The sequence below is a fragment of the Triticum urartu genome, chromosome 2A (assembly GCF_056163025.1).
Source record: "Triticum urartu cultivar PI428250 chromosome 2A, HENAU_Tu73, whole genome shotgun sequence".
In the NCBI taxonomy this organism is placed as follows: domain Eukaryota; kingdom Viridiplantae; phylum Streptophyta; class Magnoliopsida; order Poales; family Poaceae; genus Triticum; species Triticum urartu.
Window position 1 is genome coordinate 668445886 of NC_141874.1, and position 144179 is coordinate 668590064.

Genomic DNA, 144179 nt, shown 5'->3' on the forward strand with positions numbered 1-144179 from the left:
TGGCTCCAACCGGTACTAAAGGCCCCCCCTTTAGTACCGGTTGGTGCTACCACCCGGCACTAAATGGGGTGCGTTGGCGCAGGTGCGGTGCGAAATGTTTAGTCCCACCTCGCTAGCCGAGGGGCGTCCGCACTGGTTTATAAGCCCTAGTGCGGTAGCTCCCTCGAGCTCCTCTCCAAAGCAGGACTACTGGGCCTAAATGTTCTGTGCTGCCCTGTGGGCCTACTGGGCCTTTGCGGGCCTGCATCCTGGCCCAACAACAGGTTGGGTTTCTAGTCGTATGCAGGCCGTTGTTGCGCAGTAGGTGGGCTTTTTTCTTATTATTTTTTTGCTTTATTTATTTTTGTTTGAGTTATTTTTTTGCTGTATTTAGAGTTTCTTTGTGAATATTTTTGCTTTAGGAACAAAAAATTACAGACTTTCTGTTAGTACCAGTAGTTTACAAATTTGAATAGTTTAAATTTTGATATATTTGAAATTTGTGTGAATCACTAGTTTGTGAATAACTTAACTTTGAGAATAGATTTTTCAGTGATTCTTTTTTCTTATGTTTAATATTAGTGTGTTTTATCATTATATTCAATTTTTTAATGCTTAGGTTATTTAAAAAATGAAATGCCTTTTGTAACGGATGAGTTTTCGTCCGAAACCCTGATACTTCGAAAGAGATTGTCCATTTAGTACACGAAGTGCATCCAGTTTTTGCGGTAACCCTCTCTACTTTTTTGCACATGCTATGTGGGTGAAATTATGATACCATGCCAACTTTCAACCTTTTCTGAGTTCATTTGAAATGCTTTTCAATTTCAGGATCATTTAGCTTAAAAATATCAGTAAAGGCATGAAAGAATTTGTTTGCACATAAAATTTCTTCGCGTTTCAAATGCCAAAACACATAACTACCCTAACTATTACAAAGATTCCCTCCTGGGTGTGAAACACAGAAGAAAGTGATGATAGTGAAGCCAATCACATCCCGGATCTTTGGGTGTGAAACTTTTTCTTCGCGTGTGTCCCTTTGCGCCGTAACCATGGAAAATCTTCATCATTTAACGGGATGCTCGGGTCAATATTCACTGTGAAAGGAGCAATTTCATCAAACTTTTCATAATCTTCTGACATGTCTGTCTTTTCATCCACTCCCATGATGTTTCTCTTCCCAGAAAGAACTATGTGCCGCTTTGGCTCATCGTACGATGCATTCGCTTCCTTATCTTTTCTTTTTATTGGCTTGGTACACATGTCCTTTACATAGAAAACCCGTGCCACATCATTGGCTAGGACGAATGGTTCGTCTGCATACGCAAGATTGTTGAGATCCACTATTGTCATTCCGTACTGCGGGTCTTCCATTACCCCGCCTCGTGCCATATTGACCCATTTGCACCGAAACAAAGGGACCTTCAAACCACGTCGATAGTCAAGTTCCCATATGTCCTGTATATAACCATAATATGTTTCCTTTCCTGTCTTGGTTTCTGCATCAAAGTGGACACCACTGTTTTGGTTGGTGCTCTTCTTATCTTGGGCGATCGTGTAAAATGTATTAACATTTATCTCGTACCCTTTGAAAGTCATTATATTCGAAGATGGTAACTGGGACAGCAAGTACAGGTCATCTTCAATAGAGGTGTCATGCATGGTACGTGTCTGCAACCAGCTGGCGAAACTCCTGGTTTGTTCACGTGTAATCCAGTCATTAGACCGCTCCGGGTGTTTGGAGCGTAGCAAATTCTTGTGTTCATCCATATATGGAGCCACCAAGGCAGAATTCTGTAGAACTGTGTAGTGTGCTTCAGTGAGAGAATGTTCGTCCATACATATTATTTGTTCCCCTCCTAGCATACCTTTTCCATCCAGTTTGCCCTTATGCCGCGATTCAGGAACACCAATCGGCTTAAGGTCAGGAATAAAGTCAATACAAAACTCAATGACCTCCTCATTTATTAGGGAACATAGCAGAAATTCAAAATTTTCTACGCATCACCAAGATCAATCTATGGAGTAATCTAGCAACGAGGGGAAGGAGAGTGCATCTACATACCCTTGTAGATCGCTAAGAGGAAGCGTTCAAGTGAACGGGGTTGATGGAGTCATACTCGTCGTGATCCAAATCATCGATGATCCTAGTGCCGAACGGACGGCACCTCCGTGTTCAACACACATACAGCCCGGTGACGTCTCCTACGCCTTGATCCAGCAAGGGGAGAAGGAGAGGTTGGGGAAGACTCCATCCAGCAGCAGCACGATGGCGTGGTGGTGGTGGAGGAGCGCGGGACTCCAGTAGGGCTTCGCCAAGCACTACGAGAGACGAGGAGGAAGAGAGGTAGGGCTGCGCCAAGAGGGAGAGGATCTCGTGTGTCTTGCAGCCTCCAATACCTCAAGTATATATAGGGGAAGGGGAGGGGCTGCGCCCCCACTTAGGGTTCCCTCCCTAGGGGTGGCGGCAGCCCCCAGATCCCATCTGGGTGGCGGCCACAAGGGGGAGAGGGGGAGGCGCACCTGGGGTGGGCCTTAGGGCCCATCTGCCCTAGGGTTTGCCCCCTTCCCCTCTTGAAGGTGCCTTGGGCCTTGGTGGGAGGCGCCCCAGCCCACCTAGGGGCTGGTCCCTTCCCACTATTGGCCCATGTAGGCCTCCGGGGCTGGTGGCCCCACCTGGTGGACCCCCGGACCCCTCCGGTGGTCCCGGTACACTACCGGTGATGCCCGGAACACTTCCGGTGGCCAAAACCATACTTCCTATATATCAATCTTTACCTCCGGACCATTCCGGAACTCCTCCTGACGTCCGGGATCTCATCCGGGACTCCGAACAACATTCGGTATCCGCGTACATACTTTCCCTATAACCCTAGCGTCATCGAACCTTAAGTGTGTAGACCCTACGGGTTCGGGAGACATGCAGACATGACCGAGACGTTCTCCGGTCAATAACCAACAGTGGGATCTGGATACCCATGTTGGCTCCCACATGCTCCACAATGATCTCATTGGATGAACCACGATGTCATGGACTTAATCAATCCCGTATACAATTCCCTTTGTCTAGCGGTACGATACTTGCCCGAGATTCGATCGTCGGTATCCCGATACCTTGTTCAATCTCCTTACCGACAAGTCTCTTTACTCGTTCCGTAACACATCATCCCTTGATCAACTCCTTGATCACATTGTGCACATTATGATGATGTCCTACTGAGTGGACCCAGAGATACCTCTCCGTCACACGGAGTGACAAATCCCAGTCTCGATTCGTGCCAACCCAAAAGACACTTTCGGAGATACCCGTAGTGCACCTTTATAGTCACCCAGTTACGTTGTGACGTTTGGCACACCCAAAGTATTCCTACGGTATCCGGGAGTTGCACAATCTCATGGTCTAAGGAAGTGATACTTGACATTAGAAAAGCTTTAGCATACGAACTACATGATCTTGTGCTAGGCTTAGGATTGGGTCTTGTCCATCACATCATTCTCCTAATGATGTGATCCCGTTATCAACGACATCCAATGTCCATGGTCAGGAAACCGTAACCATCTATTGATCAACGAGCTACTCAAATAGAGGCTTACTAGGGACATGGTGTTGTCTATGTATCCACACATGTATCTGAGTTTCCTATCAATACAATTCTAGCATGGATAATAAACGATTATCATGAACAAGGAAATATAATAATAACCAATTTATTATTGCCTCTAGGGCATATTTCCAACAGTCTCCCACTTGCACTAGAGTCAATAATCCAGTTCACATCGATATGTGATTAACACTCAAGGTCACATCCCCATGTGACTAACACCCAAAGAGTTCTGGGTTTGATTATGTTATGCTTGTGAGAGAGGTTATAGTCAACGGGTCTGAACCTTTCAGATCCGTGTGTGCTTTACAAATCTCTATGTCATCTCCTAGATGCAGCTACCATGTTCTATTTGGAGCTATTCCAAATAACTGTTCTACTATACGAATCCAGTTTACTACTCAGAATATTCTGGATTAGTGTAAAAGTTTGCATCGGCGTAACCCTTTACGACGAACTCTTTTAACACCTCCATAATCGAGAAAATTCCTTAGTCCACTAGTTACTAAGGATAACTTTGACCGCTGTCCTGTGATCCATTCTTGGATCACTCTTGTACCCCTTGACTGACTCATGCCAAGGCACATTTCAGGTGCGTTACACAGCATAGCATACTGTAGAGCCTATGTCTTAAGCATAGGGGACGACCTTCGTCCTTTCTCTCTATTCTGTCGTGGTCGAGCTTTAAGTCTTAACTTCATACCATACAACTCAGGCAAGAACTCCTTCTTTGACTGATCCATCTTGAACACCTTCAAGATCATGTCAAGGTATGTGCTCATTTGAAAGTACCATTAAGCGTTTTGATCTATCCTTATAGATCTTGATGCTCAATGTTCAAGTAGCTTAATCCAGGCTTTCCATTGAAAAACACTTTCCAAATAACCCTATATGCTTTCCAGAAATTCTACGTCATTTCTGATCAACAATATGTCAACAACATATATTCATCAGAAATTCTATAGTGCTCCCACTCACTTCTTTGGAAATACAAGTTTCTCATAAACTTTGTATACACCCAAAATCTTTGATCATCTCATCAAAGCATACATTCCAACTCCGAGATGCTTACTCCAGTCCTTAGAAGGATTGCTGGAGCTTTGCATACTTGTTAGCATCTTTCAGGATTGCAAAACCTTCCGGTTGTATCACATACAACCTTTCCTCAAGAAAATCGTCAAGGAAACAATGGTTTTTGACATCCTATCTGCAAGATTTCATAAATAATGCAGTAATCGCTAATATAATTCCAACAGACTCTTAGCATCACTACGAGTGAGAAAGTGTCATCGTAGTCAACTCCTTGAACTTGTCGGAAAACATCTTAACAAAAAGTCGAGCTTTCTTAATGGTGATACTTACCATCATTGTCCGTCTTCCTTTTAAAATCCATATGTACCTAACAGCCTTACGACCATCAAGTAGTTCTTCCAAAGTCTATACTTTGTTTTCATATATGGATCCTCTCTCGGATTATATGGCCTCGAGTCATTTTGGAATCCAGGCCCACCATCACTTCTCCATAGCTCGTAGGTTCATTGTTGTCTAGCAACATGACTTCTAAGACAGGATTACGTACCACTCTGAAGTAGTACGCATCCTTGTCATCCCACGAGGTTTGGTAGTGACTTGATCTAAAGTTTCATGATCACTATCATAAGCTTCCACTTCAATTGGTGTAGGTGCCACAGGAACAACTCCCTGTGCCCTGCCACACACTAGTTGAAGAGACGGTTCAATAACCTCATCAAGTCTCCACCATCCTCCCACTCAATTCTTTCGAGAGAAACTTTTCCTCGAGAAAGGACCCGATTCTAGAAACAATCCCTTATTGCTTTCGGATCTGATACAAGAGGTATACCCAACTGTTTTGGGTGTCCTATGAAGATGCATTTATCCGCTTTGGGTTCGAGCTTATCAGCCTGAAACTTTTCCACATAAGCGTCGCAGCCCCAAACTTTTAAGAAATGACAGCTTAGGTTTCTCTAAACCATAGTTCATACGGTGTCATCTCATCGGAATTACGTGGTGCCCTATTTAAAGTGAATGTGGTTGTCTCTAATGCCTAACCCATAAACTATCGTGGTAATTCGATAAGAGACATCATGGTATGCATCATATCCAATAGGGTGCAGTTATGATGTTCGGACACACCATCACCCTATGGTGTTCCAGGCTGTATCGGTTGTGAAACAATTTCCACAATGTCTTAATTCTGTGCCAAACTCGTAATTCAGATATTTATCTCTATGATCATATCATAGATATTTTATCCTTTTGTCACGACGATCTTTCAACTTCACACTGAAATTACTTGAACCTTTCAATAATTCAGACTCGTGATTCATCAAGTAAATGTACTCAACATCTACTCAAATCATTTGTGAAGTAAGAACATAACGATATCCACTACACGCCTCAGCACTCATTGGACTGCACACATCAAAATGTATTACTTCCAACAAGTTGCTTTCTAGTTCCATTTTACTGAAAACGAGGCTTTTAGTCATCTTGCCCATGTGGTATGATTTGCATGTCTCAAGTGATTCAAAATCAAGTGAGTCCAAACGATCCATCTGTATAGAGTTTCTTCATGCATATCTACCAACAAACATGGTTCGCATGTCTCAATCCTTTCAAAAATGAGTGAGTCCAAAGATCCATCAACATGGAGCTTCTTCTTGCGTTTTATACCGATATGACTTAAGTGGCAGTGCCACAAGTAGGTGGTACTATCATTACTATCTTATATCTTTTGGCATGAACATGTGTATCACTACGATCGAGATTCAATAAACCATTCATTTTAGGTGCAAGACCATTGAAGGTATTATTCAAATAAACAGAGTAACCATTATTCTCCTTAAATGAATAACCGTATTGCGATAGACGGAATCCAATCATGTCTATGCTCAACGCAAACACCAAATAACAATTATTTAGGTTTTAATACCAATCTCGATGGTAGAGGGAGCGCACGATATTTGATCAACCTTGGAAATACTTCCAACACATATCGTCATCTCACCTTTTAGCTAGTCTCTGTTTATTCCGTAGCCTTTTGTTTCGAGTTACTAACACTTAGCAACCGAACCGGTATCTAATACCCTGGTGCTACTAGGAGTACTAGTAAAGTACACATTATAATGCATATCCAATATACTTCTGTCGACCTTGCCAGCCTTCTCATCTACCAAGTATCTAGGGTGGTTCTGCTTCAGTGACTGTTCTCCTTATTACAGAAGCACTTAGTCTCGGGTTTGGGTTCAACCTTGGGTTTCTTCACTAGAGCAGCAGCTGATTTGCCGTTTCATGAAGTATCCCTTCTTGCCCTTGCCCTTCTTGAAACTAGTGGTTTCACCAACCATCAACAATTGATGCTCCTTCTTGATTTCTACTTTTGTGGTGTCAAACATCGCGAATATCTCAAGGATCATCATATATGTCCCTGATGTATTATAGTTCATCACGAAGCTCTAGCAGCTTGGTGGTAATGACTTCGGAGAAACATCACTATCTCATCTGGAAGATCAACTCCCACTCGATTCAAATGAATGTTGTACTCAGACAATCTGAGCACAAGCTCAACAATTGAGCTTTTCTCCCTTAGTTTGCAGGCTAAGAAAAATCGTCGGAGGTCTTATACCTCTTGACGTGGGCACGAGCCTGAAATCCCAATTTCAGCCCTCGAAACATCTCATATGTTTCACGACGTTTCAAAACGTCTTCGGTGCCTCTACTCTAAACCGTTTAACTGAACTATCACGTAGTTATCAAAACGTGTATGTCAGATGTTCGCAACATCCACAGACGATGTTCGAGGTTCAGCACACTGAGCGGTGCATTAAGGACATAAGCCTTCTATGAAGCAATGAGGACAATCCTCAGTTTACGGACCTAGTCCGCATAATTGCTATCAACTTTCAACTAAATTTACTCTAGGAACATATCTAAACAGTAGAACTGAAGCGCGAGCTACGACATAATTTGCGAAGACCTTTTGACTATGTTCAGGATAGTTAAGTTCATCTTATGAACTCCCACTCAGATAGACATCCCTCTAGTCATCTAAGTGATTACATGATCCGAGTCAACTAGGCCGTGTCCGATCATCACGTGAGACGGACTAGTCAACATCGGTGAACATCTTCATGTTGATCGTATCTTCTAGACGACTCATGCTCGACCTTTCGGTCTCGTGTTCCGAGGCCATGTCTGTACATGCTAGGCTCGTCAAGTCAACCTAAGTGTTTTGCATGTGTTCCGAGGCCATGTCTGTACATGCTAGGCTCGTCAACACCCGTTGTATTCGAACGTAAGAATCTATCACACCCGATCATCATGTGGTGCTTCGAAACGACGAAATTTCACAACGGTGCACAGTTAGGGGGAACACTTTCTTGAAATTTTAATGAGGGATCATCTTATTTACTATTGTCGTTCTAAGCAAATAAGATGTATAAACATGATAAACATCACATGCAATCAAATAGTGACATGATATGGCCAATATCATATTGCTCCTTTTGATCTCCATCTTCGGGGCTCCATGATCATCATCGTCACCGGCATGACACCATGATCTCCATCATCATGTCTTCATGAAGTTGTCTCGCCAACTATTACTTCTACTACTACAGCTAACGGTTAGCAATAAAGTAAAGTAATTACATGACGTTTATGTTGACACGCAGGTCATAAATAAATTAAGACAACTCCTATGGCTCCTGCCGGTTGTCATACTCATCGACATGCAAGTTGTGATTCCTATTACAAGAACATGATCATCTCATACATCACATATATCATTCATCACATCCTTTGGCCATATCACATCACATAGCATACCCTGCAAAAACAAGTTAGACGTCCTCTAATTGTTGTTTGCATGTTTTACGTGGCTGCTATGGGTTTCGAGCAAGAACGTTTCTTACCTACGCAAAACCACAACGTGATATGCCAATTGCTATTTACCCTTCATAAGGACCCTTTTCATCGAATCCGATCCGACTAAAGTGGGAGAGACAGACACCCGCCAGCCACCTTATGCAACTAGTGCATGTCAGTCGGTGGAACCGGTCTCACGTAAGCGTACGTGTAAGGTTGGTCCGGGCCGCTTCATCCCACAATACCGTCGAAACAAGATTGGACTAGTAACGGCAAGCATATTGAACAAAATCAACGCCCACAACTACTTTGTGTTCTACTCGTGCATAGAATCTACGCAATAGACCTAGCTCATGATGCCACTGTTGGGGAACGTAGCAGAAATTCAAAATTTTCCAACGTGTCACCAAGATCCATCTATGGAGTAACCATCAACGAGGGGAAGGAGAGTGCATCTACATACCCTTGTAGATCGCTATGCGGAAGCGTTCAAGTGAACGGGGTTGATGGAGTCGTACTCGTCGTGATTCAAATCACCGATGATCCCAGTGCCGAATGGACGGCACCTCCGTGTTCAACACACGTACAGCCCGGTGACGTCTCCCATGCCTTGATCCAGCAAGGAGAGAGGGAGAGGTTGAGGAAGACTCCATCCAGCAGCAGCACAACGGCATGGTGGTGGTGGAGGAGCGTGGTACTCCAGCAGGGCTTCGCCAAGCACCACAAGAGACGAGGAAGGAGAGGGGTAAGGCTGCGCCAAGAAGGAGAGCAACTCATGTGTATTGGGCAGCCCAAACCTCAACTATATATAGGGGAAGGGGAGGGGCTGCGCCCCCACCTAGGGTTCCCTCCCTAGGGGTGGCGGCAGCCCCCTAGATCCCATCTAGGGGCGGCCAAGGGGAGGGGAGAGGGGGAGGCGCACCAGGGTGGGCCTTAGGGCCCATCTGCCCTAGGGTTTGCCCCCCCTTCCCACTCCCTTGCGCCTTGGGCCTTGGTGGGGGGGCACGCCAGCCCACCTAGGGCTGGTCCCCTCCCACACTTGGCCCATGTAGCCCTCCGGGGCTTGTGGCCCCACTTGATGGACCCCCGGGACCCTCCCGGTGGTCCTGGTACGTTACCGATAAAACCCGAAACTTTTCCGGTGACCAAAACAGGACTTCCTATATATAAATCTTTACCTCCGGACCATTCCGGAACTCCTCGTGACGTCCGGGATCTCATCCGGGACTCCGAACAACATTCGGTAACCACATACAAACTTCCTTTATAACCCTAGCGTCATCGAACCTTAAGTGTGTAGACCCTACGGGTTCGGGAACCATGCAGACATGACCGAGACGTTCTCCGGTCAATAACCAACAGCGGGATCTGGATACCCATGTTGTCTCCCACATGCTCCACGATGATCTCATCGGATGAACCACGATGTCAAGGACTTAATCAATCCCGTATACAATTCCCTTTGTCTAGCGGTACGATACTTGCCCGAGATTCGATCGTCGGTATCCCGATACCTTGTTCAATCTCGTTACCGGCAAGTCTCTTTACTCGTTCTGTAACACATCATCCCGTGATCAACTCCTTGATCACATTGTGCACATTATGATGATGTCCTACTGAGTGGGCCTAGAGATACCTCTCCATCACACGGAGTGACAAATCCCAGTCTCGATTCGTGCCAACCCAACAGACACTTTCGGAGATACCCGTAGTGCACCTTTATAGTCACCCAGTTACGTTGTGACGTTTGGCACACCCAAAGTATTCCTACGGTATCCGGGAGTTGCACAATCTCATGGTCTAAGGAAATTATACTTGACATTAGAAAAGCTTTGGCATACAAAATACATGATCTTGTGCTAGGCTTAGGATTGGGTCTTGTCCATCACATCATTCTCCTAATGATGTGATCCCGTTATCAACGATATCCAATGTCCATGTTCAGGAAACCGTAACCATCTATTGATCAACGAGCTACTCAACTAGAGGCTTACTAGGGACATGGTGTTGTCTATGTATCCACACATGTATCTGAGTTTCCTATCAATACAATTCTAGCATGGATAATAAACGATTATCAAGAACAAGGAAATATAATAATAACCAATTTATTATTGCCTCTAGGGCATATTTCCAACATATGATTTGCAAGTCTCAAGTGATTCAAAATCAAGTGAGTCCAAACGGTCCATTTGCATGGAGTTTCTTCATGCATATACACCAATAGACATGGTTAGCATGTCTCAAAGTTTTCAAAAATGAGTGAGCCCAAAGATCCATCAACATGGAGCTTCTTCATGTGTTTTATACCAATTTGACTTACGTGGCAGTGCCACAAGTAGGTGGTACTATCATTACTATCTTATATCTTTTGGCATGAACATGTGTATCACTACGATCGAGATTCAATAAACCATTCATTTTAGGTGCAAGACCATTGAAGGTATTATTCAAATAAACAGAGTAACCATTATTCTCCTTAAATGAATAACCATATTGCGATAGACATAATCCAATCATGTCTATGCTCAATGCAAACACCAATCTCGATGGTAGAGGGAGCGTGCGATGCTTGATCACATCAAGCTTGGAAAAAACTTGCAACACATATCGCCAGCTCACCTTTAGCTAGTCTTCATTTACTCCGCAGCCTTTTATTTCGAGTTTACTAACATTTAGCAACCGAACCAGTATCTAATACCATGGTGCTACTAGGAGTACTAGTAAAGTACACATTAACACAATGTATATCCAATATACTTCTATCGACCTTCCCAGCCTTCTCATCTACCAAGTATCTAGGGTAATTCTGCTCCAGTGGTTGTTCCCCTTATTATAGAAGCACTTAGTCCTGGGTTTGGGTTCAACCTTGGGTTTCTTCACTAGAGCAGCAGCTGATTTGCCGTTTCATGAAGTATCCCTTTTTGCCCTTGCCCTTCTTGAAACTAGTGGTTTCACCAACCATCAACAATTGATGCTCCTTCTTGATTTCTACTTTTGTGGTGTCAAACATCGCGAATATCTCAAGGATCATCATATATGTCCCTGATATATTATAGTTCATCACGAAGCTCTAGCAGCTTGGTGGTAATGACTTCGGAGAAACATCACTATCTCATCTGGAAGATCAACTCCCACTCGATTCAAATGATTGTTGTACTCAGACAATCTGAGCACAAGCTCAACAATTGAGCTTTTCTCCCTTAGTTTGCGGGCTAAGAAAATCGTCGGAGGTCTTATACCTCTTGACATGGGCACGAGCCTGAAATCCCAATTTCAGCCCTCGAAACATCTCATATGTTTCGCGACGTTTCAAAACGTCTTTGGTGCCTCAACTCTAAACCGTTTAACTGAACTATCACGTAGTTATCAAAATGTGTATGTCAGATGTTCGCAACATCCACAAACGACGTTCGAGGTTCAGCACACTGAGCGGTGCATTAAGGACATAAGCCTTCTATGAAGCAATGAGGACAATCCTCAGTTTACGAACCTAGTCCGCATAATTGCTACTATCAACTTTCAACTAAATTTTCTCTAGGAACATATCTAAACAGTAGAACTGAAGCGCGAGCTACGACATAATTTGCGAAAACCTTTTGACTATGTTCAGGATAAACAAGTTCATCTTATGAACTCCCACTCAGATAGACATCCCTCTAGTCATCTAAGTGATTACATGATCCGAGTCAACTAGGCCGTGTCCGGTCATCACGTGAGACAGACTAGTCATCATCGGTGAACATCTTCATGTTGATCGTATCTACCATACGACTCATGCTCGACCTTTCGGTCTCTTGTGTTTCGAGGCCATGTCTGTACATACTAGGCTCGTCAAGTCAACCTAAGTGTTTCGCGTGTGTAAATCTGGCTTACACCCGTTGTATGTGAACGTAAGAATCTATCACACCCGATCATCACGTGGTGCTTCGAAACGACGAACTTTCGCAACGGTGCACGGTTAGGGGGAACACTTTCTTGAAATTTTAATGAGGGATCATCTTATTTACTACTGTCGTTCTAAGCAAATAAGATGTATAAATATGATAAACATCACATGCAATCAAATAGTGACATGATATGGCCAATATCATATTGCTCCTTTTGATCTCCATCTTCGGGGCTCCATGATCATCATTGTCGTCGGCATGACACCATGATCTCCATCATCATGATCTCCATCATTGTGTCTCCATGAAGTTGTCTTGCCAACTTGTTACTTCTACTACTATGGCTACCGGTTAGCAATAAAGTAAAGTAATTACATGGCGTTGTACAATGACACGCATGTCATACAATAAATAAAGACAACTCCTATGGCTCCTGCCGGTTGTCATACTCATCGACATGCAAGTCGTGATTCCTATTACAAGAACATGATCAATCTCATACATCACATATCATTCATCACATTCTTCTTGGCCATATCACATCACATAGCATACCCTGCAAAAACAAGTTAGACGTCCTCTAATTGTTGTTTGCATGTTTTACGTGGCTGCTATGGGTTTCGAGCAAGAACGTTTCTTACCTACGCAAAAACCATAACGTGATATGCCAATTGCTATTTACCCTTCATAAGGACCCTTTTCATCGAATCCGATCCGACTAAAGTGGGAGAGACAGACACCCGCCAGCCACCTTATGCAACTAGTGCATGTCAGTCGGTGGAACCGGTCTCACGTAAGCGTACGTGTAAGGTTGGTCCGGGCCGCTTCATCCCACGATGCTGCCGAATCAAGATAGGACTAGTAACGGCAAGATAATTGAAAATATCGACGCCCACAACTACTTTGTGTTCTACTCGTGCATAGTAACTACGCATAGACCTAGCTCATGATGCCACTGTTGGGGAACATAGCAGAAATTCAAAATTTTCTACGCATCACCAAGATCAATCTATGGAGTAATATAGCAACGAGGGAAAGGAGAGTGCATCTACATACCCTTGTAGATCGCTAAGCGGAAGCGTTCAAGTGAACGGGGTTGATGGAGTCGTACTCGTCGTGATCCAAATCACCGATGATCCTAGTGCCGAACGGACGGCACCTCCGTGTTCAACACACGTACAGCCCGGTGACGTCTCCTACGCCTTGATCCAGCAAGGGGAGAAGGAGAGGTTGGGGAAGACTCCATCCAGCAGCAGCACGACGGCGTGGTGGTGGTGGAGGAGCGCGGGACTCCAGCAGGGCTTCGCCAAGCACTACGAGAGACGAGGAGGAAGAGAGGTAGGGCTGCGCCAAGAGGGAGAGGATCTCGTGTGTCTTGCAGCCTCCAATACCTCAAGTATATATAGGGGAAGGGGAGGGGCTGTGCCCCCACCTAGGGTTCCCTCCCTAGGGGTGACGGCAGCCCCTAGATCCCATCTGGGTGGCGGCCACAAGGGGGAGAGGGGGAGGCGCACCTGGGGTGGGCCTTAGGGCCCATCTACCCTAGGGTTTGCCCCCTTCCCCTCTTGGAGGTGCCTTGGGCCTTGGTGGGAGGCGCCCCAGCCCACCTAGGGGCTGGTCCCTTCCCACTATTGGCCCATGTAGGCCTCCGGGGCTGGTGGCCCCACCTGGTGGACCCCCGGACCCCTCCGGTGGTCCCGGTACACTACCGGTGATGCCCGGAACACTTCCGGTGGACAAAACCATACTTCCTATATATCAATCTTTACCTCCGGACCATTCCGGAACTCCTCGTGACGTCCGCGATCTCATCCGGGACTCCGAACAACATTGGGTAACCGCGTACATACTTCCCTATAACCCTAGCGTCATCGAACCTTAAGTGTGTAGACCCTACGGGTTCGGGAACCATGCAGACATGACCGAGACGTTCTCCGGTCAATAACCAACAGCGGGATCTGGATACCCATGTTGGCTCCCACATTCTCCACGATGATCTCATCAGATGAACCACGATGTCAAGGACTTAATCAATCCCGTATACAATTCCCTTTGTCTAGCGGTACGATACTTGCCCGAGATTCGATCGTCGGTATCCCGATACCTTATTCAATCTCGTTACCGGCAAGTCTCTTTACTCGTTCCGTAACACATCATCCCGTGATCAACTCCTTGATCACATTGTGCACATTATGATGATGTCCTATCGAGTGGGCCCAGAGATACCTCTCCATTTACACGGAGTGACAAATCCCAGTCTCGATTCGTGCCAACCCAACAGACACTTTCGGAGATACCTGTAGTGTACCTTTATAGCCACCCAGTTACATTGTGACGTTTGGCACACCAAAGCACTCCTACGGTATCCGGGAGTTGCACAATCTCATGGTCTAAGGAAATGATACTTGACATTAGAAAAGCTTTAGCATACGAACTACATGATCTTGTGCTAGGCTTAGGATTGGGTCTTGTCCATCACATCATTCTCCTAATAATGTGATCCCGTTATCAACGACATCCAATGTCCATGGTCAGGAAACTGTAACCATCTATTGATCAACGAGTTACTCAACTAGAGGCTTACTAGGGACATGGTGTTGTCTATGTATCCACACATGTATCTGAGTTTCCTATCAATACAATTCTAGCATGGATAATAAACGATTATCATGAACAAGGAAATATAATAATAACCAATTTATTATTGCCTCTAGGGCATATTTCCAACATCATTTTCATGGCCCTTGGACATGCTTCCTTCTGGCCTAGCACGGTTATGAACATATTTGTTTAAGACTCTGTAAGTGCATCTAGTGCCACCCCTTGTTGGTTTTAGAGTATTGACGACAAACCTAGTTGAGGGACTAATGTGTTTGTGAGAATTGCAGGATAACACAGGTAGAAGTCCCTCACTGATTCGGTTTTCCTACCAGAGATGACCCCTAAAAATGTATGAAGACATTGAAGTCAATGGTGGTATATGAAGATATTCACATTGAAGACTGTGACAAGAGAAGACACCACATGAAGCCTATGGAGCTCGAAGACTTAGATCTTTCGTAGTTCTTTATCATTTGTGTTGAGTCATAGGAACCACCGTACTATTAAGTGGGGTCCAAGAGAACCAGTCAGAATGACTGAAGTGATGCCTAATTAAAAACCTATGTCTTCAAGTGAAGACTATGAGAGCAAATCTTGTCCAGAGTCGGACAAGTCAGCTTTGCTTGTAGCCCAAGTAAAGTTGCCGTGTGGGTTTGAAATCTGACCGTTGGAACACGTGTCAGTTCCTTAGTGACCCAGGGTCATTTCGGACAAATCAGGTCGGGTTGCCTAGTGGCTATAAATAGCCCACCCCCTACAACCATAAACGGTTGGCTGCTCAGATTCAGTGCACGGCTTTTGTCATTTGAGAGCAACCCACCTCTAAGCCTTTGAGAGAGAATACCTTGCGAGGATAAAGCCCTAACCACCCAGAGCCAGAGAGAATTGGGCATCACTTAAGTCTTCTTGTCTGAGTGATCTGAAGACTTATTACACTTGAGGACTGTGCATCCTCCAGCCGGTTAGGCGTCGCGTTCTGAGCATCCAAGAGACATTGTGGATTGCCGGTGAACGAAGTCTGTGAAGGTTTGGGAGTCTACCTTGAAGACTTACCAGAGTGATTGGGCGAGGTCTGTGTGACCTTAGCTCAAGGAGAATACGGTGAGGACTGGGTGTCCTGAGCTGCGTGTTCAGGGCTGGGTGTCCGGGACTGTGTGTCTTAAGGTTTAAATACCTAGCCGCTCCAACCAGACGTATAGTTGTCACAGCAACTGGAACTGGTCCAACAAATCATTGTCTTCAACGAGTCACTGGTTTCATCTTCACTTCCCTTTACTTACTGTTACTCGTTGTGAAGTCATTGCATGTTTGCTCTATCTTTTGTCTTCACTGAGTGACTGTGTGTTCTGTTTGGCTTCACAATATCTTCCTACCTAATCCCTACTACACTGCAGCTATTTGTCATTGTGCTTTCACTCTATTGAATACTTGACCATGGCTTGCCTAGTGTAGTCTACCTTTCGCTGCATAGTAATAGGTATATCTCTACTGTTTGTCTTCATAACTTCCACGTTTTGAAGACTTTCTTAAAAATCGCCTATTCACCCCCCCTCTAGTCGATATAACGCACTTTCAATTGGTATCAGAGCAAGGTGCTCCCTTGTTCTGTGTGATTCGGTTTAACCACCTGGAGTTTTAGCTATGTCGACTGCAGGGATAATTAAAGTCTCCGCTGCGTGCCCCATCTTCGATGGAACTGAATATCCCTACTGGAGAATAAGATGTGCATGCATCTTGAAGCCATTGACGTCGACCTATGGTATGTCGTCGAGAACGGCGTTCCCAAGGCTGGAGAAGGTGTCACTGCTGCTGATGCCAAGAAATTCGTTCAACTGGACTCTACTGCCAAGAATATCATCTGTGGTCATCTGACCAAAGGACAGTATGGCCGTGTGAGTGCTTTGAAGACATCCAAGCTGGTCTGGGACTGGCTCTCCAAGGTCAATGAAGGCATCTCAACCCAGAGAGATCAGAGAATCAGTGTCCTTCGCAACCTCTTCAACCGCTTCAAGCGAAATGACAATGAGAATGTCCAGCACACATTTGATCGACTCACTGACATCACAAATGAGCTTCAAGCCCTCGGCGCTACTGAGATCACCAAACATGAAGTCGTCAAGACGCTGCTGAGATCACTTGATAGTTCGTTTGACATCCTAGCCCTGATGATTCAAGAACGTCCTGATTTCAAGACACTCGATCCGTCTGACATACTTGAGAGGCTCAACACACATGAGTTTCAGCTTTCTGAGAAAAGAGATATCTACGGTCCAAACTATGGGCGAACTCGTGCCTTGAGGGCAAAAGTTGTTTCCTCATCTAAAGAAGAATCTGACAGCAGTTCTGATGATCCTAAAGACATTGGAAGGGAACTTGCAATGCTTGTGAAGAAGTTCCAAAAATTCACCAAGAAGAAAGGCTTCAGAAAGTCTTCACGATCAAGCTCAAGGAATGATGAAGCTTCTGCTCATGACTACAAGAAGAAAACATGCCACAAGTGCAAGAAAACTGGACACTTCATCTCTGAGTGTCCACAGTGGGACAATGAGAACAGAAAGAAGAAGAAGAAGAGCAAGGAATATGACTCTGATGACAAGAAGAAGAAGAAATACTCAAAGTCTTCTTCCAAGTCTTCCTCAAAGTCTTCATCACACAAGAAGAGCTCATCTGGCAAGGCACGTGCGTTTGTTGGCAAGGAAATGGATTCAGAGGAGGAGTCCGCTTCTGAGGAGGCAGAGGTGGAGTCTGAGGAGGAGTCTGATTCTGGCATTGCAAGTCTGGCTACAGCATACGTCGCCAAGTCCATCTTCAACACTGAAGACAATGACTTCATCACCGACACCGATGCAGATGACAAGGACTACTCTGCTCCTACCTACTGCTTCATGGCACGCGGTGCCAAGGTAAACACATGCACTACTCACTATCAAACATCCAGTGACGATGACTCTGATTGTGGTTCAAAACCCAGCTACAAAACACTTGCTAAAATTGCAACTGAACAACAGAAAGCTATGGAACATATTCAAAAACTATTAGACAGAAGCGATGATTTGTTGGGTGCTGAAATGACTCGATCTGAATCCTTAATTGAAGACATAAAAAATCTTCACGTTAAGTATCAGGAACTTGAAAGTCGTCATGATACTCTCTCAACAACTCATGAAAAGCTTTCCTATGATTATCTTCAAAGGAAGCAAGATCTTGAGAAATTGAGAGCGGCTCATGAAGATCTTCAAAAGGAAAACGAGTCACTTCGCGCCAAACAGATCAGTTCCGCTTAGGAAGGATTTGAACCACCATGTCTTAAATGCATTGAGCGTGATAATGCTACTTCTGTTGCTGAATGTTCCACTGCTACTGCTGTTGCAATATCTTCAACTGTTGATGTGGTAACTAACCCCTCTGCTGAGGATACCACCGCTATTGCTGATGAGAATGCTAGGTTGAAGACATTGCTTGAAACAGGGATGTACAAAAGTCTTAAAGGGCATCAGACATTATGTGATGTCCTCAAGAAGCAGATTCTGAACCGAAACCCTAGGAAAGAGGGTGTTGGGTTCGTAAGGAAAATGAATGCAGATGGCTCTTACTGGAAACCTGAGCAGTACCCCAAAACCAAGTGGGTTGCTGCAAAGGAACCTTCAGCAGATCCATCCAATCTATCTGGCTTCACTTGTGCTAACCCCATTATCATTGATGAATCCTTTGATGCAAACTATGTACTGTTTAAGAATCAGAATGGTGAAGTGTTTGCCAGGTACATTGGTACTAACTGCAGGAATGGACTGCCTATGAAGAAGATCTGGGTTCCAAAAAGGTGTCTGGAAAATCTTCCTGTGAATGTCTTCATAACACCTCACATGAAGAAGACAAACCTCAGACCAAAGGCTTCATACGGTCCAAAGGCTTCATACAGACAGAGGACTCACCTGAGTCGCACTAACACAAATGTTTTGCAGGGAAACAATACTCAGGCACGTGAATATGAGAGCGGTTCATCAAACCGCCATGTTCATATGACCAAGAACTATTCTGCCTATTCTTATGAGTACTATTGTCCGCCTGCTAGACTGTTTTCTAGGGCTCCAAAGCCAAAATTCTCAGATGCTGCACTTAGACTTATTGCTTCTAAGCCACCCTTGAAGATGTGGGTGGCTAAGAAAGCTTAACTCTCTTTTGCGGGGAAAGGTCTCCAGCAGAAAACCAAAATCTTCTGACGATATTGCTGGGGACCTTAAACATCTTGTAGGGCACAAGATCAAATGCCCGAATGGCATCACTATGTACTTCGTTCCTGAATCGCATGCTACTATCCCTATTAGTCCTAACATGGATCTAAGCTTTCATAACCCACTGGCTCGTCAAATGTTTTTGCTTCACAATTCTCTTCGTGAAGCCTATCCCCCTAACTGCAATGTAGGGTACGACACCAGCGTCTTCAGAATGGATTATTGACAGTGGGTGTACAAATCACATGACTGGCAAGAGAAGCCTTCTTATGGACTCAACCTTACGTCCATCCGACAAGAGCCACATCACATTTGCTGACACTGGTAAAAGTAAGGTATTGGGTCTAGGTAGAGTTGCAATCTCAAGGGATCAACACATGGATAAAGTCATGCTTGTTGAATCCCTTGGCATCAACTTAATGTCTGTCTCAATGCTTTGCGATTTGAACATGATCGTAATATTTGGAAAATATCGTTGCCTGGTACTAATGGAATCTGACAAGTCTCTAGTGTTTGAAGGGTATCGGAAAGATGATTTGTACGTGGTAGATTTCTCAGCAGGGCCGCAGCTTGCAGTATGTCTTCTAGCAAAAGCTTCAGAATGCTGGCTTTGGCATCAGAGGCTTGGGCATGCTGGCATGAGGAACCTCCACACCCTTGCGAAGAAGAAGCATGTCATAGGCATCGAAGGCATCAAGTTCAAGAAAGATCACTTATGCGGTGCCTGTGAAGCAGGGAAGATGACGAGGGTCAAACATCCCTCGAAGACAATCATGACCACTACTCGACCCTTTGAACTACTTCACATGGATCTTTTTGGTCCCACTCACTACTCAACTTTTACCACTACTGCTTGCCTCTATGGCTTTGTCATTGTTGATGATTACTCTAGATATACTTGGGTGCACATAATCCTTTACAATACTGAAGTGCAGGATGTCTTCAGACGCTTCGCCAATCGAGCTATGAACAATTACGGCGCCAAGATAAAGCACATCAGAAGTGACAATGGCACTGAATTCAAGAACACTGGACTTGATACATATCTTGATACCTTGGGCATCACACATGAATTCTCAGCCCCATACACGCCACAGCAGAATGGCATCGTCGAACGCAAGAACAGAACACTCATTGAGATGGCCAGAACGATGCTAGATGAATACAAGACTCCAAGAAAATTCTGGCCTGAAGCCATTGACACTGCATGCCATACAATCAATCGTGTTTATCTTCACAAGCTTCTGAACAAGACATCTTATGAACTCCTAACTGGCAAGAAGCCAAATGTCAATTACTTCAGGGTATTTGGCGCAAGGTGCTGGATCAAGGACCCTCATCACACCTCAAAGTTTGCACCAAAAGCACATGAGGGTTTTATGCTTGGATATGGAAAGGATTCGCACTCCTACAGAGTCTTCAATCTCTTTCATTGCAAAGTGGTTGAAACACTGGATGTGCGGTTCGATGAGACAATGGTTCACAAAGAGAGCAACTGCCAAATGTGCTAGATGAAGTTCCATCTAGTGAATCAATCAAGCTAATGGGAACTGGAGAGATTATACCTTCTGAAGCTCATCCTGAAGAAGAACTTATCATCTCAGCACCTGATCCACATGAAGACAATGCTCAGCCTGAAGACATTCCTCCCAACAACAACACAGATCAGCAAGAGCAAAGTCTTCGCCCTGTACATCCTCGTGTTGCCAATGAAGTGCAGATTGAGAGAATAATTGACAGCATCAATGCACCTGGTCCACTCACTCGTTCAAGGGCAACTCAGCTAGCAAATTTTTGTGGGCACTTCGCATTCGTCTCAATTACAGAACCCAAGAAAGTTGACGAAGCCTTCATGGAACCTGAATGGATTCAAGCTATGCAAGAAGAGTTTCAACAGTTTGAACTGAATAATGTATGGGAACTGGTTAAGCGCCCTGATCCACGGAAGCACAATATAATAGGCACCAAATGGATATGCCGCAACAAGCAAGATGAGCATGGTCAAGCTGTCAGAAACAAAGCTCGTCTCGTTGCTCAAAGATATACTCAAGTGGAAGGCATTGACTTCGATGAAACATTTGCTCCTGTGGCTAGACTTGAAGCCATACGTATACTGCTAGCCTATGCAAATCATCATAACATACTTCTATATCAAATGGATGTGAAGAGTGCCTTTCTCAATGGCAAGATTGAAGAAGAAGTGTATGTTGCACAACCGCCTGGCTTTGAAGATCCAAAACATCCTGACATGGTATACAAGCTCAAAAAGGCACTGTATGGCCTCAAACAAGCCCCTCGGGCCTGGTATGACACACTCAAATATTTCCTGAAGAGCAAAGGCTTCATACCTGGTTCCCTAGACCCCACTCTCTTCACGAAGACATATGATGGTGAACTGTTTGTGTGCCAAATATATGTGGATGACATTATCTTCGGCTGCACCAATCAGAAGTACAGTGAAGAGTTTGGATACATGATGCAAGAGCAATATCAGATGTCCATGATGGGGGAGCTGAAGTTCTTCCTCGGTCTACAAATACAACAACAACACAGCGGCATCTTCATATCTCAAGAGAAGTATCTCAAAGAGTGCCTGAAGAAGTTTGGTATGCAAGACTGCAAAGGCTTCACAACACCAATGCCAGCCAAACATCATCTGGGTTCCAACGACAATGGTAAAGAGTTCGATCAAAAGGTATACCGCTCCATGATTGGTTCTTTGCTTTATTTATGTGCATCTAGGCCAGATATTATGCTTAGTGTTTGCATGTGTGCTCGATTTCAAGCGGCACCAAAGGAGTCGCATCACTTAGCTGTGAAGCGAATTCTTCGATATTTGGCTCACACCCCAACTCTAGGACTATGGTATCCAAAGGGCTCAGAGTTTGATCTGGTTGGATTCTCGGATGCTGATTATGCTGGTGACAAGGTTGATCGAAAGTCTACATCAGGCACATGTCACTTTCTGGGACGATCACTTGTATGTTGGTCTTCAAAGAAGCAGAACTGTGTATCCCTCTCCACTGCTGAATCTGAATACATTGCTGCTGGATCTTGCTGCGCTCAGCTTCTGTGGATGAAGCAAACTCTCAAGGACTATGGCATTCATCTGAAGCAAGTGCCACTTTACTGCGACAACGAAAGCGCCATCAAGATTGCCAACAACCCAGTTCAGCACTCGAAGACAAAGCACATAGAAATTCGTCATCACTTTCTCAGAGATCATGTTGTGAAGGAAGATATTGATATCATACACGTCAACACTGAAGAGCAATTGGCAGATATCTTCACCAAGCCCTTGGATGAGAAGAGATTTTGCAAGTTACGGTGTGAGCTAAATATCCTGGAATCCTCAAATGTCATGTGATCAGGCACACATCCTAACACTTATGCATATTGATGACTTAGATGTGCAACACACGAAGTAACGTATATCTTCAATCAATGAAGACATACATTCTAAGTGTGAATACATTAATGTGGAATTTGACTTCGGAGCACCACGATAATTGTGCGCCGAGTCTGGGTCTAATACTTCCTATACGGTGGGTAACGCCACCACCAAACGTTCTATTTTGAAGTGTTTCACTCATGGCGTTACCTTGCAATGTCTTCACATTTGGTTTGGCTTCAATCTCAACATGTCTTCATGATTATCTTCACTATGTTAATTATATAGATATATATATACTAGTGTTCTGTCCTCTACAGCATTCACTTATAGCTATGTCTTCTTGTTTGAATCTTTTGAACTAAGTGAATGTGATCGGACCCTAACCTCTCTATGCTTTCTATCTCAAATTCTATCTCTCCAAATCATATGCATTCTATTGAAACTGTCGAATGTCTTCTCTGCGTCCTTGTCAGCAGAAGATATAGAGATAACCATTAAGTCCGTTTTCAATGCTCATTCCTCCACATCAAAACCGGAGAAGTAGGAACGACCACCCGACAATCCAGGCGTGCGTGGGACGTGGAACAAACCCCAAAATTCCGCATGATGGCCATGTGTTCCTCAGATGCAAATCGCCAGGGGCACCTGTGTACTAATGCAGTGCCGCCCCTGTACCTATAAATACACACTCACAGCGGTCATTATCTCTTCTTCCACCCTCGCACGAACCCTAGCGCCACCGCTAGCCCTCGACGACGCCGGCAACGAAGCGCTTCGCTGCCGCAACCTCTCCGACGCCGTCTTCACGCCGATCGCGGACATCGTCCTCTCCGCCGTCGCCGTAGGTGTCCTCCGTCACCAAGTTAGGGCACGGAAGATTGAACTGCTCGGCCTCATCTCCCACTTCGTCTAGCAGTTCTTGGTGTGGTAAATAAAACTCCCTTTTACAGCACTGTTGATCCTATGGATTTATCACTTTCTACCACAAGCAGTTTCTGTTCACACAAGTTAGATCTCCCTCATACTGCATCTCATAACATGCCTAGTATATTCACTTGTGCTTCACAAAGTAGTTAGATTCCTCACTTGTACTGATCTGTGGATTCGTACAAATCTGGAACCAACTTCTTACCTATGAGTGAATGTCTTCGCACGATGAGGTCAATGTCTTCTAAACTGATTTATCTTCAAAATCTTCTGAGAATGCATATGAACTCTTCCCCTTCCCTCGCACCTTAATGCTGTCACAGGTACATGTCCGTGGGAGAATCCTTTGGTTCTCATAGTCTGCATTCATTTGCAGAATTCTTACAGCATCACATAAATTCTCCTGAAGCCAGTTCCTGTTGGTCCAGCAAGAGAAAGCCTTTGAAGCCTTTGAACGTCTTGAAGCCTTTCAAGTTAAACTTTATGGCTTCAGAGAAAGCAGCAAGGAAGGGGGGCAGACAGCGTCGTGGCGGAACATCCAGAGATCTGCCAGATGAACTCGCAGAAATGTACAAGACAGATCCTGAAGAGGATTACAGTCAGCGCAAGACCCGAATCCAATGGATTCGACGATATTGGGCAGAACAATGGTTCAAATACCGCTTCGTAACCCAAGAGTACGCTGAGAAAAGTGCCATCAAAAGACCGTGGGGAGACATCCTATACAAGAACCTTCTACCCAGGTCCAGAGATGAAGCCATTGCCCAAGGCTTCTATCCATGCATGGTCCGTGGGCCACAGCCTGATGATGCACATCCGTCGTCACTACTCTGGTGTCGTGACGACAATCTGTTCAAGTGCAACTTTCAGTTTGCCCAAAACTCAGCAAAGCAGAACAAGAAGAAATTTGGGTTAGACTTCAACCCTGGTCCCTCAGCACCAAGGGCAGATGGCACACGAGAGGCAAAACCCAATGTCATCGGTCCTTACGCCAACCTTGAAGGCCTCATCACCCGCATCTTAGTTCAAGGGACTGCAGTGAATGAGCCTCCAGCTGACTCTGAATCAGAAGAAGCTCCTGCAGTGCTGAAGCCAAAGAAGATGAAGAAGCCTAAAGCTTCAAAGCCTGCCCCTTCACCCAAAATTTCAAGGGCGAAGCCACTGGCAACTGCACCTCCTGAAGACAGTGTGCAGTCTGAAGACTTATCACGCATCTCAAAGCCACAGAAGGCCAACATGCCTCTACCTCACACTGGCCAAGAGCTCACTGTTGCTGCCATTCTGCGCAATGATGACATTGATCTGTCAAGTGACGAAGATCTAGCAGATGACGCTCTTGAGCAACTCATCAAGAGCAAAGAAGAAGCAGAAATCTTCAATGATCTGCCGCTCTTTGACGTCACCATCATCCACAACTTCATTGACGAGTGGTTTGACATGCCAAACATCAGCTTTGATGATCTGCAGCTACCCATTGGCCTCAGTGTCGCCTTCCAAGGAGCCATTGCTTCAGAACTAGCCATCGCCCAGCGCATTGTTGAACTGAGCAGAAGATTGACTATGAAAAAGCACAGTTCAAGAAGCATATGGCCAAGATCAGCGTGCAAGAAGTGAAGAACTTCAAGATCATGATGCACGAGCTCAAGGAAAACTTTCTGAAGAAACGCGCCGAAGCTCAGGGTTCGCGTGAGCGCATGAAGACTCTGGCTGACAGATGTGTGCAAGCCTATAATGAGGCTGAAAAACGCAAGGCACTTGGGCGTCCTGGCATCGACCCCAGGATGGCCGCGAAGAAGAAGAAGAAGCCTGCTATGGCTGAACCCGACGCACCACGGCAAGACGAAGTTCCGATTGCCTTCCCAACTGCAATGACTGGCTCGAAGCCAAAGAGCCGGTCAACAGCTTCAGAGCTCAAGAAGACCAGGACTTCTGAGGCTGAAGCAAGGAGAGAAAATATCCTGAAGCATCTGCAACTGCCCCCTCTAAGAAGAAGAGGAAGACCAAGAAAGATCGGATTGCTCCCACAGAGCCCTTGATGGTTGAACCCATTTCTATGGTCTATCCTGAAGCTGAACGCCAACTGACTGTCAATGAGCCTGCTTCCACAGAGGCTCCTGAAGCTGAAGACACTCCAGCAGCTGATCCCTTCACTGCTGAAGACATTGGTCAACATGACAATGTAGAAGATGATGCAGTCCTTCCTCAGTTTGAACACAGCGAACTCATCAGCATTGGTCGTCCACTGACGCCAATTGCATAGGATGCTTCATGGGCGGATCGCCCACAAGAGGAAGAAGACAATGAGGCCCAGCCCACTCAAACTCCACAGGCGTCGCCCGCGTTGCGCAGGCTTCGCAAAGGTCCAAGGCCTCAAGTCTCTGCTGAAGACATTCCGGCTGCATCAGCCGAAGACGAAGAAGTACCACAAGTCCCCCCGTCTCTCCAAGAAGCAGTTCTTACGGAGAACATGCTTGTGTCCGACCCTCCAGCTCGTCAAGTGGAGGATGAGGCTGCCACAACTAACAATGAAGCTAATGTGGAGCCCTCCCCACCAAAAGCATCAGAAGAAAGCGAAGCCACTGATCCTGACACTTCTGTTCCTGAGTCTGCTGCCGGTCCCCAGTTCGACTATCACGTTGAGCACAGGCCTCAGGTACAGAAGCCAATCCCAAGACTGCCAAGGTTCCCAGGTCCTGCATCTGCACCTGGCTCCTTCAACGTCCATGGCTTCAGGGCAGACAATACATTCTTCAATAGCTCCAAGAACCCCTACTCGAGGGAAAGGATTTCATCAGATCGGTTCTGGAGCTATCCTCGGCGAAGCTATTACTCATGCATATTGTACAACCAAGGTCGCATCTTCCCACACAAGCGCCTTTGACGTTGAAGCTATAGCTGGTCTGCCCTGCCTAGAAGAAGCTTTGGATTGCTTCAAGCAAGTTGGACTGCTGCCATTCATAACTGATCAAGAGCATTGGAATGAGGAGTTGCTGCTCCAATTCTATGCCACACTCCACATCCGTGGGTACAACAGAGATCTGAAGACTTGGGTCCTGGAGTGGATGACCGGCAATGTTCATCACGAAGCCAATGCATTTGACATCATTGAGCTCACTGGCTTGCCCACTCCTGGCGATCTCTTCGAGCAAGGCTGTCAGCTGCATATAGAAGCTATTGAGAGCATCTTTCAGAGGCCTGAACCTGATATGAGTCAGATGCTCAGCATGATGAAGCCATTGCCCCAAGATGCTGCTTATCCCACAGCGTTCTTCGTTGAAGACCTTGAGTATCTGCCAAGAACCATCTATCACATCATCCAGCGGACTCTCTGGCCCATTAAAGGACACTCTCCAAATGCCAAGATTGAGGGTGCAATGAAGACTTTGATATTCTATATCCTTCATGGCAAATGCTTCAATGCACAGGACTTCTTCATACGCCAACTTGCTGCATCAGGCTCTGATCTGTTTGGTTTGAAGTTCTATGCCCCTTGGGTAATGCGGCTGATCAAACTTCACTTTGCTATCTCGTATCAGCCCTCAGCCCGCAACCATTGGATCTTCTTGCCTGATGTGGATGCCTCTGCTGAAGCCATCTATCCTGAGCCTGCCAAGCAACCTCGAATCTTCAGAATGCAGAACACCAGAGCTTCACTCAAAACATTGAAGGAGTTGAACCGGTCTCTCGGGTGTATCCTTTGGCTGGCACTACACGTGCACCACGCCCTGCTTCCACTGAAGCCACTGACAGCACAACTGCTCCAAGACCCAAGAAGCGCTCTCGCGTTCTCAACGACCGAGAACTTCTTGTGGCTCTTCATCAGAAACAGGATCGGCATCATGACTGGCTGAAGCGACGGATGAAAAGCCTCTTGGTGGATGTCAATCGCATTCGAAATCTTGCCACCAAGAATGCTTTCGTTGCCCATGAAACCTGTCGACGCACATGGAAAGGACTCACGATGATGTGTTCTGAAGCTGATCTTCAAGAGGATGGCTTCACAGAGTGATTCAAGTTTGACTCCACACCTCCTCGAAGGGCTGTGCTGCGAGGAACTCCATCCCTTGAAGACTCTGAGTTCTCTTCATCTGCTGCCACAGTGACTGCCAAAATTATCGAGGATGAAGACAATGCTACCTCACCACCACCTTCTTCAGCACCGCCAAACACCACCAACGACCCTGCTGCTCATGGGAACGAGTAGAAACTCTATATCTTCAAACCTTTTTGGTCCTTACTGACAAAAGGGGGAGAAGCATATGGGGTTGATAGTCTTCAAGCAGGTCCATATGGGCGGGTGCTTTATATTTTGCTATATTTTGCTTCGTGCTTACAACTCTCGTTTTTCTACATTTGGTTCTTTGAGTTGTAACACTTAAACTCGATGGTCGTCTGCTACTTGTTTGCCACCTTGTTTTGCGAAGATAAATTCCGCACTTAGATCATTCTGCAGACGTCCATTTTCCATTATGCATGACATTATCTTCATATACTTTTACATGCATAGTGGATTGTCATCATAAGTTGAAGTGGATCTCCACAAGTACAACCTGCCATGTGCATTTGCATTCCAAAAGCAAATTACTTATATGCACATCTTCAGGGGGAGCCCTTGCAACTTATGAAGACAATTCCTTATCCTTTACAATTTCACAGATTATATTCCCCGTTGAAAACTTCAACTAGTTTGTCATCAATCACCAAAAAGGGGGAGATTGTAAGTGCATCTAGTGCCACCCCTTGTTGGTTTTGGAGTATTGACGACAAACCTAGTTGAGGGACTAATGTGTTTGTGAGAATTGCAGGATAACACAGGTAGAAGTCCCTCACTGATTCGGTTTTCCTACCAGAGATGACCCCTAAAAATGTATGAAGACATTGAAGTCAATGGTGGTATATGAAGATATTCACATTGAAGACTGTGACAAGAGAAGACACCACATGAAGCCTATGGAGCTCGAAGACTTAGATCTTTCGTAGTTCTTTATCATTTGTGTTGAGTCATAGGAACCACCGTACTGTTAAGTGGGGTCCAAGAGAACCAGTCAGAATGACTGAAGTGATGCCTAATTAAAAACCTATGTCTTCAAGTGAAGACTATGAGAGCAAATCTTGTCCAGAGTCGGACAAGTCAGCTTTGCTTGTAGCCCAAGTAAAGTTGCCGTGTGGGTTTGAAATCTGACCGTTGGAACACGTGTCAGTTCCTTAGTGACCCAGGGTCATTTCGGACAAATCGGGTCGGGTTGCCTAGTGGCTATAAATAGCCCACCCCCTACAACCATAAACAGTTGGCTGCTCAGATTCAGTGCACGGCTTTTGTCGTTTGAGAGCAACCCACCTCGAAGCCTTTGAGAGAGAATACCTTGCGAGGATAAAGCCCTAACCACCCAGAGCCAGAGAGAATTGGGCATCACTTAAGTCTTCTTGTCTGAGTGATCTGAAGACTTATTACACTTGAGGACTGTGCATCCTCCAGCCGGTTAGGCGTCGCGTTCTGAGCATCCAAGAGACATTGTGGATTGCCGGTGAACGAAGTCTGTGAAGGTTTGGGAGTCTACCTTGAAGACTTACCAGAGTGATTGGGCGAGGTCTGTGTGACCTTAGCTCAAGGAGAATACGGTGAGGACTAGGTGTCCTGAGCTGCGTGTTCAGGACTGGGTGTCAGGGACTGTGTGTCCTAAGGTTTAAATGCCTAGCCGCTCCAACCAGACGTACAGTTGTCACAGCAACTGGAACTGGTCCAACAAATCATTGTCTTCAACGAGTCACTGGTTTCATCTTCACTTCTCTTTACTTACTGTTACTCGTTGTGAAGTCATTGCATATTTGCTCTATCTTTTGTCTTCACTGAGTGACTGTGTGTTCTGTTTGGCTTCACAATATCTTCCTACCTGATCCCTACTACACTACAGCTATTTGTCATTGTGCTTTCACTCTATTGAATACTTGACCATGGCTTGCCTAGTGTAGTCTACCTTCCGCTGCATAGTAATAGGCATATTTCTACTGTTTGTCTTCATAACTTCCACGTTTTGAAGACTTTCTTAAAAATCGCCTATTCACCGCCCCTCTAGTCGATATAACGCACTTTCAGACTCCTATGAACCTCTCAAAGGGGAACATATTGTGTAGAAATACAGGACCCAAAACGTTAATCTCTTCGCATAGGTGAACTAGGACGTGCGTCATGATGTTGAAGAAGGATGGTGGGAACACCAACTCGAAACTGACAAGACATTGTACCAAATCATTTTCTAACCTTGGTATGATTTCTGGATCGATTACCTTCTGAGAGATTGCATTGAGAAATGCACATAGCTTCACAATGGCTAATCGAACGTTTTCCGGTAGAAGCCCCCTCAATGCAACCGGAAGCAGTTGCGTCATAATCACGTGACAGTCATGAGACTTTAGGTTCTGAAACTTTTTCTCTGCCATGTTTATTATTCCCTTTATATTCGACGAGAAGCCAGATGGTACCTTAATACTAAGCAGGCATTCAAAGAAGATTTCCTTCTCTTCTTTGGTAAGAGCGTAGCTTGCATGACCCTGATGTATGCCGTCTTTTCCGTGCATATGTTGCTGGCCCTCCCGTGCCTCAGGTGTATCTTTTGTCTTCCCATACACGCCCAAGAAGCCAAGCAGGGTCACACATCTTCGTCACGTGCATCACGTCGATTGCGGAGCGGACCTCTAGGTCTTTCCAATAGGGCGGGTCCCAAAATATAGATTTCTTGTTCCACATGGGTGCACGTCCGTCAGCGTCATTCGGAACAGGTTGTCCACCAGGACCCTTTCCAAAAACCACCTTCAAATCCTTGACCATATCATGTACATCAGCACCAGTACGGTGGCGAGGCTTCGTCCGGTGATCCGCCTCACCTTTGAAATGCTTGCCTTTCTTTCTTACGGGATGCCTGCTCGGAAGAAATCGACGATGTCCCAGGTACACATTCTTCTTACAATTAGCCAAATATATACTGTCGGTATCGTCCAAACAGTGCGTGCATGCGCGGTATCCCTTGTTTGTCTGTCCTGAAAGGTTACTGAGAGCAGGCCAATCATTGATGGTCACGAACAGCAACGCCTTTAGGTCAAATTATTCCCCCATGTGCTCATCCCACGCACGTACACCTGTTCCATTCCACAGTTTTAAGAGTTCTTCAACTAATGGCCTTAGGTACACATCAATGTCATTGCCGGGTTGCTTAGGGCCTTGGATGAGCACTGACATCATAATGAACTTCTGCTTCATGCACAACCAAGGAGGAAGGTTATACAAACATAGAGTCACAGGGCAGGTGCTATGGTTGCTGCTCTGCTCCCCAAAAGGATTAATGTCATCAGTGCTTAGACCAAACCATACGTTCCTTGCGTCATCTGCAAACTCCTTCCCGTACTTTCTTTCGATTTTTCTCCACTGCGACCCGTCAGTGGGTACTCTCAACTTTCCGTCTTTCTTACGGTCTTCTCTGTGCCATCGCATCGCCTTGGCATGCTCTTTGTTTTGGAACAAACGTTTCAACCGTGGTATTATAGGAGCATACCACATCACCTTGGCAAGAATCTTCTTCCTGGGGCGCTCGCCCTCGACATCACCAGGGTCATCGCGGCTGATCTTATAGCGCAATGCACCACATACCGGGCAAGCATTCAAATCCTCGTACTCACGGCGGTAGAGGATGCAATCATTAGGGCATGCATGTATCTTCGGTACCTCTAACCCTAGAGGGCAGACAGCCTTCTTTGCTTGGTACGTACTCTCGGGCAATTCGTTGTCCTTTGGAAGCATATCCTTTATCATTACCAGCAACTTTACAAATCCCTTGTCAGATACACCATTCTCTGCCTTCCATTGCAGCAATTCCAGTGTGGTGCCCAACTTTTTCTTGTCACCTTCGTAATTCGGGTACAACAATTTTTTGTGATCCTCTAACATGCGCTGCAACTTCTTCTTCTCCAAATCACTTGCGCAGTTTCTCTTTGCATCGGCAATGGCCCGACCTAGATCATCAACGGGCTCATCCGATGCCTCTTCTTCAGCTTCTTCCCACATTGCCGGCTCAGCTTCTTCCCGCATTACCGGCTCAGCTTCTTCCCTCATTGTTGTATCATCGTATTCAGGGAACCCATGGCCAGGATAGTTGTCGTCGTCCTCTTCTTCTTCATTGTCTTCCATCATAACCCCTCTTTCTCCATGCTTGGTCCAAACATTATAGTGGGGCATGAAACCGGACTCAAACAGGTGGACGTGAATGGTTCTTGACGTAGAGTAATTGCGACCATTCTTACAGCCAGCACATGGACAATGCATAAAACCATCCGCTCGCTTGTTTGCCTCAGCCGCAAGCAGAAAAGTACGCACGCCATTAATGAACTCGGGAGAGCATCGGTCATCGTACATCCATTGCCGGCTCATCTTCAATACACAGCACCGAAAACATCAAATTAATACAATACATAAAGTTCATACATAAAGTTCATACATAAAGAGCATACAACACTTCAATGCAACAAACAAATAACTCTCTAGCTAAAGAATTTAAATGCAACAACAAATGCGATCAAGATCGCAACTAAGGTAACAATTGATCTAACAGCATAATGATACCAAGCCTCACTATGAATGGCATATTTTCTAATCTTTCTAATCTTCAAGCGTATTTTCTCCATCTTAATCTTGTGATCATCGACGACATCGGCAACATGCAACTCCAATTCCATCTTCTCCCCCTCAATTCTTTTCAATTTTTCCTTCAAATCCTCGTTTTCTCTTTCAACTAAATTTAACCTCTCGACAATAGGGTCGGTTGGAATTTCAGGTTCAACTACCTCCTACATACAAATATCTATGTCAACTTGATGGGCATAATTTTTCATAAACACGAAATGCAATGGATAGTTTTAAAAAAGAATATACCACATCCGAATCATAACCCGGACGAGGGCCGACGGGGACGGATATCAAAACCATGGCACTATGCATAACAAACAACGTATGGGTAAGATAATTATACGAGTAACTATATATCCAAATCACACAAACATCATTTTTTTTATATAAAACTTCATGAACAAGAGGCTCACCACAAGGTGGTGCCGGCGACGGGACGTTGCGAGCGATCGACGGTGGTTACGACGGAGATTTAGAAGGTACTAAGTAAACCACACCTACATATGCAAAACTAAGTGTTATTTTTGACCTCAAATTGCATATAAATCAAATACTAGCACATATATATAATTCCTCCCAAATTACTAAACTCAAAAATCAATCACTATATAAAGCATTGCACGAGCTAATCTAGCAATGAGAGATGAAAGGAAAGAGTTGCTAACCTTTGTGACCATTTGAATGGATGGGGGCCTTCAAATCTTGGGCAAAATGTGTGATGAGCTTGAGAGGAAGAGGGGAAAGAACAGAGAGGAGAGGGGAAAGGGGAAGAACAGAGCGAGCTCGGGTGGACGAAGGGTCTATGTAGGACGACCTTTAGTACCGGTTCGTGATACGACCCGGTACTAAAGGTGCTGGAGGGGCCCCGGACTGACAACATCCTGCCACCACTCACTTTAGTACCGGTTCGTGGCACGAACCGGTGCTAAAGGTTCGCCACGAACCGGTACTAACGAGAGCAGCCCGACTAGCCGTTGGAACCGACACTAATGTACACATTAGTGCCGGCTCAAATTCAAACCGGCACTAATGTGCTTCACGTTTGACCCTTTTTCTACTAATGACACAAACTCCTTGCCTCTAGTATGATAATCTTGGTGCCACATTTTTGTCTGCTAACCCTGTTTTTCATGCAAGGACAAAACATATTGAAATTGATTTTTATTTTGTTCGAGAAAGAGTTGCCAACAAAGAATTGGAAATTCGCTTTATACACTCAAAGGGTCAGGCTGCTGAGGGTTTCACAAAGGCTTTGCCTACAAGACAGTTTGAGGAGTTCAAGCGTAATCTTAACTTAGCTAAGTTATGATTAAGGGAAGGTGTTAAACATGTAACATGTCACGTCTTGAGGCTGCCTTGTGCACCAAGGAGCTGTAACAGGAGTAGGACTCTGTCTTGTTGGTCTTGGTCTTTCTTATCTCTTGATATCCCTCCCGTAAAATCTCTTCGGTTGTAACCTATGAGAGATGGGTCTCTCCCCGTCAATATATACACCACGCGGCCCTCTGTATGAGGGTAGAGACGCTTACACAAATTGACACCGGTGACCGCCGCAGGGCGCAGATTCGCCTGTGCCGCCTGCACGTCTGCCGCCGAGAACCCACACCCTGACCCGCAGGTGGCTACACTAGAACCTGAACACCCCGATCTCCGAACCCCTACACTGAAGTTGCTAAGTTCTGAATCCCTACACTGTTGTTGACTGTTCATGTGTGCCTGAACTCAGAACTTTCAATCAGATACTGGAATGCGAGGATGTGAAAATGAAGCCTCCACCTCTGCTTGTAAAATCTTGGATGTTAATTTTCCTGCTTGTCAATTCTAATTAACTGTTTGTTTGTACTCGACATTTTCTAGAGCAACATCTTATACTACTGCACTGCTTATTCAAGAATAACTTTTTGAGAACAGCAAATATGGAGCATGTTTCTCTGTTTTGTGTGCAATGTTAAACAGTCAGACACCCAAGACTGATCCTCCTCTGTTTTCTCATGTGTCAGATAGTTATCCTAATGTGGGCCGGTAACAATGTCACGAGGCCGTTCCGAGTTGCTTGCAGCTGCTTTAGCACCGGTGGTGATCGACAGAGGGTTGAAGGGTATTCAGGAGAAACTTTATCTTCCAAGCCAGATATACGCTTTTCTACTTGTGGTTGGATCTGTGGCTGTGGTAAGCTTCACATTCATTGCTAGTTTCCTGGTCGTCTCAAAATGTGGAAAGTGAAAATTCAAGAGTAAACCCCAAGATGGTAAAGTGAATAATGCATCCTTTTGCATATGTTTGCTTTAACCATGAGTTATCTGAATACTGAATCCAAATGGGTCAGTTTAGATGTCTCACAAATCTTATGTTCCTTGTCCTCTTCCAAGGACACTAGTGTCAGGTGGTTAATTCTGCTTACCCTACCAGATAAAAGCAAAAAGTGGAACATCTTATGCGCCTCTGTGCACATCAAATTATGCAATGTGTGGTAAATAAAGGACAATTTAAAATATACATACATCTTGATATTTGACTGTTACATGATTTCTCATTTCACTCTACATAACATATGCATACACTACAGGCTTCAAGCGTTCATGAATTTCTTCAGCAAATTTAGCATTATCACAGAGCAAGTCAAACTTGTGACCAAGCACCCTAAGCACTGCCACAGGGAAACAAATTCTAATAGCAAACAGTGAAACTCCCAAAAACTGTCAGCTTGCTGAAATATATCTCTATTTCCTCTGCTGGTTAATCTTCAGATTTTAACTCACCCTTGCATTCCTCTCGAAGACAGGTCATATCCTCCTTTTATATTCAAGTCTAATAGGAGCAGGTCCTCAGTTTTCGGGGTGCATTTGACACTCTTAGCCTCCTGACTTCGTACACGGTAGAGCTGGAAATCCAAATTATTATCATGAAGATTGTCGTCAGACATATCTTTCACCAACTGTTCACTGCTTTCTTCATACACCTGTGTTCCATTCTCCGACAAGCCCGGAAGAGCCAGGTTAAAGTCCGTGAGCTGTGATCTGGTATTTTCTAGGCCAGCAGATCCATTTGCATCAAAGGAAATGTTTTCCTGAGCTTTCTCTAGTATTTCCTTTAAATACCTCCCTTGAGCCTCTATTCGCATCTGCAGCTTCTTCTGCACCTGATCGCACATATATATAAGCATTTTTAACCTACGCCTGGTACAGAGTCTGGGAGTATAAGCAGTGATGCAGAACTTGTCTAACCTCAAGCTGTTCGCACAGTTCTCTTTGGACCTGAATTTGGTACCTGAGGGTATCCTCGAGCGGCATTTCTCTGATTCACATAAGAAATGTTTTAAAAATGGTTAGTTAAATCATCATATAGTCTCAACTGAAGAAAAAGATCACATAGAAGACACATGGCAGTAAATAATCAGTAGGGTTCCATCTATGTGCCTCTATATAAGGAACTTTGCATATATACTTTTGGAAGGGTTTTTTTCCATCTAAGAAAAGGTGACACTTGTTGTTAACATGTACTCTATACATACTAATCAGATCTCACTTCTCAGTCATACTTGACTATCTAGTACCAATTCCTGGTTTGAGTTTGTTCTATCCATACTTTTACAGTCCCATGCAGGCAAAAACAATAATGCTCCATTTCCAGATTCCTGATGATCTCTGAGAAGTTGGCTCTAGCACACGATGTCTTTTAGTTGACTAAGCAGAATGCAGCGGGGTGGCGCGCATCTTCGAGATAAGCTCGTAAAATACTGTTACTCGCTATTGACTAGTACGTATATTTTTAATCTCTCCCAGTAGACAAAAGAAAAAACAGGTATTTTGCTCTCAGATATGTTCAGAGGGAGAGGAGGAATCTCTAGCCAGTTACCTTGCGGTGTCGCGTCCAGCAGGAACAGCAAGAGGCGCACCGATTTGGAAGCTGATGTCTTGCGAGGTAAACTCTGGTAAAAACAAAGATGGCAAGCTTGGAGTTTAGAAGGGGAAACGTTGGCTTGACTGCATTTTGGCGTTGGCTGTAGCAGTTGCAAGGTACTATATGTGTGTACCTCCATTGTTGGCTAGTTCCAGGTCTGTTGATTTCTTGGTGTGCTTTCCCAGCCTGTATTTCTGACAAGATAAAACAAACATCGCTGTGTTAATTCGTGAGTGGTAGTGTACTACACTGGACTGGACTGCAAAAGGGAAGAGAAGAGAAGAGATATGAGCGAAGAGCAGGAGTGGAGCAGACAGCAGAGTTGTTGAACAACAAACCTGAAGGTGGCTTTTCAGGTGGTACAGAGTGAGGCCCTTCATGGCCATCAGCCTCAGCACTGCCTTGGGCGTCGCCTCTGTTGGCAGGCAACAATAATAATCAGTATAGTTAAGCTGATGCTCAAAGAAGCTAAAGTGATAGTGAGCTGATGAATCAGGCACATGATCGCCGGCGTTGCACTGTGGCGTGACGACTGACGGGCAGGGGGAAGGAGGAGCAAACGAAGAAGACTACTCACTGTCGGGGCCGCCGAGCCTGGCGACGGCGTGCACGAAGCGGTCGTGGAGGTCCGGCGTCCACCGCAGCCGCTGCTTGGGGTCCCGCGACGACAGCGCCGCAGCACCGGCACCAGCACCAGCACCAGCACCACCGCCGCCGCCGTAGCTCATCCCCTCCATCCCTTCAAACATCTCAGACCCGATCGGCTGCTCCCCTGTGCTCGCAAGATCAAGCAAGATGAGCTCCTCCTTACCAGCATATAACGCGATCTTGCTGACTGAGGTGGTGGTGCTGGGAGAAAAGATACGTTGCGCAAGTGTGAAGCCTACGCGAGGACAAGGAGACGAGAGGGGGAGAGATGTTCGATCCGGAGAGCAAGACGACGAGAGGAGGTAGCGGAGATGGTGGCGCGGGGAGGGGGTGCAAGGCATCATGTCATGTGTCTGTGCGCGGAACGGAATCTGCTCGGCCCGGCTGTGGCTGGTGGGTGCAGCGCACGCAGACGCCACAAGAAACAAGACGACAAGCCGGTCGACGACGCCGGGCATCTCGGCGACGGCGACACGCCACGCCCAACCAACTGTGACGGTCGATCCAGCACGACGCCGCCGACGGTAACCAACTGTGGCTGCGTACGTCCTACGTACGTAGTGTGTGACGCTGCACACATGCCTCGTTGTCGTAGGTAGCACATCCCATAGCATCTGTCACCGCTCACCACCCATGGCATCTCCGACGTTGATCCCTGGATAGGACACCGTGTCCGTCCGCGGACGGGTGAAAATCAGTCCGGAAAAAAGTGATGCTCGAGTCGACTATCTAACCATATATGCACACATTTCAAAATAAAATTGAATAAATCAGGCAGATCTTATCAAACATGACAGATTTCAGCATAGTTTGAAGATAATTTACATAAAATGAACGATATTTCAACCGATCAACTGAAAACTAAAAGAGACTAACTTGTAGCGGACGACGACCTTGTACACGTGGCCGCCTTGCCGGCTGCGCCGCCTTCGCCCTCTATGCCATCGTCGTCATCATTCCAACGGCCGTAGGGCGCGAGGCCGCAACCGCCTTGCCCAGCCGCCGCCAGGCACTCATGGAGGAGCCATTCCGCTTTCTCCTGTGCCGTGTGGACGACCGTCGCGACCAATGCCAACCTAGGCCGCGGTGCCCTAGCGGCGGCCTTGGCCCTGACGGCATTGGTGGGCGTGTCGCTTGGCGACCATTCCTCGCCAATGAGCTCCTCGTCGAGACGACGGGGACGAAGGTCGGACCTCTCCACAATGGTGACGGAATGGTCGAGAGCCCAGGTCGCGGTGCCCTGGCGGCGGCATTAGCGAAGGTGTCGCTTGGCTACCATTCCTCGCTAACGAGCTTCCCGTCGAGGCGACGACAACGGAGGTCAGCCCTCTCCACGGTGGTGACGGACTGGTCAAGAACCCAGGCTACTGTCAGGTCGGGGTCGTCACGGACCCACGCTAGCGCCTTGTCCGACTTGACGAACGCGAAGCGGCGGCCGCTCCTGCCTTGCCGCCCTATCCTCGGCCGGCATGAATGCGGCGCAGGGAGCGACGCATCCGTTCGAGAGAAAGCGCGAAAGAGGCGGGAGAGGATTTTAGGTGGGTCCGAGGTGTCGGACACGTGCATGGCAGCGGCGAAGATGTCCGCACCCCCACCCCCCTTCCCGATTTGCGAAAAAATGAACGTCTAGACCAGCCAGTGCACGGATGCGGAACCGTGTTAGATGGCAAAACACTGAATCGCACGATCCAAACAGATAACATGGGTTTGAGGGTGAGCATCGAAGATGCCCCTCGCCACTCGTCGTAGTGTGGCCTATTGACCTGACGGACGCCTACTCGAGATTCGTTGGCAAAGGATGTTACGCTAGGCCAGCGACCTGCCGCGGCCAAAATGGGAAAGCTACGTGAAAAGCGAATCTCGCGGCTTATCCTTTGTTCTCAGATTCGCGCTGATCGATGCCAACCGAACAGGCGGTGCTCCGGGGTGGCTCCGAAATTCATCGAGAGAAGGCGACAGCCACTACGCATGCACGATCGATGCAACGCAACGCAATGCCGACCTGGATCGGCAGGCCAACGGATCGATTTCCTTTCTGCGCGCGCCTTTGCGTTTTGTTCCTGGCTGGAGAAGAGAACCTTCACCGACGGAACATCTGAGACAGTCGCCCTCGTCCTCGTCCGTGGTTAATCGGTGCATCTGGAGAACTGACACTGCAGCGCCGTATCAGCGTACAGTGGGAGTGGTGGCAAAAAGAAGAGGACGATTCTTTTGGTCAGGAATAACATGATTCCTCCGTTCAAAAAAAAAAAACATGATTCCGAGCGGCGCGTCGGGCCGGGCCGTGGCTGCGGGGGCACGCAAGCGCCAGCTTCCTTCCGTCTGCGCATGCGCGTGTCGACGTGTGCGGGGAATATTCCGTGGTCCACGTGGAAGCCCGTGACGGGACCCGACCCCAGCCGCGGAGCGAGCGAGACGGCGGCGACGCTGCCGCTCGTGTCGCTGGAATATTCGCGCCAGCGCGGCTCGTTTGACTCGCAGCCGGCGACCGGCTGCCCGAGGCGACGGCCCAATAAACGTCGAAATCAGTTTTCAGTTTTTAAAAAAGAGAAAAAAAATCGAAATGATAAGAGAAAGTCTGAAATAAACCCTGAATTCGTGCTCCCAGTCTAAATCAAACCCTTGAACTTGAAATCCCTGAAATTAGCACCATATACTTTCTAATCCGGGTCTATCCCGGGTTGATTTCTACTAGATACTTATTTGTCGCGGCGGGAAAAAGACAAACCCCGGAGGGAATCACACACTTGTCACGTTCACTGCGTGGGGCTTACACGCCATCTATTCATCTCCATGACCTCGGCCACGCAGGAGCAACCGGTGTGCAGAGGTTATCAACTTCGTCATCGTGGGCGCCCCCAACCCGCACCATCGGTGGCGAGACTGTTGTGCAGGTGCTGCCAAGTGAAGATGCCACGCAGGAGGTTTCTACCGACCACCTGCCATCTTTTTTTCGCGGATGACCACCAGCCATCTTGACGCGATGGATGAAATCCAAGTGCATGCAAGGTATCAGTAGTTGTGTGTGATGAGTTATGTCACTTGCTTCTATTTGGCGGCCTACGCTGAGACATGGTACGGACTTAAACTAGTACTGCTACCAAAAAATTGCAGGGAATCAAGGGAGTCAGTGACCACGACGCCAGACGAACTAGAGGAGGAGCTCAAGAAGGAGCATGGCGGGGAAAGACAAGAGGAGCACAACGTCAACGACCACGACAAAGGGAGAGGGTTGGATCTGTTACATGAGAGAGAGCAAGTGTGTGTGTGTGTGTGAGAGAGAGAGAGAGAGGGAGGGTGTGTGAAGGAGGAAGACGAGTATGACACGTGGACCTGTATAGTCATTGAGAGCAGTGTGGGACCCTGTCTGAGATCATCCTTTTCGCGGTGCACCAAAGGAGCACTTAGCATAAATCAATTGGGATAGACCGGGATTAGAGAGCACGTGATGTCAATTTCAGGGATTTTGAGATCAAGGTTTGATATAGATTGAGGGTATAAATTGAAGGTTTATTCCATACCTTTCTCAAATGATAACCGAGCACTGTAGAACTATAATGTTAGCAAACGCTAAGGAAATACCCCGAGGGCCTCATTGATTCAAATGACTTTTATCAAATTCTTGAGGGAGTATAACTATTAGAGTAAATCTTTTACATTAGTCGTTTGATTTTAGATTGGACTAGCAAAAGAGCTCGTGCATTGCAATCGTGACCTACATATTCTTGTGGTTCAACCTCAATTGTGTCTAACATATACCTTTAGCATAAGTCACACATGTTTCAGAGCACATGATAGTGAATTTGAACAGTCTTACTCTAACTATCATGATGTGAAATAGGATGACATTAAGAGAGGTAAGAGAAAGGAGCTTGATCTATCGAGAAGCAATGAGGGATGAAAGACGTATATAGGTTCAGACCCCTCGACGCTGAAGGTAACAACCCTAGTCATGTCTCTCTAAAAGGTGTTCTTGCTTATAAGTATGAGATTACAATGGTTTCGAACCCATAGCCGGACGCTAGGGTAGGCTTATATAGAGTGTTTGTCCTCCTCGAGGCCATCTAATAGTTGCTCCCTCCGTCTCGTATACTATATGTGCCATGTTGGGCTATACCGTGACAGGCACGTTTAGCCCACGATGGGCCGTGGCCAGCTTTGGATACGACACACGGACACACCCAACGTCTGTTTCGGGGTGATTCTATTGTATGCCCATTGGTGTTTAGTAGTTAACCTTTTGCACAAGGCATCACCAAGTGGGCCAGCCTAACAACGAGATGCCACTGTAACTAGTAGATCTATTGTAGCAATTATTTTTTTCTAGTTTTTTAGTTGATTTTTCATATTAAAATACAAACTTTTTGAACAATGAGAGAACGAATTTTGCAATTTCCATTCATTTTTTGAAAGTTTTGAACAAAAAACTAAAAATTTCAAACATCTTTTTAGTATACATGAACATTTTTTAATATACAATGAGCATTTTTAAATGCAAACTGAACATTTTTTAATATATGGTGAATCTAAAATTTTTAAATATATTTTGATTTTTTAAATAAATATTGAACATTTTATAATAAAGGATGAACATTTTCTAATACATGAAAAATATTTTTAAAATACATATTGGACATTTTTATAATAATGAATGAACTTGTTTGAAATTCTGATTTTTTGAAAACACTAATCATTTTATAATAAAAAACCGAAAAATAAATAAATGAAAAACTCCAAAAAAAAGAACCAAAACAAAAAAACCTACAGAAAGAAACAAAACAGAAAAAATAAGGAAAGAACCGGAACTATGCCGGCCCACTCGATGTAAACAGCGGCCCGTTTCGTAGACCCGTATAATTGGAAAAAACCCCGTTTCGTGCGTCCTTTATTGCAGCCCTCAAGCCCGGGCGAACGAGCAGAGTCCTTCCCGCGACAGGTAGGGCTAGCCGCCGCCGGCCTGCCTCCACCACTGCCAGCCCGCCGCCGCGGCGCGCCCAGCCGGCCGAAGCCTCCGCTGCCCCGCCGCCGGTACGGGAGCCCAGCAGCGCGTCCCTCCGTCGAGCAGCCGCTCCCACCAGCAGCGCCTCCCTCTCTGGAGCAGCCGCTCCCGCCCAGCAGCGCCTCCCTCTCTGGAGCAGCCGCTCCCGCCCAGCAACGCGCCGCTCTGAGCCACGCCGGCGACCAGTCCATAGGCAGGTAGCGACCACTCCTTCGTCCTTCGTCCTTCGTCCTCCCTCCTTCCTCACCCCCTCCCTCCTTCCTCTTGCATCCTCTGTTTGTTCAATTTTTTTTCCTGATTTTGTATTGGACGAGTACTTTGCTGTAGACTCGATATTGTGAGAACATAATGATGATTATTTCTTGATGAGTACTTGCTGCTTGATTTTTCCAGCGCGTGTTCAGGTTTACATGTGAAAGGATTTTGCTTGATAGGTGTTTGTGATAATGCTTGTAGGGGCAAATGTTTACTATTGTAGTTCGAACTTGTTTCAGATGAGCAAATGGTTTGGTTTAAACGTGCAATGATTGGCGATATATGAAAATGAAAAGATTAAGCTGTTTTATCTGCACTGTCTTGACCTGAAGTCATAGCTTAGCAGTAACATGTAATTTGGGAGAGCAGGAGCTTTGTCTTGGTTACACTGGCCGAAATTGGTTAACACATTAGTACTAATGGTATTGTTGGCATGATAGATGTCCCAAATCTTGTTTATGATTGGGAATATAGTGGTACTATCACGCTGCGTTGTTGATTCTAACAGTCAGACCTTACCATTTGAAGTGATTGTTTCTCCTTTTGCATGTTAGCTGATTGATCTTCAGGTTCCACCTTTCGTGTTATGCCACGATAGATGTACAACTAACTAATGATTTGATTTGATGCTCCATATTCATTTTACACTCAGTAAAAGTCTAATTCTACCCCTTTGGAACTTGGAGTTGGAACAGGGCATCAACATTGTCAATTGGAGGGGCTTGGAGCTGCTTCGGCATCCACAGTAGAGCAAACTAGAAGTTAATCTGCTGTTCCTAGCTTCTATAATTTTCTTTTGTGTCAACTAAAAGATAGTAAAACGTATCCCCTTGTTGGCGCTTTTCAAAATGCCGAATTTATGTATCCGACCCGATACTGATACACGTATCCGCATTGGTGCATTTTAGATGGAGTGGCTTGGAGCTGCTTCGGCATCCTCAGGAGAGCAAACAAAAAGGTATCTGCTGTTTCTGGCTTCTATACATATATTTTTTGCTGAACTAAAAAATAGTAAAACGTATCCCCTTATTGGCGCTTTTCCAAAATGGCTAATTTACGTCCGTATTGGTGCATTTTAGGGTGGGGGAGCCAAAACGAGAGCAAAACTTGGTAAAGGTGGGAATGGACACCTGGAACCAGTCATTCGGTGCATCCTATAAGATCAGGTTGGTCCATATCCTTAAGAATCTCCACACTTCGGAGGTCAAAATCTACTCAGACGCGTCGAGGGAGTTCATCGAGCTATTGGACGGTGATTCTGGTGGTGAGGTGCTACGGGACTATGTCCAGCAGTCCCCGCGGCTCGTGGAGCTGATGGAGGCATGGCGGCTGCACCGGGAGAAGCCAGGGATGGCGTACATACTTTCCCTGTTTGCCACTGTCCTGGGCAACCCCGGTGGCAAGTCGCGGCAGCATGCTTTTTCTAAGAAGTGCTTGGATGCCGTTGCTAGGACGATACTGGAGGATAAGGACAAGGTGGGGGATGTGTACCGTGAACTCAACAGTGGCGAGTTCCGGCGCCAGAATGCTGCATTGGATTTGCTTGCTGCCATTGTCAGGCGTGGTGCGGGGCTGGCGTCGGAGGTTGCCGAGAGCTTTGATTTCAAGATGGCTGTTGTGACGCAACTAGCAGGGATACAGAAGAAGAGAGGGGGCAGGGATGGGAGGAATCAGAAAAAAGGTGCTAATTTTGGCTCTACAAGGCGATCACTTGTTGGGTTTGCCATGTCGTTCCTTGAGGTTGGGAACCCGAAGCTGCTAAGATGGGTCCTTCAACAGAGGGAGCTTTACTCAGGGGTGCTACGCGGGATTGGAGAAGATGATGCTGAGACTGTCGTGTATGTCCTCTCAACACTGCGGGATAATGTTTTGGTAGAGGAGTCACTTGTCCCACCAGGGCTCCGCAGTGTCCTTTTTGGAAGTGCCACATTGGAACAGCTGAGCTTGATATCGGGGAATTTGGATGCAGGTGAAGCAGCTGACCTTGCTCATCAAGTGCTGGTCATGGTCTGCACTGATCCAAAAAATGGATTAATGCCATCCTCACATTTGAGAGGTAACGAGAAACGCTTGCTGGATCTGATGAAGAAGTTGAAGTCTACTGAGAGCGTTCACCACAAGAATCTGTTGCTGGCTATTGTGAGTAAGAGGCTTTCTTTTTGCGCGGCATACATGAACGAGTTCCCTTACAATATTGAACCACGGCCATCCCCCTCTTGGTTAGTTCTTTTAGCATATGTATATAATTAATTTGTTTTGAGTACAGTGCACTTATTTCTGTCTGATTGCCGTTTTGCAGGTTTGCTGCCATCTCCCTAGCAGCGGATATAATATCTTCAGCAAAAACTGATAGCATATTTCATAGTTTCCTGTCACATGATCTGGTATCCGTCGATGATGAACAAGTACAGGTAGTTCTGAAGTGCATCGTGCCCCATGTATGCTCTCGAGCAGTGATAAATAGGGGATTGCAGCATTCTGATGATCTCGTGAAGCATGGTTCTCTGAGGCTTGTTTTTGAGTCAGTGAACCTACTGTGCTGTGTTACTGAAGCAATCAATGGTGTGGTATCAAGTGTGGGATCGACATCAGAATCCAGTAGCTCAACAAAAGGGAAAATCAGAATGAACAGTTTCCCAGGATTAAGTTGTTCCACTGCAACAGATGCATTCTTGGTAGATAAACTTAACCAGGGAGACCAAATGCGTGTCAAGAGGTGGATATCTCTGAGAGAATACATTCAAGATGAAGTGCGCGGAGCTATTCCTGATCCACAGGTCCTTCTGAAGTTACTTTCTTCTGCCAGTCAGAAACACCAAAATTATTCTCAGAGTAGACTTGAGAGACGTGCTCTGGTTTCTGAGCCTCCTCAAAAGAAACAGAGATGTAATGCTATCGATGAGGACGATGATATTATTATTGGTGGAATTGATGTTGAGTGGGCCAAGGATGTATCTGAAGAGCAAGACCAAGACTTGGCAAGCGATCATGCTACCACTCTGTGTGAGATATGGGGCTTAGATAAGCAAGATCTGGAGATGAAAGATGCAGAAGTGGTAGACAGTGTTTTCCACTCGAAGTTGCTTGATGTTCTCCGGCTCTATTTGGTAGGTATAGTTATATTTTATTATGCTTCCTCTATACCTTTTAATGTGTATAAACTTCATTCAACTATCCTAGCCTCTGTCTTCGTTGTCTGTGTCTACTTTTAAGGGATGTGTTTTTTTAATGCAACTTATAGCCTTGACATTCTAATCTAATTCTGTGCATTGATTATCTTCAATTTTTCTTTCAGAGGGTAATGCCCAGCTCATTTGATGGATCATTTGACTTCTTTAGGGTTATACCACCTAATCCGTTGGATCTATCCAAGGATGAGCAGCACTCCTTATTGTCACTTTTAGTTGAGTATTCAGGGCAACACGAGGGACATTGGGACCCAGAGAGAGTTCCAGAATCAATGTACAAGCATTTGCAACCACTGATTGACATCATGTTGCACTCACCAGTTAAGATCATCCGTGAGCAAGCGTACATTTTAGTTAAAGCTGCTCTAGCAAGTTCTGGTGCGTATGATCAGAACTTTGCGGAGATTGATGCATGGTTACTTTTCTTGCCTGGTTATGAAGCCAAATGGTCTGTAAGAGAGAGCCTAGGAGTTGGAGTATCTAATAAATTGTCACAAATTGTGATCCCTTTCCTCTGCGATGCTGTTTCAATGGTTGGGAGCAATTTGTACAAATACCAAGATTACATGCGGAAGTTCATCTCTAAATCAGGCCAGCTTGAAGGTACTATTTTCCTTCATGACATGAATGAGTGCCATTACACTTTTCTGAAATTCATGCCATACTGTTTAACTTTCTTACCTATCATTAGCTGTTTTCCTTGGTCGTTAGGTTCCATTTGATCTGATATAATGCCATATATAAATGTTACCGGTACCTGTAGGCCGCGGTGCAAAACAACATGGAAAATCGACGGCTGCTTTTCAGTAAACCTTTCACGCCCCACCTGAAACACAGCATAACTATCACACTTCTACATTTAAGGGTGCAAAGTCTTCCATGTGTATATGATCAGATCATGTAAAATCATCAGATTTACCAAAATGCTTGGCTGCTTGTCTTGCAGTTGCTTGTTTGTACTATGCACTATGTTGTACTAGCATCCCTTCATCATTTGATCATGTTATCATCAAATTTACTTAAATACTTGTCTGCTGGTCTCATGGTTGTTTTGTTTATACTATGCTGCAATCAGATCTTCTTTTCTTGGACTTCTGTACTTCATTTTGAAATTCGTGATCACTCTTTAGCACTTCCTGATCATAAATGTGTTACTTTATTGCACCTGTCCTTTGACTTTAAGTTACGTAGTCTTCCTTTGATACTTATTATCATGTCTTTTCTTTTAAACAATTCCCTAATGAGATCTAGTTCATTCAGTCATTCATATTCTCACCTTTTTTCTGTGTGTGGTTTGTAGTCTATTCTCCAGCTTTCAGTCCTCTGGTTATTTGTGTTCTTCAGAAATGCCTTAGGCTACTTGACTCTGAGTCTGGAGGTATGAAAGTACATGAGAAGTCGACAATTTCATTATATGTGTGCAACACAATCTACCTTATTCTGCAGTCCCAGGTATATCATTTATGTTGCCTACAGCTCTCTTGCCTATTTACCCTAATAATTGCATGTTCAAGTGACTGATCCGATGATGATCAAACAGGTAGATGCTCAATTATTGCTTGACCTTATTGGTGCTGTTCTGAATCAGAGATTTGATATTTTTTCACCGGAAGAACTACAGTCTAGGATTTATATTGCTGAATGGAGGCCATTCATTAATTTGTTGCATATCTCTAGGAATATCTCAGACCAACAAAATTCTAGTTTGTTCACAGCTGTGGAACATTCTTCTGAACTTCATTCAAACTCTTTGTCCTCTGTGATTAGAAAGGTTCAAGAAATGTTAAGCCAGCAACACACTAATTTGCCAGATGATGTAGCGACTGCATTCTTATTTTCAATCATGTGTGCAGCTCCACAGGACATTATCTGTAGCTTTCCAGAGCTTCTTGATGTTGTGAAAACACACTGTCCTTCTCATATGCAATTCTTGTCGTCAGTTCTTTATCTGCAACATGATTACCTAGCTGAAATTGCTACTTGTTGGCCGGATATTTTCTTCTGTAGTCTCAGACAGATCGAGGGTAATCTTGATGTTGATGAGGGCAAATGTCAAAACCACTCAATTTCTGCAGAATTGACTGCATTGAGTACATTCCTAAATGTGACTCCGTTCTGTGCACTCTTACCTTCAGTATTAAGCCTTGTGTTCTCTGGGCCAGCTAAAACTGGGGAGGCACATGCATTGCTACTTGATGCACTTGTCCGACTTATTCGAGCTAAGCTTTATGAAAGCACAATCAGTGAGTTGACATTTAATCTGAGAGTCATATTATTCTGGAGCCATCGCTTGCTGTTGTCATACACTAGGAAGGGTTCAAATGTTCTTGAAGAACTTTGCCATGTATGCTCCACTCTTGTTGATAGCATATTTGAGCGCATCCGAGTTTTGGCTGCTGATACTGCTGACTTGAATGCTTCAGCGGAATGTTTCCAAGATATTGTTGAATCGGTTCTCCACCATCCTACTATTGACCTGCCATGTTCCTTATCCAATTGCCCGGACTTGACAGATGGGAGTGCGGAACATGTGGAAGAAGCATTTACTAGTTTTTCAAAGGAAAATCTGCACCTTGTAGATGGTTTTGTTGTGAATCTTCTTAGTAAACTATATGACCTTTTACTGTTGGCTGAAAATGATGGTCAGTCCTTAGAGTCGCTGTTTGCTTCCCCAAAGGCCATGCTAGGAAAAATACTGCTGTTGTTCAAGGATAAATTTCAAGTCTGCATGGACAATGGAAACTTTGGACTGCTTTTGCCAAATTTCTACATGGTTCGGGCATTGAAAAAATTCATGTCCCCTGTCAGACTTCTAGAACTTGTAAATTGGATGTTCTCAGAGTTAGAAAGTCGTGGGTCGAGTTGTTCAGCTGCATTTGCCCCTGCTGCTTTTGTATGTCTATCTATTGCTGATATTGCCATGGAATTACTGTATGATTATCTACAACAAACTGATCAGAGATCAGAATCCTGTCAATTATGGGGCTTGGAGATTCGAAGTTCAGATATTGCCACCATTCAGCGAGTATATCATTTCATTCTCCATTTTACTGCTAAACTGAATCTTGAATCTGCTGATGTTTGCTTGCTGAAGATGTTGATTCGTATCCATAATGCAGAAAGATCTGCAGGACAGAACACTGAATATACTGCATTCCACATGATGTTATCTACCATGGCCACCAACACTCCCCTTAGCATTCTTCATCACTGTATGTTTCCCACATCTAAGGTTAAAGCAAAAGTTTTACGGTTGCTTTTGGAAGTAAGCCCTATACACATGAACTTTTTTGGCCAGATGTTGATGAAAGTTCTAGAAGAAGACACTTCTATTCTGCAAGGCATGGATTATAATTCTGATTCTTCATGGGCTCATGCGGATAGCTCTATACTTCTGCTGCCTGCTGCTTTGTCATACATGAGGCATCACAGTGATGGCCATATGCAGTGTGCTGAATTCCTTGAGCCACTTGCAAAATTTTACTGTGAAATGCTGTTAGGTGATAATGGGTTTCCATGTTGGAAAAGTTTTATTACTAGGACCATTTTTGAGGAAAATTTTGGTGACTTTCAACATGAATCAGTTCCAGATATGATGGATTATTTCAGTGACACTCTCTTGGGGAAGTCTGTTACCATGTTGCACTACTGCTTGTCTTTAAAAGAAATGCCCCGGAAGCAACGCTTGGAAATAGTTGCTTCACTTTGTCCACAATCTTCTGGCCTATTAGATTTTGATGTCAATGATATTAATCCTGACTCTCACAAAGGTCATGTGAAGCTTACTAATGAATTGCTTGCAAAGATATCATTGATTAGGTTGTTGCTGTCTCCTCCCAGAAGATTGTCGTCTAATGGGACAGCATCAGATAGGGAGTCCAAGAGAGTGAGCAATGCTAAGCTGAATTTCATAAGCATCTTGGTCAGAACTTTAGATCAAATACTCAGGAATTTCCCCCGCTGTGATGGCTTATCACACTCTGATAAACAACAAAGGGTCATCTGTTCTTTGGAATATACAGTTCTCAAGAATATTATCGAACTGTCTTCAGAGATTCAAACTCATCTGAACCAATTGAAGTCAATACCTTTCCTTAACCAATTCATCAGATCATCTCTCTTGCACAGGTTCAATGATCATGTCACACTAAAAGCAATTCGATGTGTTCTTGTTGTATTATCAGAAGGGAAGTTTCCTGCTGATGAAATTCTTGAGCTCATACTGGGCCACTCTCATTTTCTGTCATCAATAACCTGCAGTGAAGTTTCTGAATATTCATCTGCATTTAATGCTACAGGGAGCCTTCTACAGCCAGCACCAGGCATTTTAAAATCAGTCGATTCTCTTTTCACTAAAGAAAACGAGTTCCATATTTGCATAGCAGAAAAGAGAAAAATAGAAATCATCAGATTACTCAGGATACTGTATGATATTAAGAGTAGACAACAGAGTAATGGCCTATTGAATGAATCAAAAGAGCTAAGTTTCTTGCTTTTATCTGTTTATGGTGCAACTCTTAGCGAAACAGATCTGGAGATATTTAATCTTATGAATGAGATAGAGTCACATGAGTGTAAAACTATTGCTGAAATGGATCATCTATGGGGGAGTGCAGCTGTTAAATATAGAGAAGAACTGAAACTAGATTCTTCAATATCAGAAATCCACAAAACAGAGAACACAGAAAGTAATAGTAGGCGAAGGGCGCTATTTCGGGAGAACATACCAATTGATTCTAAGCTCTGTGTCATGACAGTCTTGCAATTTTGCTACAAAAGGTCTTCAAGGACTTCTGTGTTCTCACTAGAACAGCTTCGTCAGGACAAATTTGATGATATTTTGAAGGTAATTTGTTGAATATTGGTTCCGATAAGGGTTTTAACCTCATTATTGTTTTTTTATGCTTTTGTGGTTGCACTATTTTTGTCCACCCGGCTCACATGTTACCTCATGTTCCTAAACCACTCTTAACATTGATTGACAGACAACATCTCGAAGCATGGATATGGTTCAGATTTATGATCCTATGTTTATCTTGCGTTTCTCGATTCATACTCTTCTCATGGGTTACATTGAGCCTGCTGAATTCTCTCGAGTTGGACTGCTTGCCATTACGCTTGTTTGCATATCATCTCCTGATGAAGAATTGAGAAAGCTGGGTTACGAATCTCTAAATACATTCAAAAAATCACTCGAGGTAATGCTCTGATATTTTTGAGATCCTGATATTTTATCAATTGACTTGTTTATTGATTGTAAGTATCTCATCAATTATACCTTGCCCTGCCTGCAGTTGTCAGTTATGTTTACTTGCTTAGTTGCCAGCTATAGCATTAAAATTTGGGTTGGGTTTCCAGAACATGCATAATATAAATTTCATAATCTATAGCCGTTATACTGCTTCTAACTTTCATAAACAAAATCATATTCTTGCATGAATATATCCATGTTCCAGCACTACTTTACATTTTCTTGGTGCATTCGAACTGCTGTGAAAGATTATCCTTATCGAACATTCTGGGAGCAATTTGATGTCCAATCTGAGTACAGAACAAATTTTGTGCCCGTAATTTAATTTGGGAAGTCCATTTTATATTATGTTGTACACCTGTGACATGTGCAGGCTTCTCAGAAAAGCAAGGAAAAATGGCAGCTCCAGCTTCTTTTGACATATCTACAGAATGGGATATCCAAACCATGGCAGAGGATACCTTCCATTATTGCTATTTTTGCCGCAGAAGCATCATTGACACTGCTGGATAGCTCGCATACCCAGTTCAATACCATAAGCAAATTTTTGATGAATTCGGCCTGTGTCGACATGCAGGTGGGTCGGTTATTTTTCACTTACACATGTGAACTATCCCGAGCTATGACTATCATGTTGAGTTTATCTTTATCACATTTTTTTTGCAGAGCATTCCATTATTTCCAACATTATTGAAGAGTAGTTCTGTGCATTTCAAAGCTGATCGATTGTGGATGCTTCGCTTATTATACGCTGGATCAAATCTAGCTGATGATGCTACGATATGCAAGAACAAAAGTGTTTTAGAGCTTGCTCTTGCCTTTTGTTCTTCAGCTATTTCAGATTCTGAATCGAAGTATTTAATCCTTCAGGTAACACTAATTTTTTATTAGCATACATTTGACTTTAGGATGTGTATGATGATGCACTAAACTTTTAAAAAGTTACTATGTGCGTTACGTTAAGGAGTTAGTGTGCAGCAGTACAAGGACCCTTTTATATGCTTACTATCCTGTCTTACTTTTGTACAACTGCCAAGAGCTGAAGCACGCTCTGAAATACAACTTAAGAAGTGTAACAATGTGTGATAAATAGAGTTGTCTCCAAACATCAGTATACCTTTCTGTGCCGCACTTGACATTAAGCAACATTTCATCATGCATATTTTGTACTGTTATTTGATTTGATCCTGTCCATATTGGCATGTATTGATCTTTTTCATGTGAAATGTGCTATTTTTCTTGTCTCCTGAAATATAATAAATCAGTATTATTTAAAGTATTTATCCCACTTAGATTGCTCCCTTTGCATGTAGGTGCTAAAGAAGTGTGTGAAGCTGCCAGTTCTAGCTCAGCATTTAGTAAAAAATTGTGGCCTTCTGTCGTGGATATCCTCTGTTATTTCAACTCAGGACAAAGGACTGGACAACAACTCTAGTTCCAGAATAGTTGGGTTAGCATTGGAGGTAAGCGACTGTTTTAAACTATCTCAACTATGGTGCACACCTTTCTTAGAAGCAACAATTCAGTATATGCTCTTCCATTTTCCTTGTGAATCTTGACTAACTCGTAATCCATCAATTATATCACGGGGTTTCTGTTTGTGAACATGAGAATCATTGATAACATCAGTTTTTTGTTACACCAATTGTTAGGTGCTGCTTTCTGTGTTAAATACGACTGGCATATTTTTCATTAGACACTGCTAGTTTAATGCCTTCGGCTCCAGCACAAGAACTTCACTACGCGTAGTTGCGTTATGATTTTGGGATCATATGCTGCAAACGATTACTGGATAGAAAAATACTTACCGGAAAATCAGTGAGAGAATAGCCTGACAACCCCCAGGGTCCTCTATGCGTGCATCTCACTCATCCCGATCAACATGGGATTCGTGGTCCATCTTTCCTCCACATCCCGAGTTGGCAGTCAGGAGCATCACAAAACTAGCAGGCAGCAGCCTTGAACTGCCAATTGATATTTCATTTACTGTGAAAGTATCTGCTGCTGGCAATGATGCAAGTGTCGAAACGAGTTGCGGCAACTGCCGCTCAAGATCCTCTGTTATGTGGGCCATAACCTTCCAGTGGAGGGCAGGGCCAGCCGGGCCAAGCCGTCCTGCAAGATTCTTTCGTCTTTCACAGCCCATGAGAAGTGCAGATCGACAGTGGAGCGATACGGTGACAGGAGTACTGAGCAAAATGAGTCTGCTGCCTGCCTTGTATCAAGAGGGAGCCTATTAGTAAGGTTGGCCTAGAGCTTGCACCTGTGGAGGTTGGGGCGTGAGGCGCCAGCACTTCTGGGTTCCTTGCTGCGCTGATGGACCCCATAATCCTAACCCAACACATGGGAGATGACGTCTATGTGAGAGTGAATGGTGATCGATTACGGGATGCCAATCTTTGTTGTGCGAGGATATCTGGGCGGATTATGGCAGATTGTTAGGCTTGAGGTTTGGGGATAAAAGATTGAGTAGAACACAAGGTTGAACGAGCATTGTAGTGTGTGAGTGAAGAGGGAGAGGAAGAGTTAAAGGGCAAAAGTGTCATCTCATACACCTGATGTAGTCCCTCTATATGGATATATAGAACCTAGTACATATTTCTAGATTTACTTTGACCATCAATAAGAGCAATAATATATGAGATGTATCTCACAAAAAATATGCCATTCAATTCATATTTAAAAGGAGTTTTCAATGGTATAATTTCTATAGCATACATTTCATATAATATTCATCTTACCGATGGTCAAAGTCAATCTGGAGATACAAATTTGGCCCTACATATCCGGATGGAGGGAGTAGGTTTTTTGGGTCAAGAATCTGTTGTTGAAAGATATAAATGCACATTACACCCCTGAATTATAGCTGGAGTTTGCCCTGAACTCCAAAACAGGTAAGGAGGCACCCCTCAACTATGAAAACTATCGCGTACTACTAGCACATATATATTATCGTAGCTTCCCCAACATTCTTTGAACTACCAAGGATTACTTTGCTAGCTACGGCACTTCCTTAACAGGCTTAAATTGCTCCGAGTACAATCCTTTGTGAATGACCAGCTTTGGCACATGGTTTCTTATGGTTTTGAGAACTAACATTCTCTATATGATTTTTTCTTGCCATGTTCTATGACATATACGCTTTACAATAGTTTTATGAAAGCTATGCTCTCGTTGTCTCTAATTTTTGTGTGTTTTGTTCAGGTACTCGATGTTTTGATCTTATCAAGATTCATTACGGAATGGCTCCAAGAAACTGCACTTGAGCAACTGTCGGAAATATCTCAATATCTGTATCTCCTAGTTGAAGATGGAAAAATATTGAAAGGGGATATCACCATGTTGAGTTCAGTTCTAAATATTATTGCATCTACAATGAGGTTATCTATGAAAAGGAAGATATACCAACCACATTTTACTTTGTCCCTCCATGGCATATTTAAGTTGTGCCAAGCTATTGATGGCAATTCAAGAAGCATCGAACTTAAGCTATCAATGGAACTTGGTACTGATGTCGTCCTTATGAACGGTCCTCTGCCAATTCTTTCTGAAACGGTACTTTTTTGTGCCCTGAATTCATTTAATGAGCACTTGACATTACTGCTTTATAAGTATTGTTTGTGATCAGAATCTAAATCTAAGTGTTCAAAGTTATTGCTTCTGTATTGTGATCAGAATCTAAATCTTCATAATCATTTTCTGCTTTTGTATTGCAATGACAGGATAAGTCAAGAGCTGTGATGGTTGTTTCATGGGTAACTTCCAATATCTTCTGGTTGTGTAAACAAAAGTCTGCAGTTGAAATGTCATGTGAAGAGCCGCTAAACAATGAATGTCTACTATCGAAGATATTGCGTTGGTTAGTGGCTTCCGTAATCCTTGGCAGAATCTCCCGCATCTCTCCTGAAAAGAGGGGAGGTCTTGCCACGAGCACAAATAGTCCCGGAACTCTTCAGTCTTTCTTGAACCATTCATCTGAAACCGTTGAAATGGTGGATAGTCACGTTGCGGATGAGGCGCTGGCTGCCATTATACTTTACCTACAAGGTCACGTGAAAAAGAAGAGTGATACTTTGCCGTCGGTTGTGACGGCTCTTAGCTTGTTACTTCTTGACAGATGCAGAGAACAAGGTACACTTGGATCTGTTGCATTATGATACTAAGATTTTTTTTTATTATATTTCCAAAGTATAAATGTAGAGTCTGGCTCCAGGTTAATTGCTATACGAGCGTGCTAACTATTTTCAAACCTTTGTGAATCAGTTTTGGTTGATGGCCGCGGACAAATCGAAACGCTCTGCTCGAAGATACATTGTCCCGCCGAATCTAATCCCGCATGGAGATGGTATGTGTACCAGTCTTATTATTTGCATATGCTTTTTGTGACAATGAGCAGGTGATTTAACAATGGTCTTTTTATTCTCTCAGGCATTATTATCAACCTTGGAGAGATCCTGCCTTGCAGCACACTGCGACAGAGCGCATGGAAGTAGAGCAGTCGTGCCGAAGCCTGTTGATTATGTTTTCTAATGCTCTGAGCGCTGCTGGGTTGCCGGCAGGTGTTTCGGTGCTGTCAGTTGGTGACATTGAGAAGTCTGGGCTGTTCCAGTGGGAAAGAGACTCGGTGGTTGAGCAGCCGCATGCTTAGTTCGTCGACTGATTTGCTGTTGACTAGGCTAGTTCTTTTTGCGGGAAGTTGACTACTAGGCTAATTGCTGGAGAAATTAGCGAATTCACGAGGGTAATCAAACAATTCATACAGTGCGCTCATCGTTTGTATGATTTATATTTATTTAAAAAAGTGATGGGTGGTTCAGTTGGCGATTTTGGGTTTTAGATGCACCAAACTGAACTTGTGCATGTACTTGTGCGACCGACCTATCTGTTTGGAAGAAAAATGCTTTGTGTTTGTTCACTATTGAGGAGTGATTTTGTTTTTTTTTTTTTGCTGAGGACTCCTCAAATGTTATTTGGTCATGAAATTTTGCAGGAAGCTAAAACTTTTGATCTAGTTTGATGTCCCAAAATTTCAGATTTTTTCAAGTTTGTTTTATATTTCTTTCAAATGTACTGTTCATGTGGGTGTAGGTGCACCTGGGAGTAGAAAATCCAGTCTCCACGAAGAACCCAGTACTGCATCGACAAAGCGGTGGGGAAGTGCATTTTTCAGCTGGACCCAAAGAGAAAGAACACAATCGAGTCCTTGGCAGCCTCCATCCTAGGAGCTCCCTTTGGTGGAGCTCAGGAATGAACCTAAAACTAATCTAGGATCCAACACCCATCGTGCAGATAATTAATCTTTATGCGAGTGTGACATGTAATGCCTTGTATATTTGTCCACCTTTGGTCCCGAAGAGCAGTAGTTATGGTCATAGTACTCTACGCAGTCCGCCGGAGCGGCACCCAGGCGAATAGCATATATGTTTGGGTTGGATATGAAGGGTGCCGTTCAGCCCGGACGTTTGAGGCCCGTTTGAGACGCCCGTTTGAGTTAGATTTTCGTGTCTGGTCAGTGACCGGACAAGTTGTCCGGGCGTATGAGAAGGGTTTGAGGGGCCCAGTTGTAGATGCTCTTATCATGCTATTTACATACAACTAACCATGGTATTGTTTCAACAACGTTTTTGCTGAACATTTTGACCAAAAACACTAAAAAAAATCATGTACATGGAAATTTCTTCAAAAGCATTTTACCGAACATTTCGAGTGCATGCGATAGATGAACAAAGAAGTAAAATTTAGAAGAAGGTGGTTTGCTGGCAGGTTGCAACATTGCGTTCAAGATGAAAAGTTGTGTTGTGGTTCACCAATTAGTTATCTCGTTTAGGAATGGATACAAGTTCTACACCACGTAAGAAGTTATCACAAGAACCAGCTTAGTCCATGTGGTTCGTGCCCCCTCGTCACAATTCTCAAGTCAAGTTTTGGTGCCACGAGTTTCAAAAGAGTCAAGTTAGTAGAGCTTTTATTTTGATGCCACGAGATTCAAAAGAGTCAAGTTTTTATGCTGGACAGCTAAAAAAGTGGCTAGCGATCCATGCGGTCTGGGAGGGTCGAACCGTCGAACGACTCGGTAAACTCGGGGGGAGATGGATCGTTCGATTGCCCCTAGCGAATCGTTCGGATCTGTTAGTTTTCACCATTACTCAAACTCAAAGTAAGATAACACTAGCGGAGTAGGTAATGGCAGAAGAGAGCAGAGCCAAAATGGCCACCACCTCAAGCGCGGAGCTTCTGCAAGCTGAGTCAGAGCTGGTGCGCCACTCCCTAGGCTACCTCAAGTCCATGGCGCTGCACAGCACGGTGAAGCTTGGGATCCCCGACGCTCTCCACCGCTGCGGCGGCGCGGCCTCGTTGCCGGACCTGTCCTCCGCCCTCGCCCTCCCCTGCAGCAAACGGCCATACCTGTCCCGGCTCATGAAGATGCTAGCCGTGGAAGGAATCTTCACGGCCGTGGATGTTCCCGCCGCCGGCGAGGGCGAGGGCGCCGCCACCGCGCCGAGCGTCCGGTACGGCCTCAACCCGGTGTCCCGCCTTCTCGTCGGCGGCGGCGTGTCCCCGTGCGTGCTCATGGGCACCTCGCCGCTGTTCCTGGAGGCCTCTCTCCGGCTGCCCCAGTGGTTCCAGAGGGACGGCGAGGGCGAGCCGGCGTTCGCGATGGCGCACGGCGAGAGCCCCTACGCCACCACCGGCCATGACATGGAGTTCAACGCGCTGGTGAACGAAGCGATGGGGTCCGACAGCCGCTACATGGCGGAGCTCGTCGTCCGCGAGTGCGGCGAGGTGTTCACGGGCGTGACGTCGCTGGTCGACGTTGGCGGCGGAAACGGCACCATGGCGGCGGCCATCGCCAAGGCCTTCCCGCATGTCAAGTGCTCAGTGCTGGACCTCCCACATGTCATACAAGGCGTCGTCTCAACGCATGAGTCAGTTGAGTTTGCTGCCGGCGACATGATGGAATACGTTCCACCAGCTGATGCAGTTCTGCTTAAGGTACTACGTATAATTTATTTATTTTCAAATTTATTTACAGGAAGAAAGACACACTCTACTTCCCGTTCGCATTTATACCAATTCCTCACAAAACTAATTCCTCAAAGAAAAACTTGGGCAACTATACTAGTACATAATGAAAGGCACGACATGAATTGGCAGATTATGTTATGTGAGCGCTTAACAAGAAAATAAACGAGTGGATCCGACAAAAAGAAAAGAATAAACGGGTGGATTAGTGCTTTTTTAAAAATAGTTTGGATTGCTTACCACATGTGTCACATGGTTAGAGTAGTGCTATTTTACTGATAGTTTTTGACTTGTTGGATTGACAGTGTGTGCTACACAACTGGAGCGACCAGGATTGTGTGAAGATCCTGACAAAATGTAAAGAGGCCGTTGCCCAAGGAGCGAAAGCAGGGAAGGTGATAATCATCGATGCTGTTGTTGGATCTCCCTCACACTCACAGCAAGTAGTTGAAGCTCAAGTCTTGATGGATATGCAGATGATGATGCTGTTTATGAGCAAAGAACGTGAGGAACTCAACTGGCAAAAGATATTCACCGAAGCAGGATTTAGTCATTACAAAATACAGCATGTCCTAGGAATGCGATCCATTATCCAACTCTACCCATAGCCTATCCATGGATAGTCCTCTTTTTTTAAAATAAAATGAAACTTTATTCATTAGAAATAACCAATACATCATTTACGAGGATGAGTACAATTTCATTGATAGGCTCCTCGAACCAAACCGAAGGTGATGAAAATCTAGCCAATCTAGCAAGTTCATGTGCTACTCTATTAGCCTCTCTATTACAATGTTCGAATCTAGTCATGGTGAAATCACATACGTAGTGGAAACAGTCATTGAAAATTGCCGCCGCCGCACCCGTTGACTGTCCTCCTTCCTGCATGGTCTCAATCACCTCTAGATTATCTAAGTTGAAGATTAGGCGATTGCACCCCGCCCTTTGCACTAGTGTTAGCCCAAATTTGAGGGCTAAAGCTTCTGCCATCGGAACATCCGCGCAATGGTCAATCTTTTCATTTCCTCCTGCAATAAACCTACCTTTGTCGTCTCGCAAAACCGCCCCCATCGTACCCTTCAGCATGTCCTGATCAAAAGAGGTGTCAACATTGAGTTTCACGAAACCCCTAGAGGGACAATGCCAACCCTCCTTTTTCATGGACGCCTTTGAAGACGATGCATTTACAAAATTGTATGTGAGGGCTATGATCCCCATTCATATCTGAGTTGCATTCTCAATTGTTTCCTTGTGCACTAATTTTCGTCTCTCCCACCATAGATACCAAGCTGAAATAGCTATAATTTCTCGTACATTTTGGTACCCCATAATACGCAAATCTTGATTTGGGAGAACTAAAAGGTATTCCAGTATGGCCTATCCAGCACGATCAACCTCACAAGCTCTATCAATAATCTCATCTATCCCTAGCCTCTTCCAAACCTCCTTTGCTTTAGTACATAGGAAAAACATGTGCTTCGTGTCTTCTACACCCTGATAGCAAGTACTCCCTCCATTCCAAAATAGATGACTCAACTTTGTACTAATTTTAGTACAAAGTTAGTACAAAGTTGGGTCATCTATTTTGGAACAGAGGGAGTAGGAAAAAAGGGCGAGACCTTCATGTGTCTATTAGCAAGTGTTGCCCGGTATGGGAGAGTGCCATGTAACGTACGCCATATAATTTTTTTGACTTTTGTCGGACAGGATAACTTCCATATCTGGCACCAAATAGGGTTAGGTGTGGTTCACCCCGTCCCGTTGGAGCATTATAGTTTACTCCCATACTGATCATTCCACTCCACAGAATAAGCAGACCGTACCGAGACCATACCATTTTTGTATAACTCCAAGCAATGAAATCTGACATGTTATGTTGCGAAAGTGGGATTGAAAGAACCCGTTCAACGTCAATGGGCCACATAGTTTGTCTAATCAGGTCCTCATCCCAATTATTGGAAACAGGGTCAATCAGATCAACCACTCCTGATAACAATTGTCCCTCCTAGGAGTCACAATCTTCCTAGTGGCACAATTTGGGATCCATGTATCTTCTCAAATATTGATGTTACGGAAATAATTTGCTACCCATGGTGGTAGCTACGCACAACCCCAATTTTTATCTCTAGTTATTTTGGACTATGAAAATTAACTCTATAACAAAAATATCGTGACTTTGGACCAGCCAGGCAAACAAACAGGAAATTATGCCAAAAAGACAAGCAAAAAGACTGAGAAAAGTGAGAAAAGACCCTTTCTACACATTGATAAGGCACTATCAAAAAGGTAACAAAAAGACAAAGAGAAGTGAGAAAAAGTCATTTCTATACAATAAAAATGCACTTGTGCCAATGCCATAAGAAACCTGACACCTCATATATAAAAAAGGCACTTATGCTAAAGGGTCTGTAGTTGCCATCCATGCGTGCATAGGTATCACCATGCATAGGAAATCACCTCTCATTGATGTTATGTCCATTTCCCACTCGCCAAATATAGCCACATTTCAGAGTAGTAACGCCTGCCATAATGCTTTGCCAGGTGAAGGAAGCACCATGCTTTGGCTTGGAATTCAGCAAATCGCCATCATGGTAGTACTTGGCCCTTAGAATAGTAGCACACAAGGAATCAGGATTATCAAGGAGACGCCATGCCTGTTTGGCCAGCAGAGCCAGGTTGAAACAGTGGATATCACGGAATCCCATTCCTCCTTGGGTTTTTAGTACACACATTTTCCACTAGGCCATCTAGTGCATCGTCCTCTGGTTCTCCTCGTCTCCCCACCAGAAATGTGTTATTGCGTCAATGATTCCTTTACAATGTTTTTTTAGGAATTTTAAAGACCGACATTGCATAGGTAGGTATGGCTTGGATCACAGCCTTGAGCAGGATCTCCTTCCCCCCGGCAGATAGTAGTTTTTTCTTCCAACCACTAATTTGAAGGAAATATGCCCTAGAGGCAATAATAAAGTTATTATTTATTTCCTTATATCATGATAAAAGTTTATTATTCATGCTAGAATTGTATTAACCGGAAACATAATACATGTGTGAATACATAGACAAACAGAGTGTCACTAGTATGCCTCTACTTGACTAGCTCGTTAATCAAAGATGGTTATGTTTCCTGACCATGGACAAAGAGTTGTTATTTGATTAACGGGATCACATCATTAGTTGAATGATCTGATTGACATGACCCATTCCATTAGCTTAGCACCCGATCGTTTAGTATGTTGCTATTGCTTTCTTCATGACTTATACATGTTCCTATGACTATGAGATTATGCAACTCCCGTGTGCCGGAGGAACACTTTGTGTTCTACCAAATGTCACAACGTAATTGGGTGATTATAAAGGTGCTCTACAGGTGTCTCCAAAGGTACATGTTGGGTTGGCGTATTTCGAGATTGGGATTTGTCACTCCGATCGTCGGAGAGGTATCTCTGGGCCCTCTCGGTAATGCACATCACTTAAGCCTTGCAAGCATTGCAACTAATGAGTTAGTTGTCGGATGATGTATTACGGAACGAGTAAAGAGACTTGCCGGTAACGAGATTGAACTAGGTATTGGATACCGACGATCGAATCTCGGGCAAGTAACATACCGATGACAAAGGGAACAACGTATGTTGTTATGCGGTCTGACCGATAAAAGATCTTCGTAGAATATGTAGGAACCAATATGGGCATCCAGGTCCCGCTATTGTTTATTGACCGGAGACGTGTCTCGGTCATGTCTACATTGTTCTCGAACCCGTAGGGTTCGCACGCTTAAGGTTTCGATGACAGTTATATTATGAGTTTATGCGTTTTGATGTACCGAAGGTTGTTCGGAGTCCCGGATGTGATCACGGACATGACGAGGAGTCTCGAAATGGTCGAGACATAAAGATTGATATATTGGAAGCCTATGTTTGGATATCGGAAGTGTTTCGGGTGAAATCGGGATTTTACCGAAGTACCGGGAGGTTACCGGAACCCCCCGGGAGGTATATGGGCCTTAGTGGGCCTTAGTGGAAGAGAGGAGAGGTAGCCAGAAGTGGGCCGCGCGCCCCTCCCCCCTTGGTCCGAATAGGACAAGGAGAGGGGGCCGGCCCCCCTTCCTCCTCTCTCTCCTCTTTTCCCCCCTTCGCGAATCCTATTCCAACTAGGAAAGGGGGGAGTCCTACTCCCAGAGGGAGTAGGACTCCTCCTGGCGCGCCTCTCCTGGCCAGCCGCACCCCCTCCCTTTGAGCCTTTATATACGGAGGCAGGGGCACCCCCTAGAGACACAAGTTGATCCACGTGATCATATTCTTAGCCGTGTGCGGTGCCCCCTTCCACCATAGTCCTCGATAATATTGTAGTAGTGCTTAGGCGAACCCTGAGACATTAGTACATCAAGATCGTCACCACGCCGTCGTGCTGACGGAACTCTTCCCCGACACTTTGCTGGATCGGAGTCCGGGGATCGTCATCGAGCTGAACGTGTGCTAGAACTCGGAGGTGCCGTAGTTTCGGTGCTTGATCGGTCGGGCCGTGAAGACGTACGACTACATCAACCTAACGCTTCCGTTGTCGATCTACAAGGGTACGTAGATCACACTCTCCCCTCTCGTTACTATGCATCACCATGATCTTGCATGTGCGTAGGAATTTTTTTGAAATTACTACGTTCCCCAACAGTGGCATCCGAGCCTAGGTTTTATGTGTTGATGTTATATGCACGAGTAGAACACAAGTGAGTTGTGGGCGATATAAGTCATACTGCTTACCAGCATGTCATACTTTGGTTCGGCGGTATTGTTGGATGAAGCGGCCCGGACCGACATTACGCGTACGCTTACGCGAGACCGGTTCTCCCGACGTGCTTTGCACATAGGTGGCTTGCGGGTGACAGTTTCTCCAACTTTAGTTGAACTGAGTGTGGCTACGCCCGGTCCTTGCGAAGGTTAAAAAAGCACCAACTTGACAAACTATCGTTGTGGTTTTGATGCGTAGGTAAGATTGGTTCTTGCTTAAGCCCGTAGCAGCCACGTAAAAATTGCAACAACAAAGTAGAGGACGTCTAACTTGTTTTTGCAGGGCATGTTGTGATGTGATATGGTCAAGACATGATGCTAAATTTTATTGTATGAGATGATCATGTTTTTGTAACCGATTTATCGGCAACTGGCAGGAGCCATATGGTTGTCGCTTTATTGTATGCAATGCAATCGCGCTGTAATGCTTTACTTTATCACTAAGCGGTAGCGATAGTCGTGGAAGCATAAGATTGGCGAGACGACAACGATGCTATGATGGAGATCAAGGTGTCGCGCCGGTGACGATGGTGATCACGACGGTGCTTCGGAGATGGAGATCACAAGCACAAGATGATGATGGCCATATCATATCACTTATATTGATTGCATGTGATGTTTATCTTTTATGCATCTTATCTTGCTTTGATTGACGGTAGCATTATAAGATGATCTCTCACTAAAATTATCAAGAAGTGTTCTCCCTGAGTATGCACCGTTGCGAAAGTTCTTCGTGCTGAGACACCACGTGATGATCGGGTGTGATAGGCTCTACGTTCAAATACAACGGGTGCAAAACAGTTGCACAAGCGGAATACTCAGGTTATACTTGACGAGCCAAGCATATACAGATATGGCCTCAGAACACGGAGACCGAAAGGTCGAGCGTGAATCATATAGTAGATATGATCAACATAGTGATGTTCACCAATGAAACTACTCCATCTCACGTGATGATCGGACATGGTTTAGTTGATTTGGATCACGTAATCACTTAGAGGATTAGAGGGATGTCTATCTAAGTGGGAGTTCTTTAAGTAATATGATTAATTGAACCTAAAAATTATCATGAACTTAGTACCTGATAGTATCTTGCTTGTGTATGTTTGATTGTAGATAGATGGCCCGTGCTATTGTTCCGTTGAATTTTAATGCGTTCCTTGAGAAAGCAAAGTTGAAAGATGATGGTAGCAATTACACGGACTGGGTCCGTAACTTGAGGATTATCCTCATTGCTGCACAGAAGAATTACGTCCTGGAAGCACCGCTGGGTGCCAGGCCTGCTGCTGGAGCAACACCAGATGTTATGAACGTCTGGCAGAGCAAAGCTGATGACTACTTGATAGTTCAGTGTGCCATGCTTTACGGCTTAGAACCGGGACTTCAACGACGTTTTGAACGTCATGGAGCATATGAGATGTTCCAGGAGTTGAAGTTAATATTTCAAGCAAATGCCCGGATTGAGAGATATGAAGTCTCCAATAAGTTCTATAGCTGCAAGATGGAAGAGAACAGTTCTGTCAGTGAGCATATACTCAAAATGTCTGGGTATAATAATCACTTGATTCAAATGGGAGTTAATCTTCCAGATGATTGCGTCATTGACAGAATTCTCCAATCACTGCCACCAAGCTACAAGAGCTTCGTGATGAACTATAATATGCAAGGGATGAATAAGACTATTCCCGAGCTCTTCGCAATGCTGAAAGCTGCGGAGGTAGAAATCAAGAAGGAGCATCAAGTGTTGATGGTCAGCAAGACCACTAGTTTCAAGAAAAAGGGCAAAGGAAAGAAGAAGGGGAACTTCAAGAAGAACAGCAAGCAAGTTGCTGCTCAAGAGAAGAAACCCAAGTCTGGACCTAAGCCTGAAACTGAGTGCTTCTACTTCAAGCAGACTGGTCACTGGAAGCGGAACTGCCCCAAGTATTTGGCGGATAAGAAGGATGGCAAGGTGAACAAAGGTATATGTGATATACATGTTATTGATGTGTACCTTACTAATGCTCGCAGTAGCACCTGGGTATTTGATACTGGTTCTGTTGCTAATATTTGCAACTCGAAACGGGGACTACGGATTAAGCGAAGATTAGCTAAGGACGAGGTGACGATGCGCATGGGAAACAGTTCCAAAGTCGATGTGATCGTGGTCGGCACGCTACCTCTACATCTACCTTCGGGATTAATATTAGACCTAAATAAATGTTATTTGGTGCCAGCGTTAAGCATGAACATTATATCTAGATCTTGTTTGATGCGAGATGGTTATTCATTTAAATCAGAGAATAATGGTTGTTCTATTTATATGAGTAATATCTTTTATGGTCATGCACCCTTGAAGAATGGTCTATTCTTATTGAATCTCGATAGTAGTGACACACATATTCATAATGTTGAAGCCAAAAGATGCAGAGTTGATAATGATGGTGCAACTTATTTGTGGCACTGTCGTTTAGGTCATATCGGTATAAAGCGCATGAAGAAACTCCATGCTGATGGACTTTTGGAACCACTTGATTATGAATCACTTGGTACTTGCGAACCGTGCCTCATGGGCAAATGACTAAAACGCCGTTCTCCGGAACTATGGAGAGAGCAACAGATTTGTTGGAAATCATACATATAGATGTATGTGGTCCGATGAATATTGAGGCTCGTGGCGGATATCGTTATTTTCTCACCTTCACAGATGACTTAAGCAGATATGGGTATATCTACTTAATGAAACACAAGTCTGAAACGTTTGAAAAGTTCAAAGAATTTCAGAGTGAAGTTGAAAATCATCATAACAAGAAAATAAAGTTTCTACGATCTGATCGTGGAGGAGAATATTTGAGTTATGAGTTTGGTGTACATTTAAAACAATGCGGAATAGTTTCGCAACTCACGCCACCCGGAACACCACAGCGTAATGGTGTGTCCGAACATCGTAATCGTACTTTACTAGATATGGTGCAATCTATGATGTCTCTTACTAATTTACCGCTATCGTTTTGGGGTTATGCTTTAGAGACGGCTGCATTCACGTTAAATAGGGCACCATCAAAATCCGTTGAGACGACGCCTTATGAACTATGGTTTGGCAAGAAACCAAAATTGTCGTTTCTGAAAGTTTGGGGCTGCGATGCTTATGTGAAAAAGCTTCAACCTGATAAGATCGAACCCAAATCGGAGAAATGTGCCTTCATAGGATATCCAAAGGAGACTATTGGATACACCTTCTATCACAAATCCGAAGGCAAGACTTTTTTTGCTAAGTTCGGAAACTTTCTGGAGAAGGAGTTTCTCTCGAAAGAAGTGAGTGGGAGGAAAGTAGAACTTGACGAGGTAACTGTACCTGCTCCCTTGTTGGAGAGTAATGCATCACAGAAACCTGTTTCTGTGACACCTACACCAATAAGTGAGGAAGCTAATGATAATGGTCATGGAACTTCAGAACAAGATACTACTGAACCTCGTAGATCAACCAGAGTGAGATCCGCACCAGTGTGGTATGGTAATCCTGTTCTGGAAGTCATGCTACTAGATCATGATGAACCTACGAACTATGAAGAAGCGATGGTGAGCCCAGATTCCGCAAAATGGCTTGAAGCCATGAAATCTGAGATGGGATCATGTATGAGAACAAAGTGTGGACTTTGGTTGACTTGCCCGATGATCGGCAAGCGATTGAGAATAAATGGATCTTCAAGAAGAAGACTGACGCTGACGGTAATATTACTGTCTACAAAGCTCGACTTGTCGCAAAAGGGTTTCGGCAAGTTCAAGGGATTGACTACGATGAGACCTTCTCACCCGTAGCGATGCTTAAGTCTGTCCGAATCATGTTAGCAATTGCCGCATTTTATGATTATGAAATTTGGCAGATGGATGTCAAAACTGCATTCCTGAATGGGTTTCTGGAAGAAGAGTTGTATATGATGCAACCAGAAGGTTTTGTCGATCCAAAGGGAGCTAACAAAGTGTGCAAGCTCCAGCGATCCATCTATGGACTGGTGCAAGCCTCTCGGAGTTGGAATAAACGCTTTGATAGTGTGATCAAAGCATTTGGTTTTGTACAGACTTTCGGAGAAGCCTGTATTTACAAGAAAGTGAGTGGGAGCTCTGTAGCATTTCTGATATTATATGTGGATGACATATTACTGATTGGAAATGATATAGAATTTCTGGATAGCATAAAGGGATACCTGAATAAGAGTTTTTCAATGAAAGACCTCGGTGAAGCTGCTTACATATTAGGCATTAAGATCTATAGAGATAGATCAAGACGCTTAATTGGACTTTCACAAAGCACATACCTTGACAAGATTTTGAAGAAGTTCAAAATGGATCAAGCAAAGAAAGGGTTCTTGCCTGTGTTACAAGGTGTGAAATTGAGTCAGACTCAATGCCCGACCACTGCAGAAGATAGAGAGAAAATGAAAGATGTTCCCTATGCTTCAGCCATAGGCTCTATCATGTATCCAATGCTGTGTACCAGACCTGATGTGTGCCTTGCTATAAGTCTAGCAGGAAGGTACCAAAGTAATCCAGGAGTGGATCACTGGACAACGGTCAAGAACATCCTGAAATACCTGAAAAGGACTAAGGATATGTTTCTCGTATATGGAGGTGACAAAGAGCTCATCGTAAACGGTTATGTTGATGCAAGCTTTGACACTGATCCGGACGATTCTAAATTGCAAACCGGATACGTGTTTACATTAAACGATGGAGCTGTCAATTGGTGCAGTTCTAAACAAAGCGTCATGGCGGGATCTACATGTGAAGCGGAATACATAGCTGCTTCGGAAGCAGCAAACGAAGGAGTCTGGATGAAGGAGTTCATATCCGATTTAGGTGTCATACCTAATGCATCGGGTCCAATGAAAATCTTTTGTGACAATACTGGTGCAATTGCCTTGGCGAAGGAATCCAGATTTCACAAGAGAACCAAGCACATCAAGAGACGCTTCAATTCCATCCGGGATCTAGTCCAGGTGGGAGACATAGAGATTTGCAAGATACATACAGATCTGAATGTAGCAGACCCGTTGACTAAGCCTCTTCCACGAGCAAAACATGACCAGCACCAAGGCTCCATGGGTGTTAGGATCATTGCTGTGTAATCTAGATTATTGACTCTAGTGCAAGTGGGAGACTGAAGGAAATATGCCCTAGAGGCAATAATAAAGTTATTATTTATTTCCTTATATCATGATAAAAGTTTATTATTCATGCTAGAATTGTATTAACCGGAAACATAATACATGTGTGAATACATAGACAAACAGAGTGTCACTAGTATGCCTCTACTTGACTAGCTCGTTCATCAAAGATGGTTATGTTTCCTAACCATGGACAAAGAGTTGTTATTTGATTAACGGGATCACATCATTAGTTGAATGATCTGATTGACATGACCCATTCCATTAGCTTAGCACCCGATCGTTTAGTATGTTGCTATTGCTTTCTTCATGACTTATACATGTTCCTATGACTATGAGATTATGCAACTCCCGTGTGCCGGAGGAACACTTTGTGTGCTACCAAATGTCACAACGTAACTGGGTGATTATAAAGGTGCTCTACAGGTGTCTCCAAAGGTACATGTTGGGTTGGCGTATTTCGAGATTGGGATTTGTCACTCCGATCGTCGGAGAGGTATCTCTGGGCCCTCTCGGTAATGCACATCACTTAAGCCTTGCAAGCATTGCAACTAATGAGTTAGTTGTGGGATGATGTATTACGGAACGAGTAAAGAGACTTGCCGGTAACGAGATTGAACTAGGTATTGGATACCGACGATCGAATCTCGGGCAAGTAACATACCGATGACAAAGGGAACAACGTATGTTGTTATGCGGTCTGACCGATAAAAGATCTTCGTAGAATATGTAGGAACCAATATGGGCATCCAGGTCCCGCTATTGGTTATTGACCGGAGACATGTCTCGGTCATGTCTACATTGTTCTCGAACCCGTAGGGTTCGCACGCTTAAGGTTTCGATGACAGTTATATTATGAGTTTATGCGTTTTGATGTACCAAAGGTTGTTCGGAGTCCCGGATGTGATCACGGACATGACGAGGAGTCTCGAAATGGTCGAGACATAAAGATTGATACATTGGAAGCCTATGTTTGGATATCGGAAGTGTTTCGGGTGAAATCGGGATTTTACCGGAGTACCGGGAGGTTACCGGAACCCCCCGGGAGGTATATGGGCCTTAGTGGGCCTTAGTGGAAGAGAGGAGAGGTAGCCAGAAGTGGGCCGCGCGCCCCTCCCCCCTTGGTCCGAATAGGACAAGGAGAGGGGGCCGGCCCCCCTTCCTCCTCTCTCTCCTCTTTTCCCCCCTCCGTGAATCCTATTCCAACTAGGAAAGGGGGAGTCCTACTCCCTCTGGGAGTAGGACTCCTCCTGGCGCGCCTCTCCTGGCCGGCCGCACCCCCCCTTTGAGCCTTTATATACGGAGGCAAGGGCATCCCCTAGAGACACAAGTTGATCCACGTGATCATATTCTTAGCCGTGTGCGGTGCCCCCTTCCACCATAGTCCTCGATAATATTGTAGTAGTGCTTAGGTGAAGCCCTGCGACATTAGTACATCAAGATCGTCACCACGCCGTCGTGCTGACGGAACTCTTCCCCGACACTTTACTGGATCGGAGTCCGGGGATCGTCATCGAGCTGAACGTGTGCTAGAACTCGGAGGTGCCGTAGTTTCGGTGCTTGATCGGTCGGGCCGTGAAGACGTACGACTACATCAACCTAACGCTTCCGTTGTCGATCTACAAGGGTACGTAGATCACACTCTCCCCTCTCGTTGCTATGCATCACCATGATCTTGCATGTGCGTAGGAAATTTTTTGAAATTACTACGTTCCCCAACATAATTTTCTTAACAATATGTTCAATTAGAAATTTAAAGTAGTCTATTTTATCAACACCCACATTTGCTGGCAAGCCCAAGTATTTGTCATTCAGGGCCTCCATCATTATATTGAGCGTTGTACACAAGTGTTATCTGACCTCTACCTTTGTATTGGGGCTAAAGAAAATACCATACTTTTCCACGCTTACCAGTTGTCCCGACGCCGCACAATATAAATCTAGTGCTGATTTTAGGGCCGCCGCATTATGTTGGTTGGCTTTCATCAAGATCAACGAGTCATCCACAAAGAGGAGATTAGTTACTCGTGGGGCATCTCTACAGACTTTAACTCCTGATATGTTCCCGTTCTCCTCAGGATGCGAGAGCAAGGCATTCAACCCTTTCGTGCACAACAGGAATAGGTATGGTGATAGCGGGTCCCCCTGTCTCAACTCTCTAGTAGGCTTAAAACTCTCACTTTCCTCTGCATTTATCCATACTTTGTATTCTACTATTGTGACACATTGCATAATCAAATTAACCCACTCTTGAAGGAAACCCATTTTCAGCATAATCTCCTTTTGAAAAGCCCACTCGACTCTATCGTAAGCTTTGTGCATGTCAAGTTTTATAGCACACAAGCCCTCTCTACCCTCTCTTTTATTCTTGATTGTGTGAAAACATTCGTAGGCAACTAAAATATTATCCGTTATCAATCTACTTGGTACAAAAGCATTTTGTGTTGGACTAATAATTTCTGGTAGAAGGTTCTTCAATCGAGAGGCCACCATTTTTGCAATTATTTTGTATACCACATTACATAAGCTAATTGGCCTAAATTGGGATACCTTTTCTGGTGTGTTAATCTTAGGAATCATCACGATTGCAATATCATTCCAACCATTTGGGATAGTACATGTGTTGATTGCTTTCAGCACCTCCTCAATTAGGTCTTCCCCTAGCATCGGCCAGAACCTTTTATAGAAGATAACGTGGAGTCCATCTGGTCCTGGAGCTTTCAAGTCTCCAATATCAAATAAAGCCTTGCGAACATCTTTCGCGGTATAAGGAGCAAGTAGAGCATTATTTATTTCGTTTGACACTCTCTTACACACAAGTGATAAAACTTCTTGATTCGGATGCTGAACTTCCGATGTGAACAACTTTGTGAAATATTTAGTGATGTGATTCATCAAATCCTTTTTTGTTAACCATTTTCTAGACTCATCTAATAGTTTCTTCATATTATATCTTTTTTCCTAGCCATGATAGCATTATGGAAAAAAGGCGTATTACGATCCCTGTGCATCAACCAGTTCGCTCGTCCTCTTTGTAATCAGAAAATTTCCTCTTGATCCATGATATTTTCAATTAGCACAATAATTTCCTTCCGATGACCTTGAGACTCCGTATTTAATGGGCCCTGCCTTAGTCTCTCCAATTCTTTTTTTAAATTTCCTAATTCTCACCTTTGGTCCCTTTAGAGTTTCCCGGTCCCAGGTATGTAGATCGACATGTATTGCTCTCGTACGATCAACAAGTGATGGTCCAATACCAGCAAGTCTTGCTTTCTCCCAAGATGCCTTAACAATTTCAGTGACCGTCTCTTCCTTCAACCACCTCGCCTCAAACTGTTTAACCCGCCCCTCTGGTTGTTTAAAGTTTTTTCTCCATCCAAGTAATCTGTATCCAGTACGATTGGGCGGTGGTCAGAATGAACATGTTCTTCGTTGATTACTACTGCTCGTGGAAATTTGTTTGCCCATGCTATATTACAGACCCTCCGATCAAGACGTTCACGTATTTCGCCTCTCCAAGTGAACAGGTCACCCGTATAGCCAAGGTCATCCAGCCCGCAATCCATTAGGCATTCACGAAATTCTCTCATCATACCAAGTGGTCTAGCCATACCACCCTCTTTTTCTAACGGGTATAAAATTTCATTAAAGTCCCCCGAAACAACCCAGGGGTGATTGCCCTTACTATATAGATTTCGAATATCGTCCTAAGAAAGATGGCGCTCATTCCATTTCGGACGACCATAGAAACCCATGAACCGCCAGTGAACCACTTCCTCATTCATAAAAACAATATCAATAAAGTGGGGCAAGACATAGTTCAACTCGATTTTATCCGACTTATGGTAAAACAAAACTAGGCCACCAGTCTTACCATCGCTTTCCACTACAAACATAGAATCAAAACCTAAATTACGACGAAGCTCATCGGCTTTACAATTATTCAAATGGGATTCAGAAAGGAAAATTAAATATGCCCTTGTACGCTCCTGTAGGTCCAGAAGCTCACGAACTACCGTGTTGGAGAGCATACCATGGAAGTTCCATCCTAGGATTTTCATTTGTCCTAGCGATCCTCCTCCTCAGAGGCCGCCAACGTGCCAATCTTGTCTTTCTCTTCGCCAACCGATTCCACTCCCTGTAGAACGTACTCTTCTTCCTTCTCGTCGGTCTCCTTTGCGACGTGTGTAACCCCGCCCTCCTCGTCCTGGACAGCTACAACTCTACCCGTACACACCCGTTTGGATGAGACGGTTACATCACCAGATAACATGCGCTCATAGCTATCCATCTCCTTTTCAAAGGAAAACTCTAAGTCACTACCTGTCGGCTGAATCCCAAAAGAATGCCCCCCTTTTTTCCCCTAGTGCTTGCTTGTGGGCATCCTCAGCTCTCTTTGCCCCCCTTTTTTGTCTTTCTTTTTTGAGTTGCCCTGCATAGAGTTCTTAGTTGCACTGAATGTAAAGCGTACGACATTATTTTTCGTACCACCACCTGTCGTATCAATCCTTGCGGCCACCGCGTTGGACAGCGCCTCTAGCACTGATGACCCACAAGTATAGGGGATCTATCATAGTCCTTTCAATAAGTAAGAGTGTCGAACCCAACGAGGAGCAGAAGGAAATGATAAGCAGTTTTCAGTAAGGTATTCTCTGCAAGCACTGAAATTATCGGGAACATATAGTTTTGTGATAAGGTAATTTGTGACGGGTAACAAGTAAGAAAAGTAAATAAGGTGCAGCAAGATGGCCCAATCCTTTTTGTAGCAAAGGACAAGCCTGGACAAACTCTTATATAAAGGAAAATGCTCCCCAGAACACATGGGAATTATCGTCAAGCTAGTTTTCATCACACTCATATGATTCGCGTTCGCTACTTTGATAATTTGATATGTGGGTGGACCGGTGCTTAGGTACTGCCCTTCCTTGGACAAGCATACCACTTATGATTAACCCCTCTTGCAAGCATCCGCAACTACAAAAGAAGTATTAAGGTAAACCTAACAATAGCATGAAACATATGGATCCAAATCAGCCCCTTACGAAGCAACACATAAACTAGGGTTTAAGCTTCTGTCACTCTAGCAACCCATCATCTACTTATTCTTCCCAATGCCTTCCTCTAGGTCCAAACAATGGTGAAGTGTCATGTACTCTACGTTCACATGACACCACTAGAGGAAAGACAACATACATCTCATCAAAATATCGAACGAATACAAAATTCACATGACTACTTATAGCAAGACTTCTCTCATGTCATCAGGAACAAACGTAACTACTCACAAATCATATTCATGTTCATAATCAGAGGGGTATTAATATGCATAAAGGATCTGAACATATGATCTTCCACCAAGTAAACCAACTAGCATCAACTACAAGGAGTAATCAATACTACTAGCAACCCACAGGTACCAATCTGAGGTTTTGGGACAAAGATTGGATACAAGAGATGAACTAGGGTTTGAGATGAGATGGTGCTGGTGAAGATGTTGATGGAGATTGACCCCCTCCCGCTGAGAGGATCGATGGTGATGATGATGGTGATGATTTCCCCCTCACGGAGGGATGTTTCCCCGGCAGAAAAGCTCCGCCGGAGCCCTAGATTGGTTCCGCCTCGTGGTGGCGGAGTTTCGTCCCGAAAGCTTGCTTATGATTTTTTTTCTCGGACGAAAGACTTCATATAGCCAAAGATGGGCACCGGAGGCCTGTCAGGGGGCCCACGAGACAGGGGGGCGCGCCCAGGGGGTAGGTGATACGTCTCCGTCGTATCTACTTTTTCAAACACTTTTGCCCTTGTTTTGGACTCTAACTTGCATGATTTGAATGGAACTAACCCGGACTGAAGCTGTTTTCAGGAGAATTGCTATGGTGTTATTTATGTGCAGAAAAAAACGTTCTTGGAATGACCTGAAACTTCACGGAACAACTTTTCAGAAATAATAAAAAATCCTCGCAAAAGATGAAGGCCAGGGGGCCCACCACCTGTCCACGAGGGTGGGGCGCGCCCCCCTACCTCGTGGGCCCCCCTGGAGCTCCTCTGGCCTCAACTCCAACTCTATATATTTGGTTTCGGGAAGAAAAAAATCAGATAGAAGGATTCATCGCGTTTTATGATACGGAGCCGCCGCCAAGCCCTAAAACCTCTCGGGAGGGCTGATCTAGAGTCCATTCGGGGCTTCGAAGCGGGGAATCTGTCGCCATCATCATCATCAACCATCCTCCATCACCAATTTCATGATGCTCACCGCCGTGCATGAGTAATTCCATCGTAGGCTTGCTGGACGGTGATGGGTTGGATGCGATTTATCATGTAATCGAGTTAGTTTTGTTAGGGTTTGATCCCTAGTATCCACTATGTTCTGAGATTGATGTTGCTATGACTTTGTTATGCTTAATGCTTGTCACTAGGGCCCGAGTGCCATGATTTCAGATCTGAACCTATTATGTTTTCATCAATATATGAGAGTTCTTGATCCTATCTTGCAAGTCTATAGTCACCTATTATGTGTTATGATCCGTTAACCCCGAAGTGACAATAATCGGGATACTTACCGGTGATGACCATAGTTTGAGGACTTCATGTATTCACTATGTGCTAATGCTTTGTTCCAGTACTCTATTAAAAGGAGGCCTTAATATCCCTTAGTTTCCATTAGGACCCCGCTGCCACGGGAGGGTAGGACAAAATATGTCATGCAAGTTCTTTTCCATAAGCACGTATGACTATATTCGAAATACATGCCTACATTACATTGATGAATTGGAGCTAGTTCTGTGTCACCCTAGGTTATGACTGTTACATGATGAACCGCATCCGGCATAATTCTCCATTACTGATCCATTGCCTACGAGCTTTCCATATATTGTTCTTCGCTTATTTAATTTTCCGTTGCTATTACTATCATCACTACAAAATACCAAAAACACTACTTTTACTACTGTTACCTTTTGCTATCGTTACCACTACTATCATATTACCTTGATACTAAACACTTTGCTGCAGATATTAAGTCTCCAGGTGTGGTTGAATTGACAACTCAACTGCTAATACTTGAGAATATTCTTTGGCCCCCCTTGTGTCGAATCAATAAATTTGGGTTGAATACTCTACCCTCGAAAACTGTTGTGATCCCCTATACTTGTGGGTTATCAGTAGGGCGCGCCCCCACCCTCGTGGCCAGGGTGTGGGCCCCCTCTGGTCAATTCTTTCACCAATATTTTTTTAATTCCAAAACATGCTCCCGTGAAGTTTCAAGACTTTTGGAGTTGTGCAGAACAGGTCTCTAATATTTGCTCTTTTTCTAGCCCAGAATTCCAGCTGCCGGCATTCTCCCTCTTCATGTAAACCTTGTAAAATAAGAGAGAATAGGCATAAGTATTGGGACATAATATGTAGTAACAGCCCATAATGCAATAAATATCAATATAAAAGCATGATGCAAAATGGACGTATCAAGCACCCCCGGCCGGAAGAGGAGGCTGCCATTATCACCCCCAGGCGCTGGGACCTGGCTGGGCGTCCCCTGTGATTGAGTGCAAGTGACCGTCTGACCCGCCAGGAGGGCTTGGACCGAGTCGACAGTAGCCTGCAGCTACTGGTCTTGCATCCCCTCCTGGCGCAAGTCCTCCGGGGCTACTTGGCCCTGGACCTCATGGTCCCGCCCGGCAAGAGCAGCCATTGCGCCCTCCTGGTCCTCCTAACCAAGTGACGCGCCTTCCAATGCGGGCGGTAAGACCCCCCAAGCTCGGCCCTCCTGGCCGGTGGTCATCTTGACGGAAGAGCCGACCTCCTTATCGGAGACCGTGAGACCACCCACGGCAGTGGCCACCTTGACGACGTCGGCGGGTTTGGCGATGTTGTTGTCGACGATGCCTGTAGACGTATGCTTGCCACCACGAGAGTAGTTCCTGAAGAGGAGACCCCTCCTACTAGTACCTTGGTGATACGTCTCCAACGTATCTATAGTTTTTGATTGTTCCACTACAGGAATCCAGTACTTTGCCGTCTGCCACGGCGGACGGCAAAGGCATGGACGGCTGACGACAAACAGCGACGGCAAAGACAGGGTCGGCAAACAGGTCCTTTGCCGTCTGCTTCTTATGGCGGACGACAAAGAGCCCTTTGCCTACAGCGGCGGACGGCAAAGAGGAGGGACGGCAAAATACTGCACGTTAGTCCGTTAGGCACGTTAGTCCTTTGCCGTCTGCTTCTTATGGTGGACGGCAAAGATCCCTTTGCCAATCAGCTTAGCTTTGCCGTCCGCCATGGTAGGCAAATTTGCCAAATGGCCCATCCCTCAGGAAGCACAGGTGGGCGCCACGTGCCCCCTTTGCCGTCTGCCACCGACGGCAAAGGGGTCTTTGCCGTCTGCCGCGGACGGCAAAGGGGTCTTTGCCATCTGCACTACCTCTTTTTTATTCTGTTTTTCTTATATCCAACAATTATCACAGCAAATATATCACAGCACATATATATCCATCACACAAATATCCAGCACATATATATCCAACATAATAAATATCCATCCATACATACATAGTAGGTTGCACATAGTTCCATCGATCCATACATATTACAATATGCAAAGTTTCATCATAGCAATCTAGTTTCATCATAGCAAGCGAGCAGAATACAAGAAGTGCATCAAAGGAAAAAACAAGCAATCCATCATAGGAAGCTGGCTTCCGTGAAGTGAATGAAACCTGCAAATGACAAATAAGAAAGTTAGAAAAAGAAGACTAGAAGAAAAAGAATAGAAGAAGAAGAATAGAAGAAGAAGAAGACTAGAAGAAGAAGTATATGCCATTTATTAGCTAACTTGGGTGAAATGTATCATTTATGAGCTAACCTAGGTGAAATGGGTAGTTTATGAGCTATCCTAGGTGAAATGGATCATTTTGGAGCTAAGTTAGGTGAAATGGGTCGTTTATGAGCTAACCTAGGTGAAATTGATCATTTTGGAGCTAACCTGGGTGAAATTGATCATTTTGGAGCTAACTTAGTTGAAATGGGTCGTTTATGAGCTAACTAAGGTGAAATGCCACGTTTTTGAGCTAACTAAGGTAAAATGGATCGTTATTGAGCTAACGTAGGTGAAATGGGTCATTTTAAAGCTAACGTAGGTAAAATGGATCATTTAGGAGCTAATCTACGTAAAATGGGTCATTTTAGAGCTAACTTGGATAAATTGGATCACTTGTAAGCTAACTAAGGTAAAATGAGTCATTTTAGAGCTAACTTAGGTAAAATGGATCGTTTATGAGCTAACTAAGCTAATTATGCAATTTTGACATAAGTAAGCTAAGTACATATCGTTTTAGAGCTAACTTAGGTAAAATGGATGGTTTATGAGGTCAGTAAGCTTATTAAGTCATTTTGGAGGAAAAGAAGCTAACTCTAGGTCATTATGGTAAGCATATTGGAGGAAATAAAGCTAAGTCTAGGTCTTTATGCATTTGTTAAGAAAAACACTAGAGAAACTTACCGTGATCACGAAGGTGTAGGAGCGGGCTGGCTCGCGCCGGTAGCTGGAGAAGGATCGTGCGATGCGTTTCTGGAGTTAAGCTGCACCAAAGATCATTTCCAATGTCTCGTTAGCATTATGACACTCAAATGTTAAGACTAGCAAGTAATGTCCATTCAAATTAAACTCACCGTGCTCCCAGGAGAAATCACTGGCATCGGCGGAGCGGTCTGACCGGACTTCTAGTTAGTAATGAGACTCAAATGTTAAGACTAGCAAGTAATCTGCAGAAGAAACTTACCACAAGGAGCTCGTACATGGCCCTTGCCTGCATGTCATTCCGTGCCCTCTCCTCCTCCAACATCTTTGTCGTCCTCTCCTCCAATTTCCGCTGCCTCTCCGTCGCCTCCGCCAGAAGTTTCTCCGTTCTATCTCTCTCACTCTGTATAGCAACCTACAACACCACTCACATGACCATTTGTAATCATTGATGGAAGCACACACAATGTAATGGAGAAAGATAGCAGAGTACGTATAACTAACCTTGAAGGCAAGTTGGACTGGCCGTTCATGAGGCCTTATCTCAGGAGCGGAGCTCGACTGGCGCGCCTTGATCTTTAGGAGAGTGCTAGGACAACGGATAAGTCCATCTCCCATGGCTATGGAGCCATGGGACCTCCTGCCACCAGATATCATCAGCAGCTCTGTATCAATGGGACCCTGGCTCGGGTTAAAGTCCTCCCCTTTCCTCGCCTTCCCCTGATCTCTATATTGCACGAGCTTGTCGTGGGCGGAGATGTTGGTGAAGTTCTTTGGATCATCGAGGTCAGACGTAGAGAATGCCTTGACTTTCTTGTAAGGGCCAGTGTGGGCCATGTCATACAAGTCGTACACCTCTAGCACCTTATCCGCCTTATTGTAGCATGCCTGAAAGAGAGAAACAAAGTAAATTAGTAATTAAAGGGCTAAAGCTAGCATGATGAATGAATTGCATGAATCATGAAGCAAACCACATACCCCGTTCCGCCCGTACTGAAATAAGTTGGAGCTGCCTTGGTGGTGTGGCACACCTTCCATTTGGGCACGTTTGTCCTTGGCCTCTTTGTGGGTGGCCAGCCATTCTTTTGAGCACCATGCATTGACCAACACCTCCCAACAATCCATCCGATCCGCACACCATCTCGGAGGGGCCTAAGTTAGCAAATAGACACTTGAGCGCTACGGCTATGAATTACTAAATGAAGGAAGTAAGTACAAGGCCTTAAGAATTACCTTCATGTACTGCTCCTTACTCAAGAACTTATCGCGGCACTCCTGCTTGGGCTTCTTGATACCACGCCCGGCGTAGTAGTCTCGAACAGCCTGCACCCGAACCTCATACCGTAAGTTCTGAAGTAGGTGCTTGCACTCCTTGTGGATAACATCTGCCGCCTCCTCCTCGTATCCCTCCTCACACCTGTAGAATGTCTGCAATCAAATGAGACAATATTGATTAGTACAATTAATAACTAGCTAGTTGAAGATTTTTAATTGTGTAAAGGAGCAATTGCCCAGAACTTTCTGATTACCACGTCTGCCCTCGTCTCGCACAAGACACCGTCGATAATCTCACCCGGCGGGGCCGGGGCAGCCAAGTAGTGCTCCCAAGTCAATCCAACCTCTGGAAGCCGACCCTCACCAGGCAACGTGACAAACCCCGGGAAGTTTTGTCGAATCAGAACTCCAAGGACGGAGTTAGGCCGGCGGACACTTTCATGGTGGTCCCAACCCCTGCAGCATGACAAGGCCAACACATCAGTTATTTGAAGAAACGTGAATGCAGAAGGTACAAAAAGATTAAATGCACTTACCTCTCCCCATCAGGGAAAATCAACCACCTCTGCTCGTGGGTTGCCGGCACAGACGGGAGCCGTGTACCACCACGCTGGTAGACGTTGCCCCCCTCCTCCTCAAAATTAGTCGGCTCCCCGCCATCGTCAGCATGGCCACTCGGCTCCCCACCATCATCAGCATGGCCACTCGGCTCCTCAGGCTGACCCAACCAGTTACCCCATCCAGACGTGTGCTCCTCCGGGGTCTCGTGGGCCGAAGGCCCGTCGACCCGAGGCTCGTGGGACGAAGACCCGTGGACCGGAGTTCGTGCAGCCTCCTCCTCAGACGAGTCCACCCTAGCAGTCACGTGCTCGGGTGAAACAGCTAGGGGCGGCGGCGAGGAAGGCGCCGTAAGAGTCACCCTACCTCCTCTCCCGCGACCACGTGCTCCACCTCCTCTCTTCTTCTTACCTCGTCCCCTGCTGGGCACCGCGGCCGACAAAGAAGGGCCCGGCGGTGTCGCCATACTGTCCAACAACGCTCGGCGGAGAGGTGCGTGTGGAATGGAAGACCTCGCACCACGCGCTGACGAAGAAGGGGCCTCGGCGCGCTCCCGACCAGCGTCCACCATCTTTCAACACCTGCCATGACAAAGAATAAACGAAATTAGTACAACATAAAAAAAAGTACCGACATGAATAATAATATGTATATCACTTAAGTGTATCATCATCAAGTACAACATAAAAAAATTGAATACCTGACACTACTAATAATCTCGATTAGTATCATCAATAAATGCATAATCATCATCATCACTATAATCAATGATGGGCTCATAGGGTTCATTGGCATCAACATGTGCAAGGCCACCTTGATGTAATCAGTCAAGCATTGACAGGTCATCCGCAGCAGTAACCTCTTCTTGTTCCGGCTCTTCTTGTTCCTCCTCTGGGGTGATGTCGGATTCATTGTCGCTGTCTACTTCAATGCTTTGGGGTGAAGTATATCGGTTCTTGAAACGCTTTTTGGAAAGACGTGTCTCTTGGAAGAATTCTCCTTCATATGTGTCTGGGTTAATGTGAGGTTCATAATCCTCTTCCTTTGGGGGAGAAAGTCTAGCACGTGGCGGCACTTCATAAACGACATCCCAACCTTTCAGATTTGGATTAGTTTGGCAGGCCCACGGTAGATAGAATACTTGGGTCGCCTGTTGAGCCGTAATATAGACATTAGGAACATCTAAATGGGTGCTTTGGTTGATTTCAACTAGCCCTATATGTTCATGAGTCCTTCTAGTCTCCTTCGGCTCAAACTTTTTCCACGCAACACCATCCGATGTGTGTACCATCATCAGATTCCCATCTGCATCTAGTTCGGTTCTTTTGCTTGTTTTGTGCCATGTCATCTGTCTGGCCGTCTCTTCAACCATGAAAAGACGTTGAAGTCTTGGTACGATTGGCATATACCGAAGAACACTAACGGGGATTTTGGTCTGTGTCTTCTCACCCATACCGTTGTTTACCACGATATACCTGGAAGACTTGCAAATGGGACAATAGTTCAAGTCCGCATAGTCAAACCTAAATAAGGCACATCCTTTCTCATAGACATGTATCTTCTCATAGGGCATCTTCAGTGCACGGATCATTTTGTCCGACTGATACAGGTTTGCAGGCATTACATGGCCTTTGGGTAGAAAGCGTCCAAATACTGTCATAATTGCGTCATAGCATTCTCTGCCCAAGTTGAACTGAGCCTTCAGAGCCATTACTTGTGAGATGGCATCCAACTGACAAAGCTCAGTGTGCTCGTGGAGCGGACGTTTTGAAGACTCCAACATTTCATTGAAGGCCTTTGCAGATTCCTCCATCTCCTCGTCCGAATCCCGAGTATCATCATAGTCTTGCACCATGTTTTCCATCCCGGTACCATGCTCGTCGGTGCAACGACGATCCACCTCAGCTCGGTCACGTTGGGCAGACTCACCATGAAATGGCCACACCGTATAATCGGGCGTAAAACCACTCTTCTGCAGGTGTTTGCCCATTTCAGCCTCTGTCCTCTTTTCCCAATTGCCGCACCGGAAACAGGGGCACCAGGTTTTCTTCTGGCCATTTGCAAATGCGGCTTGCACAAACCCCTTGGTTTTTGTGAACCATTCAGCACTCCATTTGTTCTGACCAGTGTGACCGGTATACATCCACGCACGATCACTCATCTTGACTTTCAGAGCTACTAGACACACAACAATTATATATGTAATTCACCATGTATATATTCATCAGTTGATCTACTTTGTCAATTTTATTACGTCCATGCAACCTACACTCTAATAGGTAATGATAGGTCCTAATCCCACCCGTGTATGTGTAGATTGGGTTCATTTTCCCATGCTATGCTTCGGATCCGACGCAAAATTTCGGCAGCACCTCCCCGTTGTTCTCCTGATACACGTCTCTGCAATAAACAGAGAGGATGTGTACCCGGAGAACAACAGGGGAGGCACTGACGAAATTTATGCGTCGGATCCAGAGCAAAGCATATGGGAAAACAAACCCAATCTACACATACTCGGGCTGTCCATGGATAGCGTTGGACAATTCGAAAGAATCAAGGTTATAAATATGCAAATGCATGCATATTTATAACTATGACGCTTTCGAACGAGAGACACATATTGGTTATGCATACTGATGATTCAAGACACATATATAGCTAGCTATCAAGTTTCATCGGAATAGATCAAATAATTAATGGGGGAGGAGGACATGTCATTTGTGCTCACCCACGAACGAAGGGGCAGAGCTCGTCAAACGCACGGCGAGGTCGTCGAACACCAAACCTCGCAGCGATGAAACAACTGCACATTTAAAACTACCCGATCAACACAATTATATATGATGTTTTTCATAACAAAATCGAAAAATATATGACCTAACTAATAATTCACAAATATATGACCCCGTCGGCCTCTGGAAGGCCAAAGAACACCTTTTCGGGAGGTGTTGGGGGTCGGGGTGTCGTGTCAGTGTCGGGGTCGGGGGGTCGGGGTGTCGTGTCGGTGTCGGGGTGCCGTGTCGGGGTCGGGGTGCTGTTTCGGGGTCGGGGTGACGTGTCGGGGTCGGGTTGTCGGGGTCAGGGGGTCGGTTGTCGGGGTCGGGGTGTCGGGTCAGGCTCGGTGTCGGGATGTCGGGTCAGGCTCGGGGTCGGGGTGTCGGGGTCGGGGTCGATCGGGGTCTCGCGGTCGGGGTGCCGGGTCGGGGTCGGGGTGCCGTGTCGGTGTTGGGGTCGGGGTGTCGGGTCAGGCTCGGGGGCGGGGTGTCGGGGTCGGGGTCGGGGTCGGGGTCGATCGGGGTGTCGGGGTCGGGGTCTCAGGGTCGGGGTGTCATGTCGGGGTGTCGGGTCGGGTCGGGTTTTTTTCCTCTTTTTTCCTTTTCTTCTTCTTCCTTTTCTTTCCTTTTCCTTCTTCTTCTCCTTCTTCTTCCTCCTTTCCTTTTTCCTCTTCTTCTTCTCCTCCTCTCCTCTTTTTTCTTCTTCTTCCTTTCCTTTTTCCTCTTCTTCTTCTTCCTTTCCTTTTTCCTCTTCTTCTTCTCCTCCTCTCCTCTTTTTTTTCTTCTTCTTCTTTCCTAAAACTAAACTAAACCTAAACCTAAACCTAAAACTAAATCTAAATCTAAACTAAACATAAACCTAAAACTAAAAAAACAAAAAAAAGGAAAAAACTAAATCTAAACCTAATACTAAACTAAAACTAAACCTAAACCTAAAACTAAAACTAAATCTAAACTAAACATAAACCTTAAACTAAAAAAAACAGAAAAAAAAAGAAAAAAAGAGGAGGAGAGCTCACCTGGGGTAGGGCCGGTGGAGGAGGTGGCCGATGGAGGAGGGGGCGGGCGGCCTGGGGCGGCGGCGCCGGGCGGCAGTGGCGACGGGGCCGGGCCCGGCCGGGGCGGTGGGGTGCGGGGGGGGGGCGCCGGGGTGTGGCGGCGCCGAGACGGCAGGGCGGCGGGGGCGACGGGGCGGGGGACCGATGGGGCGACGACGCCGGGTGGCAGTGGCGACGGGGCGGGGGGCCGGTGGGGCGGCGGGGTGGTGGGGCGACGGGGCGGCGGCGAGTGGTGGGGGCGGCGGCGCGCGTGTGAGGGAGAGAAACACACAGAGAGAAAGAGGGCGGGGTGGGGCGCGGCCGTTAACGTTATGTTAAATCTTTGCCGTCCGCCCCCCTTTGCCGTCCGCTTATTTGCTCTTTGCCGTCTGCTAGCAGACGGCAAAGAGGGGGGCCCATTAAGTTTTTTTAAGCAGCTCATCAGTGGGGCCCCCTCCCTCTTTGCCGTCTGCTAGCCGACGGCAAAGAAGGTCTTTGCCATCAGCCAGTTCTTTGCCGTCTGCTTTTGGGTAGCTGATGGCAAAGAGCTTCTTTGCCGTCTGCTAGCAGACAGCAAAGAGCTGGCAGATGGCAAAGTAGCTGATTTCAGTAGTGTTCCATGCTATTATATTATCAACCTTGGATGTTTTATATGCATTTATATGCTAATTTTTGTATGATTTTTTGGACTAACCTATTAACCGAAAGCCTAGTGCCAGTTTCTGTTTTTTCCTTATTTTTGAGTATCGCAGAAAAGAAAAATCAAACGGAGTCCAATTGACCTGAAATTTCACGGAGATCATTTTTGGACCAGAAGAAGCCCACGGAGTATCGGCGATGGGCCAGAAGAGTCCCGAGGCCACCACGAGGGTGGGGGCGCGCCCAACCCCACTGGGCGCACCCCCTACCTCGTGGCCAACTTGGGGACCCCCCCTGATTTGTTCCTGACTCCAACACCTCTTATATAACCCCAAACTTCCAGAAAGAAACCTAGATCGGGAGTTCCGCCGCCGCAAGCCTCTGTAGCCACCGAAAACCAATCTAGACACGTTTCGGCACCCTGCCGGAGGGGGGAATCCCTCTCTGGTGGCCATCTTCATCATCCCGGCGCTCTCCATGACGAGGAGTGAGTAGTTCACCCTCGGGGCTGAGGGTATGTACCAGTAGCTATGTGTTTGATCTCTCTCTCTCTCTCTCTCTTGTGTTCTTGATTCGACACGATCTTGATGCATCACGAGCTTTGTTATTATAGTTGAATCTTATGATGTTTCTCCTCCTCTACTCTCTTGTGATGAATTGAGTTTTCCCTTTGAAGTTATCTTATCGGATTGGGTCTTTAAAGATTTGAGAACACTTGATGTATGTCTTGCATGTGCTTATCTGTGGTGACAATTGGATATCACGTGATCCACTTGATGTATGTTTTGGTGATCAACTTGCGAGTTCGATGACCTCGTGAACTTATGCATAGGGGTTGGCACACGTTTTCGTCTTGACTCTCCGGTACAAGCTTTGGGGCACTCTTTGAAGTTCTTTGTGTTGGTTGAATAGATGAATCTGAGATTGTGTTATTCATATCGTATAATCATATCCACGGATACTTGAGGTGACATTGGAGTATCTAGGTGATATTAGGGTTTTCATTGATTTGTGTCTTAAGATGTTATTCCAGTATGAACTCTAGGATAGATTGAACGGAAAGAATAGCTTCGTGTTATTTTACTACGGACTCTTGAAATAAATCGATCAGAAAGGATAACTTTGAGGTGGTTTCGTATCCTACAATAATCTCTTCGTTTGTTCTATGCTATTAGTGACTTTGGAGTGACTCTTTGTTGCATGTTGAGGGATTGTTATATGACACAATTATGTTGAGAGAACTTGCACTAGTGAAAGTATGAACCCTAGGCCTTGTTTCAACGCATTGCAATATCATTTTCGCTCACTTTTATCACTAGTAAATGCGCATGGGCAACACAGGTTAATATTTAGGCAATATATTAATTCCACGTGGATATTAGGTATGCTAGTTGTGTGTTAATCTTGTGATTAGTGTAATATTTGGTAATGATATTAATTGCATGTTAAACACGTTTAACGCTCACCATTGGAGCAGTCAAGGTCGTTGGATTAACTTCGTTCGATGGTCGAGATACGTCGGATCTGCCCCTTTGGGTCTTTTTACATTGGTATAGATTAGTTACCTTACTATTTTTATATTTTCATATTACAAAAACCTATATCTAACATCCATATTGTACTTGTATCACCATCTCTTCGCCGAACTAGTGCACCTATACAATTTACCATTGTATTGAGTGTGTTGGGGACACAAGAGACTCTTTGCTATTTGGTTGCAGGGTTGTTTGAGAGAGACCATCTTGAGACCATCTTCATCCTACACCTCTCATGAATTGATAAACCTTAGGTCATCCACTTAAGGGAAATTTACTACTGTCCTACAAACCTCTGCACTTGGAGGCCCAACAACGTCTACAAGAAGAAGGTTGTGTAGCAGACATCACTTGGCTCTTCCAGTAAGGCTCAACACTAAGGTTTTTTGGGAAGCAAACTACTCTCTCCTCACTTGGGATTTTACAAAATCTCTCAGAAGTATGACCTACTATCCCACAACACTCACAGTACAAAGGTTGCTTCTTATACTTTACATCAAATTTAAGAATCTTCGAGCTGCCTAAAGGGGTAATCACTACAGAGCTCTTCAGAGGTTCATGCAATAAAATCTTCACCCGCACACGCAAATGTTTTTCAACAATAATATGGTTACGATGCGATACCTCCAGCACCTCTCCCAGTTGATCCTTAGGAGACCACCTTACATTCTCCGTCTTGAGCTCGAACGGGAGGTCGCGTACCTGGAACCATATGGTCATGACGCCAAGGTCAACCTCCGTCGAGTCGCCCTTGCTGTTGAACTCGGCGAAGATGAGGCCGTCCCGCTTGAAGTGTCATGGCTGTGCCTTAAGCACAAACCGGCAGTCACTCTCAGCGGCTAAGTTGAGAATGAACCTCCCGTTGTCGCTGGCCACCTCTTGGATGATGATGACCCCTTGGTTCTTCCAAATCGTGTTCCAAAGGCCGTCGACAATGACCCTTGGATTAACCTTGAAGGGGGAGAGGAGGCGCCTGACCACCAGAAAACCGCTGACGGCCTTGCGAGCCGCCTCCATGTCGATGACGAGAGGCGTGTTGTTGCCATGGGAGCGCCTCGACACCATCTTCCCCAGCCGATCGGGAGAAGGCTGGATCAGGGAGACCCTAGCCCCGATCATTGCCGGCTGAGATCACAACTCCTCTGCCGCGGCAAGCACCCATCCCGCGCTCACCATACCCTCCATCACCGCCTCCACTGACCTCTCTTTCATCTCACCCCCATCAGTCATGGTGTTCACCACTGAACTCGGGTTCGAGTGCGAGGAAACTGTATGCAGAGAAGACTGATTCGAGAAACTACGTACGCGAGGAACAGGGGTGTCCCCTATTGCCAAAGATATAGCACCTCTTGTCCCCCACCCTCAAATCCTCCAATCCATAATTGATACAATTAACAGAAATTAAATGCCCTTGATTAGTCTGTTTCCTAACAATTCCAATGGAACTCCCTCTTTTTTTGCCATTACAATTAAAATCAACATCTCCCCCGATCAAATCCGAAGCTACAATCGCTCCCCCTGATTCCTCTCCCTATTTCCTAAGAAAATTGGATATCCTGCCAAAGGCACCGGCTCCATATGGCAGTCCGCAGAGTCTGAATCAACGGCTTCCAAAGAAGCGCCCAACACCAGATCCTTTGGTATCTTTGTCTTACTTGACCGGATCGAAACTCCCGCATCAATAGTAGGAAGGAACTCACCTGCCAGGGATCCCTCACGCACTGTCTCCGTGGCCGCCAGATCGCCATAGCGATCGCGGGAGCCCCCGGGTTTTTTTTGCCAAAGTTCCAGCTTGCGGCTTTTCCACCTATCCATGGATAGTCCTTTTTCCTCATATTGCGCTATCCATTTTATACTTTCCGCTACCACGGGGATACGTAATAGTCATTAAATTTATGCATTTCATTCAAAGGATCCAAATTCGCCAGGGATATGTAATAATTATTAAATTTAGTACTTCATTCAAAAGTCTGAATTCGAGAGGGATGTGTAATAATTAATAAACTTGTGTACCTCATTCAAAAGAACGGACAATATATTTCAACAAACAATATCAATGCTACATTGGTGCTCGAGGAACTTGATTGTCCTAGCTATTGACCCTTTGGATCTCGGCTACAATTTTCAGGATCCTGAAAGCATGCACCTGCTGCCAAAAGATCGAGCCCCTAGAGTTCCTTCCTATGAAGTCCGCAGTTACGGCCGACCACGCATCACGCGACAACTCATCGTCGATCACCGAGTACCTCGTCATCGTGCTTTACTCTAGAAAACAACAAGAAGTTCGACAAAAAAGCTCAATGAAATTTGACCGAACACCTGTCGGGCGTGGTATCCGCCATGGACATCGTCGGCAGAGGGGCGGAGGGATCCTGGGTGGACGGTGGCGTAGTCCAAGGAGGGCATGCGCATTGGTGGGGTTGTGGACGTCCTATGATACCTGGACGGTGGCCGGAGATGTACGGCCGCGGCGACATCGGACGAGGAAGGTGCATATGCAAAGCAAGGGGAAAGCAAAGGTGGATTGGAAGAAAAGTGGATCGAGAGGGGATTTGAGTTGGCCTGAGGTGTTGGAGTCCTACGTGGCGGCGGTCCGGACTGCGGCAAAGCCCCTCTCTCCTCACAAATTGTCTCCGGTTTGCGGAGTATCGTGTTTGATGGCAAAATGGGTCTGGACGGTCTGAGGTCAGCGTTGGAGATGCTCTTATGAGTGGATACCCTGTTTTATTTTGATTTGAAGACATTAAACATGGCATGGTACCAGACCCTCTCCTCGTAACACGTGCACCGTTGCTGGTATCGGACCTATAAATCATCCCTAGCTGAGATTTGATTCTCAGACCACACCAGTATTACTCAAACTCTTAGTAAAGATCATAATTGGAGAAGAAAGCAGGGCCAAAATGGCCACCACCTCAAGCGCGGAGCTTCTGCAAGCTGAGGCAGAGCTCGTGCGCCACTCCTTAGGCTACCTCAAGTCCATGGCGTTGCACAGCGCGGTAAAGCTCGGAATCCCCGACGCTCTCCACCGCTGCGGCGGCGCGGCCTCCTTGCCCGACCTGTCCTCCACCCTCGCCCTCCCTTGCAGCAAACGACCGTACCTGTCCCGGCTCATGAAGATGCTAGCCGTGGAAGGAATCTTCACGGCCGTGGCTGTGGATGTGGACGTTCCTACCGCCAGCGGCGGCGAGGGCAGCGTCCGGTACGGCCTCAACCCGGTGTCTCGCCTTCTTGTCAGCGGCAGCGGCGCGTGCCTGTCGCCGTGCGTGCTCATGGGCACCTCGCCGCTGTTCCTGGAGGCTTCCCTCCGGCTGCCCCAGTGGTTCCAGAGGGACGGCCAGGGTGATCAGCCGGCGTTCGCCATGGCGCACGGCGAGAGCCCCTACGGCGCGGCCGGCCATGACACGGAGTTCAACGCGCTGGTGAACGAGGCGATGGGGTCCGACAGCCGACACATGGCGGAGCTCGTCGTCCGCGAGTGCGGCGAGGTGTTCACGGGCGTGACGTCGCTGGTCGACGTCGGCGGCGGGAACGGCACCATGGCGATGGCCATCGCCAAGGCCTTCCCGCATGTCAAGTGTTCGGTGCTGGACCTCCCGCATGTTGTACAAGGCGTCGTCTCGACACATGAGTCGGTTGAGTTTGCTGCCGGCGACATGATGGAATACGTTCCACCAGCTGATGCAGTTCTGCTTAAGGTATAATTTATTTTTAAAAATTTATTTACAGTAGTAAGAAAGGCACATTCTAGCAACTTCCCGTTCACATTTATACCAATTCCTCATGTTGGTTGTAATAATAGTATCATAGCTAGTATCATGCATACCAACTAGACAATTTTGACAAGATGTCATATAATTAAATGAAGAAATAGAGGGTTGAGTATCATATCATGATAACGTATCATAATAAATGCTATATTACTATGTGTCATGCATGGCAATGAAATATAATACCACATGATACTAATATATGATACTATGCATTCGGGAGATAGTATCGTACACTAATATCATATGCATGATACTAATATATGATAGTACTTCCTATTACAACCAGCCCCACAAAACAAGTGAGCGCCTAACGAGAATAAACGGATGCATCCGACAAAAAGAAAAAAAATAAATATTGACGTATAAATGTATTGCCTAATTTATTACTGATATTTTTGACTTGCTCGATTGGCAGTGTGTGCTACACAACTGGAGCGATGAGGATTGTGTGAAGATCCTGACAAAATGCAGAGAGGCCATTGCCCAAGGAGCGAAAGCAGGGAAGGTGATAATCATCGATGCTGTTGTTGGATCTCCTTCACACTCACAGCAAGTACTTGAAGCTCAAGTCTTGATGGATATGCAAATGATGATGCTATTCATGAGCAAAGAACGTGAGGAACTCAGCTGGCAAAAGATATTCATGGAAGCAGGGTTTAGTCATTACAAAATACAGCCCGTCCTAGGGATGCGATCCATCATCCAACTCTACCCATAGCTCATATTGCACTATCCATTTTATATATACTTTCCGCTTCCAAGGTGATACGTAATAATTATTAAATTTGTGTATTTCATTCAAAAGATTCAAATGCGACAGCGATATGTAATAATTATTAAATTTATTATGTACTTCATTCAAAAGTCCGAATTCGACAGCGATATGTAATAGTTATGTACTTCATTCAAAAGAACGGACAATATATTTCAACAACAATATCATGTTTAGGACCCTGAAAGGTAGGACCATATATAAGACTAGAGATGTTTTTGAAGTTAAAAATGCATATAATAGTTCGTTTTAGTCACCATTACACTTTCTTCATCATCATATCCATTTTTTTCATGCACACTCTTATTATGTTCCTCTTCGTCCTCATGGTCTTCATCTTCTTGGTCACTTGAGCCTCTGAGTCTCTCTCATGGACCTTTGTTTCTGGCCATGTATGGTCACTCCAGGTGGATACATAGCCCACAACTCTGTTTTTATCTCTCTGTTGGATTGTTCAATGTGCATCACGAGCAACTCCTGGTATGAATGTGTACTCCAGGCCGGTTTTCAGTTGATTGATGCAGCCACATTAAGTTCTGGATGCCTCCAGTGTTCGAAACTTTGAGAAGGTTGTGATCTTTTTAATATCGCTTTCTAGTTATTTTTCTTTGTTGTCAAATTTTGGGACACAAAATTAGTGGGTGCTTATTTGGTGTTGGTACTCTTTCGTATAAATTTGGTCCAACCATTAGACACAAAACTGCCTTTCATTGCTCATTAGCAATTTCTCAGAGAAAGAAAGAGGCACATCATGTGTGAGCCATGAACATGAGGTACCACATGACAGGATCTCAGGTAATCCAGTGCAACATCAGAACACTGTTGTTATATCCAGTGCAACATCATATAAAGAGTACAACATAATGTTACCGAATGAATCTTACATTCACGTTATGCAGATCATATATGCAATTGTGTATAACACCCTCATTGCTCAGGACAGGACCTGGCAAGTATCATTTCGTTTCGCAATAAAGAAGACTTAAAGGAACAATCCTGGGAGACCCCTTTGATGGAGCCCAGGAAAGAACCTAAAACTAATCCAGGATCCAGCACCGACCATGCAGATAATTAATCTTTATGCGAGTGTGACATGTAATGCCTTGTATATTTGTCCACCTTTGGTCCTGAAGAGCCATAGTTCTGGTCATAGTACTCTACTAATGCACAACTACCTAAGGCAGCGATCGTTAGAGCTTGCGCGTGCAACCTGCAAGGTCAAACAGAGTTTTAGATGATATGATTGCAACTTCTTGAATTATGGCATTGTGCAAATCAGATTCATAGATACAGTCCTCTGGAATCTAGCCAAACCCATGTAGAGTTTTAAACACAACCAGCGTCTATATAGTTGCAAGGTAAAAATACTGTCTAGGGTTTCAAACTCTAGTCAAACCTAATTGCAACTGGCAGACAAACATCCTCGACTAAGCATGAGTCCTAGGGAAAGTCACTGCAATACTCAAGATATTAGGCTGATCCAGAAGCAAAGGCTCAATTGGTGGCTGACAGCAACCTGTATTTCGATATGTTCTATAATGTTGCCTACTCTGCAGTAGTGACAGTATAGGACATATCGAAACAGAGCTCGCTGTCAGCCACCAATTGAGTCTTCCCTTATGGTCACCCTAACATGAGGGTTTATGAAAAAATGTTTACAATGTTAGGCTGGTCCAGAAGCAAAGGCTCAATTAGTAGCTGACACGATCCGTATCTTGATATGTTCTATAATGTTGCCTACTCTGCAATTGTGACAGTATAGGACACGTTGAAACAGAGCTGGATGTCAGCCACCAATTGAGCCTTTGCTTATGGTCATCCTAACATGAGAGGTTTACAAGAAAATGTTTACAATGTTAGGCTGATCCAGAAGCGAAGGCTCGATTGGTGGCTGACAGCGACCTGTATTTCAATATGTTCTATATAATGTTGCCTACTCTGCAATAGTGGCAGTGTAGGACATGTCGAAGCAGAGCTCGCTGTGAGCCAAAAAAAACTCGTATATAACGCGAAGCCCATACATATGTGATCACGTATCAACTACCAATACACTGCCAAGGGAGATTAGGCTGCAACCAAAGGCATGCGGCAAGATGGGGCTACAACTAGAACACAAAATACTTGGCAGCAACAGGGGGAATCACATGGGGAAAGAATGGTCGAATTTTGAAACAAACACCATTTCTTCAGATGAAATTGGTTGTGATACTACCACCCACATACTGATGCACAAATGACAGAGATATATTTGAAACCTAAAAACTTGCAAAAACAAGCAACAACATGATCCTCTTTTAGCCTTAGCAAAATTAGAAATAAGAGGCCACCTAACTTAAGTATACAGTTTGCGTCGTACAAGCACAACCATGCACCAAATTAGTAACAAAGGCAAATTGGTCAAGATGAAAATCAAGATAGCCGGTAATTCTCCCACAAATGAAACTGAAACTACCAATCTCAAATCAAAAGAAGCATAAAAAGAATGGGGTGAAACGTAAATAAATGACAGATGGGCAAACCTTGCGTGGATGAGCTTGACGCTGGTCTTCATGTTGGGCCGCGACCAGTTGTACGCGATGGAGCTGGAGATCCCGCTAAGCCACAGGCAACCTGCCCTCGCCGGAAAAGGACGCCATAGATTAGAAAATACATAGGCCTGAATTTGGGGGGAAATCAAGGAGTCCCCCGCCAGAGCCACCGAATGAATATATTGAAGCATAATCGCGAGATCAAATCAGATGCTGTGAAACTCGGAATAATCGCCGCCGGGATTCGGCCGACGATCGAAACATCGGCATACAAGGAAACAAACTCGAAATATGTAGATCCGGACCAAGAAAACCAGATCCCCACGGAGAAATTTGGAGGGGATTACCTACGGCTCGGAGCTTGTGATCGACCACCCACTTCCGCATGGATTCGATCTTGCTCGGGGCCTCCGCCATTTGCTTCGCCGCCTCTGTTTCCGCTGTTCGCGTTCGAAGTTTATTAGGCGCTCGCTTTCTCTCTCCCTCTCTGTTTTCTCGATTTAATTTGGGAGGTTCGTCGGCCTCTGCTTTATATAGGAGGGCCTGTTTGCTGGTTTGGCCCCTGGAGAAATCTGGAATTCGTTTAGTACCCGCACATGGTTTGGATCCGTTTCACATGTGACATGTGACATGTCGGGCTCGTTTTCTTGCAACGGAAGAAAGGGTGGTGTACGTTTTCTCTTTCAAAATGCGTCTGCTTCTCCGCGTCTAAATTGGTTCCGGTGTAATTAGAGCACGATGGGCAAATCCAGCCCCTCAAATTTCAAACGGACGCGTACGGGTGTATCTGCAGATACTGATCAGGCACCTTTCAAATAATGCAATCACATCCGGACACCTTAATTATCATATCAGAAATCCATATAAACTCATGCAACTATGTCGATGCACACACATCGTTCGGCTACCCCATCACTACCAACTACATGACATCAGACTATCAAATTTGGCACGTTTGGCTATGGTGGAGTTCATCCACGGCTGCCTTTGCCCTTCCCGGTGACCTTGCCGTCCTTCTTGCGGAAGTAACGGTCGAAGACGCAGTATGGATCGAGCCGGATCTGCTCGTCATTGTCACTGTCCGCCTTCTCCTTCGGTGGCAGTCCGGCCATGTCACGGACCGCCCGATTATGCTCTCGGGTGCGGGCGTGCGTGTTCCTTCGCTGCCGTTTCTTCACAATATGGGCGCGGATGGCTTCCTCCTCTGCGGACACCCGCACCGCCGCATTAGCCGCCTCTGCCGCCGCCATTTTTCGCTGTGATACGGGCCTCAACGGCCCCCTCTCCTTCTCACGGTGGGCCGCCCGTTCCCGGTGGGACTCATAGTCTGCGCGGCCGGTGATGGGGAAGGAGAGTGGTTCTGGCAGCCGGGACTGCGAAAGGACATGAGCGCCCGTTGAGCCGACACTATGGAGTCGCGGCGGACCGATTCGTCCGTCAGCAGGACGTTGTCCTCCCGGGAGCGGCGAAGTGCAATCCGGACTGCCATTGCCTCCTCCAAGCCGCACGGGATGACGCCTCAGTCGACCAATCCGGGCTGGTCGGAGTCAGATCCGCTGCCTGCCGTACCGAAGAAGGCCGAAGGTGAGCTCGGATGGCGAAGGGGAGTGGAGTGAAGTGGTTAGGGGTTTGGTCTGGTGAGTGGATGGGGCCGAATATATGTGGGTCGGCCCAGCATTGGCCGGGTTCGACGTGGCGGGCGTGCCGGGACGTCCCTATATCTGCCCAGTATTTGAAGGGATATGAGGGGTGTCGGTCAGCCTGGTTGTCTGAGGCCTGTTTGAGGCATCCATCTGGGTCAAAAAATCGTGACCGGCCAGTGACCGAGCGGGCCACCCGGACGTTTTAGAAGGGTTTGGGCCCCCCGGCTGTAGATATGCTCTTATGTTTTCATAGATTGATGATTAATAATTCGATAATACTTCAAAAGTTATATATTTGCTACATATAAAATGTTTTGGCTGACAATGCCACTTTCCATTTTATTTAAAACTGACCAATTTGTATATTTTCATTACATACTCAATATTTATTTAACTTTGTTATAAAAAAATTCCCTCCATTCCAGATTAATCTTCTATATCTAAATGGTGTAGATGCGGATGTATCTAACACTAAAGCTTGTTTTTTTTATCTGATTTCTTTGCTCTGTTTACTGTTGGACTAAGCATGTTTCTTTTATCTCCTTCTCCGGTCAATGTCCTTTTGCCCTATGTCTCGGAGTCACGCGGCATGTCGCGGTTGGCTTAGCATGCGTCCTTCTGCCTCATGGGGCTATCAACCCTCATTTTGTATTTACTTCACGCACCAAACAATTTATCAAAAAGTAAAAAAATAATGAATAAGGGTGAATAAGATATTTCAACACTCATGCTTGTATCTAGTCTGCTCTGGTTCTTAGGAGTGGGTTCGATATAGGTTGCTTCAGTTTTATTTAATAGTGTTTCTTTTTTACTGGATCTTAAACTCGAGACATTTGGTTCTGATGATATATTAAATTCACACACCATACACCAAATGATTCACCAAAACTCATAACTAATAGAGAAGGCTGAGCAATATAATTCAACACCGTGCTCATTGTTTCTTACATGTCCTCTAGGCACTAATGCGAGATTAGGATCACAGAAGTAGGATGGAGATTTGGAGCGGGTCCTCAGGTAGTGGTATTGTTGCGCATTGTGGCCATTCTTAGTTAGAGGCATTGTTGCACATTGCGGCCATCATATTTCTAGTCATCAAGGGCTCCAATCGCTCGGAGCGTCTTGGATTTTCTAGAAGCATGGCATATTTTTCTGGATTATTTTCGATGCAACATACTATAGTCCTATGGGATCCAACGGGTGCCACCTCCCCACCGCCGGTCGAGTGTATCCAACGGTTAATGTTCCAATTATTCTCAAGCCATATAATCATATGGAAATGAGCCAAAATAGTCACTTTGGTTTTGAGTTTTTTTTTTGACGGGACACTTTGGTTTCGAGTTAGGGCCGCTGAGCTGGTCGCCAGAGAGGAATGGGACGGAGAAAGTGAAAACGAACACCAAATCGTATTTTAGTTTTTAGCACTTGGCGGCCTTGGAAGGGAAATGGCGTAGAGATCGGCAACCTCGGGATGTAAACCGCAAGAATCCTCGGCAAAAACGGCACGTTTGGACGGCGGCCGCGAGGTCAAACGCAAGCCACGGTCAGGACCCAATGAACACGAGGTCCATCTGGCCGAACCAACCTTTCCGTGGAGGAGGCACAACCGCACGAACTCACTCCTGGCTTGGTTCCTGCCGTTCTTTGTACCTAGCGAATTTGAGTTGCGCTTTTCTAGCTGGCTTGACCAACGCGCCCATGATCCGGTGGGCGAGACGACGATGGTGTCGGAGGGGTTCAAACCCATGGAGCAAAGCTTCATTTCGCACAAAGCTTTATTATTATTTTTTAGTCTAAAAACGCTCCACTTTATTATTAATCGTTAGACAAGTTCATAGGGATACAACTTAGGTTTGAAGTATTAAGGAGTCATACATGACGTCGTAAAGAAAGGCCTAGAGCACCTGCAAAAAAAGGAAAACAAAAGAAAGAAAAAAGAAAGGTCTAGAGCGCGTTTAGCGAGGTTATGTGTCTTAATATTTGTTTACCTTCCTTCGAATATGAAGGGACACCGAGCTATCTGTCTAGAGTTGAGGTTGATTTCCTTGATGATACAGGCATATAGTTCGCTTGTATTCCTGTGGATGTCATTGATCACTCGCTGGCAGTCAAAAGCAATCTATACATATGTGAGAGATAAATCAAAAGCATGTGCAAAGCGCTTCATGGCACGCCAATGCCTTCAAGGATGCAGGATCGGTAACACCTGAGCATTTAATTGCTAAAGAACCCACGTACTTGCCACTAGAATCCCTGCAAACAACACTGAAGGACCCCTCAACCAAGTTACGAGATGCAATGCCATCAACGTGATTTTTGCTACTCCATCATCCGGAGGAAATCCATCTCTGGCGCTGTAAAGGGGTTGCATGAGATGCCACCAAATGCTTCTTCGGCTTGCAAATTTCAAGCTCCCTAATATAACTCTTGACAAACTGGTTAGTAGCTAATAGCGCCCGGAAGATCAGCTCATGAAGAGCATTTCTACGCGCATGCCAAATAGCCCAAAGTGTCACTAGAATCTGAATGAAATCTGCATGTGGTAATACCTTAGTTAGAAAAATAAAACGCTTTGCATCAGGTTCTCTATTCTGCATCATGACTTCCACCAGATCATCATCCTCAAGTGCCCAAACAACGTGCCATGTTGCATTCAATCAAAGAGTCTCTCCAAGAATCTTCTGACCTGCATAAGCCACATACCGATTGGGTCACCATATTCCGGTGTCGTAGCAAGCCTGAAGTTGGCAAGGATTGTTGAGTTAGCCTCCAAAGATTTTCTCTAGATGGGACATCAATCTTCCACATTCTGGTCCATGACCTCATCTCTGCCTTTGAGTTTGAATTATCGGCCCGCCCTTCTAGCCATGCTTCTCGTCGGAGTTTTGTGGAGACCAACATGCGGTATGCCGAGCGTACCAAGAAGACGTCGTTCCTCTCGTACAACTAAGACCAGAAATCATCAAGCTGTCTCATGATAGCGGGATGGATAGAATCGCTTGAGCATATGATGGGAGGAGCACTTGAGAGATCCTTTCCTGTTCCCATTTCCTCATTGGTAGAATTAGCTCATGACCAACTGTGGTGGGTCAAGAGCCAGAGAGGTTATTTGTCGCATATTGTAGTCCCTGGGCAGTCATTTGTGTCACCAAATCTCTGTAGTCGTGCCATCACCAATGTGGCAGATCAGTCCCTGGGTCATAACGTCACGCCCTTTGAGGATAGACCTCAAAATCCAGGATAGCGAGTTTCCAACTACGACATGAAGGAAATCAGAGGCAGGAAAGTACTTGGCCTTTATGATCCTTGCACTCAAGGAGTTGGGTTCCGTAAGAATCCCCCAAGCTTGTTGTGCCAGGAGGGCTAAGTTGAAGAGCTTGATATCGCGGAACCCTAGACCACCAGCATACTTAGGCCTTATCATAACCCTCGAGGAAAATTAGCTAGTCTTTCTTTCACCTTCTTTACTTCCCCACTAAAATTTTCAGATCAGAGAGTTGATGTGCTCGCACAAGCCACTTGGAAGCTTGGACAAAGCTGCTTTTTTTGGGAGCTTGGACAAAGCTTCATGGGAATCAAAATCTGACCTGACCAGGCCCAGGAGTTAAGCGCACTAAAAAGAAAGGTAGTAAGAGACAAAAAGAGATTGGCGGCCCACGCTGTCTGTTCGTGGCAACTCAGCCCACATCGTTTACCAGCCGCATGGGCCACAAAGGCGACGGCGTTTTCGGCATGTGGCGAGTTGTGTCTCAAAAGGACGCAAAAAAAAAGTTGTGTCTCAAAAAACAAAACAAAAAAAGAGTCGTCCCATCGATTTTTCCCCTTCTCTCCGCCGGCGACGGTCCTCCCGGCCGGATCCAGCGCAGCCACCCTCCCCCCTCGGATCCAGCGACGCCGCCTGGCCTCCCCCCGGTCCCGCCACCGCAAGACTTCTCTCGGTCCAGCGACCTTGAGCACAGCGATGCGGGGAGTCGGAGGCCCACTGCTCACTGTCAGCGATCTCTTGAGCGACCTCGCCGTCGAAGGAGGCGACGACCACCTCGACGGCGGAGGCGACGCCTCTGTGCCCTCCTCCCCCTTGGCAGCGCGTCAGGTGGAGGAAGCTGACCCCTCCGAGCTCCAGCGGCTCTTCGCGGTGAGGGCTTCCTTCGTCCCCTGTTCCTGATTTTTTTCAGCATCAAATTGATTCTCCCGTCATATCGTTTCTTGCTCCTTCGAATTTGTTGTCCGAGCCATGCGTCCATCAGCTGTTCTGTTAACCTGAATTGCCATGAACTACTCAATTGTGTTCTACGTGAAGGATCTTGCTGCCCATAGATTCATGATAGTGTACAATGTTGGATATTGGGGTTAATTAAGACGGTCTCATCTAACTTAAGTTCATAATTCATACTCCCTCCGTTAAAAAATATAAGATGTTTTGGATATCTTAATATGGGCTACGTATGGACTGAAATGAGTGAACACACACGCTAAAATGTGTCTTTATACATCCGATTCACAAATAAGTTAGAACATCTTGTGGTAGGTTAGTTCACGCATCCTGCCCGGTTTAACAGATTGCTCAGTTGCTGATGTTCTGGCTCATGTTTGTTGTTTGCTTCATCTTCGAATTCAGTGTTTAATAATAATGACAGAGTCCACCAAGATGCCAGAAAAGGCTGGTTGTTCATCAATTTAAAGTGGCGTGCTAGTTATGAGCTTCCGGGATGAATTAAAAAAATATAATTCATTTGTGCATTCATCATCAATCAGGAAGACTATGACAATTTGATGAAGTCGCTACAGGAGAATGACCCTTCGTGGCCTTCCCTGATGCTGAAGGTGTGATTCTTCCCTTCCTTTTTGTTTACTGTGGACATAACCTGTGGTTATTTACTACAGTACAATTCATTCCTGGATGCAAACTAACATTTTGCTCCCCAATCTCTGTACCTCAAACTCTAGTTGTGCAGGGCGTTGAAGACTTCAGATAAGCTGCTGAGCTGCGCAAATGTGAAAGCAGAGCAGCTGCTGGAGAAGGTGGAGAAACTGGAGCATGTCTTAGAGAGGGGAGATCGTGCAGTGGGATCAATTATAGAGGTTCTTCAGAGCATGCAGCTCACCGAGAATCATCAGACCTCCAAATCGAACCCACCTAGCAAGTAGTGAGCTGTGGTTGCGTAGGTGTTGTGTTTGATTATCCAAATCAGGAGTCATCCTTTTCCTGCTAGTATTCCGGCACAAGTCCATTTACTAGTTCCTTGTAATATGCTTCCTGAATTGAACGAACTGAAATGCTATATGCTTCCAGGGTCCATTTCTGTAGAAGCCTGAGAAGTGTTGTGGCAATTCGTTGGATAATGAGGAGTACTAAACACGTGCATGTTTTCTAAAGATAGACAGGAAAATATTGGTAAGTGCCTCAATGATTTAAAAGAATTTCATGGAAATTTTGAAAGATTCTATTTCGTAGGAATTTTTCCGCTAGAGCTTGTTGGTCTGTAGGTTTGAGAACTATATATGATTTTTTATGGTCTAGTTTGCACGTAATTTAGAAAAAAATACACTAATCTCACGGAAATTTCTCCCTATTTTTATGACAACTACGCAATACACCTAGTCCTTCAGAAATGTATATATTTTTCTATGACGCAACCAAGCAACTTACATCGTCATTCTACCAATTTCCTATTTTTGTTTTTTTAGAATATACTCAGGGCGGGAGATGGCTCCACTCTCCCCTCTCCCCCCTCTCCTCTCCGGCGACCCAACACCGCCCACCGCCTCCACCCCTCCTTTGCCCGACGGCCACCTTCCATAATCCACTCCGATGGAATGATTCTCCCACGGCCAAAGCCCTGCGGACCGCGCTCGGTGTCGGCGATGCCATGGGGGAAGACTTCCAGGCGCAAGTATGGCGCTGCCTTTCGAAGCGCATCAACCCGCGCCGCCATGAATCGCCATGCTTCCTCTCCGTGCATGTCCATCATTCTTCGCTCGTCCTTGACGAAGAACTGGTGGCCGTCCTCATGCAAGCCTGCCTGGGCGGCAACGCTCCCGCCTTCCAGGTGACTCGCCTCCACAATCAGCTCTTTCGCATCTCTGTCTCCGATATGCGCATCATTCGCGCTCTCATCGCAGAGCCCATCCTCGTCGCCACAACCCACTCCATCCAGTTTCTCCCTTTTCCACCGCCACCAACCTACACCCAACTTCAACCCATCCACCACAAGAAACCCTTGGATATCGGCGACCGCTTCGGCCATGCTGGCGCATTCCTGCGCTCGCAGCTCGGCTTCTCTCCCTCGCCCGGCGTCGACTTCGCGCGCAACATTCTAGACTTCTGCTCATCTAAAGTTTTCGCATCGCCAATTGCTTCGGCCTCTCCCACCTCAATCATCTTCTTCGTCCATAAAGCCGATTTTATGGTCGATGAACCTCTCGTGGCCTCGCTCCTCTCTTTTCGCTTTGGTGGACCTGCGCGTTCAATCGATGTCCAACGCCTCTCCAACGCTGCGTTCAATGTGCCGGTCGCCTCCCACCACGTCGCCACACTCGTGGCGGCCTGCTCCCCGATCGTGGCGCCTCGCTTGTTCGCCACCATCACCGTCGCGCCTCATGCCTCGCCGGCCATGCTGGCGGCGCGGCCATCATCGCCGTTACATGATGTGCCGGCGTTTCCTCGCGTCATCGTCAACGACTCTCCACGCTCCTCTCCGTGCATGGCCTCCATGCAGGTGGGCCATCCCCACACCAACGGCCGGCTGCCTACTGGATCTGATGCAACTCCCGCAACCCTCTCCACTCAGCGCTCGCATGCAAAGGTACGACCGTTCTGGCCTGGTATCTCGTTCAATAAGCTGATTTTTTCTAAGTACCACTGCCTTGTCACCACTCCTACCACCTGCCTAAAACACCAACCGAACACTCCGATCTGGATCGTGTTCTCTTCTAAGTCAGTTTGCGCTAATGAAACTCTGATTAATAATGCTTTAGACCACCAGTTCTCCTTCCAACGAGTTTTTCATGCGGTCACGCTCGCGCCGAATTTGTTTTTAGTGCATGTATACTCGGTCAAAGTCAGATCTGAGGTCCTCCGTTGCGCGCCCATCCTATTTTCAAATTTTGAACTGCAATTATTTGACTCCTTTGACCAAGCATCTCAAGTAGTGTGATCAGTACCATTGCCTGTTGTGTTTGAACCGGACTCTATCGACCCATTCGCTCCCGTCCTCCCCTCCCACCGCTCGTCCTTGCTTGGACCGCACCCGTCAACTAAAAAACTATCGCAAGATCTCTCTCACCTGCACACCAAGATACACCACACTGTTCCATGCGTGGATTCCACTGCTCATGCCTCGGTTGACCGGAACGCAATCGATGGCCTAGGACACGTGTGCCGCTCTTCTGGTTCGGCCTCCACCGCCAAGTCGCCCCGCATTCCTTCTCCAGAAAGAAAACAAGACGGTGTAGACGACTGCACCGTACCCCCCCTCGTCCAGCCTAGTTCGCTAAATAATCCAACCCTACATGACCTGTCCTCACGCCACCCAGTACAAACCACTGACGCAGCTGGCCCACCGGCGTCGCCCCAGCCACCCCTCGGTCGGCCGCTCGGCCCGCTCGATCCCCCAGGCCCCAACGTGCACCTCATAACTTACCCAACAGCCTCTGATTCACGGGTCCCACAAACGCCCTCCCACTCGCCCTCACCGCGTGACAAAACCAACGCATGCATGCACACGCATGCGACCATCATCACGTCTACTCCACCACCTGCATCCCCTACCTCCATCAGCCTACTCTCCACCCAGTCCCTTCAGCTCCATCCCGAGATCGCCATTAACGAGTGCCACGCCCCTACCACCGCTGCCACCCCGCTACGCTCTTCGATCTCCACGCCGCTGCAAGTCCCGCGCAGCTACCGGGAGGTTTTGCTCTGCTCCCCGCCTCGGGGCGCCGCACCCCCTCTCCCCCATCCACCCCCTCTCCGGCCTATAAATCGCACCCCTCCCAGATGGACAGCCTCAAGCACTTCCACCTCCAATACAGTCGCAAGAAGAAGCCTAGGTGTTTTCGGTGCCTTGCTTCTGATCACACAATCACGGACTGCCGCGACCCCGTCCGGTGCTCTCGTTGCTGGTGCTCCGGCCACCGGAGCTACAGGTGCAAGGCTGTCCGCTTCATCCCGTTTTTTCCTCCTATGCCCCCCTCACCGCGTACTAACCCGGCCTTTGTGCGACCACCTTGCAGCTCAATGGCTCACACGACGGGCACCCACACCGCCTCCGGCTCGTCGGCCGGCTCCACGCACTCCGATGGCGCACCAATCTGGTTCGGCTCCCACTGCGTCCTTACCAACGAACTCCAGCCATTCCGCCTTCCACTCATCTTCGGCCCGCGTGCTTCCTCATCCTCCCCCCGCCGCCGTCCTTCGCTCCACCCCCACCACCCTCCCCAGCCTCCATCCCCACCGCAGCATCAAGCTTTCCTCCACCAGCGCCGCACATCCCTCTCCTTGCCCCCCCGAGCTGCCTAGTCCGCCAGGTTGACAACCTTGCATACGTGCACTTGGCCACTCCCATGCCTAACCCATTTAGGTTCATCCGCCAGGCTCTTGCTCACCACCGCAACAATCCCACGTTCGGCCTCACCTCCTCCGCATGTGGCGCCGGGCGTCTCTCCTTTGCCAACGCAGAGGAGCGCCTTGCGGCCACTGGCCATGGGCCGATCCATCACCAGGGCAATACCCTGTTCTTCGAAAGGCCTAAACACGCTGACAATAGATCCACGGCCATCTTCATTCACATGGCTGAGATCGAGGCCTTTGATTACCCTGATGAGCTCTGGCACCCTGAGGGGGCAGACTATTTCTTCTCTCACCTTGGTGACTTTGTCTCTGCCGACCAGCACTGCTTCCAGGGTGACTTCACAAGCGTTCGCGCGCTCGTCATGGTTGCCCGCGACTTTGTCCTCCCTCCATGCCTCATGGTGCGCCTCCCTGACAACGACGTCGTTGTTGTCAAGCTGGAGAGCCGTGCGCTCTTCCGCCACGGCTCTGGGGCATTGCCCTTCAGCTCTGATGATGGGGACGACGGCTCCCTGTCCTCTCTCTCATCAAACCCTCGCCTCTCTCCCTCCACCGCCACTCAAATCAGGAACATTGCCACGGCCATGTCACCTTTTGCATGCACACCGGAGTCGCCCCTTGGACCTCCTCCATCTCCTACTGCTCATAGGCCGCTCGACGGCATCCCAATCCTCGCAGTCATGGCTGACGGCATGCCCGTTGCCATGCTGGTTCATGCCCCTTGGACACCTCCAGATCGCTCTCCCTCCCCCCAGGCGTTATCCGCTCGCCCGCGCCATGCACGCACCCTGCTTGCACTGCCAGCCCCACCATCTCCACCTCCACGGCTACCTACAACGCCTCCTCCACCATCCCCACCTGCCCTTCAGCCACCACCCCCTCCTGTGGATCTCGCAGTCCAGCCATTGGACATGCCACCGAAGCCTACGCACGAGTGCCTTGCCAGGCGTATCAGCAGGCGCGCCAAGATGGTGGCCGACTCTGGCATCAAGGCCAGACGCAGCGCTAGGCTGGCTGAAATCGAGCCGCCTAGCTACTCCTCCATGACATCCAAGGCCATGCGCTCCAAGGCAAAAAAACTCGACCTATCTGCTGCTTCCAAAGATCTCTCCGACGCCCTGATCCACGCTCGGCTCTGCGACGACTCTGGCATCGTTCACGGCTCTGCTCTCGGCACGGCCTCACCGGAGGCCCTCGCCGCTGTTGCTGCTGCCTGCGGCGCCACGCCGGACATGCTGGAGGACCTCGCTTCTGGTTCTGGTGGTCTGGGATCGCCATGATGTGCTCTCTTCTCCGTGGCCACGAGTGTGGCGGCCATGTTTGGCCATGTATCCGGGGCCTTGCTCCGACCCGTAGTTGCTGTATCAGGTTTAATCTAGTTGTAATGGTGCTCACGCCTGCTTCTGTCAGTTTGCTGTACTGTAAATGGTCCCGAAATGGTTGCTTCTCGGGTCAACACCCCTATGTAAGGTGCCAACTTAAGTTTCCATTATGAAAAACGCTACCTACTCTATTGTATCCTGGAACGTTCGCGGACTAGGAGATTATGATAAGTGCTCCAATGTGTTCTCTGAACTCAATCTCTTACGCCCATCCATTGCCCTTCTTCAAGAAACCAAACTTCAAAAATCAGACACAATCAAACTACGATCGATCTTGCCACGCTTCCTAGACTCTAATAACCACCTAGACGCAATCGGAACGGCGGGAGGCATTCTCTCGGCTTCTAACTCACGTTGTTTCTCGCTTCTCAACTGCCATCACAGGCGCTTCACATCCAGATTAACGCTATCATGTCTTGCATCTCCACACAACATCTTTATCACCAATGTATACGCCCCCTCGCAACGCGAACTTAAGCTAGTTTTCCTTGATGAACTGAAACAGATTGAACCACCACCTGAATCTCCCTGGCTCCTAATTGGGGATTTCAACCTTACTCGATTCCCCAATGAACGCAACAACGACAATTTTAGACGATCGGAGGCTGATGCCTTTAACGACACCATCGACCAACTTGCACTCTTAGAGCTACCGCTCCTTGATAGAGAATTTACCTGGTCAAATAAAAGACAATCCCCCACTCTGATTCGTCTTGATAGGGTACTGATCAATTTATCTTGGGATGCCCTTTTCCCCAACTCACATCTCACCTCCCTCACGCGATTTGTCTCTGATCATGTTCCTCTCCTCGTCACTGTATCCACATCCGTCCCATCTTCCCGCCTTTTTCGATTTGAACGATTTTGGACCTCCTTCCCAGCCTGCTCTAACATAGTGCGCACCTGCTGGCAGCCCGGCCCACAGCGCAACAATAGGCCTCCCATCGATCCCGCTGCTTCTCTCGCAAAAAATATAAAAACTACAAGATCGGCCCTAAAATCATGGGCCAAGTCCTTGCGGCCCATCTATCAACGGGAAACGGATTGCAAGCTCGCTCTCCAGGCCCTGGACCTAAACAAGGAATTCGCCCCTCTCTTCCCGCTAGAACAAAAACCGAGGCTCATTCTCTCCAACCTGTTACAGCGTACCATCAAACAAAAAATCGCCTTCTGGAAACAGAGGGGTAAGATCAGGGTCGCCATCGATGGTGACGAAAACACTAGATTCTTCCATGCCTCGGCTACGCAGCGCTCTCGATCAAACAGGATTCCCATGCTCTTACATGACACTTCTGAAGTTTTTTTGCACGAACAAAAAGCTGACATCTTAAAAGACTTCTTCCAACAACTCATCGGGACCTCAAAAAATGCAACATGGAACTTCAGCTTGCAACAGCTGTACCCCTCACCACTCCCCCAGCTTAGTGATCTCGCACAACCTTTCTCTCAGGACGAAATATACCAAGCCTTCCTCTCTATGAACACCAATGCTAGCCCCGGACCAGATGGCTTTGGACCAATCTTCTTCAGAAAATACTGGAATGATATCAAACAACCCATCCTAACATTCTTCTCTGCCATCCATGATCAAACCGCTTCTTTAGAACGATTCAACTGGGCCTACATGGTTCTCCTTCCAAAATCTCAGGCCCCAACAACCCATATACGCTGCACGCCAAAAGCAGTTGCCAAAGTCCTCACCAATAGAGTAAAACCCATCATCCCACTGCTCATCCACTACGACCAGACTGGTTTCCTTCATGGACGTAACATTGCTGAAAATTTTATATACGCTGCTGATATCCTCAGTGCATGTCACACCCGCAAAGCCCCGACCATGACCTTCAAGCTTGATTTCAGGAAAGCTTTTGACTCCATATGCTGGTCCTCCCTCATACAAATCTTACAAGCCCGCGGCTTTCCCTCGGACTTCTGTTCTTGGATACAAAATATCCTTCTCACTGGGAAAACAACTATTCTTTTAAATGGCGTTCCAGGATCCTGGATTCAATGCAAATGTGGCCTCCGCCAAGGTGACCCCTTCTCGCCCTACTTATTCATCATCGTTGCTGATGTCCTTCAACGTCTAATCGCAAAAGCGTTTCAAGCCAACATTCTTTGTCACCCATTAAGGCCTAACGAACCACCCGTAACACTTCAATACGCTGACGATACCCTGATAATTGCTGCGGCCAGCGACGCCGCCACCATCATCCTCAAAAACACCCTTCATGACTTCGCTCTTGCTACGGGGCTACTCATCAACTTCCAAAAAACGGCTCTTCTCACCATAGCCACCGACTCCTCCATGCAAAACAGCATTGCCGCAGCGATTGGTTGTTCCTTATCCTCCTTCCCGCTAGTGTATCTAGGTCTACCACTCTCCCCCACCAAACTGCCCCTCACAGCTTTCGACCCGATCATAGACAGCTTTCGAAAATTTCTCTTCGGCTGGGTGGCACGCCTGCTCTCTCGGGGGGCACGTCTCACCCTGCTAACTGCGGTTCTTGACTCCTTAACAGTTTATTTTATGTCCGTCTTTCGCTTACCAAAATCGATCATAGCCAAACTGGACGCCATCCGGAGGGCATTCTTCTGGTCTAACGAGACAACCTGCACTGGCGCGAGCTGCTTGGTCGCGTGGAAAAACGTTTGCAAACCTAAAGATACTGGTGGTCTAGGCATTAAAAATCTGGAAGTTCAAAACCGTTGCTTGCTTATGAAATTCTCCTCCAAAATTCTTCAACACCCAAACATCCCCTGGACCCAATGGTACCACCACCAATACCCTCTCGGCATTGCAGCAAAAACCTCAAAACCCTCCTTTCTCTGGAAGATCATCAACAACAACTTGCCACTGCTAATTGAGCACTCCTTTGTGCTCACATACAATGGTCTATCCACCTTCTTTTGGCTTGATAAATGGTTACTACAAGCTCCACTCCAAAAAGTTTTCCCAAACCTCTTCTCTCACTCCATTGATGATAAGGTTTTAGTGGCTACTGTTTGGCAAAACAGCTTGTTGGCGAACCTACGGAACCGTCTATCTAATGATGCTGCTCGCGAGTTGGATTGTGTGCTGTTGTTGTTGCAGGATTTCCAGCAGGCGGACCAACCTGACGAAAGGTTTCTCACCCACGGCCTACCGTTCTCTGCCAAGAACGCCTACTCCTCCATTCTTGCTGAAGAGGACACAGACCCTTACCATGACTTTGTCTGGGCTTCCAAAATCCCGATCAAAGTCAAGATCTTCGCCTGGCTCCTCTTCCGCGACCGCCTCAACACGAAGGCTAACATGTTTCACAAACACATTGCACAATCTGCTGCATGCCCGCGCTGTCAAGACCCTCATGAAGACGCAATCCACCTCATCTCCAACTGTTCTTACGCTGCTCAGGTCTGGTCCTCCTTGGGCCTGCCAGCCCCGACCTCCCTTGCTGCGCTGCTACAACACCCAGTGCTTCATGGCCTCGATCCCAATATCTGGCCAACGATGGCTCTGACTATCTCTTGGAAGCTTTGGGACTCCAGAAACGCGCTGGTCTTCAGAAACGAGGATCATTCCCACAGAACCACGATTCGGAACATTGTTGCTGATTTCTCTCTATGGGTTTTTCGGTTCAAAAAGAAAGAAGACAATATCTCCGCTAGACAATGGCTTTACTTTCTCTCCTCAGCTGTACCCTGATGAACATGTTGTAATTGAACTACTATGGTATTTCTCGTTCCCTCCTTTTGAGTGGTAATATATTCAGGTGGGGAAGCTCTCCCCCCCGGTGACCGTTCAAAAAAAAAGAATAGTACTCAGAAACAAGGAGACCCTCAATATGAATTCAGTGGTGTCAGTTTTCTTTCGCATAACGTACGAAATCAAGTGTTAATTTTGCATAAAAATGAAAAGGTGTTGCAGTCTTGTCCAGGTTTGTAGAAGGGTGAGAAAATCAAAGGCAGCATACCGTATACGCTAGAATCAGTTCCCCCTTCAACCCCCCCCCCCCCCCCCCCGCGCTAGAATCAGTTTATTCTCACAGTGAATGCAGTGACAATAGTGTTCGAAACATGATAGTTTACTAGTAAATTTGCATAAAATGGGGCACCACGCTCTTGTGATTCAGACACGATAATGGCAACCTTCACGTCACAGCACACATGCCCAGATGGTCCTACTCGCTCCAAGACGCAGGAGCTTTAAGTAGTGCGGCACTTGGGCCTCCTCGGCTAGATATGTGGCTAGTTAAGTCCATCTACACCTGGCCATCTTGGCAAGGTTACTTCGCTCAGGAAGGAGCTACGTGCAGAAGCAAATCCCAATGGTTCCCAGTCCTAGGATGTTGGATTTTGAAGACGGTGAAAAAAGCAATTATAACTAAGTGAAAAACTTGTGTACGTTGAATATGCGGCATGCTGAAATGAACCTAGCAACAACTAGGCTGTACTCCTTGGTCGATGCACGATGGTTTCTTAGGGTTATTGCTCCATCTCTCTTCTCACACTAAAATAAGAACATTGTGTGGTGCAACATCCATGTGATGGATGCTTTCATGCAATTCAATGCTTCCATATGAGCACATGGGCATTTTTGTATTGTTGTGAGTATCATTGCCGAAGTAGCTCCCATGTTATTAGTTTTAATCGTATCAATTCACGTTCATAGTGTAGTTCTTGGTGACCACATTTGAGAAAATCCTTCCGTTTGGTGGGAGCAATTGTAGAGTGGCTCCAGAGCACACACACCTCACCAAGGGCGAGGATTACCAAACCTACAAATTGAAACCACCTATAGACATTGTGTTTGATTATGCAAATCAGGAGTCCTACCTTTCCTTCTAGTATTCTACTAGTACATTTCCATCTACTTGTTCCTGATAGGACGCTTCCAGGGATCATATTGAAATTCTGAAAAAACTGCATTGCTATATGCCTGCTTATACACAGTAGATTTTTCCAGTAGGCAGAGAGGTGTTGCCCTGTCGCAGTCCATTGGACAATATAAGATGTACATGTTTCTAAAGATAAACATTGATCGTAGTTTCTTTAATCGTTCATAGATGCATCATCACAAACTCTATACACTGCACAAACACACGGGTCATCTTGATTGTTGATTATAAAATTACTTAGGAGTGACCAATCAGGAAAAGCAGCCGTGTTCAACATTTACCTGTTCACTAGAGAACACACAACTATTTGACACGAACAACACCATTATATGATCTTAAATTGATGGAACAACATGCAAGGCGATTTTGCCATCCTTACATTTTGGGTATAACATGCATTATTTTTTACCAAGAGCTTAATGCGATAATCACACTTTCAAATCATACTATAACAATAAGACCGAGTAGCACAATGCCTTTCCAAGTGCCCCTCCACTTATTTAGCCATATAAGTGTCGAAGCTTATGTAGAGCGATTGACACCTGCCAGATGCTTATGGGTAGTACATCCGATCATCAAGAGCAGTTGTTTGGCATGGTGAGACCGCACTTACCGGGTAGCGCCATGGCGCGGTTTGCATCGATGTGGTACATTCTCAGCCATATGCCGGCGATGCCCTTGTAGCGGCAGATGCATGATAGGTTGGCCTTCCCAAGGGCAGCACAACACTCAGCTGATGGACTGTCCGTCGGGTTATTCACTGCCGCCGCGGGCTGGCAAAGCTTGAATTCATCATTTGACATGCCGCAGACGCCATGAACACCCTCTAGTGCAGCGAGGGACACTGCCATGACAAGTAACAATGCCGCAACCATTGTGTGTGACTTAGCCATGGCTGCTGGTACTATTATTTTGTATCTAGTGGATGGCTAGCTGAGATTTTGGTCTTACCTAGATTTTACTTTGGGAATGTGTGAGATGAATGTTTGGTGCGTGGCTCTATTTATAGTGGCAGGCCGCTATGTTCATGAAGTGTGTGTTATGCATCAAGCAAGAACTTAGGCGCGCGAAGTGCTGCCCACATGTAGAAGCACAATCGTCTTATCATGAGAAAAAAGGAAAATGCACTTAAACCCACTATGAACGATAACGACTACCATAGTTGGCAACAGAGATATGTAATGAAGCATTACTGATTTCTTTTGTAAGATTGGTGCAAAAATCTCCATAATGCAACATGAGGAGTAAGCCGCAAAGGTCAGTCGTTCGCAATGGTATAAATTGATTTTTTGAATTTCCTTTTTTATGCCTCTAAACAAATAAGTTTTTAGTAAAAGAAAGATGGCTCATGATAACATTTGAAGATCGAATGTTTTAACTGACCAGTTGATTGAGATAGGCACTGAAACTTTTATGGCATATGTTCTGCTGCCGAATTATAGGAATGACTCCATTACTTCTCGCATGCCGATTTTGCTAGTATGTGTTTTAGCTTGTACGTACCATGTGTTCACAGTTATTTTGTGTTTGAAAAGAGGGTGATGTATTCATAGTTAATCAAACGGGATGATCTATAACGAAGAAACATCACCCTCTTGGCCTATGGTCATATATTAATGTTATGGATTGTTAATTTGGAAGTCCTTAAAAGGCATGTGTACATTTCGTGTCCTCCCCTTCGAAATGTAAACAAAAAGCACCTGCTCCTAGTCAATTAATTAGACAAGGACGTTGGCTAGCTTGAAGCATTACACACTGCAGCTGGATGCATGCATGCACCAACTGTAGCTTGAGGTATTTTCTTCTTACCATAGAAAAACCGACTTGATCGGGGCTGCGCTAGCTTTTGCCGACTTAATTCAGTAATGCTGTTGGAAGTTAGGCGAACAAGCAAATCACGTCGCATAGCATGATAACATTCCAAGGCGTGGATATTTGCCCGGGACGTCGACCGGCGCTCCAGCCTAAATGAAAAGCGTCCATTGTTTATGCCAATAAGATATTTTGCTGCCGGCCATCTCCACCGCTACCCAGTACACATGCTAACAATTTTTATCCCAACCTCTTTGTACCCCGAACTCTAGTTGTAGTCTAGTGGATGTTGTGTTTGATTATATATATGCAACTAACGTTTTTGCTCCCCACTCTCTATACCTCAAACTCTAGTTGTACATGGCGTTGAAGACTTTGGATAAGTAGCTGAGCTGCGCGAATGTGAAAGTTGAGCAGCTGCTAGAGAAGGTAAAGAAACTGGAGCACATCTTAGAAAGGGGAGATCATGTGGTGGGAGCAATTGTAGAGGGTCTCCAGAGCATGCACCTCGCCGAGGATCATTAGACCTCCAAAGCAAAACCACCTAGCAATTAGTGAGCTATGGCGGCATAGATGTTGTGTTTGATTATGCAAATCATGACTCATGCCTTTCTCTCTCTCGAAATAGGCTTCCGCCCTGCTTTATAAATAAAACAACCAACCAGTCCACGCACTAAGTAGCAACATACTGATATAAATAGTCTGTTGGAGCCACAACACAAGCAAGCCCAAACAAACATAGGAGAAAAGCATAAAAAAAACCATCAAGTGGTCATCACATCAAGGGGGTGCTGGAGAAGGTAGTCGACGCGCTGAGGTCTGTAGTGCCTCCAGCATCTGCCCCAGGCGCACCTGGTTCCGTTGCCTAGCACTACCAGAATTTAGGCAGTTGCCGACGGCCATATCTATGCCGACGGCCCCCGTCGGCATATATGGGCATACCCCGACGGCCCAACTAAAGCCGTCGGCGTAGAAAGGCCGTCGGCGTATAACCATCTATGCCGACGGGGGCCGTCGGCGTAGCTAAGCCGTCGGCGTTTCTCAGAATATACCGACGGGGCCGTCGGCATAGATCAGGCCGTCGGCATATCACGTGGGCCCGTCTACCCGGGCGGCGACGGCAGTTTGACGGCGTCAGGCTACGGCGATGGGCTAACGGTGGCCGTCGGCATAGCTACGCCGACGTCATCGATCCGCTGCGCCGCCACGTCATCGATCCGCGTCGTTCGCCGGTCCCGTGGGGTGGCATTTCTATGCCGACGGCTAGGCCGTCGGCATAGGCCTGGCCCATGATTTTTGCCACGTCATTGATCCCCGCCCTACGCCACGTCATCGATCCAGGGCTCTACCGTTCCGTGGCCGTAGATATACCGACGGCTAGGCCGTAGGCATAGGTTTCTATTAATATTTTTATATTTTTGTATTTTCTCTTATTATTTTTTATTTTTTTCCAATACTAATTTCATTAACTTAAATGTACAGAAAACATATATCGATTGCCCCCCACACGGGCCTTCTTCCGTCGTGTCACGGAGAGGTTAGATGGGACGGGCCGGGTACCTGTGGGGGGTAGCAATGCCGCCAGGTGTTGCGGTGGGCCCTCCTACGGTTGTGGAAACGTGGTGGCAGGCGCAGGCACGCGGCTCCGGGGTGTGCCCCCTCCACCCTCACGGGCGTCGATGCCGCCATGCCCCGGGGGGTGAAACGGCCATGTCGGGCCGACGCAGAGGGAATCTTGGGGTGGGTTGTGCCGGGACTGTGTTGGGGGGTGTACCTATGGCTGGGCTATGACAACAAGGTGAAAAGGTCCACCGGTCAAACTACGTCCAGCGAAAGTCAAAGGGATAGACCCGGCGGTCGTCTGTGTCAGGGTTAGACGGGACGGGGTACCTGGGGGGTAGCAATGCCGCCAGGTGTTGCGGTGGCCCTCCTACGGTTATATAAGCCCGTCTGGCGAAAGTCAAAGGGCTAGATCTATTGGTCAACTGGGATTCGGGATGGCCTTCGGGGTGTAGCTATGCCACCAAAACATCGCATGGGTCGCGATGCATGTGTGAAAGTGTTCTGGCATTCGTAGACACCCGTCCTGGGGCTCCGTGGTGTGGCCCCCCTCCACGGAAGGCAGAGCAGCCGTCAATTAGATGGGGGGGATGGTGCGGGTGCGGTGGAACCGGAGGGAATCTAGTGTTGGGTTGGGTCCAGACCGTGTTCGGGGATGTTGCTATGGGCTGACCTATCGCAACCAGGTGGAAGAGTCCACCAGTCAAAGCCCGTCCGACGAAAGTCAAAGGGCTAGATCTACTGGTCAACTGGGATTCGGGGTGGCCTTCGGGGTCTAGCTATGCCACCGAAACATCGCACGGGTCCCGATGCATGTGTGAAAGTGTTCTGGCATGTGTAGACGCCCGTCTTGGGGCTCCGTGGTGTGGCCCCCCTCCACGGAAGGCAGAGCAGCCGTCAATTAGAGGGGGGGGATGGTGCGGGTGCGGTGGAACCGGAGGGAATCTAGTGTTGGGTTGGGTCCAGACCGTGTTCGGGGATGTTCCTATGGGCTGACTTATCGCAACCAGGTGGAAGAGTCCACCGGTCAAAGCCCGTCCGGCGAAAGTCAAAGGGCTAGATCTACTGGTCAACTCGGATTCGGGGTGGCCTTCGGGGTGTAGCTATGCCACCAAAACATCGCACGGGTCCCGATGCATGTGTGAAAGTGTTCTGGCATGCGTAGACGCCCGTCTTGGGGCTCCGTGGTGTGGCCCCCCTCCACGGAAGGCAGAGCAGCCGTCACTTAGAGGGGGGGATGGTGCGGGTGCGGTGGAACCGGAGGGAATCTAGTGTTGGGTTGGGTCCAGACCGTGTTCGGGGATGTTGCTATGGGCTGACCTATCGCAACCAGGTGGAAGAGTCCACCGGTCAAAGCCCGTCCAGCAAAAGTCAAAGGTCTAGATCTACTGGTCAACGGGGATTCGGGGTGGCCTTCGGGGTGTTGCTATGCCACCGAAACATCGCACGGGTCCCGATGCATGTGTGAAAGTGTTCTGGCATGCGTAGACGCCCGTCTTGGGGCTCCATGGTGTGGCCCCCCTCCACGGAAGGTAGAGCAGCCGTCACTTAGAGGGGGGATGCGCGAAAGAGTAGAGAGGGTCACGGCAAAAACTGGACGCACTTCGTATACAAACTGGACAAACTCTTTCCGAGTATCAGGGTTTCAGAGTCCGGAGTGGGTACTAATGTGCATCCCACCAATCAGGAAGAATCACACGGATCGTGTGTTTCTTTCTAGCTCTTGCGAGTCGTTGGATCAAGGGTGTGTTTCTTCCTAGCTCATGTGAGTAGTTGGATCGAAACTACCACAATCACTTTGTGAGCCAGACGACCCTATATATAGCCCACCTCTCGCCTTCCCTGCATAAGTCTTTCACTTCATCAACTACATACATCTACCAGTTCATCGACTGCATACATCTACCAGTTCATCGACTGAATACAAATCATTCGGATTCGCCATCATACGTCCAACCGTGCATTTGATATGCATATATATGCATCACGAGCCACGGTTGGGCTGTATGATGGCGATACCGATTGGTTTGTTCTAGATCCGACATAAAAGGTTTGATACAACTTCTTTTTTGTGACATAAGAGCTATCTCTCCTCCTACCTATTTTGGTTACACAACTACCTATTTGTGCCATGTCCGAAGCGTCGCACCGGGCCCTCATACATGCGGGGTGGTGTGGTGGCATGTCCGAAGAGGCGGGACGCGTCTCCGGGGCGTGGCCCCCCTCACTGACGGCGATGACACGGTAGTAGACGTTCTGCGGTAACGATGCGGCGTCAATATTACTAAATACTCGGAGCGCGATAAAATCATGATTTTTTTTGCACGACGTGGGCACATGTGCTATAGGAACAATGGTATTTTTTCATAATTTTTGGTGATGGAGAAGTATCTGAAAAATTCCCTCTACGCGGATTGCCCTTCGCGCATCTACGGCTGTGGCCGGCGGCCTCCGGGGGCTAGCATGCCGCCAAATCTTGCGCCGGTGGCCTCTCACAAGTCTGGAAGTGTTGTCGTGGTTGCAAACGCCCGGCACGCGTGTCCGGGGTGTGCCCCCCTCACGGACGGCGCTGCCGCCGGCACCTGGGGGGGGGAACGGACGCGTGGGGTCTACACGGAGGGGATCTTGCTGTGGGTCTGCCCCGGATGTTGCTCCAAAGTGTTCCTATGGGCTGACCTAACACAACCGGATGGGGAGGTCCACTGGTCAAAGCCCGTCCGTGCAAAGTCAAAGGGGTAGATCCCGTGGTCAAACACTACAGGGTTAGGCGGGACGGGGGCACTGGGGGGTAGCAATGGCACCGGAGCGTCGCACCGGGCCCTCATACATGCGGGGTGGTGTGGTGGCATGTCTGAAGAGGCGGGACGCGTCTCCGGGGCGTGGCCCCCCTCACGGACGGCGATGACACGGTAGTAGACGTTCTGCGGTAACGATGCGGCGTCAATATTACTAAATACTTGGAGCGCGATAAAATAATGATTTTTTTTGCACGACGTGGGCACATGTGCTATAGGAACGATGGTATTTTTTCATAATTTTTGGTGATGGAGAAGTATCCGAAAAATTCCCTCTACGCGGATTGCCCTTCGCGCGTCTACGGCTGTGGCCGGCGGCCTCCGGGGGCTAGCATGCCGCCAAATCTTGCGCCGGCGGCCTCTCACAAGTCTGGAAGTGTTGTCGCGGTTGCAAACGCCCGGCACGCGTGTCCGGGGTGTGCCCCCCTCACGGACGGCGCTGCCGCCGGCACCTGGGGGGGGGGGGGGGAACGGACGCGTGGGGTCTACACGGAGGGGATCTTGCTGTGGGTCTGCCCCGGATGTTGCTCCAAAGTGTTCCTATGGGCTGACCTAACACAACCGGGTGGGGAGGTCCACTGGTCAAAGCCCGTCCGTGCAAAGTCAAAGGGGTAGATCCCGTGGTCAAACGCTACAGGGTTAGGCGGGACGGGGGCACTGGGGGTAGCAATGCCACCGGAGCGTCGCACCGGGCCCTCATACATGCGGGGTGGTGTGGTGGCATGTCTGAAGATGCGGGACGCGTCTCCGGGGCGTGGCCCCCCTCACGGACAGCGATGACACGGTAGTAGACGTTCTGCGGTAACGATGCGGCGTCAATATTACTAAATACTCGGAGCGCGATAAAATAATGATTTTTTTTGCACGACGTGGGCACATGTGCTATAGGAACGATGGTATTTTTTCATAATTTTTGGTGATGGAGAAGTATCCGAAAAATTCCCTCTACGCGGATTGCCCTTCGCGCGTCTACGGCTGTGGCCGGCGGCCTCCGGGGGCTAGCATGCCGCCAAATCTTGCGCCGGCGGCCTCTCACAAGTCTGGAAGTGTTGTCGCGGTTGCAAACGCCCGGCACGCGTGTCCGGGGTGTGCCCCCCTCACGGACGGCGCTGCCGCCGGCACCTGGGGGGGAGGGAACGGACGCGTGGGGTCTACACGGAGGGGATCTTGCTGTGGGTCTGCCCCGGATGTTGCTCCAAAGTGTTCCTATGGGCTGACCTAACACAACCGGGTGGGGAGGTCCACTGGTCAAAGCCCGTCCGTGCAAAGTCAAAGGGGTAGATCCCGTGGTCAAACGCTACAGGGTTAGGCGGGACGGGGGCACTGGGGGGTAGCAATGCCACCGGAGCGTTGCACCGGGCCCTCATACATGCGGGGTGGTGTGGTGGCATGTCCGAAGAGGCGGGACGCGTCTCCGCGGCGTGGCCCCCCTCACGACGGCGATGACACGGTAGTAGACGTTCTGCGGTAACGATGCGGCGTCAATATTACTAAATACTCGGAGCGCGATAAAATCATGATTTTTTTTGCACGACGTGGGCACATGTGCTATAGACCGGGCCATGTCTCGGAGGGGGGAAACGGCTACCACAGCTTACACCCAGGCACCGGGCCTGTAACTGAACGTTTCACCGTAATTGTCCATTTTCTTAGCACAAGTCTAATGAATACCGGAGCTCACAAATATGCCTTAATAAAAAAATAAAAAATATGCCGTAATAAAAAATATGCAAAGTACCTATGCCGACGGCCTAGCCGTCGGCATAGATTGACACGTGGCATGTCCATCTATGCCGACGGCTAAGCCGTCGGCATAGGCTGACCTTATCCACAGCCGCACCCACCCCCTCCACTCATTTTTCCTCCCCCGCACAAAATAAAAATGCAAAGTATGTATGCCGACGGCTTAGCCGTCGGCATAGCAGTGCACATGTCCACGGATCGATGACGTGGCAAAGGGGCGGGCCTATGCCGACGGCCAGGCCGTCGGCATAGGGGCCGACCTTATCCCCTTGCGGTTCGCCCCCACCACCCATATCCCCCTTCCTCCCCGACCCACACCCGCGCCGCCACCCACCACCTCCGCCGCCCGCCCTGAGCACGCCACCGCCGGCCCCGAGCCCGCCGCCCCGCGCCGCACCAACCCCGGGCCGCCCCGCCCCGAACCCGCCATCGCCCGCGCCTCCCCCATCTCCCCCACCCACCCGCGCCGCCGGCCCTCCCTCCCCCGACCTCCGTCCCCGCCCCGACCTCCGTCGACCCCGCCCCGGCGGCCACTTCGTCCGTGCCTGCCCCTCCGCCGCCTGCTCTGGTCCGTCGTCCGTGCCTGCCCCTCCCCCCGAGCCGGACCTCCCCACGGTGAGCTCCCTCCCTCCCTCTCTGTAGATTTTTTTTGATAATTTTGTTGTTGTTCATAGTTATGTAACTAGATGGATGGATGCATAGTTAGTTGATAGATGATTTGATGATAGTTACAAATGTGAGAAATGCAAGAAAAGCAATTTTTTTAACAAGGGGCATGACGTTAGATGATGGATTTTTTGATGATAGTTGCAAATGTATGATGATTGTTACATGATAGATGATGATGTTAATGATGATAGATGATGATGTTGATGATGTGGATGCTGTTAGAATCATAGATGGTGGATGGATGGAATGTCGGTGAATTTTTTTAGAAACTTTGTTTGTCATATATTTAATGTTAGGTCATGTTGACGAATGTATGTTGGTAAAGTTAATGATAGATGAATGGATGGATGGATGTTGGACAAAATTTGACACTTGACTGAGATGTGATGATCTTGTTATTTTTTTGATACTCATAATGATCTTGATAAAATAATTGAAGACAAAATTTTGAGACTTACTAAGATGTGATGATCTTGCTAAAAAAATGATACTCATGATGATCTTGCTAAAAAAATAGAAGACAAAAGTTTGACACTTTACTGAGATGTGATGATCTAAGTTGTTCTTTCGGTGGAATTTGCAGGCGTTGTGGTGTCGCATTTCATCAGAGTGACCGTTGTCTGACGCGTTGGTCCCCCTGAGCATCCCTCTGCTGTTCGACTACTTCCTCTACAGCCGAGGGTGAGCTACAAGTCCATCTCCTCCATTTTTTCATATCACTAGATTTCATTCTCAAGTCAACTGACGTAACCTAGGCGTCTCCCGTCTGAAAGGGTTGCATGGATAAATATGCATTCAATTGCATATTTATCACCGCAGCTCTTTCGGATTGTCCAGCGTTTTCCATGGACAGCCCGAGGATGTGTAGATTGGGTATGTTCTCCATGTTCAACCCTGTTCCGAGACAGGATTTCGGCGGCGCCTCCCCATTGTTCTCCGGAGCACATTCTCTCGGCTATTTGCCGAGACGTGTATCTGGAGAACAGCGGGGAGGTGCTGCCGAAATTTTGTCTCAGAACAGGGTAGAATGGAGAACGTACTCAATCCACACATCCTCGGGTGGGATTAGGACCCATCTTTACCTATTAGAGATGTAGGTGGATTAAACGCGGTAGAAACTAAAAATTTGATGTGATTAATTTAAGTGAATCCTTAATTATGTTGTGTGGGTTGCAAAAAAGCAGAGGATGACAGATAATCAGTGGATGTACAATGGTTTTATCCGTCGGAATCGAGTAACATCAGAGTGGATCGCGAAAACCGATGTGTATTTGAAGGAGATATTCCGTCGTCCAATGAGAATTATCCCACCATGCCCCTGTGCGAGATGTGCCAGACGTCACCGTAGAAATCAGACGGACATGAGTGAGCACCTTCGCACACACGGATATATGCCAAACTTTGACATGCCGCCGATAAACATAGCCGAGCAGGACCGTGGTAGAGAGGAGGTGATGCGACAACGCATCGATGGATATGAGGACGACGGGGTCAGGGACATGCTAGATGATGTCATTGTTGCAGAAACGGCAAATGCGACACCTTCAGAGAATGAACCGGAGGAGCCGGAGGCAACCGCAAAGGCCTTCTTGGAGGTCTTGGCCTCGTCGAAGAAACCTCTTTATGCGGGTGCGAAAATATCTCAGCTGGATGCCATCTCTCAACTGATTGCAGTCAAGGCTGAGTACAGCTGTAGCCAGAAATGCTTCGAAGCATTCCTGGGAGTATGGGCTAACAGCCTCCCTGAGGGTCATGAACTGCCGAAAAGCATGTACGATACAAAGAAAATCATGAAGGCACTCTCTATGGATTATGAGAAAATAGATGTTTGCCCGAAGAATTGTCTTTTGTTTAGGCACGAGTATGCGGATGACAAAAGTACTGTAGGAAGTGCGGTTCGTCTCGGTACATTGAGGTGGTCGGTGAGGATGGTGAGAAAAAGCAGCTAACCATCCCCGTTAAGGTTCTTCGCTATATTGATTTTATAAAAAGACTGCAGCGCCTTTTCATCACGAAGGAGTCTGCCAAAATGATGAAGTGGCACAAGGAAGGTATAAGGTACAATCCAAAAAAAACCATACATCCATCGGGAGGGGAAGCAGGGAAGTCATTCGATGAAGAATACCCCGAGGAAGCAGCCGAGGCTGGGAATGTCAGAATAGCCATATCAGGTGATGGGTTGAATCCATATGGTATGTCGTCCAATCCATACAGCTGCTGGCCTGTGTTTGTAATTCCGCTCAATCTTCCTCCCGGTGCCCTAATGCAACGGAAGACCATGTTCTTGTCGCTCATCATTCCGGGGCCTGACTACCCGGGGAAGCAATTGGGTGTGTTTATGCAGCCGCTTGTGGATGCTTTGCACCATTCTTGGTACTTTCCGAGGTTGACATACGACCGGGATCTGCAGAGAAATTTCTTGATGAAAGTTTGGTTGCACTATTGCATGCATGACTTTCCCGGCTATGCTCTATTCTGCGGATGGTGTACAAGTGGTAAGATGCCATGCCCAGTGTGCATGCAGGCTCTGCGAATGATTTGGCTGAGTAAGGGTGGCAAGTATGTAGCCTTTGACCTGCATCGACAGTTCCTCCCTCCAGACCATCCAGACAGGGAAGACAAGAAGAACTTCACGAAAGGCCGGGTTGTTCATGAAGTAACCGAGATTCCAACATTTTCGGGGGCAGATGTTCTTGCTCAGCTAAAAGCTCTCAAGCCTAAAGTCAAAGGCAAAGGCAAAGGCAAAGGCAAAGCCAAAGGCTTCGAGGGATATGGTGAGACGCACAACTGGACGCACATTACCCCCTTCTCGCAGCCTCCCTATTTCAAGGACCTCAAACTTCCTTACAATATTGATGTGATGCACACCGAAAAGAATGTGGCAGAGTCCCTTTTCCACACGATCCTCAACATTCCTGATAAGACGAAGGATAACGTAAAAGCTAGAGCCGATCAACAGAGAATTTGTGATAGACCACGCTTGAACATGAAGCCTCCCACAGGCGGTCGAAAAAACTGGTTCAAGCCAGATGCTGACTTTGTCCTTAAACCGCCAGAAAAAAAAGAAGTACTTATCTGGCTGAAACAAAATTTGAAGTTCACCGATGGTTATGCATCGAATAGAAGTAAGGGAGTCAATCTTTCAACGGGCAAAGTGACCGGCCTGAAGAGTCATGACTACCATGTATGGATTGAGCGGATAATGACGGTGATGGTTCGAGGCTATGTCCCCGAGCATGTCTAGCGAGTGCTTGCCGAGCTTAGCCATTTCTTTCGCACGCTCTGTGCTAAAGAAGTAAAGAGGTGATTGAAAAATTGCATAACAAGGCACCGGAGTTGATAGTCAAGCTAGAGAAGATCTTTCCGCCAGGCTTCTTTACTCCGATGACACATCTCATTCTGCACCTTGCGAACGAGGTATTGTTGGGGGGCCCTGTGCAAAATCGCTGGCAGTACGGCCCTGAGAGGCAAAACAAGCATCTCCGACGGAAATGTGGAAACAAAGCTAAGATTGAAGCTTCCATAGCTGAGGCAGTTATCCTAGAGGAGGTGTCAGACCTCAGGACATCATACTATCCAGACCACGTTCCCCATCTGCATAACAAGGTGCCTCGATACAATATAGAAGAGCCCAAGTATCAACCCAGACTCGATCTATCCAACGCGCAAGGTGGGAGGGCTGGGGCCTCGAAATCTTATAACATGCCACGACAAGAGTGGGAGGACCTCATGTTCTATATCTTGCACAACATCAAGGAAGTTGAGGAAGTGTGGATGAGGTAATACCACTACACCATTCCTTTATGTCTTCCACATCATCATGTTTCATGTTCACTTAGTCCCGGTCTAACACCGCTTATCTTTTTTTAGTGATTTCGTTCAAGAGGAATGGACGGGAGTGAATCCTCCTACTGAGGCGGAGGCACTTACTCTTCTCCGTCATGGAAACCCTGGACGTAAAAATTTTGTTGCTTGGTTTATGGACAAAGTAATTTTCCACACTCCCCTATTAAATACCTACTTCAACATTTATTAGTTAACCGAACTAATGCATGCAACAATTTCCATTATACTTGTAGGGAAAAGATCCGAACATATCTATGGATGATGAATTGAGATGGGTTTCCATGGGTTTTGACCCTGCCGTCATGACATGTAAAAAGTATGATGTGAATGGGTATCGCTTCCATACAGAGGAGCACCAAAACAGCCGCCCCGATCCCAAAACTATAAATACTGGAGTGTACACCCCCGGTCAAAATTCAGTAGACTACTACGGAAGGGTACAAAATATATACGAGGTTAAATTCCGCCAGGGGCGTGAGACCCTAAGTCTGCCTGTGTTCAAATGCCGATGGTTCGATCCGCGGGAGGGGGTAAAACATACGCCTTCCATTGGTTTGGTCGAAGTTAAACCATCAACCGTCTATGCCGGAGCCGATCTCTTCATTGCGGCTACCCAAGCTACACAAGTATATTATCTGCCTTACCCATGCCAGAAAGTGTATCTAAAGGGTTGGGAAGTTGTGTTCAAGGTGTCGCCACATGGTAAGCTACCAGACCCGAATGAAGACGATTACTGCAACATTAACCCCATGACATACGAGGGAGTGTTCTATCAAGAGCAACCTGATGATGATGATGATGATGTGGTTAGAAACGATGACGCTAGACCATTGGGTGATGATGATGTGGACCCAAACGTCGACGATGCACGGAATGATGGTGAGACCATTGTCAATGAAAATGACATACTTATGCTAGAAAAGTTAAACGAAGACGCTGACGATGAGGAAGAGCCTCCACCTCCGTCGGACAACGAAGATGATATGATTGATAGTGATGATGAGACGGACCGAGAAAGAGGTTACAACAGTGATGATTCATATGGGTTCTAGCAGATGTACGTTTCAAGTATTTTTTTTCTATAGTTTACGAATATGCCTTTTTATGCATTTTTATTAATGTGTTTATTATCATGCCTTTTCCTTCATTTCATTAATTTACTAATTGCTTTTTCTCTTTTCAATGCAGGTTCGTGGAACATGGGCAAGGGGAAGGCCGACGGCGTGGGTTTCCTACGCAAGGTCGTCGGCCTGCCTAGTCGGAGTGGTCGAGCACGTAATCCTCCCCCTCGGCTACTTGACGATGACTCCTCATAGGAAGGTCGAGGGAGAGGTGCCCCTAGAGGAGGAGGGGGCGGGGGGAGAGCCTCTAGAGGACGAGGTGCTGGGGGGAGAGCCACTACAGGGGGTCGCGGCCAGAAACAGCGCACCCTCACCGACTTAGGGGTGTTGTCTTCGAGGCCCTCCTCTAGTGAGGTACCCTCCTCTAGTGAGGTACACTCTAGGGAGGAGGAGGAGGAGGAGGTGGAGGAGGAGGCAGGCGAGGAGGAGGAGGAGGAGGTTGGGGAGGGGGAGGCAGGCGAGGAGGAGGGTGGTGGCGGGGATGATGGTGGTGACGGGAAGGGGGTTGACACGAAGGGGTGGCTGCGTGGCAACGCAAAGCTACCAAAGCAGGTTCCTGCTACTGAGGAGCAGAAGTGGCTCATTGAGCCCACGGGAAAAGAGTAAGTGGTTCATTATGTTGCTTGTCACATGCTTATTTCGGTTGTTATTTATTTTTCTTGTCACATGCTAATAGTTCATTCTTTTGCAGCAACTGGATATATTTTAAAGGGGTCCGTATTCCCAACGGCCTCATCACCGTCTTGCTGAAGTTATATTGGCCGGGGTTGTACTGTCCTGATCCAGTCAGGCAGACGGACCGTTGGGTTTTGGCCACGAGCTGGGACCACTGGGAAGCGGCCCGCCACGCGGACCATGAGACCCATGCCAAGGCCGTGATCACTACTTTCTGGGTGAGTTCTCTTCAGAAGCACAAGTCCATTCTAGTTTCATGAATGATTTAACTCATGGCTTCTCCCATTCTTGTTTCATGCATGATTGTAGAAATTCTATCGAGTTCTTCCGGAGCACAGGGTTAGAGCGGACCAGATCGTGCTGCGCCAATGCAAGAAGAAGGCCCGCCAGATGCAGTACGAGGTGCGCTATGTGGCCATCTCCACATACTACCACGACTATCTTGGTGTGAAGATGACCAAGGAAGAAGCGCGGAGGATGGGCATTACCTTGGAGAGGCCCGAGTTCTTGGCGGTAAGTATAAAAGATTTTTCATTATGCTTTCATTACCTTGTGGTACATTATGCTTTATGCTTTATGCTTCCATAACACCAATTTGGACACACCTACATGCCATTATGCTTTTATTATGTAGGTGTGTCCAAATTGGTGTTATGGAAAAGACGAGTCCTGGGCGGCATTGGTGGATCTTTGGTGTGATGAGGCTGGAGCCTGGGCGGCTATGAGAACCCAAAATAAGGCTAACCGAGGGACGGAGGGAGTACATGCTCAGGGAAACCGAAACCACTATCTCCACAAGGCAGTTAATGTATGACTAACCCCATTAAACATTCTTCTTCTTCTATTTACCATCACTTTCTTATGTATGACTAACCTCTGTTTGGTGGTGCAGGAGGAGAAACTGAAGCGGCCGCTCTCACACATGCAGGCGTGGGAGATCGCCCATACGCGGAAGGACCCCAAGCCTGGCGAGCCCAAGTACTACGGCAAGAAGACCGAAGGGAGGAAGAAGGCCTACTCCGAAGCGTATCTGGAGTTACATCCTGACACACCTGACCCCATTGCGGCGCCTCTGGACGACATGGCGGTGGTGAGGATGGGGCCCAAGGAGCATGGTCGGGATGCGGTTCTCGATGCTGTGATCACTCCTAGTATCTCCTACACACAGCTTCGTCGGATCGACCCGAGCCTGAGCCAGCCAGTGACTAGTACACAGTCCCTCTTTCAGGAGCAACAATCTGTAAGTATTTTCCCTCTTATCTTCATTTCTCACTTCATTTTCCGCATTTAGTAGTTTTATGAGTTCCATCATGTCATACCGTAGGCCTACATGGAGTACACACGCCAGGAGACCATGGCGTGGCATCAGAGGCTTTATGAACACCAAGTGCAGAGGGATAGCCAGATGCAGCAGGCTTTTCAGGATATGGCGGCCGGCAGGTGTCCTCAGTTCCCTCCAGCACAATGCCCTCCAGCACAACCAATGCTAATGAGCTTTGAGGAGTTTTTGGCACAGAATGCTGGCCCCTCGCCGGTTAGTTCATCCCCAATTTATTCACCCAAAGCATGTCATGCCTTTCAACACAGTCATAGATCCCGTGCATATGTCTTTTCAACATGTAGGGAACAGGTGGATCTACCGTTGGCGGTGGTCTTCGTAGCACTCTGGAGACACGGAGCCCGACCACTCCGATCCACGGAGGCGGAGGCGGTAGCGCTGCCGCTAGCACTGATGACCTGGACTTTGGCCGTCTTGGCGGTGACGACCTCCGCGGTGCTCGATGATGCTTGAGATGTGATGATGATGCTTGAGATGACTTGTGTGTGCTGATGATCATTTAGCTGACTTGTGTGATGATGCTTATGCTTACATTCGTTGATATGCTTATGCTTGTGTGATGATGATCTATTGTTGTCATGATGCTTATGCTTACGTTCGTTGATATGTGCTGCTGATATGTGCTGATGATATGTGCTGTTATATATGTGATGTTATCTGAATTGAACTGATTTGAAAACAAACAGAAAAAAGAAAAAAAAATTAAAAGCAAACTATGCCGACGGCTAGGCCGTCGGCATAGGGCCAGCGTGAGCTCCCAGTTGCTGACACGTGGGCACCTATGCCGACGGACCAGCCGTCGGCATAGTTTGAAATTAAGCCGATGGTCCGGCCGTCGGCATAGGTGCCCACGTGTCAGCAACTGGGATCTCTGTTTGAAGGACTATGCCGACGGCCTGGCCGTCGGCTTAATTTCAAACTATGCCGACGGCCGGGCCGTCGGCATAGCCCTGGCCCACGAGCAGTGGCCGGTCGGCACGTGGCACATCTATGCCGACGGTCTAGCCGTCGGCACAGTTTTCGACTAAGCCGACGGCTAGGCCGTCGGCATAGGGGTGCCACGTGGAGACAAGTCGTTGGGCAGACTTGACGGCGGCCGCCGTTAGGCGATAACGTTGCCGACGGCCGTGGCCGTCGGCATAGATGTACGGACACCGTCGGGATAGGTCTTATGCCGACGGCCTTTCTATGCCGACGGCCTTCCTGGCTACGCCGACGGATATTTTGCCGACGGCCCTATGCCGACGGGGGCCGTCGGCATAGGCCTGTCCCGACGGCCATTCAGGGCTATGCCGACGGCCCTGTAGCCAGTAGGTGCCAGTGATGACTCGAGCCTTTCCTGCCAGCATTTGAGCCTGGTAGGATGCTTCTTCAATTGAAAAAACTGAAATGCTACTTTAAAAGCCTGAGAAGTGTTGTGTCAGTACATTGGATAATGCTAAAGACATGTGTGTTTTCAAAAGATAGAGGTTGATTGTAAATTACTCTTATAATACTCCTTATTTATACATAGATACAAAATCACAAACTATAAAGAAAAATATTTCTAAGGGCCTCAATGGTTTAGAAGAATTTCATCGAATTTTGTATGATTTTTTCTGCTAGAGATTGTTGGTTTGGAGGATCTACATATGATTTTTTATGGTATCTGCATGTATTTGAAAGATAAAAAATACTAGTCTCACTGAAATTCCACTCTATTTTTATAACAACTATGCCGTAAGCCTAGTCCTTTAGGAATTAATGTATATTTTTCTACAATGTAACCAAGCAATTTATATCACAATTCTACCGGTTTCCTATATCTGCTTTTTTAGAATCATAAGAAACATGGAAACCCTCAATATAAATTCAGCAGTGTCTGGTTTTTTCACACAATGTATGAAATCAAGTGTTAATCTTGCACCCCCCCAAAAGAAAAGGAGTTGCAGTCTTGTCCGGTTGACGTTCGTAATTCTGAGAGAAAGTTAAGGGTAGAATGCTAAATACACTAGAATATATTTAATTCTGATGACGAATGCAGTGACAGTAGTGTTCGAAACGATATAGTAGCTCACCATAATTTTGCATAAAATATGATGCCACATTCTTGTGCTTCAAACATGATAATTGCAATCTGCACATCACAGCACACCAATTCTGACACACACCAAGACGCACAGCAGGATCGTTAAGCAGTGTGGCACTTCACCCTCCTTCGCTTCAAGACAGCAATTCAATTCTAGATACGTGCCTAGTTAACAAAATGCACTAGAATGGCAAATTCCTAAAGGAGTCCATCTCCACCTGGCCATCTTGGCAAGGTTACTTTGCACATCAAGCCAATCACGTGTAGTCATAAACCCTGGTGGTTCCCAGTCCTAGCTAGGGTGTAGGTGGATTTCAATGACGCTAAAAAAGCAATTCTAACTAAGCGCAAAACTTGAGCACATTCAATGTGCGGCATGCTAAAATGAACCTAGCAACAACTAAGCTCTACTCCTTAGCCGACACACGACGGTTTGTTTATGAATCGTTACTCCATCTCTGTTCTCACACTTAAATAGGAATATTGTGTGGTGCAACATCCATGTGATGGATGCTTTCATGCAATTCAATACTGCCATATGAGCACATGGGCATTTTTATTGTTTGTTGGTGTCCCTCTTTCAGCAGTAGCTCCCCCGTTATAAATTTTGCCTGTATCAACTAACATTCATAGTGTGGTTCCTCTCAGTGACCACATAGAGGGTCTCCAGAGCATGCACCTGCCAAGGATCATCAGACCTCCAAATCAAAACTACCTAGCAAGTAGTGAGCTTTAGTGGCATAGTTTTATTATGCAAATATAGAGCCCTGCCTTTCTTGCTAGTATTCTAGCGCATGTCCATTTACTTGTTCCTCGCAGGATGATTCCTGGGATCACCTTGAAATTCTGAACGGACTGCGGTGCTATATGCATGCTTTCTTATACATAGTTACATTTTGGAGATTTCTCTAGAAGGCAGAGAAGTGTTGTGGCACTCCGTTGGATATTATGAGGTGTGCATGTTTTCTAAAGATTAACATTGACTACAGTTTCTTTAATTGTAGATAGATGTGAAATCACAACTCCAAAAGAAAACTAGCCGCACAAATACACGGGTGTCTTGATAGTTGATTACAGAATTACCTAGGAGTGATAGTCACAAAGGTTATTTGCCGTGATGGTTCTCATTAGTATTGATCTGGTTATATACAGCTCGTCCAGGTTTAGTTACACATCAAGAGATGGTGGATAATGAAGAGTGAAGTCTGTAGACCTTGTACATTCTAGTACTAAGCCATAATGCTAGACATTACAACACATGTTAGATAGCACTAACTGGATACAACTAACAATGACCAATTAGAAAAATATGCCGCGATCCACATTTACTTTTTCACTAAAAACATACAACTTCTGGACACAAAGAACACCACTATAATTAAGATATTAAATTCATGGGACAACATGCCAAGTACTTGCCATCCTTACACTTCCATTATAACATGCGTACTATTTTATCAAGATCTTATGAGATAATCACACTCCCAATCACACAACATTAAGACCGAGAGCACAATGTCTTTTCAAGTGCTCCTCCACTTATTTAGCCATGCATATAAGTGCTCATGCAGATGTAGAGCAACCGACGCCTAGGTACTTATAGGTAGTACATCTGATCATCACGAGCAGTTGTTGGGCAAGATGAGACCGCACTTGCCGGGCAGCACCATGGCGTGGTTTGCGTCGATGTGGTACATTCTCAGCCATATACCGGCGATGCCTTTGTAGCGGCAAATGTATGATAGGTTGGCCTTCGCAAGCGCGGCACACCACTCAGCCGATGGGCTGTCCGTCGGGTTATTCACTGCCGCTGCGGGTTGGCAAAGTTTGAATTCATCATTCGACATGCCACAGACGCCATGAACACCCTCTAGTGCGGCTAGGGGCAACACCATGACAAGCAACAATGTTGCAGCCAATGCATGTTACTAAGGGGCTGTTTGGATTGTGACTATCTTTGCCATATATTGCCACATGATTTTTGCCACACTTGCCTTAGTTGAGTTGCTCAAATTGTTAGCCACACTTTGACTTGCCTAAGGGAATCTTGCCACACTTTCGGTGTCTATGACATGTGGGGTTCACTGCTCATAAAAAAAATCCTTGCCTTAGGTGTGGCTAGAACCAAACACCTACCTAACTTGGTCAAACTTGTTGGGGAACGTAGTAATTTCAAAAACTTTCCTATGCACATGCAAGATCATGGTGATGCATAGCAACGAGAAGGGAGAGTGTTGTCTACGTACCCTCGTAGACCGAAAGCGGAAGCGTTAGCACAACGCGGTTGATGTAGTCGTACGTCTTCACGATCCGACTGATCAAGTACCGAACATACGACACCTCCGAGTTCAGCACACGTTCAGTCCGATGACGTACCTCGAACTCCGATCCAACCAAGTGTTGAGGGAGAGTTTCGTCAGCACGGAGGCGTGGTGACGATGTTGATGTTCTACCGACGCAGGGCTTCGCCTAAGCACCGCTACAGTATTATCGAGGTGGACTATAGTGGAGGGGGGCACCGCACACGGCTAAGAGATCAAGAGATCAACTGTTGTGTCTATGGGGTGCCCCCCTACCCCCGTATATAAAGGAGCAAGGGGGGTGCGACCGGCCAGGGAGAGGGCGCGCCAGGAGGAGTCCTACTCCCACCGAGAGTAGGACTCCCCCCTTTCCTAGTTGGAATAGGATTCGGGAGAAGGAAAGAAAGAGGGGAAGAAGGAAAGAGGGGGCCGGCCCCCTTTGCCCTAAACCAATTCGGTTTGGGCCTTGGGGGGCGTGCCCCACACTCCCCTTGCTGCCCTCTATTTCCACTAAGGCCCATGTAGGCCCATTAAACCCCCGGGGGGTTCCGGTAACCTCCCGGCACTCCGGAAAAATCCCGATTTCACCCGTAACACTTCCGACATCCAAATATAGGTTTCCATTATATCAATATTTATGCCTCGACCATTTCAAGACTCCTCGTCATGTCCTTGATCACATCCGGGACTCCGAACAACCTTCGGTACATCAAAACATATAAACTCATAATATAACTATCATCATAATGTTAAGCATGCGGACCCTACGGGTTCGAGAACTATGTAGACATGACCGAGACACGTCTTCGGTCAATAACCAATAGCGGAACCTGGATGCTCATATTGGCTCCTACATATTCTACGAAGATCTTTATCGGTTAAACCGGATAACAACATACGTTGTTCCCTTTGTCATCGGTATGTTACTTTCCCGAGATTCGATCGTCGGTATCTCAATACCTAGTTCAATATCGTTACCGGCAAGTCTCTTTACTCGTTCCGTAATACATCATCCCTCAACTAACTCATTAGTTGCAAGGCTTGCAAGGCTTAAGTGATGTGCATTACCGAGAGGGCCTAGAGATACCTCTCCGACAACCGGAGTGACAAATCCTGATCTCGAAATACGCCAACCCAACAAGTACCTTCGGAGACACCTGTAGAGCACCTTTATAATCACCCAGTTACGTTGTGACGTTTGGTAGCACACAAAGTGTTCCTCCGGTAAACAGGAGTTGCATAATCTCATAGTCATAGGAACATGTATAAGTCATGAAGAAAGCAATAGCAACAAACTAAACAATCAAGTGCTATGCTAACGGAATGGGTCAAGTCAATCACATCATTCTCTAATGATGTGACCCCGTTAATCAAATGACAACTCATGTCTATGGCTAGGAAACTTAACCATCTTTGATTCAACGAGCTAGTCAAGTAGAGGCATACTAGTGACACTCTGTTTGTCTATGTATTCTATTCACACATGTATTATGTTTCTGGTTAATACAATTCTAGCATGAATAATAAACATTTATCATGATATAAGGAAATAAATAATAACTTTATTATTGCCTCTAGGGCATATTTCCTTCAGTCTCCCACTTGCACTAGAGTCAATAATCTAGTTCACATCGCCATGTGATTTAATACCAATAGTTCACATCACCATGTGATTAACACCCATAGTTCACATCGACATGTGACCAACACCCAAAGGGTTTACTAGAGTCAATAATCTAGTTCACATCCTATGTGATTAACACCCAAAGAGTACTAAGGTGTGATCATGTTTTGCTTGTGAGAGAAGTTTAGTCAACGGGTCTGCCACATTCAGATCCATAAGTATTTTGCAAATTTCTATGTCAACAATGCTTTGCACGGAGCTACTCTAGCTAATTGCTCCCACTTTCAATATGTATCCAGATTGAGATTTAGAGTCATCTGGATCAGTGTCAAAATTTGCAATGACGTAACCCTTTACGACAAATCTTTTTGTCACCTTCATAATCGAGAAACATATCCTTATTCCACTAAGGATAATTTTGACCGCTGTCCAGTGATCTACTCCTAGATCACTATTGTACTCCCTTGCCAAAAACAGTGTAGGGTATACAATAGATCTGGTACACAGCATGGCATATTTTATAGAACCTATGGCCTGAAGGAAATATGCCCTAGAGGCAATAATAAAGTTATTATTTATTTCCTTATATCATGATAAAAGTTTATTATTCATGCTAGAATTGTATTAACCGGAAACATAATACATGTGTGAATACATAGACAAACAGAGTGTCACTAGTATGCCTCTACTTGACTAGCTCGTTAATCAAAGATGGTTATGTTTCCTAACCATGGACAAAGAGTTGTTATTTGATTAACGGGATCACATCATTAGTTGAATGATCTGATTGACATGACCCATTCCATTAGCTTAGCACCCGATCGTTTAGTATGTTGCTATTGCTTTCTTCATGACTTATACATGTTCCTATGACTATGAGATTATGCAACTCCCGTGTGCCGGAGTAACACTTTGTGTGCTACCAAATGTCACAACATAACTGGGTGATTATAAAGGTGCTCTACAGGTGTCTCCAAAGGTACATGTTGGGTTGGCGTATTTCGAGATTGGGATTTGTCACTCCGATCGTCGGAGAGGTATCTCTGGGCCCTCTCGGTAATGCACATCACTTAAGCCTTGCAAGCATTGCAACTAATGAGTTAGTTGTGGGATGATGTATTACGGAACGAGTAAAGAGACTTGCCGGTAACGAGATTGAACTAGGTATTGGATACCGACGATCGAATCTCGGGCAAGTAACATACCGATGCCAAAGGGAACAATGTATGTTGTTATGCGGTCTGACCGATAAAGATCTTCGTAGAATATGTAGGAGCCAATATGGGCATCCAGGTCCCGCTATTGGTTATTGACCGGAGACATGTCTCGGTCATGTCTACATTGTTCTCGAACCCGTAGGGTCCGCACGCTTAAGGTTTCGATGACAGTTATATTATGAGTTTATACGTTTCGATGTACTGAAGGTTGTTCGGAGTCCTGGATGTGATCACGGACATTACGAGGAGTCTCGAAATGGTCGAGACATAAAGATTGATATATTGGGCGGCTATATTCGGACACCGGAAGTGTTCCGGGTGATTTCGGAGAAAACCGGAAAGCCGGAGGGTTACCGGAACCCCCACGGGAGAAGTAATGGGCCATATGGGCCTTAGTGGAGAGAGAGAGGGGCAGCCAAAGGTGGGCCGTGCGCCTCCTCCCCCTGGTCCAAATTGGACTAGGAGAGGGGGGGCGGCGCCCCCTTTCCTTCTCCCTCCCCACTTCTTTCCCCCTCCTAGTAGGAGTCCTACTCCTACTAGGAGGAGGACTCCTCCTTGGCGCGCCATAGGGGCCGGCCGGCCTCCTCCTCCCTTGAACCTTTATATACGGAGGCAGGGGCACCCTAGAAACACACAAGTTGATCCACGTGATCATATTCTTAGCCGTGTGCGGCGCCCCCTGCCACCATAGTCCTCGATAATATTGTAGCGGTGCTTAGGCGAAGCCCTGCGATAGTAGTACATCAAGATCGTCACCACGCCGTCGTGCTGACGGAACTCTTTCCCGACACTTTGCTGGATCGGAGTCCGGGGATCGTCATCGAGCTGAACATGTGCTAAAACTCAGAGGTGCCGTAGTTTCGGTGCTTGATCAGTCGGGCCATGAAGACGTACGACTACATCAACCGCGTTGTCATAACGCTTCCGCTGTCGATCTACAAGGGTACGTAGATCACACTCTTCCCTCTCGTTGCTATGCATCACCATGATCTTGTGTGTGCGTAGGAATTTTTTTGAAATTACTATGTTCCCCAACAGTGGCATCTGAGCCTAGGTTTTATGTGTTGATGTTATATGCACGAGTAGAACACAAGTGAGTTGTGGGCGATATAAGTCATACTGCTTACCAGCATGTCATACTTTGGTTCGGCGGTATTGTTGGACGAAGCGGCCCGGACCGACATTACGCGTACGCTTACGCGAGACCGGTTCTCCCGACGTGCTTTGCACATAGGTGGCTTGCGGGTGACAGCTTCTCCAACTTTAGTTGAACCGAGTGTGGCTACGCCCGGTCCTTGCGAAGGTTAAAACAGCACCAACTTGACAAACTATCGTTGTGGTTTTGATGCGTAGGTAAGATTGGTTCTTGCTTAAGCCCGTAGCAGCCACGTAAAACTTGCAACAACAAAGTAGAGGACGTCTAACTTGTTTTTGCAGGGCATGTTGTGATGTGATATGGTCAAGACATGATGCTGATTTTATTGTATGAGATGATCATGTTTTGTAACCGAGTTATCGGCAACTGGCAGGAGCCATATGGTTGTCGCTTTATTGTATGCAATGCAATCGCGCAGTAATGCTTTACTTTATCACTAAACGGTAGCGATAGTCGTGGAAGCATAAGATTGGTGAGACGACAACGATGCTACGATGGAGATCAAGGTGTCGTGCCGGTGACGATGGTGATCATGACGGTGCTTCGGAGATGGAGATCACAGGCACAAGATGATGATGGCCATATCATATCACTTATATTGATTGCATGTGATGTTTATCTTTTATGCATCTTATCTTGCTTTGATTGACGGTAGCATTATAAGATGATCTCTCACTAAAATTATCAAGAAGTGTTCTCCCTGAGTATGCACCGTTGCGAAAGTTCTTCGTGCTGAGACACCACGTGATGATCGGGTGTGATAGGCTCTACGTTCAAATACAACGGGTGCAAAATAGTTGCACACGCGGAATACTCAGGTTATACTTGACGAGCCAAGCATATACAGATATGGCCTCGGAACACGGAGACCGAAAGGTCGAGCGTGAATCATATAGTAGATATGATCAACATAGTGATGTTCACCAATGAAACTACTCCATCTCACGTGATGATCGGACATGGTTTAGTTGATTTGGATCACGTGATCACTTAGAGGATTAGAGGGATGTCTGTCTAAGTGGGAGTTCTTAAGTAATTTGATTAATTGAACTTAAATTTATCATGAACTTAGTACCTGATAGTATCTTGCTTATGTATGTTTGATTCTAGATAGATGGCCCGTGCTGTTGTTCCGTTGAATTTTAATGCGTTCCTTGAGAAAGCAAAGTTGAAAGATGATGGTAGCAATTACACGGACTGGGTCCGTAACTTGAGGATTATCCTCATTGCTGCACAGAAGAATTACGTCCTGGAAGCACCGCTGGGTGCCAGGCCTGCTGCTGGAGCAACACCAGATGTTATGAACGTCTGGCAGAGCAAAGCTGATGACTACTCGATAGTTCAGTGTGCCATGCTTTACGGCTTAGAATCGGGACTTCAACGACGTTTTGAACGTCATGGAGCATATGAGATGTTCCAGGAGTTGAAGTTAATATTTCAAGCAAATGCCCGAATTGAGAGATATGAAGTCTCCAATAAATTCTATAGCTGCAAGATGGAGGAGAACAGTTCTGTCAGTGAGCATATACTCAAAATGTATGGGTATAATAATCACTTGATTCAGATGGGAGTTAATCTTCCAGATGATTGCGTCATTGACAGAATTCTCCAATCACTGCCACCAAGCTACAAGAGCTTCGTGATGAACTATAATATGCAAGGGATGAACAAGTCTATTCCCGAGCTCTTCGCAATGCTGAAAGCTGCGGAGGTAGAAATCAAAAAGGAGCATCAAGTGTTGATGGTCAACAAGACCACTAGTTTCAAGAAAAAGGGCAAACGGAAGAAGAAGAGGAACTTCAAGAAGAACGGCAAGCAAGTTGCTGCTCAAGAGAAGAAACCCAAGTCTGGACCTAAGCCTGAAACTGAGTGCTTCTACTGCAAGCAGACTGGTCGCTGGAAGCGGAACTGCCCCAAGTATTTGGCGGATAAGAAGGATGGCAAGGTGAACAAAGGTATATGTGATATACATGTTATTGATGTGTACCTTACTAATGCTCGCAGTAGCACCTGGGTATTTGATACTAGTTCTGTTGCTAATATTTGCAACTCGAAACAGGGACTACGGATTAAGCGAAGATTGGCTAAGGACGAGGTGACGATGCGCGTGGGAAACGGTTCCAAAGTCGATGTGATCGCGGTCGGCACGCTACCTCTACATCTACCTTCAGGATTAGTATTAGACCTAAATAATTGTTATTTGGTGCCAGCGTTGAGCATGAACATTATATCTGGATCTTGTTTAATGCGAGACGGTTATTCATTTAAATCAGAGAATAATGGTTGTTCTATTTATATGAGTAATATCTTTTATGGTCATGCACCCTTGAAGAGTGGTCTATTCTTATTGAATCTCGATAGTAGTGATACACATATTCATAATGTTGAAGCCAAAAGATGCAGAGTTGATAATGATGGTGCAACTTATTTGTGGCACTGCCGTTTAGGTCATATCGGTGTAAAGCACATGAAGAAACTCCATACTGATGGACTTTTGGAGCCACTTGATTATGAATCACTTGGTACTTGCGAACCGTGCCTCATGGGCAAGATGACTAAAACACCGTTCTCCGGTACAATGGAGAGAGCAACAGATTTGTTGGAAATCAAACATACAGATGTATGTGGTCCAATGAATATTGAGGCTCGTGGCGGATATCGTTATTTTCTCACCTTCACAGATGACTTAAGCAGATATGGGTATATCTACTTAATGAAACATAAGTCTGAAACATTTGAAAAGTTCAAAGAATTTCAGAGTGAAGTTGAAAATCATCGTAACAACAAAATAAAGTTTCTACGATCTGATCGTGGAGGAGAATATTTGAGTTACGAGTTTGGTGTACATTTGAAGCAATGCAGAATAGTTTCGCAACTCACGCCACCCGGAACACCACAGCGTAATGGTGTGTCCGAACGCCGTAATCGTACTTTACTAGATATGGTGCGATCTATGATGTCTCTTACTGATTTACCGCTATCGTTTTGGGGTTATGCTTTAGAGACGGCCTCATTCACATTAAATAGGGCACCATCGAAATCCGTTGAGACGACACCTTATGAACTATGGTTTGGCAAGAAACCAAAGTTGTCGTTTCTGAAAGTTTGGGGCTGCGATGCTTATGTGAAAAAGCTTCAACCTGATAAGCTTGAACCCAAATCGGAGAAATGTGTCTTCATAGGATATCCAAAGGAAACTATTGGATACACCTTCTATCACAGATCCAAAGGCAAGACTTTTGTTGCTAAATTCGGAAACTTTCTGGAGAAGGAGTTTCTCTCGAAAGATGTGAGTGGGAGGAAAGTAGAACTTGATGAGGTAACTGTACCTGCTCCCTTATTGGAAAGTAGTACATCACAGAAAACTGTTTCTGCGACACCTACACCAATTAGTGAGGAAGCTAATGATAATGATCATGAAACTTCAGGACAAGATACTACTGAACCTCGTAGATCAACCAGAGTGAGATCCGCACCAGAGTGGTACGGTAATCCTGTTCTAGAAATCATGCTGCTAGATCATGATGAACCTACGAACTATGAAGAAGCGATGGTGAGCCCAGATTCCGCAAAATGGCTTGAAGCCATGAAATCTGAGATGGGATCCATGTATGAGAACAAAGTATGGACTTTGGTTGACTTGCCCGATGATCGGCAAGCAATTGAGAATAAATGGATTTTCAAGAAGAAGACTGACGCTGACGGTAATATTACTGTCTACAAAGCTCGACTTGTCGCAAAGGGTTTTCGACAAGTTCAAGGGGTTGACTACGATGAGACCTTCTCACCCGTAGCGATGCTTAAGTCTGTCCGAATCATGTTAGCAATTGCCGCATGATTATGAAATTTGGCAAATGGATGTCAAAACTGCATTCCTGAATGGATTTCTGGAAGAAGAGTTGTATATGATGCAACCGGAAGGTTTTGTCGATCCAAAGGGAGCTAAGCAAAGTGTGCAAGCTCCAGCGATCCATTTATGGACTGGTGCAAGCCTCTCGGAGTTGGAATAAACGCTTTGATAGTGTGATCAAAGCATTTGGTTTTATACAGACTTTTAGAGAAGCCTGTATTTACAAGAAAGTGAGTGGGAGCTCTGTAGCATTTCTGATATTATATGTAGATGACATATTACTGATTGGAAATGATATAGAATTTTTGGATAGCATAAAGGGATACTTGAATAAGAGTTTTTCAATGAAAGACCTCGGTGAAGCTGCTTACATATTAGGCATAAAGATCTATAGAGATAGATCAAGACACTTAATTGGACTTTCACAAAGCACATACCTTGACAAGATTTTGAAGAAGTTCAAAATGGATCAAGCAAAGAAAGGGTTCTTGCCTGTGTTACAAGGTGTGAAGTTGAGTCAGACTCAATGCCCGACCACTGCAGAAGATAGAGAGAAAATTAAAGATGTTCCCTATGCTTCAGCCATAGGCTCTATCATGTATGCAATGCTGTGTACCAGACCTGATGTGTGCCTTGCTATAAGTTTAGCAGGGAGGTACCAAAGTAATCCAGGAGTGGATCACTGGACAACGGTCAAGAACATCCTAAAATACCTGAAAAGGACTAAGGATATGTTTCTCGTATATGGAGGTGACAAAGAGCTCATTGTAAACGGTTACGTTGATGCAAGCTTTGACACTGATCCGGACGATTCTAAATCGCAAACCGGATACGTGTTTACATTAAACGGTGGAGTTGTCAGTTGGTGTAGTTCAAAACAAAGCGTCATGGCAGGATCTACATGTGAAGCAGAGTACATAGCTGCTTCAGAAGCAGAAAACGAAGGAGTCTGGATGAAGGAGTTCATATCCGATCTAGGTGTCATACCTAGTGCATCGGGTCCAATGAAAATCTTTTGTGACAATACTGGTGCAATTTCCTTGGCAAAGGAATCCAGATTTCACAAGAGAACCAAGCACATCAACAGACGCTTCAATTCCATCCGGGATCTAGTCCAGGTGGGAGACATAGAGATTTGCAAGATACATACGGAGCTGAATGTAGCAGACCCGTTGACTAAGCCTCTTCCACGAGCAAAATATGATCAGCACCAAAGCTCCATGGGTGTTAGAATCATTACTGTGTAATCTAGATTATTGACTCTAGTGCAAGTGGGAGACTAAAGGAAATATGCCCTAGAGGCAATAATAAAGTTATTATTTATTTCCTTATATCATGATAAAAGTTTATTATTCATGCTAGAATTGTATTAACCGGAAACATAATACATGTGTGAATACATAGACAAACAGAGTGTCACTAGTATGCCTCTACTAGACTAGCTCGTTAATCAAAGATGGTTATGTTTCCTAACCATTGACAAAGAGTTGTCATTTGATTAACGGGATCACATCATTAGTTGAATGATCTGATTGACATGACCCATTCCATTAGCTTAGCATCCGATCATTTAGTATGTTGCTATTGCTTTCTTCATGACTTATACATGTTCCTATGACTATGAGATTATGTAACTCCCGTGTGCCGGAGGAACACTTTGTGTGCTACCAAATGTCACAACATAACTGGGTGATCATAAAGGTACTCTACAGGTGTCTCCAAAGGTACATGTTGGGTTGACGTATTTCGAGATTAGGATTTGTCACTCCGATCGTCGGAGAGGTATCTCTGGGCCCTCTCGGTAATGCACATCACTTAAGCCTTGCAAGCAATGCAACTAATGAGTTAGTTGCGAGATGATGTATTATAGAACGAGTAAAGAGACTTGCCGGTAACGAGATTGAACTAGGTATTGGATACCGACGATCGAATCTCAGGCAAGTAACATACCGATGACAAAGGGAACAACGTATGTTGTTATGCGGCCTGACCGATAAAGATCTTCGTAGAATATGTAGGAGCCAATATGGGCATCCAGGTCCCGCTATTGGTTATTGACCGGAGACATGTCTCGGTCATGTCTACATTGTTCTCGAACCCGTAGGGTCCGCACGCTTAAGGTTTCGATGACAGTTATATTATGAGTTTATACGTTTTGATGTACCGAAGGTTGTTCGGAGTCCCGGATGTGATCACGGACATGACGAGGAGTCTCGAAATGGTCGAGACATAAAGATTGATATATTGGACGGCTATATTCGGACACCGGAAGTATTCCGGGTGATTTCGGAGAAAACCGGAAAGCCGGAGGGTTACCGGAACCCCCCCGGGAGAAGTAATGGGCCATATGGGCCTTAGTGGAGAGAGAGAGGGGAAGCCAAAGGTGGGCCGCGCGCCTCCTCCCCCTGGTCCGAATTGGACTAGGAGAGGGGGGGGGCGCCCCCTTTCCTTCTCCCTCCCCACTTCTTTCCCCCTCCTAGTAGGAGTCCTACTCCTACTAGGAGGAGGACTCCTCCTTGGCGCGCCATAGGGGCCGGCCGGCCTCCTCCACCCTTGAACCTTTATATACGGAGGCAGGGGCACCCCAGAAACACACAAGTTGATCCACGTGATCATATTCTTAGCCGTGTGCGGCGCCCCCTGCCACCATAGTCCTCGATAATATTGTAGCGGTGCTTAGGCAAAGCCCTGCGACAGTAGTACCTCAAGATCGTCACCACACCGTCGTGCTGACGGAACTCTTCCCCGACACTTTGCTGGATCGGAGTCCGGGGATCGTCATCGAGCTGAACGTGTGCTAAAACTCGGAGGTGTCGTAGTCTCGGTGCTTGATCGGTCGGGCTGTGAAGACGTACGACTACATCAACCGCGTTGTCATAACGCTTCCGCTATCGATCTACAAGGGTACGTAGATCACACTCTTCCCTCTCGTTGCTATGCATCACCATGATCTTGTGTGTGCGTAGGAAATTTTTTGAAATTACTACGTTCCCCGACATGGCCAAGGCATAGGGAATGACTTTTATTATCTTTCTATCTTCTGCCATGGTCGGGCTTTGAGTCTTACTCAGTTTCACACCTTGTAACACAGGCAAGAACTCTTTCTTTGACTGTTCCATTTTGAACTACTTCAAAATCTTGTCAAGGTATGTGCTCATTGAAAAAACTTATCAAGCATCTTGATCTATCTCTATAGATCTTGATGCTCAATATGTAAGCAGCTTCACCGAGGTCTTTCTTTGAAAAACTCCTTTCAAACACTCCTTTATGCTTTGTAGAATGATTCTACATTATCTCCGATCAACAATATGTCATTCACATATACTTATCAGAAATGTTGTAGTGCTCCCACTCACTTTCTTGTAAATACAGGCTTCATCGCAAGTCTGTATAATACTATATGCTTTGATCAACTTATCAAAGCGTATATTCCAACTCCAAGATGCTTGCACCAGTCCATAGATGGATCGCTAGAGCTTGCATATTTTGTTAGCACCTTTAGGATTGACAAAACTTTCTTGTTGCATCATATACAACTCTTCTTTAATAAATCCATTAAGGAATGTAGTTTTGTTTATCCATTTGCCAGATTTCATAAAATGTGGCAATTGCTACCATGATTCAGACATACTTAAGCATAGATACGAGCGAGAAACTCTCATCGTAGTCAACACCTTGAACTTGTCGAAAACCTTTTGTGACAATTCTAGCTTTGTAGATAGTAACACTACTATCAGCGTCCGTCTTCCTCTTGAAGATCCATTTAGTCTCAATGGCTCGCCGATCTTTGGGCAAGTCAATCAAAGTCCATACTTTGTTCTTATACATGGATCTCATCTCAGATTTCATGGCCTCAAGCCATTTCGCGGAATCTGGGCTCATCATCGCTTCCTCATAGTTCGTAGGTTTGTCATGATCAAGTAACATGACCTCCAGAACAGGATTACCGTACCACTCTGGTGCGGATCTCACTCTGGTTTACCTACGAGGTTTGGTAGTAACTTGATCTGAAGTTACATGATCATCATCATTAGCTTCCTCACTAATTGGTGTAGTAGTCACAGGAACAAATTTCTGTGATGAACTACTTTCCAATAAGGGAGCAGGTACAGTTACCTCATCAAGTTCTACTTTCCTCCCACTCACTTCTTTCGAGAGAAACTCCTTCTCTAGAAAGGATCTATTCTCAACAACAAATTTCCCTTCGGATCTGTGATAGAAGGTGTACCCAACAATTTCGTTTGGGTATCCTATGAAGATGCACTTCTCCGATTTGGGTTCAAGCTTTATCAGTTTGAAACTTTTTCACATAAGCATCGCCGCCCCAAACTTTAAGAAATGACAACTTTGGTTTCTTGCCAAACCACAGTTCATAAGGCGTTGTCTCAACAGATTTTGATGGTGCCCTTTTTAACATGAATGCAGCTGTCTCTAATGCATAACCCCAAAACGATAGTGGTAGATCGGTAAGAGACATCATAGATCGTACCATATCTAGTAAAGTATGATTACGATGTTCAGACACACCATTACGCTGTGGTGTTCCGGGTGGCATGAGTTGCGAAACTATTCCGCATTGTTTCAAATGAAGACCAAACTCATAACTCAAATATTCTCCTCCTCGATCAGATCATAGAAACTTTATTTTCTTGTTACGATGATTTTCAACTTCACTCTGAAATTCTTTGAACTTTTCAAACGTTTCAGAGTTATGTTTCATTAAGTAGATATACCCATATCTGCTTAAATCATCTGTGAAGGTGAGAAAATAATGATATCCGCCACGAGCCTCAACATTCATCGGACCACATACATCTGTATGTATGATTTCCAACAAATCTGTTGCTCTCTCCATAGTTCCGGAGAACGGCGTTTTAGTCATCTTGCCCATGAGGCACGGTTCGCAAGTACCAAGTGATTCATAATCAAGTGATTCCAAAAGCCCATCAGCATGGAGTTTCTTCATGCATTTTACACCAATATGACCTAAACGGCAGTGCCACAAATAAGTTGCACTATCATTATTAACTTTGCATCTTTTGGCTTCAATATTATGAATATGTGTATCACTACGATCGAGATCCAACGAACCATTTTCATTGGGTGTGTAACCATATAAGGTTTTATTCATGTAAACAGAACAACAATTATTCTCTAACTTAAATGAATAACCGTATTGCAATAAACATGATCAAATCATATTCATGCTCAATGCAAACACCAAATAACACTTATTTAGGTTCAACACTAATCCCGAAAGTATAGGGAGTGTGCGATGATGATCATATCAATCTTGGAACCACTTCCAATACACATCGTCACTTCATCCTTAACTAGTTTCTATTCATTATGCAACTCCCGTTTCGAGTTACTACTCTTTAGCAACTGAACCAGTACCAAGTACCGAGGGTTTTCTATAAACACTAGTAAAGTACACATCAATAACATGTATATCAAATATACTTTTGTTCACTTTGCCATCCTTCTTATCCGCCAATTATTTGGAGTAGTTCCGCTTCCAGTGACCAGTCCTTTTTGAAGTAGAAGCACTCAGTATCAGGCTTAGGTCCACACTTGGGCTTCTTCATTTGAGCAGCAACTTGCTTGCCATTCTTCTTGAAGTTCCCCTTCTTTTCCCTTTGCCCTTTTCTTGAAACTAGTGATCTTTTTAACCATCAACACTTGATGCTCTTTTCTTGATTTCTACCTTCGCCGATCTCAGCATCGCGAAGAGCTCGGGAATTACTTTCGTCATCCCTTGCATATTATAGTTCATCATGAAGTTCTATTAACTTGGTGATAGTGACTAGAGAACTTTGTCAATTACTATCTTATCTGGAAGATTAACTCCCACTTGATTCAAGTAATTGTAGTACTCAGACAATCTGAGCACATGCTCACTGGTTGAGCTATTCTCCTCCATCTTATTGGCAAAGTACTGTCAGGGGTCTCATACCTCTCGACATGGGCACGAGTATGAAATACCAATTTCAACTCTTGGAACATCTTATATGCTCCGTGGCGTTCAAAACATTTTTGAAGTTCCGGTTCAAAGCCGTAAAGCATGGTGCACTAAACTATCAAGTAGTCATCGTACCGAGCTTTTGTCAAAACGTTCATAACGTTTGCATGTGCTCCTGCAATAGTTCTGTCACCTAGCGGTGCATGAAGGACATATTACTTCCGTGCAGCAATGAGGTTAATCCTCAGATCACGAACCAAGTCCGCATCATTGCTACTAACATCTTTCAACTTAGTTTTCTCTAGGAACATATATAAAACATAGGGAAGCAACAACGTGAGCTATTGATCTACAACATAGATATGCTAACACTACCAGGACTAAGTTCATGATAAATTTAAGTTCAATTAATCATATTACTTAAGAACTACCACTTAGATAGACATCCCTCTAATCCTCTAAGTGATCACGCGATCCATATCAACTAAACCATGTCCGATCATCACGTGAGATGGAATAGTTTCAATGGTGAACATCACTATGTTGATCATATCTACTATATGATTCACGCTCGACCTTTCGGTCTCAGTGTTCCGAGGCCATATCTGTTATATGCTAGGCCCGTCAAGTTTAACCTGAGTATTCCGCGTGTGCAACTATTTTGCACTCGTTGTATTTGAACGTAGAGCCTATCACACCCGATCATCACGTGGTGTCTTGATACGTCTCCAACGTATCTATAATTTTTGATTGCTCCATGCTATATTATCTACTGTTTTAGGCAATATTGGGCTTTATTATCCACTTTTATATTACTTTTGGGACTAACCTATTAACCAGAGGCCCAACCCAGATTTGCTGTTTTATGCCTATTTCAGTGTTTTGCAGAAAAGGAATATCAGACGGAGTCGAAACGGAACGAAATCAACTAGAGAAGTTATTTTTGGAACGAAAGCCACCCGATGGACTTGGACCCCACGTCAAGGAAGGAACGAGGTGCTCACGAGGGTGGGGGGCGCGCGCCCCTAGGGCGCTCCCCCTGCCTCATGGGGCCCTCGTGGCTCCCCTGACATACTTCTTTCGCCTATATAACTCCACGTACCCTAAAACTTCCAGAACGAATAATAGATCAGGAGTTCCGCCGCCAGAAGCCTCCGTAGCCACCAAAAACCAATCTAGACCCGTTCCGGCACCCTGCCGGAGGGGTCAATCCTTCTCCGGTGGCCATCTTCATCATCCCGGTGCTCTCCATGACGAGGAGGGAGTAGTTCTCCCTCGGGGCTAAGGGTATGTACCAGTAGCTATGTGTTTGATCTCTCTCTCTCTCTCTCTCTCTCTCTCGTGTTCTTGAGGTGATACGATCTTGATGTATCGCGAGCTTTGCTATTATACTTGGATCCTATGATGTTTCTTCACCCCTCTACTCTCTTGTAATGAATTGCGTTTCCCCTTTGGAGTTATCTTATCGGATTGAGTCTTTGAAGATTTGAGAACACTTGATGTATGTCTTGCCGTGGATATCTGTGGTGACAATGGGATACCACTGTTGGAAATATGCCCTAGAGGCAATAATAAAAGCATTATTATTGTATTTCCTTGTTCATGATAATTGTCTTTATTCATGCTATAATTGTGTTATCCGGAAATCGTAATACATGTGTGAATAACAGACACCAACATGTCCCTAGTAAGCCTCTAGTTGACTAGCTCGTTGATCAACAGATAGTCATGGTTTCCTGAGTATGGACATTGGATGTCATTGATAACGAGATCACATCATTAGGAGAATGATGTGATGGACAAGACCCAATCCTAAACATAGCATAAGATCGTATAGTTCGTTTGCTAGAGTTTTTCCAATGTCAAGTATCCTTTCCTTAGACCATGAGATCGTGTAACTCCCGGATACCGTAGGAGTGCTTTGGGTATACCAAACGTCACAACGTAACTGGGTGACTATAAAGGTATACTACGGGTATCTTCGAAAGTGTCTGTTGGGTTGACACGGATCAAGACTGGGATTTGTCACTCCGTATGACGGAGAGGTATCACTGGGCCCACTCGGTAATGCATCATCATTATGAGCTCAAAGTGACCAAGTGTCTGGTCATGGGATCATGCATTACGGTACGAGTAAAGTGACTTGCTGGTAACGAGATTGAACGAGGTATTGGGATACCGACGATCG

General features: G+C 46.1%; 8 protein-coding genes and 2 pseudogenes across 8 annotated transcripts; 6 read left to right on the top strand and 4 right to left on the bottom strand.

The window, feature by feature from the left end:
- Positions 1–34657: 34657 nt before the first annotated feature.
- Positions 34658–37110, bottom strand: LOC125539593 (myb family transcription factor PHL11). The gene is made up of 6 exons (XM_048703086.2): positions 36664–37110; positions 36425–36501; positions 36220–36280; positions 36042–36114; positions 35411–35480; positions 34658–35325 (listed from the first exon to the last, which is right to left on the bottom strand). Exons 1-6 carry the CDS (start codon positions 37076–37078, stop codon positions 34942–34944), a joined length of 1080 nt encoding a protein of 359 aa, XP_048559043.1. The 5' UTR covers positions 37079–37110; the 3' UTR covers positions 34658–34941.
- Positions 37111–41630: 4520 nt separating this feature from the next.
- On the top strand, positions 41631–55342 carry EMB2788 (ribosome 60S biogenesis amino-terminal protein). The gene is made up of 16 exons (XM_087544824.1): positions 41631–41930; positions 42684–42748; positions 42895–42946; positions 43068–44207; positions 44288–45095; positions 45284–45779; positions 46477–46628; positions 46717–50022; positions 50162–50374; positions 50801–51004; positions 51094–51297; positions 51741–51890; positions 53632–53982; positions 54150–54558; positions 54691–54772; positions 54856–55342. The coding sequence occupies exons 3-16, from the start codon at positions 42897–42899 to the stop codon at positions 55073–55075; spliced, it is 7785 nt and encodes a 2594-aa protein (XP_087400950.1). The 5' UTR covers positions 41631–41930; positions 42684–42748; positions 42895–42896; the 3' UTR covers positions 55076–55342.
- Positions 55343–56610: 1268 nt separating this feature from the next.
- LOC125533977 (flavonoid O-methyltransferase-like protein Os11g0303600) lies at positions 56611–58190 on the top strand. Its single transcript, XM_087540088.1, has 2 exons — positions 56611–57420; positions 57756–58190. Exons 1-2 carry the CDS (start codon positions 56611–56613, stop codon positions 58056–58058), a joined length of 1113 nt encoding a protein of 370 aa, XP_087396214.1. The 3' UTR covers positions 58059–58190.
- Positions 58191–87578: 29388 nt separating this feature from the next.
- LOC125533976 (flavonoid O-methyltransferase-like protein Os11g0303600) lies at positions 87579–89913 on the top strand. The gene is made up of 2 exons (XM_048697292.2): positions 87579–88402; positions 88893–89913. The coding sequence occupies exons 1-2, from the start codon at positions 87608–87610 to the stop codon at positions 89193–89195; spliced, it is 1098 nt and encodes a 365-aa protein (XP_048553249.1). The 5' UTR covers positions 87579–87607; the 3' UTR covers positions 89196–89913.
- A 135-nt stretch (positions 89914–90048) lies between these two features.
- LOC125533975 (uncharacterized) lies at positions 90049–92284 on the bottom strand. Its single transcript, XM_048697291.2, has 3 exons — positions 92125–92284; positions 91769–91859; positions 90049–90459 (listed from the first exon to the last, which is right to left on the bottom strand). Exons 1-3 carry the CDS (start codon positions 92192–92194, stop codon positions 90321–90323), a joined length of 300 nt encoding a protein of 99 aa, XP_048553248.1. The 5' UTR covers positions 92195–92284; the 3' UTR covers positions 90049–90320.
- Positions 92285–97180: 4896 nt separating this feature from the next.
- LOC125539591 (histone-lysine N-methyltransferase) lies at positions 97181–98719 on the top strand. The gene is made up of 3 exons (XM_048703083.2): positions 97181–97555; positions 98176–98244; positions 98368–98719. The coding sequence occupies exons 1-3, from the start codon at positions 97382–97384 to the stop codon at positions 98566–98568; spliced, it is 444 nt and encodes a 147-aa protein (XP_048559040.2). The 5' UTR covers positions 97181–97381; the 3' UTR covers positions 98569–98719.
- Positions 98720–98858: 139 nt separating this feature from the next.
- Positions 98859–101941, top strand: LOC147986568 (uncharacterized; annotated as a pseudogene).
- A 6619-nt stretch (positions 101942–108560) lies between these two features.
- LOC125533973 (putative lipid-transfer protein DIR1 pseudogene) lies at positions 108561–109237 on the bottom strand (annotated as a pseudogene).
- A 13594-nt stretch (positions 109238–122831) lies between these two features.
- Positions 122832–124260, top strand: LOC147986569 (uncharacterized). Its single transcript, XM_087542063.1, has 5 exons — positions 122832–122988; positions 123110–123283; positions 123368–123715; positions 123800–124009; positions 124099–124260. The coding sequence occupies exons 1-5, from the start codon at positions 122866–122868 to the stop codon at positions 124258–124260; spliced, it is 1017 nt and encodes a 338-aa protein (XP_087398189.1). The 5' UTR covers positions 122832–122865.
- Positions 124261–127501: 3241 nt separating this feature from the next.
- LOC125537765 (putative lipid-transfer protein DIR1) lies at positions 127502–127804 on the bottom strand (the record flags this gene model as incomplete). The annotated part of the gene is made up of 1 exon (XM_048701082.2): positions 127502–127804. A coding segment is annotated over one exon (303 nt), but the record flags the coding sequence as incomplete, so codon positions are not given.
- Positions 127805–144179: the final 16375 nt, after the last annotated feature.

Bases quoted from the DNA above. Each gene is read 5' to 3' on its own strand.
- LOC125539591 (XM_048703083.2), top strand. From the start codon at position 97,382: ATGCGGGGAGTCGGAGGCCCACTGCTCACTGTCAGCGATCTCTTGAGC. The intron at 97,556-98,175 runs GTGAGGGCTTCC...ATCATCAATCAG, and splicing joins AGCTCCAGCGGCTCTTCGCG to GAAGACTATGACAATTTGAT. The intron at 98,245-98,367 runs GTGTGATTCTTC...CTCAAACTCTAG, and splicing joins GGCCTTCCCTGATGCTGAAG to TTGTGCAGGGCGTTGAAGAC.
- LOC147986569 (XM_087542063.1), top strand. From the start codon at position 122,866: ATGCAGTACGAGGTGCGCTATGTGGCCATCTCCACATACTACCACGAC. The intron at 122,989-123,109 runs GTAAGTATAAAA...TTTATTATGTAG, and splicing joins AGAGGCCCGAGTTCTTGGCG to GTGTGTCCAAATTGGTGTTA. The intron at 123,284-123,367 runs GTATGACTAACC...TTGGTGGTGCAG, and splicing joins ATCTCCACAAGGCAGTTAAT to GAGGAGAAACTGAAGCGGCC.
- LOC125533975 (XM_048697291.2), bottom strand. From the start codon at position 92,194: ATGGCGGAGGCCCCGAGCAAGATCGAATCCATGCGGAAGTGGGTGGTC. The intron at 91,860-92,124 runs GTAATCCCCTCC...CGGCGAGGGCAG, and splicing joins TCACAAGCTCCGAGCCGTAG to GTTGCCTGTGGCTTAGCGGG. The intron at 90,460-91,768 runs GTTTGCCCATCT...TTGACCTTGCAG, and splicing joins GTCAAGCTCATCCACGCAAG to GTTGCACGCGCAAGCTCTAA.
- EMB2788 (XM_087544824.1), top strand. From the start codon at position 42,897: ATGGAGTGGCTTGGAGCTGCTTCGGCATCCTCAGGAGAGCAAACAAAA. The intron at 44,208-44,287 runs GTTAGTTCTTTT...GCCGTTTTGCAG, and splicing joins CCACGGCCATCCCCCTCTTG to GTTTGCTGCCATCTCCCTAG. The intron at 51,891-53,631 runs GTAAGCGACTGT...TGTTTTGTTCAG, and splicing joins TAGTTGGGTTAGCATTGGAG to GTACTCGATGTTTTGATCTT.
- LOC125533977 (XM_087540088.1), top strand. From the start codon at position 56,611: ATGGCAGAAGAGAGCAGAGCCAAAATGGCCACCACCTCAAGCGCGGAG. The intron at 57,421-57,755 runs GTACTACGTATA...TTGGATTGACAG, and splicing joins CTGATGCAGTTCTGCTTAAG to TGTGTGCTACACAACTGGAG.
- LOC125539593 (XM_048703086.2), bottom strand. From the start codon at position 37,078: ATGATGCCTTGCACCCCCTCCCCGCGCCACCATCTCCGCTACCTCCTC. The intron at 36,115-36,219 runs GTACACACATAT...TGTTTTTACCAG, and splicing joins GGAACTAGCCAACAATGGAG to AGTTTACCTCGCAAGACATC. The intron at 35,326-35,410 runs GTTAGACAAGTT...ATGTGCGATCAG, and splicing joins AACTGTGCGAACAGCTTGAG to GTGCAGAAGAAGCTGCAGAT.
- LOC125533976 (XM_048697292.2), top strand. From the start codon at position 87,608: ATGGCCACCACCTCAAGCGCGGAGCTTCTGCAAGCTGAGGCAGAGCTC. The intron at 88,403-88,892 runs GTATAATTTATT...CTCGATTGGCAG, and splicing joins CTGATGCAGTTCTGCTTAAG to TGTGTGCTACACAACTGGAG.